The sequence below is a fragment of the Perissodus microlepis genome, chromosome 10, assembly GCF_051167445.1.
Source record: "Perissodus microlepis isolate ML-2025 ecotype Zambia chromosome 10, ASM5116744v1, whole genome shotgun sequence".
Lineage (NCBI taxonomy): Eukaryota > Metazoa > Chordata > Actinopteri > Cichliformes > Cichlidae > Perissodus > Perissodus microlepis.
Window position 1 is genome coordinate 12618242 of NC_140470.1, and position 144179 is coordinate 12762420.

General features: G+C 40.7%; 4 protein-coding genes and 1 long non-coding RNA gene across 17 annotated transcripts; 1 reads left to right on the plus strand and 4 right to left on the minus strand.

The window, feature by feature from the left end:
* The first annotated feature begins 2736 nt into the window (after nt 1-2736).
* LOC146378936 (sodium/potassium/calcium exchanger 3) lies at nt 2737-37850 on the plus strand. The gene is made up of 17 exons (XM_084942119.1): nt 2737-3220; nt 9886-10002; nt 22561-22637; nt 22814-22888; nt 22987-23071; nt 23491-23594; nt 24027-24101; nt 24191-24216; nt 27944-27997; nt 28103-28245; nt 28344-28510; nt 28586-28823; nt 29914-30080; nt 30263-30377; nt 30466-30578; nt 30729-30794; nt 31400-37850. The coding sequence occupies exons 1-17, from the start codon at nt 3118-3120 to the stop codon at nt 31508-31510; spliced, it is 1836 nt and encodes a 611-aa protein (XP_084798245.1). The 5' UTR covers nt 2737-3117; the 3' UTR covers nt 31511-37850.
* Nucleotides 37851-37929: 79 nt separating this feature from the next.
* LOC146378937 (zinc finger protein ubi-d4-like) lies at nt 37930-49289 on the minus strand. Of its 3 annotated transcripts, XM_084942121.1 has the most exons (13): nt 49182-49289; nt 46767-46927; nt 46198-46305; nt 45312-45490; nt 45123-45215; nt 44961-45039; nt 44461-44502; nt 43272-43295; nt 42595-42732; nt 42346-42477; nt 42147-42259; nt 41973-42054; nt 37930-40500 (listed from the first exon to the last, which is right to left on the minus strand). In XM_084942121.1, exons 1-13 carry the CDS (start codon nt 49211-49213, stop codon nt 40418-40420), a joined length of 1266 nt encoding a protein of 421 aa, XP_084798247.1. In that variant the 5' UTR covers nt 49214-49289; the 3' UTR covers nt 37930-40417. The 3 variants fall into 3 exon arrangements, with proteins under 3 accessions (XP_084798247.1, XP_084798248.1, XP_084798249.1); XM_084942122.1 differs by lacking the exon at nt 43272-43295; XM_084942123.1 differs by lacking the exons at nt 43272-43295; nt 44461-44502.
* A 2127-nt stretch (nt 49290-51416) lies between these two features.
* On the minus strand, nt 51417-100827 carry sptbn2 (spectrin, beta, non-erythrocytic 2). 5 transcript variants are annotated; one of them, XM_084942109.1, is made up of 40 exons: nt 100298-100827; nt 86639-86826; nt 70555-70706; nt 70135-70308; nt 69746-69837; nt 69576-69656; nt 68435-68550; nt 67998-68110; nt 67713-67900; nt 67488-67605; nt 67228-67386; nt 66825-67127; nt 65583-65736; nt 65074-65468; nt 64726-64989; nt 64432-64643; nt 63996-64133; nt 63669-63888; nt 62986-63522; nt 62508-62710; nt 62308-62398; nt 62064-62210; nt 61635-61898; nt 61210-61434; nt 60507-60596; nt 59795-60073; nt 59563-59693; nt 59254-59458; nt 58765-59139; nt 58424-58668; nt 58172-58310; nt 57969-58053; nt 57515-57711; nt 57233-57360; nt 57053-57128; nt 56436-56510; nt 55225-55403; nt 54915-55088; nt 54748-54790; nt 51417-54654 (listed from the first exon to the last, which is right to left on the minus strand). In XM_084942109.1, exons 2-40 carry the CDS (start codon nt 86793-86795, stop codon nt 54442-54444), a joined length of 7137 nt encoding a protein of 2378 aa, XP_084798235.1. In that variant the 5' UTR covers nt 86796-86826; nt 100298-100827; the 3' UTR covers nt 51417-54441. The 5 variants fall into 5 exon arrangements, with proteins under 5 accessions (XP_084798235.1, XP_084798234.1, XP_084798238.1 ...); XM_084942108.1 differs by having other exon boundaries at nt 56436-56513; nt 100298-100826; XM_084942112.1 differs by lacking the exon at nt 56436-56510 and having other exon boundaries at nt 100298-100826.
* A 12954-nt stretch (nt 100828-113781) lies between these two features.
* LOC146378939 (uncharacterized) lies at nt 113782-119841 on the minus strand. Of its 7 annotated transcripts, none has more exons than XM_084942131.1 (15): nt 118999-119841; nt 118493-118571; nt 118151-118266; nt 117985-118053; nt 117448-117822; nt 117223-117324; nt 116772-117004; nt 116496-116674; nt 115996-116400; nt 115617-115900; nt 115394-115508; nt 114925-115026; nt 114556-114723; nt 114275-114430; nt 113782-114043 (listed from the first exon to the last, which is right to left on the minus strand). In XM_084942131.1, exons 3-9 carry the CDS (start codon nt 118263-118265, stop codon nt 116373-116375), a joined length of 1101 nt encoding a protein of 366 aa, XP_084798257.1. In that variant the 5' UTR covers nt 118266; nt 118493-118571; nt 118999-119841; the 3' UTR covers nt 113782-114043; nt 114275-114430; nt 114556-114723; nt 114925-115026; nt 115394-115508; nt 115617-115900; nt 115996-116372. The 7 variants fall into 7 exon arrangements, with proteins under 7 accessions (XP_084798257.1, XP_084798253.1, XP_084798251.1 ...); XM_084942127.1 differs by lacking the exon at nt 115996-116400 and having other exon boundaries at nt 114562-114723; nt 115617-115708; nt 115783-115900; nt 118999-119839; XM_084942125.1 differs by lacking the exon at nt 115996-116400 and having other exon boundaries at nt 115617-115708; nt 115783-115900; nt 118999-119839.
* Nucleotides 119842-126648: 6807 nt separating this feature from the next.
* Nucleotides 126649-127452, minus strand: LOC146378940 (uncharacterized). The gene is made up of 3 exons (XR_014801531.1): nt 127288-127452; nt 126888-127187; nt 126649-126788 (listed from the first exon to the last, which is right to left on the minus strand). It is a non-coding gene; the product is annotated as an uncharacterized LOC146378940 (long non-coding RNA).
* Nucleotides 127453-144179: the final 16727 nt, after the last annotated feature.

The window sequence follows — 144179 nt, forward strand, 5'->3', positions numbered from 1 at the left end:
GCTGCATCCCTCTGCAAGATATCTCACTATTTTTGACTTTTCTGAGCCTGTCAAGTCCTTCTTTTGACCCATTTTGCCAAAGGAAAGGAAGTTGCCTAATAATTATGCACACCTGATATAGGGTGTTGATGTCATTAGACCACACCCCTTCTCATTACAGAGATGCACATCACCTAATATGCTTAATTGGTAGTAGGCTTTCAAGCCTATACAGCTTGGAGCAAAACAACATGCATGAAGAGGATGATGTGGACAAAATACTCATTTGCCTAATAATTCTGCACTCCCTGTAGTTGCAACAAATGGCCATGCGTCCCTGAGCCTGTTTCTGCTGGAGGTTTCTACCTGTTATAAGAGAGGTTTTCCTTCACTGTCACCAAAGCATTTGCTCATAAGGGATCATCTGATTGTTGGTGTTTTCATTATGTTCTCTCTGTTATTTTAGGGTCTTTACCTTACAAAAGCTCCTTAAGGCAATTGTTGTTGTGATTTGGTGTAATATAAAGAAAACTGAATTGAATTAAATGTTTAATTTAAATTTCACAAATAGCTCCTTCAAAGTATATATGTTCATACTGTATGTTTTCTCTTTCTCATTATGTTTTTCTCCTCCTCCACCACTCCTCTCTCTCTCCTCCTTCACTTCCACTTTATCCTTTTCCTCCTCACTTCAAGCCTCATCTCCTGAGCTGAAGACAGAGCTCTAATACACAAAAATGTGCATAAACATGTTTATTCATTCCCAATATTGTTGCAGTTGCTTGCAACCTTGATGTATCTGGACAGCTGACAATGTGCTGGCTAGACAACAACAACAGCTGGTTATAAGTTAGCACTAAATGCTAACTTATATAAGTTAGCCTAACAACTAATGTTAGGCTTGAGTGTCATAAAAAGGACCCTCTAATAAACAGTTTGATTATATTCTCACATCTTAAGAGAGTTTATTCACTAAGTATCCAAGTCTGAAAATGTTATATCCACTTCAAAGAAGGCTAACAGCAGCTAACAGCAGCAAAAACTGCAGCGCTTACTAACAGAAAAGGATGTCCTCAACAACTGACCTCAGTATCTGGTTGTTAAGTCTGACGTCACTAGCCGTGTCTGGGCCTAAACTCCGCTGCAGGTCCATATAACAAACAATCACTATGGCATTACTGAGAGTTGAAAAACTGTCTAAAGTCTTTCATCTTTAATAAAATGATCAGTGTTCTGCTCTACCAGGTGTAACAATTGAGTTTAACATCCAGGCATCCATGAAAACGGAATTTATGATATTTAACGGAGTTAGAAGTTAGCAGGAAGTTAGCTCGCTAAATACAATATAGCAATATAGCATGTCCTGACTGTGGGGTTTTGGAAACAAATTAAAACGTACTGCTCTGTTATTACTTCCAACATAAATGAAGACAGAAAACTAAACAGCAGTGACGTTTGTAGGCTTACTGAAGTTTGGCGAGCTGGTATATAATGATGTGCTACGTGATCGCTAGCGACACAGCTATGTTAGAATAATATAAACAAGCTAACTTTTTTTCCACTCGATAAAAGTTAACGTGAGTGTTCTCGGTGGTCAGGAACAAATGTAATCGCATGGCAGGATGCTGTAAAAGGACCAAACTTCAGCCAGGAGAACAACTGAGATAATCCATCCACAATACGAGGTTAGTCATTCATATACTGCTGCATGGGCTGGGCTGTAGTTACATCCTAAGGTTTTAAAAACTGAGCTTAAATAAATGATTAGCGGTAATAAAAGCTGAGGGAGGTCAACAGTGATCACTGACTGTTTTAGGAGCTTTTTGAGATTAAATAGAAGAAAATACATAACATTAAACATGTTAACAACACAAAAGCCATATTAAATGCAGACTACTTTAGGCCCGGAAGTAGGATTCGTCACGTCATCACTTAACGACCGGATTGCTGCCACTGATCAGAAGGGAACTTATTTGACTAATTGAGTTGTATCGGACTCCTTTCACAAAGATTTACATCCTCCTAGCGTAAATAGACATGGACACTGGCTGAATAAACAGCAGACCTAAAGCCTACATTCACCAGATTTGTTTTTCCTAGAGCGACTACAGTAGATAAGATTATGTAACTGAACTGAGAGGAAAACAGAATTCAGTTGACTGCAATCTGCAATCTACTGACATCTAGTGGCGAGATTTTCCACACTGTACCTTTAAAGAAAAATAATTGAATGTACTGAATATGCAATGTGTTTGTTTCTTCACTTGTTATTATTAGAATGTGTTAAATTTGTTGTAACTTCTGCTGCTCTCTTTGCCAGGTCTCTCTTTAAAAAGAGATGCACTAAGGTCCGGTTATCTTCTGTTTTAAGGTTGTTGTTTTTTTGCACATTTCAAATTATAAACAAGTACAAGAAAGAAAATATTTAGAGCCGCTTCAAGGTTCCCTGGATGTGTAAAATACTGTACCGCATTCGGCTCCAGTTTCCATCATTCCCCGCTTTGCACCCCAGTAATTAGGTGAACCAGGTGCGCTCAGCCAATCAGGTGTAGACAGAGCATTGCCCCAGGGGACGTTAAATCATACAGTTCTTCTGGAGAGGTGTCCGTCACACCTTGCAGTGGTTTGCTTTAATAAGCCACAGCTTGCAGCTCGGGAAAGTGGAAATATCAACCACATGTCATCTGCTCGACATCGGCTGCGTTTGTCGTCGCCTGGTGGCCGCACGGGGGAAGCCCACAGCGTGAGCAGACAGGCAGAGTGAATGCACACAGGGCTCAGAGCATGTCGCCTCCTGTTGCTGCAGCTCACTGTGGGATCTGCTGTCGACCTTTCACACTGTACACATGAAGGCAGAAAGCTTTTTTGCGCCTCTCCTCGCTATGTGCGACTCGGACCTTTGGATGAGTTTACCAGCAGAACGTGTCCTCTGAGCCTGGAGGGGGGAAATTTAAAAAAAAAACGGGTTTGTCGTTTGCGGGGATTTTCTTTTTCTTTTTTTGACACAACTTGTCAGAGAAGTCGTTTTCTGCTCCTGCTACTGCTGGCGGTTTGTTCGGAGCTTCTTGCGGTGTAAAAGTGTGAAACAAGTAAAAGAGAGCAACAGATGTTCCTGGTGGATATGCGGCCGGCTGAGGAATGAAAGCAGCAGCGAGGCACCGGCGGCCCTTCCAGCGGTTCTGCTGCTGTGGAGTCGGGCTGGTCGCCGTCATTTGGCTCGCGCAGGTCATCCAGGCACCAGGTGAGACCTTAATATAGACACAGAGGCTGAGCGCGCCTGCGTGCGTCTACTCTATAAATCCGTACAAATATCAGCTGTAGGATATCTCGTAAGATTGAAATAAAATGTAAAACACATTCTTTCTCTTCACATTCGCAGTATAATGAATCTGACTTTCCACGCATGTGTGTTGGCTCTCAAGAATGAGAAATGCCACTGCTGTGCCCACTTAGATGCTAAATTATTATTATCTCGTTCTTATATAAAGATATATGATGATTAATTCTCTGCATCCTGGCAGTGAGGAGGAGAAACCAGAAGGAAATTGTTTAAAAACGCACACACACGCACTTAGATGTGTATTAAAGGTAGTGCTTCTCTCAACTAGAGCCACATGAAACTAGTAGAAACGCTGCATAATTCATGTGTTTGTCTTCGAGAAAAAAATAAAGATGTATGTATTACATATGTATACCTGTGGTACAGCTGCAGATGCACGTGTGTAGAAATACATGTACATTATTCCAACACTTAATGGTGATGAATAAGTAGGAGAGCAGGCAGGTGCGCACTGGATTGATTGTCAAGTTGAAATCTGCAGCAGGGTCTGTTCACCCTGAGGGAAGGTGACAGTTTGATGATTACATAAAGCAGTGACAAACTGTGGCATGTTTAAATCCAATCACTGCGGATAAGGTCACTTATGGGTTGGGCGTTCAATTTATATTACATCTTCATCTCTGAAGAATTACTGTATACAACAGGGCATGTTTAATTTTTCGGGGCATATTTGCCTTATCCCCAAATAGACCGCCTGCCCTGTTAGTGTCCTCCTGTTCCCAGGCAGTTACCCGAAAGCAGCGAACATGGCTTTCAGTGGATAAAATAAAATGTTGCTAAGTGTTGTTAATTAATAGTTAAATTAATCTAATTTGTCTCGGTTCGTTTCTTTTGGCAACATGTGACATAACTCATATCCCCTAGGACTGATGCCTGCAGCCTCCAGGGTAAAATAAACTTACATCTATAAAAGGACATGTAGTGAAGGAAATGTCACATAAGTAATTGGCTTTATAATTTGTGTATACACACACACACACACACACACACACACACACCTCCATCTTTATGTGCTTCCGTCTCCTTAAAACACAACCCCTCTAAGATTATGCGACACTTCCAGTTGCATCAGTAGCCGCTAAGTTAGATGCGCTATTCTCATCTAACAGCATTGCACCTAAAGGCATCACCCCACCCCCTCACCCTTGTCCTCCTCCAGCTCATCATCATCATCCCCTCATCGCCTTTGCTGATGTGCTCACTCACTGTCACGCACACTCGTCAGCACCAGCATCACCAACTGCGTTGCACCCCTCTGCCACCCTTTGTTCAGATAAATATTTGAATAGGTGAACTTTTTGTTCCATCACTAGTGTTTTTTTTTTCCTTTGGGCTTCATCCCAGTAGCACAGGACATCTTTGGTGGAAGAGTGTCCTTCTGAATGAGCCGTGTCATTAATATTTATATTTCACCTTTAAATTATGAGTTTGCCCATCAGCTCTGAAGAGGGTTTCCGAACTGAGACCAAGGCTGCTCAACTTAAAACCATATAAAAGCACAAAGCGCTGGGCAAAGCATGTGTCCTGCTGTTTGTAATGATGACAGGCAGGTTCCTCTCACAATAGTTGGAAAATATTACACATCCTGTAGCATCCTGAATACCACTGCTCCTATAACCATTTATGGATGGGTAGCTCTGTTACTATCAGTCTGATACTGGGGTGGGGAAAAGAGAAGCTTTACATTAAGGATTGGGAGAATGCATTACAATCCAAAGCAAACTATTGTCAAGTATTTCTGTGCGAAATCATGTTTACTGTGATTTTTGCCAAAGAAAAAGATTAATGGTAAAATATTCATTGTTGTTAAGCAATGCAAAACACAAGAAACACCATTCGGACACCAATATTACCACATGAGCAAGACACTTCCAACATGGGAGCTCGTCTCAGTTTCTGGGAAGATGTAAAAAAGCTTAGCAGGTTTAGTGAACATTAATCTTTTTCACATTTTTCTGTCAACTTTGCAGAAGTAAACATAATATGTAAGCAAAGTACACACATGGCTGTACCAATACTGCTAATTTATTTAACGAACAGCCATGAGGCAACTTTGGGATCATTTGGAGCTGTGTTTGTGTCTACCTGATAAAATTCAGGGTATACGTGAACTTTTAATAGTACCAAGTTTCTATAAAGTGAAACACACATTTTGCCCGTGTTGCTGGGCATCTACCGCACGTTCGCAGATGAACCCACGGCTGATAAGAGCACTGAGAATCAACCAATCAATTTTTTTTAAAGCTGCATAAACCTGACAAAATGCTCCCGAGTCCCTCCACATGAAATCTTCATGCTTTTCCTTAAACGTCTGCATGAAGATTACAGTGACACATCCACGTATGTAGATCTCGAAAGATTGAACAGCTCAAGTATTTGGATCTTTTACGTAAGTAAAGGTAGCAGTACTACAGTGTAAACACAGATAGTAATGTTGCTGCTCACACAAAATAACGGTGACATTTTAGGATAGGAACATTGTGCACACGTCCAGATGCCTGCCGTTGAGGTACGTAGAAAGGTTTGGCACGTGTTCTTCTGTTATAAAAAATGCTGTGGAGCTGTGATCATCCATGATTTGTTCCTAACTGTCCGACTCTAAAATGTCTCCACACTTTTTTTTAAATTTTTGATTTGGTATTGTCTGCACTCAGATGTTAATCAAAATGTGGCTGAGGTATAATTCATGTCAAATTTAATGTTTATCAGCTCTTTGTTTAGCGACACAGGACACTTACTAAATGTGCAGTGTGAATGTCAAAGAGACCCAGAGGACTACAGCGTTATCTACGTGGAAACATTGCAGTGTTTCTGTGTAGATAACAGTGTTTCCATGAGAAGATTGGACTGCAGATTCCCCCCCCCACACACACACACACACACAGACGTTTTACCTGTATTGCTACCTTTTGAGGATTTCACTGTCAGGCACATTTACTACTGCAGACTGCTGTCTGTCTGGCCTTGTGGAGGCAGTGAAGGTGTTTGGGGTTAGATCTCAGGAAGCCAGCCTGTCAGTCATTGTGTGATTGATGGCATCAAATGTCTTGTTTCCGCCAAAGATGGCGATACTACTAGGTTTTCAGAGAGGAAAAGAAGATAGCGTAGGGCCTTGTTAATCTGTATCTTAAATAACACGTTGTTGTTTCAAGTCAGACAAAGGGAGGAAAAAAAGAAGCTTTAAAGGTTTGTATGGTAGTCAGACCATTAATCCCAATTTAGCACAAGTTACAAAAAGATTCCGAATATTTGATTTCTTCATCACATTAAGACTAAAAACAAAAATAAACAAAAGAAATCATAAATTATGCTGACATAACTTGCTTGGATCTTCCCACAGTCTGCACTGCCATACAGTGAGTTATGACCAAAATTATGTATTTAAAGGTTTTGTGTTTATACTGGGCCATTTCTCAGCAGGATTAAGGTATTTCCATTCAAACACCTCATTTCTTGTTCCATCAGCTTTCATCACTGATCAGTCTGGTTCCTTATTCCTTTGTTTACATGTAAATGTTAGGGCCTCTAGCAGACAGTCTTATCTACTGTAACAGTAAAGTTGTCCAAATTTAACACCATTGATCATTAAGGTAAAAAGCACCTTCTGTTGAAAGGTCAGCGTGAAAGTAAACACTGCGTTCTTAATGCGTGGAAAGTGTGTGCATGTGTAATTTCTGTTACAAAACTTGTAACTTCAAGGATGTCTTTAAAAAAACGTTTTAAAAAAATGAAACACTGGAATATCGAGGTTTAGCACCTTAGAAAACTTTACAATATAGTGCATTGAAAACTCTGTCCATGTAGTTGGAATGTGAAAATCTAAAGCGATAAATTCAGAGGCTAAATCATTTTTTTAATCAGTGTTTGTTTGATTTAATTAAAGTTAGAAAAAAAATTGCTTTTAGTTATATGAATGCTTATATTTAAAGTTATATACGCTCATTGGCCGCTTTGTTAGGTTCACCCATTCAACTGCTTGTCGGCCAATCACATGACACCAACTCAGTGTACTTAGAATGCTTTGAAAAAGAGAAAGTATCCAGCGAGCTGCAGTTCTCTGGGCTAAAATACCCTGTTGATCTCAGAGGTCAGAGGAGAATGACCAGATTAACTCAAATAACTGCTTGTTACAACCAAGGTATGCAGAAGAGCATCTCTGAACACGCAACACATTAAACCTTGAAGCAGCTGGGCTACGGCAGAAGACCACAGCACATGCCACTCATGTCAGCTACAAACAAAAACACTAAGGCTACAACTCACACACAGGCTCACCAAAATTGGACAGCAGAAGATTAGAAAAGTTGCATGGTCTGATGAGTCTCAATTTTCTGCTGCCACATTCAGATGGTAGGGTAAACATGAAAACATGGATCTATCCTGCCTTGTATCAACAGTTCGTGCTGCTGGTTGTGGTGTAATGTAGTGGGGAATATTTTCCTATCACACTCTGGGCCTGCTTCTTATTGTTTAAACACCACAGCCTAACAGAGTACTGTTGCTGCACACGTCCATCCCTTTATGACCACAGTGTACCCTCCTGTGTACCATCACGTACAGTGTATATAAGATTTCTGTAGTTACTGGACATTACACCAGCCTAATAAAAGGTCTATTTTTAGTTCATTTGTTTGCATTTGCTACCTCAGCACTCCTACACTCCATAACTCGTGACACTTTTGTTAGACCTGATTGTTTTATGATGTGCGTTTGATTTGATGCCCTAGTAAACTACTTTGCAGGGTAGATTTTGAAGCTTGCTTAATTAATTATTATTGATTTGATGATTTTAAAAGCATACTTTTATAAAGAATTATTGACCATGTACATCTTTTTTCCTATAATATAAACCTATGTAAAATTCATAGGTTTTTCTTCAAGGTTTATCTAACCTGGGTAATCAACCTTGTGTATCATCCTGTATTCTTCCAGCAAAATAATGCGCTGTGTCACTAAGCTCAGATAATCTCAAAGTGGTTTCCTGAACATGACAATGAGTTCAGTGTACTCAAATGGCCTCCACAGTCACCAGATATTAATCCAATATAGCACCTTTGGGATGTGGAGGAGCAAGCAATGAATAAGCAGCTGTGTGGCCAAAATCTCAGAGGAATGTTTCCAACACCTTGTTGAATCTATTTATGAAGACAAAAGGGAATCCAACCCAATACCAGCGAGGTGTTTCTAATAAAGTGGCGAGTGAGTGTATTTTTCCCCACACTGGAAGCTATTGCTTATTCAGTGTTAAAGATAAAACTGATATTTGCTTTCTGGTAAGGAGGTGCGACAGTGTTTCGATTAATCAACAGACAAATTAATTAGTTCAACTGTAAACGGCTTTTAAAATATCCACTCTTCAAAACCCAGATATATGATACAGTTAGTCAAACAGCCATGATGTGTGCAGATCATAGCATGTTGAGATTACAGGAATAAACATCACATATTTATGTCTCCTTTTTTTAATGAGCTAAAATGTTGGTTTAGGCATTTATAGATGTGTCCCAGTGAGACGTGTGAAACGCGGTACAGAGCCATCTGTGGCAGAAACCTATTTGAATTTCACACGAGGCGAGCTCCTCTTGATACCGCAACATGAAAGCCTTCACGTCTCTTCTCAGCCTCGACCGCTGCCCTCGTGAAATGGGCTCATTGAGCTGTAAGGTACAAAGGGACACGACAGCACCCGGCAATCACGAAATGCATCAGAGGCAGACGCCGAGAGGCCTCATAATAAAAGGACAGTGTGTAGTAGAGAGCGTAATAACTCCCTCGCTATCTTCTCAGCCTGTAGTGGAAAGCTCTCAGTGGGGGGTGGTGGAGAAGGAGATCTGTATATATATTTATATTTTTTTTTTTTCCATATATATAGATTGTAGAGGCAGATTTATCTGATGGGACTTATTCAGCTGTCGCTCTGCCAAAGCTATAAAAGGAAACCCACACATTTCAACTGTTGAGGAATAAAATACACAACAGAAATAGACACTGTAAAGATTTCAGCACTGATGGCTGAGAAATAGTGAACATGCTGTTATCTCCCACAGACAGAAACACAACGCTACAGTGTGATTATTTATTTATTTGTTTTTTGCTAGACCCCCCAAAAAACCCTCACATTGGAAATTACAGTAAGATTGCTTGTCCAGCTTTCGAATTCGTCAATATAGAAAAAAAATGATGGTGTTGGTAAAAATGAACTGTTTTTAGGCAGCACACACACAGCTCTGAGAAATTGCGACAGGTATTTTAATTCAGCTAATTATTTTTCGTTATGACCTCTGATTATTTTGTTTTAATTTTGGTTTTTAAAAATCCAGTAATCGTTACAGGTGAGAGATGTAAACCAGCAAGTGTTTGACATTTTTGCTTGAAAAGATCAATAAGCAGTTTGTCCTGTCGTCGGCTAATTAAAGAAACAATCCATCCACATGCAGTGCAAAACATTAGTGAGAATAGTTTTTGGTATTCACTCTAAATCAAAGCACCTTCTGAATCTAGAGTCCTGTGAGGCTTGTTCATTTGGCTGCTTTTGCACTAAAATGGCTCGTGTTGTTTTGCAACAGAGACAGAGTCTTTGGGGTTTCAGCCAGGCGTGAATGGTGAGACGCTACAATGGACACGAAGGTTAATGCAGGAGAAGTCAGACAACCAGAGCCTGGATCTGGATCAGCCCCGAGCAGGTGAGTCACCATTCTTTTCCTAAATAGATGCTGCTTGTTTCTCCAGGACACACCAGCAAGCTCCACAACACTGTCTGTACTTCCTTCCACTTATTCCACGTAGATAATGCCTTAAAAAAAACCCTATATGCTCTAAAACAGTGAATTTTTACATTTTCTTAAAACTGAAATAAAACAGTTTTATACACTGAGGCAGTCATTAGTTAGGAATATAGAGAGCAAGCTATGCTGTCTGATTGTGTATGAGGGCGCCCGCCCCACCTGAACAGTGACCACCACCACCTCTGATTCTCCTGCTCCCTGGAATTCCCACTTTTCCACCTGCAGGTGCATATTTGTATTGGCAACTGGATCTCCTAAGATGAAGTAGCAGGGAGCCAAAACTTGTAGGAAGTACAGGTTGTTGGCATTTATTGTAATTTGTTCAAACAAAAACATGGCTTTTCAATGAGCTGTGTGCCAGCACATGATTTTACGCACCACAGTTCAAGTCATTTGAGACAAATGTTCTCCCAGACTTCTTGGGATGTTACAGTTGTGCTCTGTGTTGAAAGTGTGACCCCCTCTTTTGGTGTGGACACTCCCTGATCTTTCAGGTGCAAGTTTGAACCCTGTGTTGAAGTCACAGGAGGTCAGAAGAGGACTTCAAGGAAGCAACCCACAGTGGAGGCTGTGTATTACTGCAAAAGCCAAATTTATTTGGGGTTACGGATTTTGTTTGGTTATTTATAGGCACAGTCTCTGATCTGATTTATAGTGTGGTTCAGCAGTTATTGCCTGATGGGAGTTCTTATGTATCTGTGTGTGTGTGTGTGTGTGTGTGTGTGTGTGTGTGTGTGTGTGTGTGTGTGTGTGTGTGTGTGTGTGTACGCAGGTAAAAAAAAGAAGTCTACTAGAGATGTGCTTCTCCCCTGCAGGTGAACTGAAAGGTCACACAGAGTAGGCATTGTGTTTGTTGTCATGAGTGTGTAGTTTGCGTGTCAAGCTCGTGCACCGTAAAGAGCAGGAGATGGATGAAGCCCATAAGAAGACCGGCAGAGTGAAGATCCAATTAGATTTTCTGAGGTAGTCTGTCTCTAACAAATGCCCAGTTACTTTCTTTGCTTCCTTAGCTTTAGTTGGCCCTGAACGCTTCGGATGGATTCAAACTGCCCTTCATGAAATTATTACTGAGACATGCAGCCGCTGAGCAGCTGTAATGGGACTTCTGCTTCTCTGGTTCTCAGGCTGATTAGCTGGCTGGCTGACATGAGCTGCATTCATCACAGCTGACAGTTTTATTATTAAAAATTCAGATCGGAGAGGAAATCTCTTCATTGTTGTGCGGGGAGAATAGCACAGAGTAGATAAAATAACACGGCTGCTCAATGAAAAATCTGTTGCCCTTCTGACAGAATACAATTGAGTATCTCTGTATCATTTGCATTCCCTCTATGGCTGTTCTAATATTAGGCTGTCAGTCACAATCCTGTATTGTATGCAAACTGAACAGTTATTGTTGGAAGCTGAGGACAAAATTTCAAGCTTGGTCTTTGGGCAAGTTATGCTAATAATATTCCATGCAAATGGCCTGCCAAGACCACACTCCTCACTAAATGCCACCCAAAACCTGTTCTGCCTAATCTGGATGTGCAGCTTAAAAATAAATAAACACAGTACAGGGACATGAGTATTGGGCCACACCTCTTCATCTTTGAATTCAGGTGTCATTGCCACAGGTGTATAGGGTCAAGCACCTGGTCATGCAGTCTGCCTTCACAAACGTTTGCAGAAGAACGAGTTGTTGTTAAAGAGCTCACTGAATTTGAGCGTGTTGCTGTAATAGGATGCCACAGTTACAACAAGTGAGTTCGCGAAATTTCTTCTCTCCTTGCCCGAGGAGTTCAAGCGCTCCTCGGGCAAGGACATCTGCACAAAACCTGTGCCGACCAGGGGCAAGACTGCTCCTCTGAAGCCATGTTGAAACACCTCTAAGCAGCAATTTGGGAAATTATTTTGAAGCAGTAATTTAAGATAAAAACAATATACCACCAATCATCCTCTATTTATTTTATAATGTCTCTGCAAATCCACAATAAGTGCAAAATCTCATCTTAAATACACCCGTCAGTATTTATAGCCTCCAGATTGATAGTTAACCATGACTTCATCCCAGGCTGTCAGAATTAATCAACGCCGCCAGGAGACACGCACCCATCATTTTAAATATAAGAAAATAAATTGATTTTAATTGATTTTATTTTCTATTGCGTGATGATGAATACAGGTGAGATACAGGTAGCTCACTGTCCCTCAGTCTGCCACACACCCTTACAGTAGAGGTGCTCATACTTTGCACTCCTGAGATAAAATAATGAGATTCATTGTATCTCCACCCCAGTGCTCCATTTGTAACCAGTTTTATGTTTTTTTTTAATCTGATGACACATGACCTTTATTGAGTTCCTGGCTGCAAACAGATTTCCCTCATTATCTCTTACAAAGGCACAAGTGCACATGGGGAAGGTACTTGGCTGTGCTAATAGACTGGAGACATGAAGATGTAAAAAGGCTGGACAGGTAGTATAAGGCACAGCAGTGAGCACGGCCCGAGCCTCAGGTTGCAGTCCTCCTTCTCAGCCGGCCGCTTGACAGCGATTGCATAATCTGGAGTGTGATTAAAAACCCTGCCCTGGACCTCGGGGGATATTATCTCGGGGATTGCACAGTAACGTTCAGCCCTCCGGCTCTCTTTTCATCCCTCTGCTTCTTAGCAAGCTGGAAACGGTGTGATCCGGCTTCAGCTGACAAGCCTCGAGGAGACTGTGGTTGCTAGGCAACTGAATGCTAAATTTTGAAACCCAGACAATTCAGTCTTTCAAGCATTAAAAGTGCAAAGAGCTAAAAATAGACAGCTGGCCTCGGGTGGGGGTTTAGGGTTCAAAGAATCCAAACGATGTAAATGAAGTAAATGGCTCAGGGTGCGTTGTTGTCGAGGTTTGTTATGTTTGTTTTGGCAAGCAACAGTCGGCTTAGAATAGTATTTTTCCACAGCCATTTTTGGAGAGTTTTTTTTCAAGAGGGAGGAAGTGTTGAGAAAGAAAAACTGGCAGATAATCCAACTCAAATTGTCTTCGAATGGTCCTGGACTGTTATCAGGGCGGTTACATTATACAGTCGCTAATGAAACTGGAGAAGAAGCTTTGCAAAACAGCAGATATGGGTCCTTGTTCCAGTTCATATTCTGTCCATTAAATACTCAGCGTTTTAGGGCTGAAAGTATGTTTATCACACTCTCCTTTAAAAGGAGCTGTTTATGTCTCAAATCAAATTTGCATGTATCCCTTCAAGTCTGCAGAGCCATTTATCCATCTGGAGTGCTCTTGAAGTTGCTCAGTTTTGGAGATGTTGACTGCAAGAAAGTTGTCTCCTTACTATTAAATATATTGAAACTTGGTAGATACTTACAGGCATATTTACATTCTCACATGAATACTGTGTAAGTATATTCGATTGTACTTAATTACACCATAACTGCTTACTTATATACATACTTAATTACTTTCATACTTCCTGGCACATATAATGGATTAATAGCTTACTTAATTACACAGATACATACATAGTTAGATATATACTTACATATTTAATTGCCTACTTACATACATACATGGATGCTTGCATACTTGCTGAAATACATACTTAACCCTTTGAAGCCTGAACCACGAAATAATAATTCTAATTTTTTTTAATTCTAGTTTAAAAAATATGAGTTTTCATTTGTAGTATATTTGCTACATCAAGCATTTTCTGACGTACTGTAAAACGTACAGTGTACACGTACAATGTATGTTGGTTTTTGGGGGAGAAAAAAAATTACATTTATCATAGAAGTGTCATGAAGTCTCAAAAACACACAAAAAACCCCATGTATCAAATATGGTGTACTTGGCTTTAAAAGGGTTATTTTCTTACTTGAATATTACATATAGTGACATACTTACTTATTTGCTTGTTTACTTGCTTCATTAATGTCAAGAAAAGGTATCATATTTCCTTTCATAAAAGCAGTACCTACCTAGTACCTAAAAAAAATCAAACACTCAGTCCTTGTTGTTAGCAGCTTTGTGTCTTTGTACTGAGCTACAATCACCAACCATAGGAAGTGTGCAGTGAGCTAACAGTGCTGCTCAGCTCAGAGGAACTCACAGGGCTCTAGACTAACCTTCTGCCACAGTTGCATTGGTGCGCCCAACTTTATTAACTGCATTGCTTAACCCCACTGTTTTACATGTTCACTATTCCATACGGACAAGATTGATTTATAAATGATTAACTAACAATCTTGTCAACACAAAGTTCTTTATTTGGAGCACAGTTCTAAAAGAAAGATAAGTTACTCAAAAAGTGCTTGTGCTTAAAGTGAGTTGGCACTCTTTGGCAATATTGTAGACAATGTTAAACTCAATCATCACATCGGCCTCCTCTGACGACCTCTTCTCCCCAGCGCTGAAAGGCAGCGGGGAGAGGGGACACTTGGGGAGTGCATTTATCATGGCATTTAATGTGTTTTCTGGACACACTGTGCTTTTTCAGCGTTCAGAGGTTGATGGCTCCATGTCAGAGGCTAAGAATTTCAGACGGATCATCTTTTCTCATTACCCACAGCTACATCCACTTCTGTCGGGCCTAGGCTACATAAACACAAAACGAGCACCCGAGGCATCAGAATCTGTGAGTACTCGGCCTTCAGCACCGATGGTGTGTCCGTGTACGTGCCGTTGGGTGAGAAAGCCGCCATCTGACTGATTCTGATGCGTCGGGTCCGCGCTTTGTGTTTATGTCTTTGTGTAGAATCCGTTTACCTGCTCTCATTTGATGTTTTAGCTGTTTGGTGATTGTTGAAATAGTTTTGTGAGCTTTAACCTGAGATTCTGGCGTTTCTGGCAAAATACATTTATATTTAAAAGTTGATTCAGGATTTTATGACTCGATATCGCTTTATTCAAGCTACTCACCTCTCTCTATCCACCTGCACTTTCAAACGAACACTAATGTAGAACTACAGGAATATCTTGACCGCGGCCAATCAGAGAGGTCCTGCCCCTTTTATCTCTGATTTGTTTAGACCACGATATGGGTATAATGTGTGTTTGTTGTTGACCACACGGAGACTTTCAGAGTTGCGAAGACAAGGTGCAACCTAGGACTTTAGTCGCATCATTGAGAAATTAGGTCGCATATGCAGCCAAATTGCTTGCACTCTAGAGCCCTCTTTGCATCCTGTCACAAACACATGCCTCCCATAGATAGATGCTGAGTTCTTCACAGTGATGTGGTTGGCTGGTATAGTAGTGCGGAAAGAAAATGGTTCATATATGAAACTGCTCACGTAATGGTTTTACATTTTAGGTCTTCTTTCGAGTTTAGTAACTAGGTCATGATTTCTGGAAACTCATTGCTGCAGTTTCTCAAACGCTTTTTGATGGTTTGAGCACAACAATGTGAATACCATTTACTTTTACTGTAGAGAAGCAAAAGCCACCATCTCCTCCATCACCAATGGATAAAATGTACTAAGACCACATTTTACTGTGGGGGTTGAGCGAGATTCTTTTAAAATGAGTGATTAATTTGACGTTTTGTGTTTCTCCTTTGAGTTTATTGTCTTGCTAATGATGCATCGTGTTGTAGTTTTATTGAGTGAACGTACACCCCACAGTTTTCTTTTGTTCTCTGTTATAAGAACAGCGTAAAATGATGTTCAGTGTTTATTGATGCGAAAGGTGGTTGTTGGAGCTTGAAGCCTGCTGCTGTTTCATCAGCTTTGCATTCAATCTGCCTCAAAGGAAAGGGAATCAAAGAACAAATGCATAATTGAATTTACACTACACACCTGGATAAAATATTTATTTTTCTGATTTCTCATGAAAAATGCAGCTGAGTTCTCTCGCTCTCTCTTTGTTTGTGTGTGTGTGTTTGTGTGTGTGTGTGAGAGAGAGAGAGAGAGAGAAAGAGAGAGCAAGAGACTATACGCCAGCGCCAGTCTGGTTGGTGCATGATATGACTTTACTCAATATGCTTGTCAATACCGTAGCTTGACTCCAGGACGCCCTGCAGACTTACAGATCGATAACATTATCCTATACCGCCCACTGTCCATCCATCGACTCCGCTGAAGCTCCATGGAGGTTTGATTTCTAAAACCTGCAGAATTTGCTCAGCACTGACCTTATGCTTCAAGATCTAATCTGCAGCATGGCCTGTTTTTGATCTGGAGCAAGATAAAATACACATTCAAGAAACAATCTGTCCTCTCACACTGCAGATTTAAAAATAGACTAAGGTTGTCATCTGATGTCATTATGCTGTAAAGTAGCAACTGGTCGATTCGTCCATTCAGTTTGAAATGGAAACATTATTTTATAATGGCTATAAGTCTTGTGGAGGACTCAACTAAAAGCTAATAAAGTTTTATGCTGTAGATTTTCAGTGCGTTGAGGATGGAAGCAGACACATTAGGGTCAACTTGCACTTGTTTCTTTACAAACATGCTAAACCATACCTCCTGGTTTTTAATTGTGCTTTAGAGTTAATCTTTAAAATTTATGTGCTGACCTTTTTCTTTAGCGACTTATTTTCAGCTATAAATGATTGCGTTTTCCTTCTATGCCAGTCTCACACTGACAAACTTCAACAAAGCAAAAAATACAACAGCAACCGTCGCTTTAAGGTCAGCATAAATCTCACTGGATAGTCTAGAGCACACAAAGAGTGATGAGTAGATTCATGGCACACAATCAGAGCGTACACCTGTCAGCCACAAGATTAAAACCATCAGTTTTATAGCGTTCAGACAGATTGGCTACGGGAACCTCTGGGGGTGGGGTGGATGGTGGACCAGATCTACCAGTTCTTTTAGGTTCTGTGTTTTGTAGAGTGGCTGGCCATGTGTGGCCAGGAGGTTAGACACACACTCATAGACCTGGCTAATGATGATATTCTTGGTAGTGGGAAAAAACGACAAAAGAGAACATATATTTCTTTGCCACCCCAGTGGCCATCCCTAAAAAATGATCTGACTCTGCTGGTGCCGCCCTGCTCTGTCAGCAGTTTGTAGTGTGATGGGGTACATTGTCCTACGAGACAAGGCTGCTGCCATCAGGGAGCACAATTTGGGTGTTTTGGTTTTTAGTTAAAGTAAGATCCAGATAAATGCCCAAACCCAAAGTCTGAAGTTGCTGCTTATATGTGGTGTATATAACAGGGGAAAAATCCTTTGCAAGAAAAGGTTTTAGGTCTTGAATGACCAGCATATCATCAAGTTATTTGAGTTCTGTCAGCGTACATAGCTCATCTAAATCCTCAGTTGTGTTTTTTTGTTTTTTAATGTGAACAATTTATGTATTTGTATTTACACTGAAATTTGAATTGTCCACTCATAGCATATCATTTGCATTTGTGCATCTGAAAGTAGAGAAATGTTTTGTTGATATGAGCAGTTTTTAATTTGCACATAATCTAAATGATACTGGTCATCTGATATTTCCAATTGGCACAGATCTTGAAACACGTTTTCAATTCAATTCAATTTTATTTATATAGCGCCAAATCACAACAAAAGTCGCCTCAAGGCGCTTCATAGATACAGAGAAAAACCCAACAATCATATGACCCCCTATGAGCAAGCACTTTGGCGACAGTGGGAAGGAAAAACTCCCTTTTAACAGGAAGAAACCTCCGGCAGAACCAGGCTCAGGGAGGGGCGGCCATCTGCTGCGACCGGTTGGGGTGAGAGAAGGAAGACAGGATAAAAGACATGCTGTGGAAGAGAGACAGAGGTTAATAACAGATATGATTCAATGCAGAGAGGTCTATTAATACATATTGAGTGAGAAAGGTGACTGGAAAGGAAAAACTCAATGCATCTTGGGAATCCCCCGGCAGCCTACGTCTATTGCAGCATAACTAAGGGAGGATTCAGGGTCACCTGGTCCAGCCCTAACTATATGCTTTAGCAAAAAGGAAAGTTTTAAGCCTAATCTTAAAAGTAGAGATAGTTTCTGTCTCCCGAATCCAAACTGGAAGCTGGTTCCACAGAAGAGGGGCCTGAAAACTGAAGGCTCTGCCTCCCATTCTACTTTTAAATAATCTAGGAACAACAAGTAGGCCTGCAGAGCGAGAGCGAAGTGCTCTAATAGGGTGATATGGTACTACAAGGTCATTAAGATAAGATGGGGCCTGATTATTTAAGACCTTGTATGTGAGGAGCAGGATTTTGAATTCAATTCTGGACTTAACAGGAAGCCAATGAAGGGAAGCCAAAACAGGAGAAATATGCTCTCTCCTTCTAGTCCCTGTCAGTACTCTTGCTGCAGCATTTTGGATTAGCTGAAGGCTTTTCAGTGAGTTTTTTGGACATCCTGATAATAATGAATTACAGTAGTCCAGCTTGGAAGTAATAAATGCATGAACTAGTTTTTCAGCGTCACTCTGAGACAGGATATTTCTAATTTTAGAGATGTTGCGCAAATGGAAGAAAGCAGTCTTACATATTTGTTTAATATGTGCGTTGAAGGACATGTCCTGGTCAAAAATGACTCCAAGGTTCCTCACAGCGTTACTGGAGGCCAAGGTAATGCCATCCAGAGTATGAATCTGGTTAGATACCATATTTCTAAGATTTTCAGGGCCGAGTACAATAACCTCAGTTTTATCTGAATTAAGAAGCAGAAAGTTAGCGGCCATCCAGGTCTTTATGTCTTTAAGACTTTCCTGCAGTTTAACTAATTGGTGTGTGTTATCTGGCTTCATGGACAGATAGAGCTGGGTGTCATCTGCATAGCAGTGAAAATGTATGCTATGTCTTCTAATGATGCTGCCTAAGGGAAGCATGTATAATGTAAACAGAATTGGTCCTAGCACTGAACCCTGTGGAACTCCATAATTAACCTCAGTGTGTGAAGAGGACTCTCCATTTACATGCACAAATTGGAGTCTATTAGATAGATATGATACAAACCACTGCAGTGCAGTACCTGTAATACCTACAGCATGTTCTAATCGCTCTAATAGGATATTATGGTCAACAGTATCGAACGCTGCACTGAGGTCTAGCAGGACAAGCACAGAGATGAGTCCACTGTCAGAGGCCATAAGAAGATCATTTGTAACCTTCACTAAAGCTGTTTCTGTGCTGTGATGAGCTCTGAAACCTGACTGAAACTCTTCAAATAAACCATTCCTCTGCAGATGATCTGTTAGCTGTTTGACAACTACTCTTTCAAGGATTTTTGATATGAAAGGAAGGTTGGAGATTGGCCTATAATTAGCTAAGACTGCTGGGTCTAGAGATGGCTTTTTGAGTAAAGGTTTAACCACAGCCAGCTTGAAGGCGTTTGGTGATTAAACATATTTTTGTCATTAAATTGTATGCAGTACAACATATATTTATTATTTTTATAATGTATTGGTCCCTGTTAATATTTTGGAATGATTTGTTTCTCTGATGCGTCGTCTTTTGGACTAGAGGAAAGAATGTCCAAAATACACATGTCATTTTTTTAGTTTACAATTTATCACTTGGATTTTATAGAAATAGATGCATACTCAAGGAGATACCTCACTTTATTGAAACATCCTAAATCAAACAGTCATTTATTAATGTTAGTAATATGGTAATGACTTTTTTCCGGAAAAAATCTATATATTTTTTTACTTCAGAAACATCTTGGTGTAGCACAAATAGTAAGGAAACTTGTTGTAGGGTTATTTCTTTGTTGTAGCAATGCTCCTTGGCAATAAATATTATACCGTTGGAACACCTGTTCATTTCCCTTTAAATTGAGCCACTTTTAGAAAAAGAAAAATGCGTTTAAGGGTTGAGCAGCAGGGTTGAGCAGCGGGGTTGAGCAGCAGAGTTGAGCGTGAGGGTTACGCCCATGAAAAACTTGGCAAATCTTCTCTGTCAGTGCCAAACTGCTTATTCTGATATTGACTCTTAATTGGTGTCATGTTTATTGAAGAATCTTCACCAGCTTGAAGTTCCCCTGTGGCACGGGCCCTTTTTAAAAACAGTCAGACATGTTATGCTTGGAGTAGACACCAACTAACCACAGGGTCCATGCTCACAGGTGCTGACAATCAGCCTTGATTGGAGCCTGATTGTCAGCACCTGTGGTACCAGAAGCTCAAAAGAAGTGTCAATAGCAGAATAAGCTGAAGATTTGGGGGTTTTTATGGGCAAAACCCACATGCTCAACCCACAAATGTGGCTCTGTTTAAGAGGAAATAAACTTCCCAACCGTAAAAGATTTATTACCAAGATGCATTTTTACAACAAAGAAATAATCAGCCAAACACAAATCTTACTTTTTACACTATGTTTATGTACCAGACTTTACAGTTTCATTCATGTTTGTCTTCTGAAGGGTTTAGCTAAAAGAGTTTGTTTATATATCAGTCAGTTTGATTTATAGAGCAATTTTATCCCTAAAGACATGGCTATTGACAGTATTTTGAGGTTTAACTTATTTATGGTGTTTAATAAACCCTTTGAATCTAATATGCCAACAAAATGTAACAAACTACCAACCCACTACATTTCTGTTTAGCAAAAAGGAATAAGTTAATTTTATACCCTACTTAGCTGTAAAGTATTACAAAAGCTGTTTGGTTGTGCTAGTTCAGGCTGTGAAGAAGTCCTTCCTGTCAGCAGTACAATGCATACTCGTGTTTCTGACAGTCTGTCACTTTACCAGCAACCACACAGCGAACTGAACAGATCTGAAGAGAGTCTGTTCTTTAGCAGTGCTGCTTGTGGAGGAGTGTAACAAAGATAAGTGAGCTGCTGTGAACACTGTGACAGACAGAACTGGATCAGAGGTGAATGAGCTGTGGGAGCTTCTTGTGATGCTGGCAATAAAAAACACTGAGCCCAGAGAAATGATATATAGACTATATATATTCTCAGAGTAACCGCACACCAGCACTGCTGTCCACATGTTCCCGAGTGATTAGTAAACTTGTGACTTTACTGCTCTGACGGCGCAGCTGGCTCAAACCCCCTGATTGGGAAAGTTGCAGATGTGCGATCATCTTCGACCCTCTGGTGTTTCCGTTTGTGGCCTTGCACTGTGCGACCACAGCGTAAGACTCTTGGCAAAAGCACATTCAGCAACCTTGAGGAAGCCAGTAGACTGTTTGTGTCTCTGTGTATCTGTGTGCCGTGCCCCCCCCCCCCCCCCCTCCCCCCGCTCTCTCAGACCTCTCCTGAGGGTTTGTTAGGAAAAATAAATATTTTTAGACATTACAGTCCAGAGCTGCTGTCACTTTTTTTTCTTTCCTTTTTTCATAAACCCTAACCATGGGAAACACATATTCACCTCCCCTTTTCTCACTGCTCTCTCAGTTGCCTTGCCTATGGCTTCCTACTGCCACCCATCAGAAAAAAGCTGCCCCCAGGGAGCAGGTCGCCATAGTAACTACCTTCACCAGAGCAACCCCTCAAAGGGTCCATCTGAGCTACATGTTGAAGCCCCTTCGTTTCCATCCTAATCTGAGAGTTTGTGTGTTAGCACACTTGTCCGACAGCTGACAGGCCGCTTGAGAAGGTGCATGAGGAGCTGCTTCAAATCCAGCCTCTTTCATTCGTCAGATTGGGTGACAGAAAGTTTACGTGCTAAGCCTTGACAGTTTATTGGACGAGCTGTGCCCCGCAGTAACAGCTGGACCACAAAGGAGCTTTTTTACCTCAGCCCGTCCACAAACTCATCTCGACTCTTAAAAACCATGCACAAGAAGCAGTTCGTGGCACAACAGCAAAAATGCAGAAACGTCACTGCACAAACATTTATTTTTTCAAACTGAACAAATTTCTGTCCCCTTCCTCGGGACCATATGGCCTCCTCCTCCTCTCGATCTCTGCCGCCGCAGAGTCAAAGATCAAATCTCATATCCCTGATCACAGGGGACCCTCTTTTAATCCATGCAATCTGTTGTTCGGTTTCCATGCAGCCGAGGTGCAGCGTGTATCGTGGCGGCTACGCTGTGCTTATTGTGTGCTTGTCGACCCGCTGTCGTCTCACAGAGCAGAAGGGCTATTAATAGCTTCATGCTCCCCAGTAGTTTACATTCATCCAGCTCGGCTCAGAGTTGTAAATTGGAGCTGTACCACACACTCAAGGCTTTCTTTCGCAGTGTCGAGGGAACAGAGGGGAGCTAAGCTGTCATTAACAGTTCTTTTTTTTCCCCTTTTTCTTCTTTAAACTCAAGGGAGGACAGGAAGCAGCTGCCAGTTTCACTTCCACCTCACTTCCTGTCTCATTTGTCACTGCAAAACGAACACTGCGTCTCTTTGATGCTGCAGTTTGTAGCTTGTCTGTCAGAGATCTTACCTGAAATTGGTGATGATGATGATGATGATAAAAATTATATATTCATTTAAAACGTGTTTACAAATGATGATTAATAAAAAAGGAGTCTTCTGGGTTTTTTTCTTTCTGTTTTTTGTTTTGTTTGCAGGTTGCAGGTTTCAGTTTTTAGTTGGCATTTATTTAATAAAACGTGTGTACCTTGCAGCCATCCATGAGTTTCCAGAGGACATCTTCACCAAGGAGCAGAGGAAGAATGGGGCCGTGTGTCTCCATGCACTCTGTGTGAGTATTTCTTGCAATGTTGCCTCAAATCTGCACATTTTTCCTCTCCATTTATAACCCTGAGTCATAATGCTGACACTTGACATCAATACAGAATAAACGCACACAACAGGATGACATATATAGCTGGTTTATGTTATGTAAAGGCAAAGTGTGTATGGGTCCCTCTCTTCCAGGCCATCTACATGTTCTACGCTCTGGCAATTGTCTGTGATGACTACTTTGTTCCTTCCCTTGAGAAAATATCTGAGGTGAGGAAAACCAGCCCCAGCTGGCCTTCAGATATAAATTTATTGTTTTAAAATATTATTATCGGACTATTCAAACTGTTTTTAATTAAATTTTCCAGAACCTTCAGCTCAGTGAAGATGTAGCCGGGGCCACATTTATGGCTGCTGGAAGCTCAGCTCCAGAGCTTTTCACCTCTCTCATTGGTTAGTAACCCAGCTAGTCTTAACCAAGTAGCAGCTCTTTCCATTCAGAGAGAGCATGACAACATTTGTTTTCACTGCTTGTCATCAGATTAAATGAGAAAAAGTGATGTTTGTCAGCAGACCGTGCCAAAACCTGGTGAAGTGGAGCATGGGTAAAGAATTGCTTAACTTTCAAAATAAAGCAAAGCTTTTGGGAGAGGATTGGCTCTCTTCAATGCTCTCGTGGTTTCAAAGGTCCTGATCTAAGTAGGTACCGGACATATCCAGGAGATGTCAGCAGAGTCCAGTTTAAAGCAGCACCATGATTTTTCTTAGTAGATCATATTTTAGCTTGTCGATTCTCATCTGGGGTTTACAAGGATAAACAGCCCCTAAAAACACAGAATGACAGACAGATTTTATCCTCTGCACTTTTTCAGGTGTCTTCATCACTAAAGGGGACGTTGGCGTCGGCACAATCGTGGGCTCAGCTGTCTTCAACATCCTGGTCATAATTGGTTTGAGTGGAATCTTTGCAGGCCAGGTAGATTAAACTTGTGACTCTTACTCACATCTTACAGACAGATGTTTGTCACATGTGGTGTAACTTTTCTTTTTCCATGCTTGTTTAAAGGGAAACTGTTGTGCTTTTAGATATTGCTACAGTGGTGATGTGTTTGTTAAACATTCTTAAAGTTTCAAATGAGCTCAGACTGCTTTAAAGGCTCGGTCTTCCACAGTTTTTTCCACTCCACTGCCAAACAGAGGGGTTTAGTCTGAGCGTGGTCATCTCAGGACAAAGGAACTTATCAAACTGGTGTAAAGAACCTTCATTTAATCTGGCTTTGAAATGGAAAATTGGCAAATGTTATTAATAAAATGTAATAGAAGACATTGCAATAGAAGAAACCTGTTCATGCGCAGCTCTGAATAATGAATAATAAAATATTGTAACACGAGTATCTGTTCTCCACAGACAGTGGTTCTGACATGGTGGTCTCTCTTTAGAGATTCGTCCTACTACATCCTGTCAGTACTGACTCTCATCATGGTGAGATACACATTTAAACAATAAAGAGTAGTTCCTCTGGGCTCCGTGTCATCCTTTTTTCTTTTAAACCGTCTTTTCTTTCTCCTTAGGTCATCTATGATGCCACAGTCGTCTGGTGAGTCCACACAGCTTTTTCATTTTTAAAGGTTGTTTTAAGAAATTTTCAACTCCCTGTGTTTTTTTGTGTGAGCCAGTACTTCACACTGTTTTCACTGCTTGTATAAATGAGCTCAGTTTGACCTTTGAGACTCGGCGTGTTTAAAAAGTCTGTCAGGAATCGGATTAAATGGGTTGGATTGCAACAGGAGCTGACGTTCCTGTTGACATGATTTTATTCCTCGTTTGTGGTTTACTGATGACGAGAATTGTAAATGTCACAAAAAATGAATTTAAAGCGCATTCTTTCATGCTCTAAATGATGTCACAACCTCATTCCTCAAGTGATTTGTATTACTTTTTATTAGTAGTAATGGCAGCGTTATAGCTGTGATAACGGACTGTGGTAAATCTAATATGTTTCTGATTTATTCTTGAAAAATAGTAACATCTGAACAAATATTTCTAATCAGAGGCAGGAAAGGAAAATGTTAGTAAATTAATTTTGATTGATTTCTTTTGGAGGTTTATGCCATCAGTGGCACTCATTTCAGTCATTTGCAGCTTATTTGTAAGATTGATTTGATACTGGTTGTTAGATTGATTTCTTTTGTGTAACTCTTCCTTTACAGCTGTTTTTTTTCCCCCACTCTGGATGCCTTCTTCACTTCTCTTCCCGAGACCTTTAGAGTAAAAGAGCTTTCCATTGTTCGCCGTGTTGGGATTTTATTGAAAGGGTAGATTTATTCAAGGATCTAATGTCCACTGTGGTGCTGAATTCCTTCGTGATATATAGCAGGCTGTTTATTGAGTCCCAAACCGAGGCAATCTTGGTGTATTTCACCTCACCGCTGTTTGGAGCGGCGTCTTTTACTGTCAGTCCTGTTTGTTGGTACGGATTGTATTTGAACTTGTTCACTGGCATCCTAGTGCTCAAAGTAGTTCAGAAAGGACAGAGCAGACTGCAGCACACTGAACTTATTGTGCTCTCTGTGTCCATTTCACTGTTGTCAGTCATAGCTTTATTTATTCACAAATCAGGGAAAGTAGAAGTAACTTTATCCAATATAAAATAATTTACTGTTATCCTTCTCAATTAAACAAAATGGGTTTAATTAAGGATGCTATATGTTGGGAATGCAAGACAAAAAGAGGCACTTATGTGCATGCACACGAGTGTGCTTAAGTTTTTCTGTTTTGAAGACATCTTTACGATTTTATGGGCCAATGGTTGAAGTGTGATTTGCCTAGATCACCAACACTGTGTCTCCTTGGAGACAGTGGTGTCATGCCACAGCTGAATAAGTATGAAGCGGGCCTATTGAGGGTCGGGTTAGGGATTTGTGCCTGACTAATTCTCAGGTTTTGGAAAGAATCTCTAACTGTGACAGTGAAAATGTGGCAGCGATGTGGAGAAGTTATGTTGTGAAGGCTTAGCTGTAAAAAATAGAGATGGCCAAGGAGCAATGGGACAGTTTCAGTGAATTCATATTCAAAGACAAAGAGAAAACATGCATAACCTGAAGTGAACTGGACAGTGTGTACTAGACGTTTAGCTGCTTATTTTACAAATTGCTTTGTATGACTCAATCTGTGTCAGTGTTTCTGAACTGCCTTGTTTTGTGTTGATGTTTATATATATATTTCAACTACATTTATATCCCTATATAAAAAATCATTCACAAAACACTTCACTTCTCTTTGACCTTTATGGGAAAAGCCATGAGGTCAAGGAAAGATATGAAGGGGAATTCATAAGGACTTAGCAAAAGAGAAATGCAGTGTTAGGATGACTAATTGAGATTAGTTGCTCGTCTTCTCTGCTCATATGTTCTTGTACTTTATTTTAAGATTTTTTTTTTATCCAAGTTACGATCATCTCCACCTTCATGTTCATAGCTCATGTGTGGGTTTAAGAACCTGTTGAAGGTTCAGATTGAAAACATTTTTATTAGTTTCGAGAAAGTTGATTCACTTTATCCAGATTTAATGTTTTCAGTGGGAGAAACTTTTCATCGCTCAACTAAGAAGCAGAAGCTGCAGTCAGGTGAACAGAATTAACTTTATCAGGGTATCTTTCCCTGGATTAGTGAGCATGCTTGAGACATATCAGCAGAGTATGGCAATGGAAATGGAAAATAGGTTGGATGTTTGTTTGCACACTCCATCACTTTGGATTGCAATTTAATAAATGATGCCCAAGTGTCTCCTCTGCTAAAGGAGGCATTACAGGAAGCACTGAAGTACCCCTTCTTAGTATTTAGAAGATCTGCTACTGCCATGGCCCCTGTCCAGATGCTTCTGGGATACCTCACTGAGTTTGGAATCTCTCTGAGCAAAACTGACTTCTCAACCACAAACTATAAGAGACTATAAGAAGTTGGTTTAGGGCGCTCCTATGTTACTGAGTTCAAATGACTGTCTGTAGGTAAAATCTGAATGATAATGGACTTTTAAAGCCATATTTTTGGTGGTTTCTGGTAATTCAGAGGTTCAGAACACAAAGGTGACTTTCATTATGGGCATCTGATCAGTGTTGGAAATGAATAAAAGCCTGAATTTACAGTTAAACGCTTAAATTTGCAAAATTCCATCCATTCTAAATAAATACATAAATTATAGTTATAAATATTCAAACAAAAAGGGGAAACATAAAAGATAAATGTGTCCCACATTTCTATCTTAAAAAAAAGATTTAATAAATAAATACATTTCTTTTGTAAGCTACCAAAGACTGAACTGCTACACTGTGACAGAGTGAAACTGTGAATAAAAGGTGACCAAAGAAGAACACAAACCAATCAGTGAAGAGGAGGAAGTGTGGTCAAGAGAGCTGGATAGATTTAAAGTTAAATAAACAGCTGTTTCTGTTTAATTAAATTGTCCTAACTAAACAAAGCAATCCAGGGTCATTCTCAATTTATCAAGAGACTTTTCACGCTGAGGAAAACAAAAATTCAGGGAATTCTTATTAGGAATTCTGGAGAGTTTGAGGTCAATACTGTCATTAGTTTTCTAAAAAAAGAAGAAGAAGAAGAAGAAGAACTTGGGGATGGGGATGAAAGTAGGAGTGATTATAGATGCTTTCATAGCATTTTATTCAGCAGGGATATTTAAATTCCATCATAAAAAATGGCTCAACTGCTTGAATTTGGTCCTCGGTTTTTAATATCACTTAATACTAAGACTGTGGCTTTGATAATATGGACTCCCTGGAGTGTAGTTAACATAGAAAGTTTGAAATCTGTATGTGGCATCTCTGGCAGCAGTTTTTGAGGTCTGTAGAAACCACAGAGTTTTATTACAGCTTGAGATTTTTTTTAAAGAGTTAAAACAAGTGAAGGATTTCAGGGATATTAAAGCTGGAATAAAACACACACAACATGTTCATCTGAAAATAGTGTGATAGTCCTCCTCGGGTAAGAAATCTCTCTTTTTCAAAGTTTCCATAAGTATTATATGAAGTATTTGTAAAGGTGTTTTCTCCATCATTTTCCCAATATGAATAAAAAAATAGTCACGTTATTGTTCACATTTGAAATACAGATGGAATAACCCCCCGGAAAAATGCAGTGTGCAGCATTACGAGCTCAATCTTAGCCTTAGGTCCTCTACTAATTGGAAGGCTGATGGTTCAATCCCTGACTGCTCCAGTCTTTGGGCAGGATACTGAACCCCAAGTTGTTCCCAATGCACACTGATTCTGTGAAGGTCAGACTTACATAAACGTTCTGCTCACTGTGCAGGTGGGAGTCCTTACTGCTAATGACGATGTATGGAATCTACATTATCATCATGAAGTAAGTTTCCTGAAGACAAAACCTCCTCATCAGTCAGTAAAGCTCCATATGTGTGAGTTGTAAGAATACTTGGATGGTGTAAGATGGTGGTTTGCTCTGTCACAGGTTCAACTCCCAGATTTTTGTGTTTGTGACACGTCGGTTGAGGAGCATCAGGCCGTGCTGCCTCCGATCAGAAGAACGGCGAGACAACAAGTTGGGAGAAGACACCTCGGCGTGCAACACATCTATGGTGCTTCTCAACAAAGGTTTGTTTTTGTTTTGTTTTTTTAAATGATTTGTATGTCGAGTGTGAATGAAGTCGTTTTATATGTTGTGCTTTTCATTGGCAACATCTCATACACAGGCCAAGCCCATGGTCAGGAGGCTTCTCCAGTCGTCATGGTAGATGAGCTTCTCATCCTCAACCCTCACAAACTGTCATTCTCAGAGGCCGGCCTGCGGATTATGATCACCCCCCACTTCTCACCCCGCACCAGGCTCTCCATGGCCGGACGCATGCTCATCAGTGAGGTATTTAATGCTCACATACTGTGACACACTCGCGCACAAGAAAAAAAAATTCTAAATGATCTTTTTCGACCGCAGAGACAGAGACTGCTCCGTATTTCAAAAAATCAACGGGACGTTGAGGCCGGACCCGGGTCAAGAGGGGGGTCCACCAGCAACAGTCTGAAGAGGACAGCCTCCTGCAGTCTGGAGAACGGAGGCGGGAGACCCGGGATGGTCGACACAGAGTCAGGAGACAAGCCAGGGGCTGAGGTGTGCCAGCAAGAAGAAGAAGATGACGATGAAGATGGGATTTTCAGTCCAGTGCGCATTCCAGGTGAGGAATGTATATTTTAGACTGTATAATCAAAACAGATATATAAGATGAGCTAGATAGGGCTAGGACTTCATAAACATTTGCTTCCTCCTCCTTTTCAAAAAGCAAATGTTCAATTCCGTTAACACCAAATCACGACAACAGTTGCCTCACTTTATATTGTAAGCTAAAGACGCTACAATGATAACTCAGTATTATTAGTAACATAGTAACAATAATATAGAGTCAGACGATCCACTATGAACAAGCACTTTGGCAACAGTGGGAAGGATAAACTCCCTTTTAACAGGTAGAGACCTCCAGTAGAGCCAGGCTCAGGTCGGGGTGGCCATCTGAGCTGATTGTTGAGGGTGAGGGAAAGAAGACAGGACAAGGACACGCTGTGGAGGAGAGCCAGAGGTTAATGATAACTAATAATTAAATGCAGAGTGGTGTATAAACACATAGTGAGTGAAAAAGAAATGCACAGTGGACCATGGGAAGCCCCTAGCAGCCTAGGCCTACTGCAGCATAAGGGAGGCCCTTAACTATATGCTTCAGCAATAAAAAAGAGAGTTTTCCACGTGAATATGATGGCTCTCGCTGATTTTCTGTTCATTTTTTAATGTGTAATAACACTTGTTGCTTCTAAGTTCGATATAATGATTTGATTGATTAGCTGATTGACGATTGTGCTATAATGCTCATTTCTTACTCCATACTCTTTTGCTCTACTAGAGAAGCGCTGCACGATTCAAGGTTAAAAATAATCCTTATTCATCTCTGTGCAGCCCCCGAGTTTATCCACTTACCTCCTACCTGTTTAAGGCCACCCTGCCTCTAAATCAACTTTCTTCTGATTGGCTGCCCCTTAAAAACAGGAGGTTTAAACGCCAGACGGGGTGGACAGAGAGCTTAGATAATCATATTAAGGATATCATGAAGCCCCAAGAGTAATCACAGGGATTACTTGTGCTTTCGCTGGCCTCTGAACAGCCTTCAATAAATATAGCTAGAATTTGTCAGTTTATTGTTGCCTTAAATTGATCTTACTCCTCTATCATGTTAACCCCTTGATTGCTGATACAGTCCAAACGCTGTCTCATCACAGATGGCTGGTGTGCGCGGGTAAAGTGGGTGATCACATGGCCTCTGGGCCTATTGCTCTACTGCACTGTGCCTAACTGTATTCTGCCACGCTGGCACCGCTGGTTCATGGTCACCTTTGTGGCCTCCACTTTATGGATCGCTGTCTTCTCCTACCTCATGGTGTGGATGGTAAGAGCTGGTCTTCTGTCTACAGTATCTCTTGTATTCTCAGACACCTGCTGAAACTGATGTGATGTACATCTGCATGTTGGTTTGTAAATTAAAACAAAAACAAAAAACTAAGCCAGTTTGAAGGTTTTATAGCCCAGTAAGATAACTTTATCCTGATATTTTCTATATGTTTCTATCAGGTCACCATCATCAGCTTCACACTAGACATCCCAGACTACATCATGGGCATAACCTTCCTGGCAGCAGGGACAAGCGTGCCTGACTGCATGGCGAGTCTGATTGTAGCTCGACAAGGTAAATGTGTCTCTCTCTTTCATTTTTATGTCTCTTTGTGAGGCAAGTACTTAAGCATTTCTCTGTCACTTTTCCTGTCTTTACACAGGTATGGGGGACATGGCAGTGTCCAACTCTGTAGGCAGCAATATCTTTGACATCCTGCTGGGTTTGGGTTTCCCCTGGGCTTTGCGTACACTTGTGGTGGACCACGGATCAACAGTAATGCTTACATTCATCTTTATGTAACACCTATTCAAACTTCTTTCTTTCCCGGGTTACTAATTTTTCTGTGCGAGTTATCAGAGCGAAGGTTTGCAGCTTCTCACTTCTGCTTGATGGTCATAACACTGATGTTTTTCTTTCCCACAGATATCCATAAATAATAAAGGACTTGTATATTCTGTCATCCTGCTGCTGGCGTCTGTGTTTCTGACAGTAAGTAAATGCTAAATACCAAAGGTTGCACAGATATATAGGTGTTGATGTTCAGAGAGGTGTAACCAGTATAAAGTGTACAGCAGAGAGCTCTGCTAAATTTGGGTTTTTAAAAAAAATCCCACCCAGTACATTTCTATATCAAACCGATTTAAAGTCATACGAATCAATAATGCTATTAGATCATTCAGCCAGGTTTGGGGCTCTTTGAGTGTTTTGGTTTGCAACATTGCTGCAAACTTAATATACACTCACCAGTGTGTGTTTGTTAGGCTACAAAATAACTCTATTAAATCAGCTGTGCATTGGGTGCTCGGCACCAGTTGCCACACTAACAAAGTTGGCAAATATGTGGAGCAGCTTGCAGCTAATGAGCCAGATGTTTCCCTCGGGATGTGGTGGAGAGCAAAGCTTGCAACATGTTGCACTGCCCCCTTGGGGTTGAAACGTATATAAATAGAAAGCTGTCCAGTTATGTATTTTTTACTAAACAAAAACTAAACTAAAAAGGTAGATACATTAAAGCCAATTTTATTTAAAATAAATGGACTCTAGGCGATTCTGTCCCTGATCAGCATGTCTGCATGCTCTGCATCTGCTTGCAGGTGCTGAGTGTTCATCTGAACCACTGGAGACTGGACCGTCGGCTGGGTCTGGGTCTCATGTTTCTCTATGCCATCTTCCTGCTCTGCTCTATCCTCTTTGGGCAGATGTGAGGCTTACAGGTCAAAGGCCAACCCAACTCAGACGCCATGCTGAGTATCTACCTTTCTACCACACGTCCTCCTTCCTGAAGCCAAAAAAAAGTGAAAAAAAGTGACGGCATTGATGTGTTCCTCTTATTAATTCCTCTGCAACTCAGTGGGACATGTTAGGGTGATACTGTACACATGCAACTACACAAAAAGTTTTAGCTTTTTTTTTTTTGTCCTTCTTGTACAGTGGAGTGTTTAAAAGCAGTCTTTCGGTATTAAATTGGGTGATCTAGCAGAAAATGTAGGAATGTGGCAGATGGAGGCAGCAGATCTGTTGGGCCTTTAGTAATATTTAAAAAACACACACAAGTTATGTAACTTAAAAGATGTTGAAGTGCTGTTGTTGCACAGTGGTGTGGTTATTTAGTGGCCAATATTTTGATGATAATTGTACAGAGAACTGAGCTGAATTTTTGTTTTTCTGTGTAAGTATTACAGCAGCCAGTCTGCTTTCCTTTCCTGCTAACGTGCTATTATAAAAGCTTTATGGTCGGTGCTGGACTGATGATTGGCTGTTCTGCTTTCAGGTGATGGATGCGGCTCATGATTAGGTCATGTGGCAACTAAATTTGTCAGCTGTGGACTAATTTGCTAAATTGCTTTAAAAAACATTTTAAATTGGTTTGGAGATGAGGTGCACCAAAGGCCTGGGTTCTGAGGGATGTTTTCTTATCTGGCTTCAGTTATCCTAACATCAGAAAACCCAATAAATCTGACAAGGTTAACTCAGAAAAGTCAACCCAGGGTTTTTTTTTTTTAATTAGCAATGACTGAGTTCTTGTGAGAGGGACTGTGTTTGCAGATGACCAGTCATAAACATGGACAAGAGTATTGACACTGTTGCCACGTGATTTACAAAACTGTAATATTAAAAGAAAAAAAACAACCAAATCAGATAAGGTCAGACTTAAAGAAGTGTACGTGTGACAGAAAGACAACTTTGCTCATTAAAACATAAAATGCTACATGAGTATAAGCCATTTATAGCTAAATGCAAGATACTCAATCACTGCTCGATCATGAAGGTAGAAAGGGTCTACTACTACTCTGCGTTACTTTAAGGTGCTGGTTGCCTAAAAGAAAGTTCCTCTGGGGTTTAAGACAGTTTAAGTCCTTCAGTTGCAAACTAGTCATTGTTACATGACAACAACTGTTGAACAACAGTGGCTCATCTCAGTGTAACACAAAGTCATTTAAACTTCTGGTCTGTTGCTCTGTCCAGTTAGGAATCACTGCGAATACATTTCACCTGCTTTGGTGCAAATGAAAGTGACAACAAGATGATGACCCCCAAAGAGCAGCTCTCTCTCCTGACTGATTTTTCTCTAGATTCACCTTTTGCCAACTTCCTTGTCACAGTAGTTGCAGTTGCATTCAAGGTTTACGGGTTGTCCAGCTTCAGCAGGATGACACATCGTTTAGTGCTTTTGTAAGGAAGGAAGTGGGCTGTTACATGAGAGAGAGCACTACAAAACTCATCAATCCTGCTGCAAGACTGCTGTCTTCTCCTGTATACAATGAGGAAGAAAAGTACTTCTAGAGCGCTGCAAATGACCTCCAATGGGTTACTCTTGCATGTTTCTGACCAAGCTGTCTGAAACAGGTGGCCCTGGTCTCCTTTAGCGGGACCTGTTCTCACAGACCAGCCCCATGTAGCCTGAATGGGCTTCAGGTACCATCACATGCTACCACTACTAACAAGGAGTCTAGCAGAAAAGCGAAACTAGAAAAAACTAGAAAAAGCAAATCTAAAAAAGCCGTCATGGGGGGTAGCCATTCATCTCCACTGCACTTGTCACTTTCATTTGCACCAATGCAGATTCACAGTGGTTTATGTTTATGACTCAGTGTCATACTGGGACGATTAAGTGTTCACTCATTTTATTTTCTCAAGCAGTGTATGAAAATAATTCAGTCCAGTTAGTAGGCTTAGCTGACTTGCTAATTTTACATAAGGACAATAAGTACAAAAGTTAGCTATAGCTATATTAATAATTATAGAACAATGAAAAGGTTTAGATTTGTACAAGTTACTCTTCTTTACAAAGTGTAACTTTGTAACTATCTTTTACAAAGATAGTTATCTTTGTAAAACTAAAAACTCAAGCCCTTAATCCTGGATTATAGTCCAGGACTCTGAGTCATGAAATATCCGTTCATCTCTAATTTGAAATAAAATTAAAAAAAAAAAACAACCAAAAACTCCAATATAACTTATAGCAAAGTATTAATCTCTTAAGCTCTTAGTACAGTTTTTTATGTCTGTATTTAGTCTGAAAATAAACTCAGAACTAAATCTGTCAAGAAAACGCAGAGACGTAAATACTTTTCTCTGAAATATAGAGGTGTATAAGTGCAACTTGTCAATGTGGAAATGCTGACAAACTGCCATTGATCTCTTCAAAAACTCTCTACTCTTAATGAGACTCCTACAGGCACATTGAAAGGGCCAACAACCAATCACCTCACCCCAGACGATCCAGTCCAGCACCAACCAAGATTTATTTGGAGATACATGTTAGCAACCCTAAGAGCAGAAAAATCTGCAAATCTTTCCCATTTCTACTGGATAGATTTCAGATCGCACTGTTCTCCATTCATTTTAGAGCAATAGTAATACAGCAAATTTACATGTTCTACTTTTTTCATTTATTTAGATTTTCAGTGGTAATTCAGCCAAGCTAGTTCATGACAACATCACTACCTAGTTGACTTCACCATCGCAACAAGGACAAATGGTTTCTGGGAGGGTTCGTTTTACTGACCTGTGTCTGATACTGAATCCACATATTTTCACGCAGGAATTCAGTATTTTTTTTTTTATTTCTGACTACAAAAATCAAAGCGGCTGAGAAAGGTTTACACAGCTTGGATGGAGGGCAAAAAATGTAAAACAGTAAAAATCCTACTCTGTATACAGTACAGAAAAATGTCTTTATCATACGGAATAAGATATGTTTCTTTCCCCACAATAATAGGGAAAAAACCTCAATAATCAGGTGACCCCCCTCATATGAGCAAGGCCATGGCGATAGTGGGAAGGAAAAACTCCCTTTTATTAGGGAGGAACCTCCAGCAGAACCTGGTTCAGGGAGGGGTGGCCATCTGCCACGACCAGTGAGGGGTAAGGGGGAGGGACACAGAACAATAATGCAGAGATTAATAACTACTGATTTAATGTCAAGTGGTGTGTAAGCACATAGAGAATGAAAAAAGGTGAGTCGGGAATAAAGACTCGTGCATCATGGGAAGCCCCCCAGCAGTCTAGGTGTATTGAATCATAACTAAGGGAGGCTTCAGGGTCATGTGATCCTACATGCTTTATCAAAAAAGGCAATTTTTAGGCCTAATGTTAAAAGTAGAGAAGGCGTCCAAACATAAGCAGGCAAATAAAAAAGAGGGAAACCACTGCAGTTTTGAATCTTACCAACAAGAAATAACTTTTCAATCACATCACAGGAGTTTCGTATCATATTGGCACAATTCAAGTCATTTTGTCCGTGCTGCAAAGAGATTACGAATAGAGATTTTCGAATAGCCGTATTTTCTGAATGTAGCTGAAGTTTGTGTGGAAATATTTACATGCATTCAAATGTAGCAGCTGGCACTGAGTTACAGCAGAGCACGTCAGACAAGAAAGTGGGTACTTTTTAGTCCTGCACCACAGGAAACCATACATGCGTCAGACTGTTTTTAATACAGCCGAAATGAAATGCACAGTTTCACAATATTTTGACAATTTTGCCTGATTCTAAGCACGTGTTGCTGCAGCTTACTGTAAGTAAAAAGAGTAGCAGTAGTACTACGTTTTGTTTTGTTTTGTTTTTCGTTTTGAGGTCTTATTACTATGAAATCTAATATATATAAAAATATCAGTGTCACAGATTTTAATGACTTTATGTGCAGGTTACTAGTGAAACGTCACGTTTAGGTACGACTATCGATGTTTGTATTTCTTGTACGTTTTATGCGATCGTGTCACTTTGGTGGAACATTGTGCAGCAAAGCAGATCAGGATAGACACAAAACAGCGCGCACACGCAGTGTGTCTGCTGTGTATTTATCGTGTCAAAAATCGCTTTGTGTTAAACAATATATACTCAGATACACAGTGTAATTGTTGGTTTCTGATGGACAAACTGTCCTCTTTTAGCTTGTTGTGTGAATTCAAATCTTAAATGTTCCAGCAAAGGGATCCAGGTGATTTTTTTTTTCTTCCTTCAAATGGCTGTACAATTATTATCTTTGTCTATTCGACAATACTTTTTACTATTTTTAAATGTTAAATAATTTACATAGTTTTACAATAATGAATGTCCTACAGAGACTAGTTTTGTGGTGTTTTTAAATATATTTTTTAAATACATGATGTAAAGTTAATTGTGAGTTATTGTAATGGAAACGAATGCGCGCTCTGCCGGTGCGTTCAGTGACCTTTCTAAGGTGGTAATCTTTTGTTTCATAGCTGATTCACTGACACGGCTGGACTTCACGTAAGAGAGCAAAGAAGACGACGCTCCTATTTACAGGTTTAAATTCAGTGAGAATTTTGAAATTTGTGAGCAGAAAACAGTGAATTTCTTTTATCTCTGCCAAGTTGTTTAGTTGGTTGTCTGCAGTGGAGGCAAATGAAGCTTATTTTTAATTAACTTTAATTGACTATTAGACTTTTTACTTTGCCTTTTAACTAGTTAGGTGTGCATGATTTTGGATGATGACATTGTTTTTGTAATTATGCCTCTGTACGCGACCACGTCTGTAGACTTCAGCCAGCCATTGATTGCAAAGGGTTTTCATCCAAGTATTAAAAACAAACTTTCTATTTAAAATGATGCTGTCCAAATCATTTTAATATTTATAAATACAACTGTAAAAACCCCGTTGAATCAAAGCCTAAAATCTGCATTTTAATCACATCTAGACCGTTTTCACAGCACCACAGTGGATTTTACATCAGAGGTGAAATTACAAAAAGTGTCAATTATCCAAATGTTTATGGGCTTAACTGTATATTTCAGATCACAGCAACAGTCTTGCATGTTATCAAAGTCCGGTTTTAGATTGATTTGCTTTGATATTTTGTCAATTTAATGAGCAGGTTCCAAAGATGGTGGAGTGCAGTCAAGGTTCAGAGGTCTGTTTTTGTGCAACACTCACAATGAAAGGGAAACGTTTACTCAATGCTGAAACTTTTTTTTTTTTAAAAATAGAAATTAATCATCATAATAATTGCTGACATATTAAGCTGCTATTGCATATTCATTGGCCAACACTGGCCTTGTTCACTTTTGTTGGCATATCAGTAAATAACATGTCACAGGCCGACATTAATGTTATAATTTTTGTGCAGTTCAAACTTTTAAAGTTAGTGTGTGAAGAGCCATGATGAAGATCTTTGTTCTTTTCACACAGGAGGGACAAATATGTAACTAAAACTACAGAAACAGGTGATATTTATAAGGGCAATGATTTGTTGTTTGTAATGTTTTCCCAACTCAATATCTTAATCCATTATTATTATTATTATTATTGTTATTATTATTATGATAGAAAAGGGTATAGGTAAGCCTTCATCTTAAGAGCCACTACAGGCAAACAGGGATAAAATGTTGGGTGAAAATTTGCCTCATAAAGTGGCCGCCCCCACAGTCTGAGTATCACTATACGTAAAGTTTAATTGCCAATATGAGCTCAGAATATCAGGTAATGATTGCATTCAACTTTTTCCTATGATCTCCATCCTTCATCCATCAAAATTTGTTGTTTTGCCAGCAGTGTGTGACACCAGAGTCTTTTTTCACTCCGCTGTAAGCTCCTGATACACACCTCATAATAAGCAGCGTCAGAACAGCTCGACTTGCTGCAGTACTTGTTGTGGTTTCACCACAAAAAAGCAAAATAATAAAAAAAAACAATGTTCTGGTTATTCTGCTGTGATGTTGGAAATAGAAGATATTTTAGGCTACAAATTTACTGCTATAGAGATTGTATTGGATCATAGAAGACTGTTCTTGTATCTTGAGTGCAATAAAAAAAAAGTGCAATAACAACTGATTTTCTTAACATTTCTTTTAAGAAGCAGTGATTTGCAAAATGATGATGGTGCCACTTTATGTGGTCAGTCCCACTGGACGTCTAGAAGGGAAAAGGTTTAGTGTGGTGACCAGCGTCTAATGGAGGAAACCAGAAAAGAAACTGGGCAACGGCTAAACTTTTTGCCCACTTATTTAACTGAGAACTAAACTGAAGGTGAATTCTGGAGAAATGTTTAAGCTGAAATAAACACTAATGTCATTTTCAACTCTCCCAGCTTCCATTACTTTTTCCCCATCCGTCACAGTGAATGTCACGATGTAAGAGGAAAAGAAATAACAGCAGACTATAGTGCTTAGTATTTTTATTTTCCTGAAGATAAATTTTCATACAATAAAACATTCCATCACAATCCAAATCAAAATCCACCCCATGAGAATTCCCCTACTATGTAAACCTATGACCTCAATTTAACCCTTTCATGCACAAATTATGGGAATTGTGCTAAAAATTTTTCCTCTTTTTTAAAAAAAAATAAAATCTCACTGCCCACACATGTGGACACCATGCAACACAGGAATAAAAATGGGTACAAAGCCAGTGCCGACAGCATACATGAAAGGGTTAAATATGTTATTACTATAGTTGAACGCGTCTCACCCAAAGCTGGAAGCAAGAAAACCCGAGTCTGATATTAAAATGACACAAGAGCCGACTGTGACAACAAAAGCCGAGCACGTGCTTCTTGTTTATGTCAGTTTAGTTTGGATGTTGGCTGCTTAACCGCTGAACGCCATTATCCTCTTAATCACATTATGGACTTTGCTTCTTGTTGTGGAGCTTTGGAGGAGAGCGGCTCAGTTCAGACCTGGATCACAGGATTAACTAGAAAGCAACTTCCGCTTGAGTCCCGAAATGTCCCACGCATCAGGTATGCAAACATCACTGATGAATACAAAAACAAACACAAAAAGAAAACAAAAAAACAACAAACAAAAAAAAAGCGATCAGCAAAATATCCTAGTAGCCACCATCTCTCTAGATAAAACAGTAAGTTTAAAACATGATGAGAAAATAAACCAAGTTATACTTGTGTAATGCTTTAGTAATTGTTAGTTGGCTATTGAAACATGACAGCATGGTTAATTTATATTACACCACTTCCCAACACCTTTGCCGGCCTAACTGAGACAACTACGGAGAAGACGAGTGCTGACAATTACTGAACATGCACTTGTTTAACTGTAAGATTATGCAGTTATTGAAGCAGATGCTGCAGCTGTCATGACTATTTATCCCTCAGTCTTTGTGCCATCTATCTACAGCATGTTTCAACCCTTTAAATACTGTTTCTGTGTGAGGTAAAGTTACTGCTTTTAGCAGTTCAGCCAGACTTCCTCTCACCTTGACACAGAAGGAAACCATTGCATAATCAAACTATCAAAGCAGTGACAGAAAGAGCCATCTCCCCACATTATACATATACATATTATAATCTCTTTTCTACAGTATGGAGCCATCCATAATTCTTGCCACAGTCCACTATCTGTAATAGCATTTTCTGATAAAGAACATTTACAGTATCGCACATTATCTCGCAACAAAGCCTAAACAGACTCAGCCATGAGTCCCTGTCATCCCTGCCTCCTTAAAAGGGCTCTTCTATTGCTTTTACATTGTCAGCAAGTGACCATAATCGAGGTCACATTGTCCTTAGATTAAAAAAAGAAGAAGAAGGAAAAAAAACAAAAATAGAAATCTAGTGGTGTCACATCAACAGAACGATGGATATGGTGCATCATCAGCAAACTGCTAGAACACAGCGATTATCCCTTTAATGGGGCTGATAATGCTAGCGGGATTTGTATTTGACTCGACTTTATCACATCTGTCTAACACAGGCCAGATGTGTGGCCCGGTGAGAGATTCAATATCAAGTTTGCTTTGGAGAAGAGCCGATAAGTTGTGTCAAAAAGGCCCCAGTGCCAAATGAAACTAGCACATTAGTAGGTCTTTCAGCAGCTCTGAGTGCAGCACAAACACGAGTCCATCATTGGACTTCAGTCTAACTAACGTCCCTGAAGTCCTTCAGCCTTTGGAGCCACCTTCGACGAGCAGTTTCTCTGTGTACCTTTATGTGGCCGCAGGCAGCGGATGACATGGAAAAATTATTTACAGTCTCAGCAAATCCCTTTGACTCTATCGAATGACCAGCCAAATACAGTTCAATAAAACAACACCTGGTGCTGGATGAAATGGGCTCTAAAACATATCATAACCATTCTGTTTCCAATTTGTTCACACTCAACACTAATATATATATAATATATTTATACTATAGAAATATATAAATATTATAAAATGTCTTTTTTTTACACTATGAGTGAGCATTGGCATGCTATTTGATATCAATGAGCTCTATTTATGCTCTAATTATAAAATCAGTACACTGACAAGGTTTTAGCAACTTTGCATGTGTAAAAAAAAACAACAAAATTAAAAAAAAAAAAAAAGCTGAACATGAAGGGATTATTTGGCTATTTATGCTTCTATCTGCGAACATGATTGGTGCTGAAATTGCTTATGTGGCAAGGCGGTGAAAATAAAAATCTGTGGGACTGAATCTGAGGTTGGAACTGTGTAACAGTCGTATCTGATGGTAACTGAAGCCAGTCTGGTAAAGGTATACCTCCCAATCCTTCCCTTTATCCATGTCCAGAACACACTCTCTCTCTGAGGTCAGCTTGTCGGGGAAGTCTGTCATCTTATCTTGAAGGGTAAACGACGCTGCTGCAGGACGGCTGGGTGAGGAGTGCGTGCGGGGCAGAGCGGCCATCACGACGGTGGGGCGTTCTGGTTTTGGTATATAGATGCCTTGTCTTTCAAAAGGTCCAGACATAGATGACAGCTCCAGCTTCCTGAGTACCCAAATAACAGAGAGAGGCAGTAAAATCTGATGTTAAACTGCATTTAAACAGGAGAACAGTAGAGGCCCCTAGATCAGTGGTCCCCAACCTTTTTTGTGCCACGGACCGGTTTATGTCCGATAATATTTTCACGCACTGACCTTTAAGGTGTCGCAGATAAATGCAACAAAATAAAACCAGTACCGGTACCAAAAAAAAAAAAAGAAGATTTATTGATAACACACTTGAAAAGACCCAGGGAAACTGTTAAAGATAAAAATGATAAAAAAAAAAAAAAAACAAAAAAAACAAAACCTTAAAAACCCTGAAAATCATAAATATCAAACCCGAGCCTCAACTCTCGCAGCCCGGTACCAAACGACCTACGGACCAGCCCGGGGGTTGGGGACCGCTGTTCTACATGATTAATGAGAGAGCATGCACTGCTGATTCTCTAAAATGTTTTGGCACTGAATAAAATAATAGAATGTATATTTTTTTTTAATTAAATAGTACCTTAATTACAAAAGACTTGCTGTTTTCTTTGTTTAATAACAATGAAGAAAAGCTCACAGAGACACAACAGCTAGCTTTTCAGAAGCTGCTGAGACAAAAACTTGATATAAAAGCAGATTTATTACAGCTTTGTCCGAAGGCTTTCGTCCAGGTTGTGTAAACTTGGCTCCCTATGTGCGTGACTGCGATTGCAGATATTTTATGTCCTTTTGCTCAACCTTAAAAAAAAAATCTACTTCGTTTGATTTTTGCCATGTTCAGTTATTTAAAAATCAATACCAATTATCCATTACCTACTCCTACATAATGTTTGTGTAATCAAAGTAAACATCTGTCATGCTACCCTAAAGTAAACAATGCCCAGAGAGTGAGCTGCCTTGGCGGAGGTTTATACTCTGAGTGCTGCTTGTTTTTGTACACACACACACACACACACACACACACACACACACAATTTAGAACGTGTGTGTGTGTGTGTAAATAAAAATAGAAAGCAATGATTTGCAAATCACATGAACTGTATACTTAACTGAAATATTACATGGCACTGAAGCAGTCAACTATTATTGAACTGGGCTTCTACATTTCAGTAAGATTCACACATGAACTTTGGACATGTGTGATAATGAGAGAATCAGGATGTGACATTTTCCATGGCTGTCCCGTCAACATTTAGCACACAGCAGGAAATAATCCACGTTCGCATTACTGGAAATACCCTGTGTGGTAAACGCACTCTTCTATTCACACATTGGCACAATCCGACATCGTGGAGTCGTTTTGCACAACGCCGCTGACAGGTTAAAGACGAGCTCCTGTCCAGAATAAATGCCTCAGACATTTGTAATCTCACATTCACCACCTTTGAGTGACGTCTAGAAAATGCAGCTGCAGGTCATCTGTGAAAAGGGCTTCAGATTCATTCTTTTCTAGGAAGTAGGAAAAAAAAAAAAGAAGGGTGGACTTACCCTCTGGAGGTTCAGACATGGGGGGGTTGAGACAGTACATGTGATAGCCTCTATCGCAGTCATCGCAGAACAGAAGCTGATCCTGGAAAACAAAAACACTCCAGTTCTCTGCACGAACAACCTAGATCTCACTTTAACCCAGAGACAAGCAAACAATCTCTAAAGACGACTCACATCATTCTCCGATGTGCCGCACATGTTGCAGCATTTGCACTCTATGCACTGCCAGCGGTACGTCTTGACGGCGGCCATCATTACAGGAGTGAACTGCAGGCAGGAGGGGTGGCCTGCGTCGAGAAAAGCGTTTAAACACGTTACATCTTTCCAAGAATACTTGCTGCGTGGCTTTTCTCATATCGCTACTCTTATTTACCTGAACGTCCACAGTCAGAGCAGGACACCAGCTCCTCTGATTGGCCGGTCTTGTGATTCGTTTTGGAGTCTCCCAGACAGAAATCACAGTAATTATTAGGCAACGCGAGCCCATCTGGACCTTTCTTTGGAGCTGTGTGGGAAGATGAAAACATGCAGGCCAATATCAGTGTTCAGTTACACCGGCGCTGTGACCTCAGATAATCAACTGACGACTCCTCCGAATCGACATTGCGCCGCTGTCGCTTACTTTTTGGCTCCTCGGGCAGCGACAGGGCGGGCTCGTTCATTTCCATGTCGTCTTTCTCCTCACCCTCCTCCTCGGCCAGGTGGGAGTGGGTGTAGTGGTAGCTCAGGCCAGGACGGTTCTTGTAGCGCTTCCCACAGACTGCCACCAAAACCACAAAATACGACATGTATGATATGAAAACAAAGAACAGACCAGTCAAATCAGGTGTTTCTACCACGTCAGTGGAGGAAGGTGAGGGTGACTCATGAAGAAAAGGACTATTCTTTACAGTGCTATCATGGGACATCTTAAAGCTGATGAGGATGGTGAAACCCTTCCTACTGTTCTCATTATCATAATTAGCATCTTTAAAAGTATCTTAAGATGATCAAAGGACTCTTGCAGCAGTGTCCTACTTACAATGTAGCCTCATATCATGCACATATTTAACTGCTGTAACTGAAAAACAGTTACTTTGCAATTATTGATACAACTATTAGTATTTCTATTTTTTTAACTGACACAATGCCTTTGACTATGTGAATAAAGGAAAAAATTAGACACAACATAGACTAGTGACACAGCGAGACAGAAAGCTACGACTCTCGTATGGTGGTTTCTCTCAATACATGTCAACAACTTTTCATGTGGTAAAGTGATGATGGGGGAGGGAGAAGAGAAATCACTTAAGAACCCACCAGGTTCCTGATGTCTCCTGCTTTCTGTTGAGTATCAAAATTGGCACAATGACATGATAAACTGGCGGTGAAATAATAGGAAAGATGAACAACATGCTTTATTTATGTATTTATTTGTTTACTTGAGACAAGCTTCCTCTTTGCTCGAAATCTACAGTAAAGCACAATAATAAGACAGCATCTCGACCACTCCTGCTGCAGCTAATATGCTGGAACTGCTCTGATCTTGGCTTTAGCTTCTTCAGTTTAAGGGTCTTAGAAGCATTGACAGTGTTTTGACTCGAGACCTCACTGCACTGAAACAAAACTAAGAAACGCATGTCACCATTTTGCAAAACATCATGTTTCTGATTTGAACTGGTATTCTTTTAACAGTTGAGAAAGCCAGTGGGATTGTGCAAGGAGGATTTACTGACTTAAAGGAGAACAAAGATGCCACTGTGTGAAGCCGTTGTCACAGGGAGGGTGTGATGTTTGTCATAGCAGTCAAACACAGTACTTCTTCTTTCACTTCCACACTTTCTCTAATTTTCATTTCCTCAAAAGTCCAGCAATCCTAGGTCTTCGACTTTCGGGAAGCATCTAACCAAGAGGCTAACAACCAAACAAACTATTTTTTGTGTGGGTGGGGTTGGTGGGGGAGGGAGAAAACAAAATACTCCCCATAAAGTCAAGCAGACATTAAAGTGACTCAAAAATCAAGCGAACACATGGAACATGGAATGAGATTTTACAGGGTGCAGAGGTGGTGAAGAGGAGAATGCAGTCAAAATTAACATAACACAGGGGGAAAAAAACAGCACACGCACTCACAAAAGGGGAAGAAAACATCAGCAGCAGGATCTAGCTTCCAGCTTATCAAAATCTGTAGGAGGTTCAAGGCCAGATTGGGTGGAAAAAGTAACTTTTAAAGGCCACTGCTAATCTTCTGTAACCTGAGATGACTCGTATATGTGGCTGATTACATGATTACAAACTACACTTTAGGTAAAGCATGTAATAACAGGGCATTTACGCTCTCCAAATGTAGTTAATTACAATTCAGGACGATGTGTGTAACAGAACATTTAATTTATGAACTGAACTACACAAAGAGCAAATCTACTTGGTAACAGACAGAAAATAAAAACAGGCAGCAAAGACAAAAGACACGGCAGACTGGAGTGAAAAGGAATGAAGAGAAGTATACCTCTTTCAGAAGGTTTTGAAATATGCTTTTGTTTGAGAGTGTCTGAAAGAGAGAAGAGAAGGAGAAGAGAAAGCACAGACAGAGACTCAGACCGACAGAGGATCAGTCAAGTCAGTTGGCAATGACCTACTGAGCACTGCAGCTCAAAGTGAAAAGGCTTCACAAAAGAGGAAAAAACAAAACACATCAAGCAGTCTGACAACACCAAAGAAGAGGAAGACTTTTTTTCTCTCCCTTCACATGGAAATACCTGTAAATTAAAGTATGACATCATAGTGGCAAAAATACAGGTCGACAAGCTTTGTAAATATCAGATATAAGAAGTCTAACGAAGAACAGAGAAAAGATGGAACACGTGAAAAGAAAAAGAAGAGGGTGAATTAAAATGTGATAGTTAATGAGGACTCGAGCTAATATAAACATTACAGCTATGAACACCTGCGGTGACCTTCTACTCAGAGCTGTATTCACATGCTCTACTCTCAGCCAACAGGACTCACTGTCACAGGCGTACGGCTTGTCTCGGTCCTCCAGTGCTGCCGTGTCCAGCTTCTTCCTGCTGCTGCCCACTCCTCGGCCCTGCGCACATTATTAGACTCAGACGGGCCCTTAAACGCATGCTTGGGATCGAGAAACCGCATCGATCGACAGCCGTTATTTACCTTCCCTTTCCCTTTGCCTCTTCTTTTAGGCGTGTCTTCTTCATAGTCTTCATCATCAAGGTCGTCCAGGAAGTCGTCAGGCTCGATGATTCTCTGTGTTGACAGGGATGAGGAAGGCATGACAATGGGGTGTATTATATTTCACTTTTCCATCTATAGCAGCTTTACTTCAAATCTCAAAACAAGAACCTTTCTGATCCGGGCGGCAGGGTTCAGGCCTCCGGTGTAATCACTCATGTTGGAATCCTCCTCAGATCCTCGGAGGTCTGCGGATGTCCTTTTGTCCAAGGAGTCCCCCTTCAGCAGGGCCTCCAGGCTGCTGCCATCCGATGACAACAGAGCATCCTTCTTCAGTCCTAAATCTAGCTCTATGAAATCAGGAAAGGCAAAACACAATATAATATACCTGAAAATGTTGGTGCCAGACATTTTAGTTGGTTAAAATAATTAGTGATATTCTAGTGAGGTAAAACCAGCCTATTTTGCAGCTCTCTTCCTCTGTGTAGTGGCAAACAAGATGATACGGTGAGCTATCAGCATGAAGCAAGTTTCTGCACTGATCTAGAAAATGAGCCGTTGTGTGTACGCAATGTCAGAGTAAACTGCCTCAAAACCAGCCCTCTGAACAGTGTGTGACCACATTCTGCACAAGCATGAGGATGTTAAACCACAAGGACAGAAAACTGCTGGTGCTAGCACTGCTAATGTCAGCCGCACTCAGCAAACCAATCAGATATAAGGTGTAAGCTATGTTATGCGTGGCACAAAGAGCCACACATGTCAACGACATTCAAATACTTGTTTGCCCCATGATTAGCATCAATTTTGAGTCTTTTCTGACTTTAAAACTAGTCGACATATCATGTTTTCTCCTGCTTAGTCAGCAGGAACAACACCAACACTGATACATACAACTGTAAGTACAGGTACAATTCAAGTTGGATTTAATTATTGATGGATATCTGTTACAAGATAGCACCACATGTTCATCCCCGCAAAGTCTTTGATATCCACCTTAAATGCTGACACAGTAAAATAGGAGAATAAGCTAAGCTGCTCAGAGCTACTGTGCTACCTGATTTAACCGGAGGGAAGATAAGCCGGGGGTCTTCTGAAGGATGAGATCTTCGTTTCTTCCTCCACCTCCTGGCTGGGTAAGTGTACAGCTGTCCTGGAGCCATGCCTGAGGGAAGGCAGAACAGGAAGGCGTTCACAGTTATCAGACAGTTCTGACACACTGGCAGGGGAAAAAAAATCCACAGGCTCCGTTTGAATTTTCTTAGACTGTCCTTTTCAGAATCGGTTATTTTCGCATTTAAACACGAGCAGGCACCACCTGGCTGCCAGGGAGTTGCATTAAGTACACGAGCTCTGTTTGTGATTTTGAACATGCATGCATAGTGTATTTAGTCCTTTGTTTTGAAGGCGTTGAGGTTATTTGTAGCTCCTTCGAGAAATTCTGATAAACAGCGGAAATGATGATTCATCTTAATCACTTAATCACTCATCTCAATAACGAATGCTTCACAGCATCTGTGCAGTTTCCTCTGGATCACTTCTCTCCTGCTCATTTTGTCCAGCTCTTACAACTTTAAACGTGTTTAGCGCAGGTGAGCAGTTCGACGCTCACGTATGGTGTCTCACCTGGTCCCCTGTGTCTTTTCTCCATCCAGATATAACAGTTGCTCTGAGCCACGCCGGTCTGCGAGTCGAGGAACGGCATCCGAACGCTCCTCTCGGCGCACAGCCTGGCATTGTAGTTGTGACACTGCTCCATGGCATCTCTGTAGTACTGCTCTCCCAGCCTGATGAAACAAAACCGGAGGCAGATGCTGGTCATTAGGTCTATTATGGTTCCAAGACAGAAATCAGCAGCTGTTGCTGCTCCAAAACAAGTGCGGTCTCAGTTTATTTTAAAACTGCTTGTGTTTTTTTACTCTGCTGCCTCCTACTAAGCAGTGTCTTTGTGCTTCAGACTAAATGTTTAGTGCAACAGCAGGTGCTCTTTTGTTGGTGCATCAACAACAACAACAACGAGCTTTGGTAGAAGCACAGGCACAGCCAAGTGTTCAGTGTTTATAGCATAAATATACTGTTAGAGTGCTGCTTGCTTAATCCCTTTTAAAGAAGCTGAGGGCTCAAGCTACTCAAACTGAGACAGGAAGACATCTTACAATTCCCTCAAGCTATCAAGTGTCAAAGAAAAAAAAAAAAGGGGGGTGGCACAAAGAACCTCGTGATGCAACAACTGCACCTCTTGAGGCTGTCAGGAACCCCCAGAGGGCAGCAGTTCAGTCCTGATGAGATAATAAACCATGTAATTGTGTTAAACCTTAAAGAAGCTTTTCATAGACTTCAATCTCCAGTTAAAGACTTCATTATTTAACTTGCTGTAAGGCCATAATAACATTGCAAAAAGCTGTCTGTGCTCTGTGGGGTCCAGCCGAAAATGAACACTTGCTTTTCTTTCCAGAGAAATCATTTCAGGCAGGGTGAATTAACTAGAAAGAAGCCGTCACAAATGCGTGAGAGCACACCAGATACACACATGGGTTGGCTAGTACTGACATATTCTTGTAGTGGCGTATATGTTGTCTGATTATTTATGTTAAAAACGCTTCATCCCACAGCCCAGAGACATGTACCGAGGGGGTTTGGGTTAATTGGTGAGTCAAAATTTTACATGGGTATGAATGTGAGTGCGGTTTTCTGTCTTTCTGTGTTGGCCCTGCATCTCCCCCTATGGTAGCTGGGATAGGGTCCAGCCCTAATTGTGACCATGATAAGAATAAGCAGAAGAAAATGGATTTATGAAAGACACACCACAGAAATGAAGAAATACTCAGAGCAGCAGAGTGGCTCTGGTTTTATTATGTGTAGAGTGATGCTGATTGATGTGCATTATTCTTGCAAAGGGAAAAAATTAAACAGCTATTGAGCTGCAAAAAAAAATATATTCATATAGCCCCATTTCACCAGTGTTATTGCAAAGGCTCTTCACATGATACAGTAAAGAGCTTCATATATTATGAAGAGAAAACCAATGGAAAGGGAACTAAATCTCCCTTCACCAGGAATAAACTTCTGATGGAGGAGGCTCTTTGGGTTGGATGAGGGGACAGAAATTAAAAAAAAGAAATCAGGTGAATATATTTCTGTCAATGTAACTATAGCATAGTGCATACATAAAAGATACCAGCTCATTCAAACCAGCACATCTAGCATGTAAACAACAGTTCATTTATATGTTTTTGACAGCACAGACTTGGTTTCAAGATTACATCATCTTTCATTCTTTGTCAGTATTATTTCACAAGGAAATTAAGTTTGGAAGCAAATTAAAATATTTTGATGTGTGTCGGGTAAGTTTTATATGTTTGTGCTGCCACAGTTATCGCAGGTAGAGGTACGACTTACGCGTGTAAAAGCTGGCGTGTGACATTAACCCCGAATCGGGCTGTACGGCTACACGATGAAAGACGACGGAAATGGAAGCACGTTAGAGCACAATACAGTGTTCTGGTCTTTGAAACGTTAAACTTTATAAGCAGTTCTTTTATGTGAATCGGAAACACCGGCTATGGCTCCGGGCTCTCGAGTTCAAATCTTCAGCGAGGGATTTTCATTCATTTTAAACTAGTCGCTCCAGCCTTCGCTAACGACGTTAGGCACAATTACACTCTCTTTAGCTTGTTAGCGTGACACCTAGCTGCCATACTCAACTGACGTTAGCACCACAGCGTCCGTTTGGTCACAAAAACACAAGTGGCCGCCACACCGCTAAAAATACACGAAGGATTAAATGAACACAAGTTCGTCTACATTGACTCGTGATCCATGTTTCAGAAATGTCAGCTGCGTGTCTGCTAACTTACACTTCCATTCCAGGATGTGAACAGACACGACGCTCCGACGCCTCTGGCTAACCTTACTAAGTCAGCTGGAATGCTGCTAAGCTAACTAACGACAGCGGGTGTACGATAGTACAGCCGTTAAAATGTGATGGCTGTGTGTGTCACCTGCACACATGTAAGGTAAGTAGAAAAGTCCAACACTTACAGTTTGACAACATTCTCAACAACAGCTGCCATCTTGCTTCGATACACTGGGAAAGTGGCTGCCGGGTAATGTGTGCCCTCTGTCAGGACTTGTAGGCAGATGGTGGAGTAAGGTGAAACACATTGCCCCCTACTGCTGGCCCCATGCCATTGCAAGGGGTTTTATTATTCCAAGCTGCAAATCATGTTAGTAATGTTTTAAATTACTTACAAAGCTTCCAGTGCACAAAATGTAGTTCAGTGTTCTTTATACACTCATCAGCCACTTTATTAGGTACACCTTCATTCAAATATCTAAACAGCTAGTCACATGGCAGCAACTCAATGCATTAAGGCATTTAGAAATGGTCAAGACAGCCAGCAGAAGTTTAATCTGAACATCAGAATGGGCAAGAAAAGTGATTTAGGTGATGCTGAATGTGGCAGACAACCAGGTTTACTGGGAGTGGTCCAAAAAGGAGAAAATATTCAATGAGTGGCAGTTCTCTAGGCAAAAATGCCTTGTAGATCCTGGTGAGCGGTCAGAGGTGAATAGCCAGACTGACAGGATAGCAACAGCAACTCAATTAACCACTCACTGCAAACTAGCTATGCAGAAGAGCATCTCCGAGTGTCAAATCTTGAAGCAGATTGGCTGCAGCAGCAGAAAACCACACAGGTCTTTTTTCTAAGAACAGGAAACTGAGGTTAACAATTTTCACAAACTTGTCAATGTCGTATGAGTCTTAATTTCTGTTTTCACTTAGATGATAGGGTCAGAATTTGGCCTAAACAACATGAAACATGATTGTGTCAACTGCAAACTGAGCATCATCTAAACACCACAACCTATTTGAGTATTGTTGCTGACCATGTCCATCCCTTTATGTGTACTAGTCTTCTATTGGCTGCTTCCAGCAGGATAAAACACCACGTCATGAAGCTCAAGTCATCTCAAACTGTACTCACAAGGCTTCCACACCCACCAGATCTAAATCCAAGAGAGCCTTTGGGATGTGGAGGAACAGGAGATTTACAACATGTATGTTCAGCTGACAAATCTGCAGCAACTATGTGATGATATGTCAACATGGACCAAAAACTCTGAGAAATAAGAATTAGCCTTGGAGGTGAATGGTGTGACATGTGTAGCAGCGAGGTTTAAGATCTGCTGGAATAGCAGAGTACAGTCTGCTGTCACTCCAACATTAACATTTATTCAAAGCAGTTATGTGGGGGGAGGCTGTGTGATAAAAGTGACGGTCAGGTTTCATATTTCATAGAAGCAAAAAGTCACAAAAGACCAGATAGCAATTGTGCTTTTGTCATAATTATACTGGTGAAATCACTTTAACATGCTCATGGCTCAGTACCAGATCTATATCAAATAATTTTGTCTACAGGAAACAAAGCCACACCTAGGGTGGCTGATTGGTTAGCACCATCACCACACAGCAACAAGGTTCCTTATTTAAACCCTGGTCGGGGAATTTGCATGATCTTTCTGTGCCTACGTGGAGTTCCTCTGGGTACTCTGGCTTCCTCCCACAGTCCCACAGTCAGTTTAACGCATGATTCTAATGTGAATAACATACTTAAAGTGTAGCAGATGAAGTACTGTATGAATATATAATTTTTATTCCTTAAACTCAGCCTACAAGCACAATCTGTCTAAACAACCTGCAGTCATTGAAAAAGAAGGTTTTCACAGGACTCTGTGCAGCTTCAGTGAAGCATTATATTTGCAGAAAGTTGGAAAAAAGGCTACAAAATATTTCTGAAGGCCTCTGTGTTCATCTATCCACATTAAAACTCATTTCCTACAAAAGAATGAAATTCAAGTCTCTTACTCAAAGGTAACAGCAAAACAGCTGCAGACATGTGTACAACTTGATGTTCATGTGTCTACTGAAAGAAATAACACTGAATAAGACACTGCAATTCCCCAAAGCTTGTTATGAAGCAGTCTATAGCCAGAAGCGTTGGAGATGGTTAATTGATACAATGAGGAAAAGCAGCTGCACAAAATGTCTGATGGAGGTTTTTGTTGCTAAAGCAAGATCTGTGAGTTGCTAAATAAAGACTTCATGCATGCAGAACTGTGAATGATAATCCTACATATTCAATAAAGACAAAAAAAAGGCATAAGTGAGTTTAGTCAGACTGTGTTGTGACAAAACAATCAAACATTCAACTCACAGGCGCTAACAGAAAATAATGTCTTTTTTCTTAACATAAAAGATTCAACAGCATCACGTTCTTGATTAAACCATGTTTTATTATTCCTAATATTAGATGTAGATACACAAGTCAACAAACATTATCTTCAATTTGTAATGAAAATGCTCCACAGCACACTGACATCGTGTGGAAAGGTCTGATATCACAGACGCGTACCTGAAAATGGACAGCAGTTATACTTTTTGCAATAAGTTGCATTAGTAACAGTAGTAGTAATAGGAACAACAGTAGCAATAATGATAATAATAGCAATTAATAATAGTAGTGGTATTAACAGCTCTGAATTACAGAGGAAGGAACAGACATTTGTCAAAAGAAATGAAGGTAGGTGGACAGGCTTATCAAATGCTGCGAGACAGACCACTGGATGAAAAAATGCAAGCTCCCACTAGACAGCAAAGATCCTGCCTTCTTCTAAAAAAGGAAGCTCAAATTGTCACCAGTCTGTTTTCAATCATGTGTAATACTTAACAAGTTGGTTTTCTGCTTCATTAAGTACTCCATCGTTACAAATACTCTTAGAATCAAAACGTAACTCTTTGACATCAATAACACATACTTCTCATGTTCTGGTCAAAGCTCACCAGTAGCACAATGTTATTTTAAAAGGATGCCATTTGCAACATCAAATCACAGCCAGCTAAGGACGTTTCCACAAGACTGGTTTGCCAGGGTCACTCTGCATTAAATATACAGGGCAGTATCAATACGTGAGTGTGTGAAAGAGAGAGAGAGAGCTTGTGTACAGTATGTCAAGTATGAGAAATATTTTTGCTTCACATGACCAATTTGGCCAAACTGGTTTGAATCATTCACATTCAAATGAGCTGATAAGAAAATACACTGTGTGACCTTTGAACTTGGATCGCCTAATATCTGATGGAAACTGTTCAGAGCGGTTATCGCTGGGACAGCTGGAGGGGGAAGGACTCCTTTATTCAAAACTGTGCACAATGTCTGCAAACTCCACTGGCTCGCTTATGTATGCAATGACCTTTTTTTCACCTGGATCCCACATTGTAGTTCAGACTGAAACTAACTGGGAGCTCCACCATACTCAGGAATGCAAACTCTTACAGTTAAAGAGACGAGGCAGGTTTGATAAATTTGGACCCCGTGCTGTTAACTGAACCCAGACTTGTTGCGGCATTCCTATGAACTGACCACTCTTTTATGGAACTGTATACCCATCCAAGCACTAATCAGCTTTAATAAGCTACTTTCAATATCAGTGCAACACAAATAGTTACTTGCAGCTCGTTTGCTTTTATGGGACTCCGTCAGATGTTTGTTTGTTAAACCGTTGCTGAATCTTTGCTGTTATAAGCAGGTAATTCATGCTTGGTTATAAGTAACTGACTACACCAACCAATTAATATGAAGGCAGAATGTCAGGTTGTAGTGTCTACATTCACAATATACTATAAATGCCCTCTTCATTTGAAATGTACAATATGTGAGGAGACTAGCAAACCTAACACCTATCATTTGTTTACATAATCCATAGTAGGTCGCCATTTGATTTATTTTCACCGCCAACTGATTATTACTTGCTCTCCAATTATGAAGTCCAATGTATGTGTATATTAACACATGTAGATGGCATAGATTGGACACTTGGAAGTATAAATCTAGTTGAAATCATGCCACATATTCAAGAGTGCAAGGCTGATCAAAGAGAGTTGAGGGCCTTCTTCTATTTCTGGGGTTGGTGCCAAATCAATCCACTGACATACATGAGGTCATTGCCACAGGTCACTTTTTAAACAAACTTTCGTATCTTTTTATAAAACTTAAAAGTTAGTGATGTCAGCTGAAGATATTTTCAAACCAAAAGAAAAGCACAGCTCTGGGAAATCATTCCAGTGATATTAATTTCTGTTTCTGCACGATTTACCGATTCTGAGTACCGAAAAGCAGCATCCATCTGGCCACGCTTGATCCGAAAAAACATAAACATGCAAAGTCCACAGCACCACAACTCACACAAACGCACCCACGCACACACACACACACACATGCACACGCTAGAAAACTAATCTTCTCTGCTTTGTACAGAAAAAAGAAAGAAAGTTGAAAATCAAGCAGAAAAGATCACTCAAAAAGAAAGAATCAAATACAGGCAAAATTAGAGATAAAAAAAAAATAGTAAAACCACTTATTAAATATATATATTATTTTTCCAAGGAAAATTGTGATCACTTACTGCACACTGCTAAAATTCAATGAGCTTTATTTTCCTGTCAGAACACCTCATAAACTGTCATTCCTAAAAAAAAAAAAAAAAAGGAAAAAAGAAAACAAAGAAAACAAAAAGATATAGTACATACGAGGGCAAGCTGACATTCTCCACAAAACCAAATTTTCTTCTCTCAACAACGTAAATCAAGATTATCTACCATCAAATTAGTCTTTGTCAAGCCAGCAACTGAAAAAGATAAATAGTAATAATGATATCAGTAATATTGAGATTAATAACATCAATACCAAGAACAGAAGAAGAGATGTAATGTGATCCTTTCTAATAGAGAGCAGTTAAAACTGGGCAAATGAATCAAAATGCAGCAGAGTGGAAAACCATCATCTTTTTTTTTTTTTTTTGTTTTTTAGAGAAACAGTATCACAACAGGGTTAGCTAATCAAGACTCACTGAAGAGCAAATATTCCTACAGAGGAGGATCCGGTTCGCTAGACTGGAACTGTCTCTCTGCTAATGACATCCACCCCCGGTTCTGACTCACACTAATGACCTCTGTTGGTCAAAACAGGGTGAGGGCTCTGATTGTTGGGTGCAGTTAAAGTGAGATGTGGACTGGATGAGTAATAAAATAAGTGACACATAAAACCAGCAAAGAGGGAGAGAATAAAAGACAGAAAAAAAAAAACTTTTCTCAGCTACATGACGCAGCTGTTGACAGATTCCTCGGGGCTTGCACAGAGAGCAGTGTGTTTGTATGACCTGTTTGTACTTTCCTTTATATCTGCCTCAGTTTTTTGAAATTTTGACAAATTTAGTTCCCATCCATGATTTTACAAATGTTTTATTTCTTCTTGCCGAAGAAGCTGAACCTCTTCTCGCGATCCTTCTCTTTCCCATCCTTGTTGCGCATGGTAACGCCTCCAGCTTCACCCGAGCTGGGCGAGATGGGCGGCATCGTCATGGCACGGCTGAGGGGCCGTGGAGCTCCAGGCGAGTCTCCTGATCCTTTTGGAATGGAGCTAAGGATGGACTGAATCCAGGAGCTCATCTCCGCCTTTCAACACACAAAAGAGGCTGGTTATGTTTTATATTCCCCTAAATGTGTTTTAATGATTTGAGCAATATAAACCTGTTATGTACATCTCACCTCATCCTTTGCTTGGAACAGGTACTCTTTCCCATCCCCTAACCTGCAGTCACAGGGTTGAAAGGGTCAACACTTAGTCAGGGGTAAATTTAACGTCTAGTATACCAATCTTACTATTTCACCGTGGCCTTTAACTTTCACACACTTCATGCTGTCCGTCTTCTCACCTGAGCTTGAATACGTGTTTCCTTTTCTTATAGTCATGGGCTATTTCACACACAGCCTCTCCCAAGCTGATGGGAACTTCTCCGTGGTATGGAATGCCGTTGCTAGCACTCTTGCCGTCTTTATAGAAACCAAGACTTCCTTTTCGTAGGACACAATACACATTCTGCCAGGACCTGTGGGAACAAATGAACAGGATAAAAGTTAAACTGTTCTACATACAGATTGATACTGCTAACTAAAGCCACGTCAGCATTTGTCTGCATTTCTTTCTCTTTGCACGTGAACAAATCTTCTTATAGCAACGCTCACCTGCTAGCTGCCTTTTTGCTGTGAGACTCCATCTCCTGTTTTCGACAGAGCAACCCCTCCATGGTCTCTGGCTCCGAGTCTGCCGCGCCTCTGCTCGGTAAAGTGGCAGACGGATCGACGCGAGACGATGCCAGTCCGCTGTCTCTGCCCGGTCCATTCACTGACTCAGACTCTGAGCCCTGTGGTTAAAACCAGGACATGAATGGTGGTGAGGGGGGCAGAAAAAAAAACACAGCTGGATGGAAGTGGTGATTAGCAAAGCAGCCATTCACAGCCATACACGAAAAAGCTATGATGACGTCTGCTTTGACAGCACTGTATGATTACCTGAGATAACAGCATAGCGAGGGTTCAGGAGGTCTACATAATCACACAGCATTCTGACATTGCACAGACTCTTACTGGTAAAACACACAATTAAAATAACCAAGCATACAGGAAACAGGCATGCTACACTAAACTAGATTTTAAATTAATTTAAACTGCTCCAAAGAGACCCAAAATCCAACTTGTGAATACAATTCAATATTATTCTGATGCTAATCTCAGCTTCTTCAGTCAAATAAAAAATATAAATAAATAGTCCTACACTATTGCTCAATTACAGTTCACCTCTAAGACTGGAGATGTTGAGATCTTAGAGGTACTGCAGCTTAAGTGTTGTAGCTTTAATTTATCTTATAAACCTTAAAAAACATCCACAGACAACAGGATTTCGCTTCTAGTACTGCGACTATAGTAGAAAACAGAAACTCAGGGCACCTTTTGTGTCACGTACTTTTCTACAAAGGATTCTCACGTAACTCCATCAAAAGACTGACACTCAAAGGCGACTCACACACATGGATAAAGACTAAAACAAACTACATATAAATTAGCTTTGAACAGCTACATTTATCACCACATTTACTTTGGGCTCCACATTTACAGTCACTCCTGTCCTGGTCAATATGAGCACATATAAATATATAACTGCATATTTGATCCATGAAAATAGTGTGTTCATGAATCTGCATCATGCCTTTAAACAGCGATGGGGCTCGTTAATGATAGCATTAGCTCATGAATAAATAAAGCGATGGTTGCATCTGTGACAGAGAGCAATGGCTTCTCAGTAGAAGGAAAAAGGCACTGCAGTTGACCAGGAGCTGAGCGGAGGCTGTGAAGGGGACGAGGGGTAGCTACAAAGCTGACCGTGACTTGGTACTCACACGGTCCTGCTGCTTTGGCTTACACACACGTTTAGGCTCTGATTTCTTTCCCACTGACAACGATAGCGATAATGACTGCTGGCAAAAACGCAATAAGAAATTGTTAAGAAGTCTGGGGCAAAAAGATGAACGTCAGGATATGGCTTGCACTTCTAGAACTGCAGAAACACAGAAATAGTTCTCGTTCATTTAGTGATTCTTCTCTGTAGTATCAGTTGCAGAGGTTTGCAACAGTGCTGCCCACAAGCAGCCAATCCATCACCTCTGACACATGAAATCACCGGGTACTTGTTTTCATCTGCCACTGAAGAGAATCACTCATATAACATGTATGAATTTAAAGTGTAACACAGTTTTCTTTCCAGAACCTAACCCAACGAGTGGCTACATATAATAAACATATCTGTCAAGCAAAACACAACTGCTTGCTAATATACAGCTTGGCATTACACTTCATAAGTTAGATCAAACTGTCTGATGGATATGAATTTTAATGACCTATCTAATAATGTGTGAGATGAAGGAAGACAACACGGTGGACTACAAGTTAAATTATGCTGGAAACTCTGTAAAATCAATGAAGCACTTGAAGCATACACACACAAAGCGTATCTTACTTGTGATGTGTCATTGTCGCTGTGTACTCCGTTCACTGACACGGACTGATTGAGAGTGGTCTGGTCCAGACTGGTTCTGTGTTACAGAGGGAAAAGAAAGCATGTTAATTTTTCTCTCGTAGTGTGTTTTTGCTTTACACGAACACTCTTGTGCTCTACCCAGTCTTCTCTTTGGCGTACCTGGCTGCAGAATCATGTGGTTGACTTTCTGTCTCAGACTGTGGCACTTCTTCTACTGGTGGAGGAGTAGGAGGTCGCCTCGCTCTCTCCTCTTCCTCCCGCCTCCTTTGATTTTCTTGCTCTTCAAGCTAAACAGTGGAAAACAATTAGCCATTTTTTAGTGTAATACCAAGGGAGTCGGGTTTCTATTGTCTAAATTATAGATGATGCAGAATGTACTAATATCCTACACATCCTGCATTTACCAGTGTACTCCAGAACAAGCCAAATCTCTCTACTTACTGTAGTGAGCTTCTCCAGCTGCACGAAGCGCTCTTCCCAAGCCGTGGCGAGTTTCTCAAAGGCTTCATGGCGCTTAATTAGGCTCTCTACTTCATCCACATTTGAGCCCAACTCTGCTGCGCGCACCAGAGGTTCTTGCCCAGCCAACCACGACTCTGCCACATAAGCATCACGTCCGAACTGCAACACCTCCAGCACTGATATGAAGATGACCAAAGGCCACAATATAGAGAGAAAAACAAAGAAAACACAGAGAGGATGAGAAAAAAAGAATTATAATTCAATGTACAATGCTGCAGTTGCATAAAGAGACCTTTAAACCGGAGGTACCGGTTTGCATGTTATCTACCATCTCTTGCGTGTAGCAACTTGCCTACAACACCATGCACTTTTGCCACGGCTCTGTTAGCCTAAATGCACCCGTGTGCAGTCCAAAAATGTGAAGCATGCATACCAATTTGTAAATGGTCCATCTTGTCTTGCCATTTTTTGTTGATCTTATCTCTTTTTTCCTGGAGTTGAGTCAGTTTTTCTCGGATCTGTAAATAGGTAAACAGGTTCAGATATCAGTTCTTGAGTCAACATGTTTTTTTGTTTTTTGTAAACATGCACTGTTCTCTCTCAAGACAACCGTAAATGTGACCCACTGCAAAATACCTCATCAGATGCATAGTGGTTTTTGTTGATCAAAGTATTTCCCATCTCAACACAAGCAGTGAAGCTGTCTGTCCTAGCGTCAATCTCTGATCTGATGTCTTGATGATTGGCAATTACTAACCCTGCAGAAGATACATCCCTATAAAAAAAAAACCCACAGGAGATAGGAGAGGCAGGTTATATATGAATAAACAAGTTATTGTTGAAGTTATTTTATAGTAAGTGGAAATTTAAGCAAAAAATGACATTTACCTTGGGCTGTCATGTGCATCAATCTGCAGGTTCACACCATCCATCCAGAGCATGAGGTCTCGCACCATGTTGAAGAAGCGGAATTTCTCCACGGTGTCCAGCAGGAGGAGCCTGCGAGCCTCGCCAGCCTCGAGCAGGCCCTCCCAGGCAGAAGTCACAGCATGTTCGCTTCTGTGAATGTCATCCGCTTTCTCACCAGCGTAGGCCTTCTGCAGGCGTGCAGCATCATCCTGCACTTGATTCACCTAGGAGTTCAAATGAGCAGAGGGATATTTGGTCTCGTATTCACATATTAGTTTCGCCATCTAAAATGAGATCACTTTTAGCAAGTGATAACTGACCTGTCCGCTGAGGGCCTGGATGTCATGTTCAAAAGCGGTGTGCTGTCTGTGCAGATGCTGGACAGTGTTGAGGTCACGGCCAAGTTCAGAAGGCAGTGCTTCCCTCTTCTCCTTAACACGTCCAAGCACCTCCATGGCATCTTGATGGAAGCGGTGCAGCTCATAAGAGGCTGCCAACATTTGCGTGCGTGTGTCAATCAGCTCCAGCAGGTCAGCCCAGGCCTCGTTTAAACCGTCTTTCCATTCAGCAACACTGGCGTTCTCAGGATGACCCGACTCAATCAGATCATCTGCCAGCGCATTTACACCATCCACACGCTCTTGGCCGATAGTGCTGGTGTCACGAGCAAACTCCCGGAACTTGTCCCTCAGCATCTGTACAAAGAAAAAGAAAAAAACAGGGCAAAAGGGAGCAACATAATTAATTCAGCTAAATCTCTTTGAGCTTTCATGTCTCCAAAGTATGCTACTGAGAGGAAAAGAACTCACTGTGACATGTTCATAGTCCTGTCCTAGTTCATGGGAGCCAGCAACCACCTCTCTCTCTGCAATCCACTGTTCCAGGTCATCCACCTCCCGCTTCAGCTGGGTCAGCCTCAGCCTCTCCTGAAGCCGTCCCTGACGCTCCTCAGCAAGGTCCTTCAGACCTGCGTACAGCTTGTCAACTTGGGCTTGTCGTAAGGTGATTCTTTCGCTGTTTAATTGAAAATGAGAAAGATGAGGTTATGGGTGTCCTGTTCTATTTATAGAAGGTGAAGTGCCGCATCTGAAAACGTTCACAGCGTCTTGTGCTCTCACCTCTCTGGGTGTTCATTGTTGACCATGAGACGACTGCTGTTGGCCAGTTGGTGGATGGTTTGGGCGTAGTCTTCAAGTGCCTGCTCAAGGATCTGGTGCTTCTTGACCATCACTAGAGCATTTTGCTCATCCTGAGAGAAAAAGAGAAAATTATCAACTTTCTTCAAGCACAAGATGTAGGGAAAAAAAGCAATAAAAAAAAGCAATTCGATCTCACTTTACACGAGCTTACCTTGGCTTTTTCTTCTGACATCATGTGCAACTCTTGCTCTCCCATCCAGGCCTCTGCCTCCGCAGCATCGGCATAGAACTGCTGGGCACGATTAGCCTCTATTAGACGGGCATGACGCTTGTCTGTCTCGGCGATCAACTGGTCCCAAAGGCTCTGCAGTTCAACTAGGCGATCCTCCAGAACAGACTGGCGTTCACCATCTACCTGGGTCTGAGTCTTGCCTCGTCTGTGGATGTCATCGATGCGAGGCTGATGGCCTTGAATCTCCTTCTGCAAAGTCTGATTCACAACCAGAGACAATATTCAACTTTCTTAGTTGGCTAACATTCCCTACTCTTCAAAATCTCTCTAAACTCAGTCCAAGTGTTTGTTTAAAGTATTTAGATTCTTGCATGTCAAAGTTTGGAACCTGATTACCCAGATTGGAACTTGATTACCCAGATTGGAACTTGATTACCCATAAAATTACGTCTTATCTCTATGACAGTGATCAGTGTGTTCAATAAAGACATAAAAATACATCTATTTTTGTACTGTAAATTTATTCAGGCTGTTCTCGACTGTGACTGTGACTTAGATGAAAATGAGACCACATTTTATGAGTAATCAATACCAAACCTTTGCCCTTTAAGCTACTTACAATGCAACACCTAAAAATAATACTGAAAATTTGTAACTTTTTCACGATATATTGAAAAAGCTGTAACTTTACCTGGTTCTTCTTGATTAGCAGCTGTACAGTGGGCAGGTCTTTTCCATGGTCTGTGGAGGTTGCTAGGGGCATCCTTTCTGTCACCCACAGCTGAGAGGCAAAGATTGATTATTAATTATCTTAATATCAGGATATATTTTGTAGTAAGTAAGTTTAGTAAGTAAGTAAGTTTATTTATTAAGCGCTTTTCATAGACAGGTAGTCACAAAGCGCTGCACACAGAGATTAAAATAAACAGTACGATAAATAGCAAAATGCACAATATACACAATATAGAGTTTAAATGTAAATTAAAAATATAAAAATGTAAAAAGCATTGGTCAACAGAAAGCTTGTTTAAACAGTAAAGTTTTTAACTGTTTTTTAAAGGATTCCACAGAGTCAACCAAACGTAGTTATAGAGGTAGACTGTTCCACAGCCTTGGTGCCACAGACTGAAAGGCTCTGTCCCCTTTCGTCTTCAGACGTGTTCTGGGAGCAACCAACAAACTCTGAGACTGTGAGCGGAGACAGCGAGCAGTAGTGTATTTTGTGAGAAGCTTGGATAAATAATCTGGGGCTTGGCCATTTAGTGCTCTGTACGTTAAAACAATAATTTTAAAACGAATTCTAAAATCTATTGGGAGCCAATGTAAAGAACATAAAGCATTTTGTCAGAAACTGTTTATTTTATTGATGGAATCACTAAGGTTATCCCACTCACAATTTCATCCTCCAGGTCTCTGTTGAATTGATGTGCTTCTTTGGAGGCGAGCAGCTGCTGTCTCCTGAGGTTGAGTGGGTCTTGGAGGCTGGCGAAGCTGTCGGTGACACGCCTTTGCTGACCATCTATCTCAGCCAGTCCGGCATCTTCCTGGGACAGAGCCAGAGCCTGAGACTTCAGGGCCTGCACCTCCTTCTCTCTGACCTCCATTTGATGCTCCAGCATCTACACAGAGAGAGCACAAACATTAAAGAAACAAATGCATAACATTTAGCTCCACTAAGCAAACATGGCTACTTGCACCACATTAATTTGATTATATGTAATATTGAACATGTTTAAAAAGTGAGACTTTTTTCGCCCCTTTTAAAAATGTATTTGTAAGACAAATTTTGACAGTGCTTTTTCTGTACTATGTAGTGTACCTGGTGCTTCTTGAGGAGGATGTTCACACTGGTCAGATCTTTTCCATAGTCATCACTTTGCAGCTGACCTTCAAGGTTTTTCAGCCAAACATCTAGAGCGGAGCAGCTCTGTGTGAAGAGCTCTGCTCTGTTAGCATCAAATAAGCACTGAGCCTTCGTGCGAGTTGTGCTCTCCAGCTCCTCCCACTGACGCTGCAGGTCCTCCAGGGTCTGCTGGACAACAGGTTTCAGCTCAGGCTTCTCAGCAACCAGTGCTTGACCCTCCTGTTAGAGATGAGACACAAAAACAAGCCTGAACATTATTAAATGTCCCATTTGGTCAAAGTCCGTGCCATTTTCCAGTTTTTCAAAAGGGAAGGTAAATAAAGAAATTAAATTATAATGACATGGATGTTATGATTATATATTTACTGATTAAACTGGCCACACCTTATCAATTTTGTCGAGCCAGTCTTTGTTGGAGGCCAGCTCTGCCATGAATGCCTGGTGTTTCTGCCACTTGCTGTGAAGATTTCTGGCCTCATCATAAGACATGTCCTGAGCCGTCAGCATCTTCTCATTTATCCACAAGGTGAGCTATGAAAAAGACAACAGCATAATGGAAGTTTCAGTTTCAATGTAAATATCAAGATGCAATAGTTTGCATTAGTACTCAACTAAGCCATATTCTTACCTCTTGTCCATCTTGGAGGAAGTGCTGAAGTTCCCGGTTATCCTTAAGCTTGGTCAGCAGTTCATTTGCAGCCTCTTTATTCTTAAGATGTCTGGAGAAAATAAACGGGAAAAAATGTTTAGCCTTCAAACATCTAATTAAAAATGTAAATGATAAAAAGTTATATAAATATCAGTTTTTCTTCCTTCTTTTACTCTAACCTTTCCTGGATTGAATCAACTTTTTCCTGGATCTTATCCGAGTTTGCATTAGAGTCATTAATGAGGCGTCTTCCAGCTTCCACCACACCAGTTATTTTCTCTTCACTGGCCTCTGTGGTGGTGAGGAAATCCTCATGCTTCTTAATGGCCTCCTCTGCTGCCTGAAGACTGGTGGGCATCTCTGTGTGGGACAGCACGTACTCCTACGCAGAGATGGACACAAAAGGAATGTTAAACATCGTCTCATATGCAGTTTTCATAGGCAATTATCGAATTCCAGTGATTTTTACGTTTTTTTTTTTAGGCCTTTTTCCCTATTTATTTATACAACAGAGTAAGACACTTAAAAATGTGTGAACTGGTAAAGAAGAATTTTTCATAGAATATCAGATCCATTTTCTGTGAAACGTGCAGTTATTTGCTTTGCACCAATAAGGCAAAAAGTTGTTATTTCATTGTCGAAGAGTATTTTCCTAACCTGGCTGTTAAGGAATGCCTCTGCCTGCTTTGCATCTCTCAGGAAAGTCTGGAAGTCGAAGGCTTGGGCCAACAGGCTGTGCCGATTCTCCCACATGCGCCGCAACTCATGCCAGCCAGTGTCCAATGCCTGGAGCCTCTGGGCCAAAAACATGTGCTGGGCATCTGTCTGACCTTGGGTGACCTCCTCACCAACCGCACGCATCTTTTCATAGTCCTCCTTATAGTTATCCACCTCGTTCTTGATGCTCTCATGCTGGGCTAGCAAACTCTCAGCCTCAGGCAGAGAAGTGGGAATATCCTCTGAAGCCACGGCTGTCTGGGTGCGGGACAGCCAGGACTGGAAGTCATCCAAATCCCTAAGGAAACCCTGTAGCTTGCTAGCTTCCCCCAGTGACTCTTCCCGTCGCTTCATGGTGGCGTTCAATTCCTCCCACACGTCTTGAATCTCTGCCAAGCGTCCTTGGATCTCTCCTGCTTGATCTGGATGTTCCTTGGCCAACTTTTCTGCCTCATTTCTCAAGTCATCTAATTTTCCCTGAAAAGATAAAGAAAATATTTAAATTGCATATATTATAATAAAATACCTCATCACAGAATCCTAAATAATACTATATTCATTTTGCCTTGTTTCACTGGTGTTCTGGTCCCACCCTCCACCCATTACATTTACACCTCCCATACCTGGATAGCCTCAAGGTCCCTCTCCATGCCAGTGAGTTTGCGTTGTAGTGCCATCACTCCCGCCAAGTCATTGCCAAGACCCTGAGTAGATTCAATAACTTTGGTCTTTTCCTTCATCCAAGTCTGGATCTCATTACACTCGAGTTGGTAGTTCTGGATGTTGAGAGCCGACTCAAGATCTTGTTTCTTTTGTCCAGCCAGTTGCTGAAACTCCTTCCATCTAGAGACAACACAGGCCAGGCTTAAAATGCTACCTGCACGCCTTTTAAATAATACACATTCCTCAGCAGAAATAGGGTTACAATAATTCATAAATGTAGCTCTGACCTGTTGTTTAGTTGGTCTGTTGTCTGGTGGATTTGGTCTTTGTTACAGTTGTCTGAGCTCAGCAGCTGCTCTGCCACCTGGTTCACATCAGTGACACGGGTTCCTAGGTTGTTCATCTCAGGTTCCAGTGTCTCAAATCTATTTCCATAAATGAAACACCATTAATTAATTCACTCATTCTATCTATCATAGACATTTCTAGACATTATAGTAGATTTAAAAACACTGACTGTTTATTTTTAAGATTAGAGCTTAGATTAATATAATGTACAATTTTCATCTTTGCTTTATGTCATCAACATTAATTTCCGCGATTACATGTAATGTCATTTCACAACTACAAGTGTCCATCTTAGTCTTTAAAAAATGAAAAGATTTTGAAGAAAAATAATTCATCATCTTTGGCATTCTAACCTTCCCTCATCCACAGACTCACCTTTGCTGTACGACCTCCAAGTCCTCCAGCTTTGTAGGGATCTCCATGCCATGTAACCACTGTTCCTTTTCCTCCACCCAGAGCTGACAGGCACCAGCTTCACTGAACATGCGGTAGAGGGCCAGGGCACCTTCCAGAGCCTGGCGTCGAGCTGCTGACAGGGTCTCCAGTTCTTCATAACGTTGTTCAATAGCAGGCAGACGACCATCCACCTACAGTCAGCAATAGGCAGTAATTTAGTACTACAAACAGCATGCAATCATTGAAGAAGTATGAAAAAGAAAGCACACGTACTTCAGGGTAATGTACATAGGCCTGTGGCAGTGCTTGGACCTGCTCGTGCAGGGAGTCGATTAGGGGGTGGTGACTCTGGATCTCCTCTTCTATCTCCCTCTGCTTGCGAGCTAGAGTTTGGGTAGAGAACTCATCGTGGCCCACCTCCTGACTGGATACCTGTCTAAGTGTCTCCATGATCCATGCCTCCATGTCATTGGCATCCGTCTGAAACTGATGCAGGGCCACGGCTTCCTTAAGGCTCTGCTCTCTTTGCTTAGTTGTCTGAGAAGCATCAAAAATAAGAATATTATGGGTAAAAATGCAATATTTGAAGAAAGCACCTTAGAATTGATGATGAACATTTACCTCCTCCAAATGGGCCCACTGTGCACGGATGTCTTGAATCCTCTCAGTTACTTCCAAAGCTCCAAAGTGCCCTTCTTTAACCAGATCTTCTCCAGCAGCAATACTGTTACTCAGGGGGCCATAGCGGGCTGCCATCTCATCCGTGAAAGCCTCATGTTTACTGAGTAGGTGAAGGGCAGAAGTAAGGTCACGGCCACAGTCTCCACTAGCCAGGATCTGTTCCTGCTCTCGGATCCAGGCTGCCTCCTCTCCGAGATCCCACAGGAACTGCCACAGACGCCGTGAGTCCTCTAGGCGCTCTCTGCGATTCACAGCAAGCTGACCAAGTTCTTCATAGGCTTGACCCAGCAGCTCAACCTTCTCACTAACTAGTCCAGGCTCACAAGGTTTATAGGCTTGCAATTTAAAAAAAAGCAGAAATACACAGAATTTAGACAGTGTGCACAAAGGGTCAGACTAAAATGCATACTCTGTACACAAAATGTGCAAGACCATTTTTTAAGACTTACCCTGCTCATGGGAAGTGAAGCGGTTTGCAGCTCCTTGCACTGCCTTGATCCTCTCTGCCTGAGCAGAAATATCAGCCTCTACCAGATTGTGCTTTTGCAGTAGGTCTAACACATCATGCAAATGTTTTCCGCTGTCCTGAGACTGCAGACGACCCTGAAAAAAGAAAGCACAGTCCAGTAGAATATTTCCCAGTTTTATCTTGTGAAAATCGACATTTAACTAAATATGTATTCAATAAATAACGATTCTTTTTCAACTTCACACAACATAAACGTCATTTTTAAATATAAAAATGCTAATAAATCATTAGTGCTTCTCACATATTGGGTTACAAACACATCACTCAGAGCTATAGACAAGTCACATCCAAGTAGCTGAGATTTTATACTACCCCATTCTATCCTTATAGGGTCAGGTCAGCCCAAAATTACATCTATAAATTTTATCTCTTGCCTTCAGTGTGATTTATCCATTTAAATCTGCAAAACCTGTGAGCAATTTCATTTTTACTTTGCATTTTACCAACCACAATCTCTCTGGAGAAGAAAGCATCCGTTTATCAGAGATAAGAAGATGATGCTAGTGAACAGCATGACAGAATCTAAGCAGCTGGGCTGTAACGTTAGCTAGCTGCACATATGTAGACAGTAAAAGGAAAATGGTTCCCACATGAAACTGCTATTCCCATGTCTACTGTCATTCATGGAAGTCAGGTTTTAGTCAGTTTGGATTATACAGTATAAATTACATAGCATAAATGATACTTCACACTGTTCAGCTATTTAAACCAAACAAGGGGTCTGATATATTGGCAAATGTTGTGTCAGTGGCAATCAGGCATTACTGGCACTTCCATTGGCCAATCAAAATGTCAGCACATTTAAGATAACTCTTTATTGCCATTGCGCAATCATTCTTAGTACAATAGTACAACGAAGTTGGAAAACACAGAAGAAAGGCGCGTAATTCTAGTCACTGGAGTCTACCTCAGTCGACCTCAGTAACACCAGCAAAGAAAGGTAACACCAATCAGGCTAGGCCTGCACAAAGCTAATTACTGCTATAAAGTGCTGACACTAAAGCTGTCAGGGACATATGTGAAAAACAATTATGTTAATTGAGGATTAGGAAACTCATTTTTGCTAATTAAAACCTCAAGAGAATGCAGGAATCAAAGCAGTAATTCAACACAAAGCACAGTCAAATTTATGTAAGCTTCTGTTTCTTTGTGGTAGCTTTACCTTCTCATCTGCCATCCAGTCCATGATGTAACGCATCTCCTGAAACAGCCTCTGTAGGTCACGGTGGGCATTCAGACGCTCTCTGCGTGCAGCCAGAAGCTCTTTCAAGTATTCCCAGAGTCGAAGCACATTATCCCTTCGTGCGAGTATGCGCCGCACATCATGATATCCCTCTGCCTCCAGCTCTTTGGCAACAGCCTCCACTGCGGCCACACGCTCCCAGTATGCCCCAATGTCTGTCTCAATTGCCTCGTGTTTACGAGTGGCAGCTTCCACTGCTCCCAGGTCAGTTCCAAAATTATCCTAATATCAGAGAAAAAGAAGCCCATGATTGCATTATTGTAAATCTATTTACTGCATTCAGATCAGGAATTCAAATTTTGTTTGTGTTTTTTAATTTTACCTGAGACACCAGTCTCTGGTTCTCGCTCAGCCATGTCTCCCGCATAGCAGCTTTCCGGTCAAAGCGAGCAGCGAGCATCTCCAGTTTCTCCTGGCGAATCAACTCATTTCTCAGTGCCAGCTCACGTTCATGTTCTGCCTTTTCCAGTCGTTCCCATGCCTGCCATGCAAATATAACCCAGGAAGCCTGTATCATCCAGAATCTACAAAACGAACATTGAGATGGAAGGCTGTACTTGCCTTTTCTAGAACGAGCCATACCTTATTTATGTCAGAAATGAGTTTTCCCTCTCTTGGCATGTAAACCTTCTGATTGTTTGCTCTCATCTTGCTTTGGATAGTAAAAAGAAGAACCTCCAAGTTTCCTTTCTCTGTAAATCTGAGGACATCAGACACTGATAGTTAACGTACTGCACAGCGTCACCATTTTGGATTATAATTGATTACCAAGCACTGACTCATTCACTTAACCCAGCTGACACTCACTTGGGAGGTTTCTCCACAGTCCTGTAGGAGTTAAAAGCTTGGAGCTGGTTCTGTACAGCACTCAGAGAGTTAGCTAGCTGCCGATCATTGAGTGTCACTATGGTCTGCTCGATCCACTGCAGCAGCTCAGAGGCCAGGGTCTCGTACTTCTCTATCAGCTGGTCGGCCTCAATAGCATAGTCGAGCACCTGAAGTGCAGAGAAATGTATTATTTGAACTGGGGACATAAACTCAGTGTACATGTACTCACTTTCACTCACATAAATGTATACACACAAAACTAACCTTGCCAATTCGTTTGCCCTCCACTGCCAGGGCTTTCATCTTGGAGAAGTAATGATAGTAAGTTGCCACATAGGTAATTATAGACTTTTCATCAGGCTGATCCACATTGACATCTTGAAAAAAATAATAATAATATGGTTAATATAAATATTTACATGGTATTTATATTATATATACTATAATATTTACATCAAAACACTCTGAATAACACGTGGGAAAGTGTTTATATCTTTAATCATGCTTTTTGTTATGTCACTATAGCTGACTTGCTACAGTGATGCAGTGTTGCCTAATCTAAAATTTATTGCAGTAATCCTCTATAGCCAAACTCTCGCCAATCTGTTTCAGGCAACAGCTTAGTGCCTTAGCAGACAGATCAGGCCATCAATGTGACTTACAAGAGCGCTTTTGTTGTTGTTGAGGCTTTAAACACTCACCTTCTGGGTCCAGCAGCTTGGTAAGCCCCAGTTCCTTCTCAGCCACATTGAAAGCATTTTGGAGATTGTAGTGAGCGTTGGACCTCTTCAGGTTGTCAAACTCAATCAGGTCGGGTCTGCAGAGGATTGGAAACAATTGTGACTTTAATGAGAAGGGGTTACAGAAGAGTGCAAGGTGCAAGCAAATACGAATATTGGCTGACTTATTGCAACTTGTTGTAGTACAGAAGAAAATGTTTTCAATCCAAGGTGCATAAAATGTTCCTCTAGAACTGGATGAAGTCATCTGCATGAAAAAAGGCCTCTGATCATGGATGAAAACCACACCTGCAAACTAATGCCTGAATGATGCTTTCATTTACAGTTGCTAAGGTTGGTGGTAGAAAAGTATGGAAGGGGTTCGGGTGAGTATATTTTATTAAAACCTATAGGATATTATAGCATGAATGCATTCACAAAAAATAAAATGAGGACAAAAAGGACTAAGCATAATGTAATTTCTTGCATGATAATGTAAATGACAGACAGCTCAGTGGTTTGCGTAACTACCCTACGGCTCACTAACTGCTCTGAAAGCCATGTTGGCTTTCATCTATCAAGTATCACCCTTATCACCCTCACAGTATGCAGTCATTGTAAGGAACAATATGCTCTCCTCTGTTTGAGTCATATGTGTTTAGGCTACACCTTTGGCTTCTATTTTACAGCTCCATTTAAATGTTAGCTATTCATGAGTTACCAGCAGAGTGTGCAACTGGGGTATCAAGTATGGCTCTTAATAGAAAATAAGTGGGTTATAATTTCTGTGATCTAGGTCATCTTATTCCCTATTTATTTTCATCCTTTCAGGCATACTGCAGACTGAAGAATGGGAGGAGCAAGTGGAGACCTAAATAGAAAAGGGGATAAAAACACCCCAGAGATGGGAAATGGTTCTGCGACAGGTGCTCCTCATTACGAAGGGAATGAAAACCATTAAAATACAAGACTCCCTTTCGATTTGGAGGATGACTAAGTTATCTAAAAAACCTTACAGTAAGAAACAAAAACTGCAATTACACTGAATAAGTAAATGCATAAAAAGGGCTGCTTTTACTGTAGCTGGTATCAGTGATGTGAAATACATGAAGAAGTCAATGACCTGTGTTTGTGCACGATGGCATTGAACGCTAGACCATCTCTCCAACTGGTAGTGAAGTTGTGGATGTTGACATTTGGGTATCTGAAAAGGGCAGATAAGAATTCATTAATCATTAGCTCAACAAAGAAAGATTCAAACCTTCTGGTTCTCTTTTACTGCTCCTTTCTTACCCAGCAGTTTTCATTTGGCACCAAAGCAGCAGTGCATCTTTAGCTGATTTCTTCTCCTTATTGTCCTCAGTTTCCACACTGATGTCTTGAATCTGTAAGTATGGTGAACATCCAGTCAGGTCGGAGCTTCAATAATAACTGACCTTCAAATGTTATTGCAGTAGTGGGGTGTATAACATTTAAGGAAGTCAAGTAACAACAGTAAGTTCATAACTACAATAATGGCATAAAGAATTACTTTGTAAAATTATGTTAACTTTTAATAATTCAGTTTTTCTGGGCATGGCTAAATCCAGAGACCTGACATCCCAAAGCCCAAGTTCAGCAACATGGTGACTGAGGTGAGAGGGAAAATCTGTAGAGCTCATCACGGCTACTTTATATATTACCTGGAAGCGAAGGATGATGGTCCAGATGAGACCCAGGGTGAGACGGTGATTCCCATCCACAATGTCATGTGAGCCCATATTTTCCAGATGAACTTTTTGCTCCTTAAGAAACTGTAGGGCTTTGTCAACATTTTCAAGGCAGTGGATACGCATGCGGCCCTTAGTAGGTTTTGGCTAGGGGAAGCAGCAGAAAAATACAAGTTGACATAGGTTGACATTGTTGAAGAAAACAGGGCTTGGCAGGAGTTTAAAAAGAGAAAAACAAGTAGAAGCAAAAGAAGTAAATCACATAATTTAAAAAAAACAAAAAAAACAAGAAATGAAGCACATGATTTCTCCTTCCTCCTGACTTGTGAGGGTCATCCTGAGGGTATGGATCAGGATTGGGACATAAAGCAGTAGTTCCTCTGTGATACTAACCAGCTGTTCTCCTGAGAGGACTTCCAGAAGGCGGATTAGCATGCGCCCATCCCGTAGGTCGGTGTACAAGTCACCAATGCGACAGGTCACTCGGCCTAAGTGAGAATTTACCCATTTGGTAAAGGTTTTCTTCTGTACTGCTTCACGTTCATCTGCAAAGGATAAAAGAAAGAGAGGGGGGTTAAAGCCTTTACACATTACAACAACATAAACTTGACTACGAACTGTCTTCAGTGCCATTACTCTTTAGGAAATGCATATTTACAGTAAACAAAAAAAAACAAATGTCTACAGTTTTGATCACATCTGAGCTCAGCCAGGAGACAGTAAGTCATAAGGACTTAAGCCCCTGCCCTGTGCAGTTCATTTCACAGACAAGCTATGCCATTAAGTCTTTAGAATCACTAGTGACAGCTTAGTGAGAGGTGCTCCCCCCACAGACCACAGTTTACTGATAGCTCTGCTAATGTGTGCATTGCTAATTACTCTGAAGACGTCAGTTTAGAAACAAGACTGTGCAAAACCAAGCATGAAGTAATGGCATTTAGTGAGTACTTTTTATTGTTCCTTTGAAAGAGCAGGGCTGAAAAAAGGAATCACAATAAATTAAGCTGTAACAGCAGCTGAGACATATGGACCGGGGGAGTAAGAAGCTAATCCTGCTCCACCACCTAACAAGGTGACCTCATTTCTAGGATATAAGGTCTCCCTGCCTTTTCAAAACACTATTCTAGCACTGTACTTACTGGACTGCACCTAATGCAAGAACAACTTAAAATTAGACACAAAACAGGGCAGAAGTGCAACTCAAATCTAATGAGTCAAATTTAAGAAACTCTCCATTGCAATCTTGCGCCCTCTCGCTAGTGAGGTCAATCAGTTTGTTCATAAGTTAGTAGTTAATTAGTTATTTAAAAAAAATCTCAAAGGCGTTGCATGTGGTGCTGTTCAGGAGCACTGTTTGTTTAAGAGACCGTATTAGTTGCTGCATACGCTGAATTTGCATTTTGAAAACATCAACACTTGTTCATTTGTCAAAACTCCCCAAGCAGGAGGTAAGTCCTGGCAATGCAAACTACTTTATTGCTCTAATGAAACATTATGCAAAGCTGAGACTGCCCACTCAAAGACCTGTCCGATAGCTAGTCAGTTCATGCAGGAGTGAGAGGCTGCAGTGAATAAACTTAACAGTCATATTAAAAGTGATCCGTGAGATTAGAGGTCAGCATCCCTATGGTAACTTTAGTGGACTAAAAAAATATATAAATACATATTAAGCTGACTTCATAACCAATTGTTTGCACGACATTTACTGAAATTGACCGAAATACAATAAAAGAAAGTAGTGGAAGGATTACTGAGTCACTTCAAGGTTTAGTAATTTGTATTTCTGATTATTAGATGGATGCTAAGCTACTCTGGAATCAGTGAACAATCTAAGCTGAACAAGCTGTAGTAACCAAAGACTGCTGTTGCGTAATCAACTTGCATTAACGGTAAACTCAAAAAGCAGAACAGTTTGAAATCTCATGCACGTCTCCTTGGTTGGAACATCAAATCAGTGGTATAATTATTTCAGACTGAAGGTGCTTCCTCCACATTGCAGACAGCGCTCTTTGTTTCTTGTAATGTTGCGCGCACAGCAAACTCCAAGTAATGTGTAATTAATTGTCCATTTATAAGTATTTTCATTTAAATAAACCTTTTATTAAGCATGACCTCTCGCAACCAGGTCCATGTGGTGTTTGTTAATATTATATTAACATGGTATCAATGATGTATATAAATCCCATGAGCATCCGACTTGCCAGACTGACAACTACAGAAGTCTCATTTTGCCCACTGAGACTCATGTTACAATGTCTTTCTAGCCATTTCACAACCTTGAAATGAAATCTCAAGGACTGATCACACTGCCAAAAAAACATCACCAAGAGAGCCTAGAGAAGACTCTGCATTAGCCTTATGGCATATGGACTGCATGCTCAACCTAGTGAGCTAAACCGCCATTTCCAAATAACAACAAGCACTTATCATGTCAGAATTTCACACAAAACCACACAGGAAGATGAAAGGAAGTTAAATTTGCATACAACTATAAAGTATTATTTACTGATAATGTTACACCCTGTTGGGTGGGGCAGCAATTACTGAGAACATGTGCATAGAGTCACTAGAGTACCAAATAAATAAACCACTGAGTTAATACTCAAAATTATAATGCAGAAACCTTGGTACAGATTGCCATCTGACTGTGTTCACTGGATGCACAAAAAACATTTCAGTTAACAGATACAAAGATACATATAGGAAGTCAGCAGAAATTAAATAAACCAACACACTGAATGTTATGACAAAACCAAGCCAAAGAGTTTGTAAAGCTGTGATTGTTCCTACTACCACTAGAACTGTAGTAGTACTAGGTCAGAGTAATACTAGTAAAGGAATAGTACTCTATTGATCAGGCCATTGTCTTAGAATGGCTAAACAGAACTCACTCTTAAGTTAAAGATATGATGCGTGAGTCCATTTAAAGGATAAAAAAATGTACAAAACTTCATTTAAAGCAACTCTGATAGTAATACTTGACAATATGTGCAGACACCTGGCACTGTTTATTACATGGTTAGTACCATTCTTAGACTAGTCAGAACTACGAGGAGAATGAATTCTGCCCAGACACACAGGTTCCTTAAAGAATACATGCAACCAGAGACTGCGACCACCTACGAACATGACGGTGAACAAAAACATACAGTCAGCACAACACCAGAGCAGCTTCAGGACAAGTCTCAGATTTTCCCTGAGTTGCCCAGCCAGAGCCGAAACAAAGTCAACACAACACTCATATTACACCTATGGAGAGAAAAGAAAATGCTTCCCATCCAAAGTAATAAAGGTCTTTACTTTTGTAATTTAGAGATTTAAGTTTTAGATTTTTAAAAACCCCAAAACAAACAAACATATTTACAATTAATGATACTATAAAACTGAATGAATGATAGAATGAAGAATCTAATTCAGTTTAGATAAGACGTGAAATGTTTGCTTTTTTTAAACTTGTTAAATTTTTAATAACAGAGTTATACAAACAAAGACAAAAAAGCAGGTTGTAGAAAGAAATGTTAACTCAAAACAGGCGACAGGGCCGGCTACAGCCATGGCCTACAGGCATATATGGTGAATAGCTGGAACTCAGGCTACCATTTCAGCTATCAGCCCGACAGTCCTGAGGATAGGTGTGTTTTTACCAGTTTAACTGGAACTTAAGAGATACGCTGACAAACAAGGAATAGCATTGTCATCAAGCAGCTACTCAGTCAAAGAGCTTTAGTATAGGATAGTTCTCTAGATGTTGCCATGGGATGAGCTAGTAGTGGATTGTGGTTTGGGCTTTGGTTCTTACACCTTTTAATAATAGACTATAACAAAGCCTCCTTTATTTGTTTCCCCATATTTCTCGTGTCTAACACTGACAGATTATTCAGTTATTAAAGGATTGCTAATCAGTATGAAGTTGTTTAATGAGCCAGAAAATAAGGATTCTGTTGCACAGGAGCGCTGTGGAAGTGGCTACATTCCTCTTAAGGCTTGGTCATGTTGTGACATAGCACCCAGCAATGAGGAGGAGGCAGTGGGTTGGTGGGCAGGGGTCCTAAAAAAAACATAAAATGCTGGTATCTCGCCTGTGCTACACTCCTAATAACAATGCTGCCGAACAAGAAAACCAGACAGACAAACACAGACATCAGTCTCTGATGTGTTTGCTCATTCAAAGCAGGCAAACACAAACCTGTCATCAGAGGTGGATATGGTAGGTAAGTGTAAAACTACTGCAGCTGTTGCTTTTGCGAGTGCAAAGCATGACACGTCAACTGTAATGTTAGTTCGTTCACATCTAATTGAATTTTTACATTTTACTAACCTGCTTAGCTTCCACAACAGGAAGTCTGGTGGTGCACTATGTATTTTGAAAAGCGTGAACACTGATGCATGATGGTGACAAAAGATAAAGAAAGCTCAAACTATGCTCTACTTATAGTGTCAAATGTCTCACGTCATGTGAAACACCTTCAGGGTTTCCAAACACTGTTAGACAATTACACAACAGAGAATATGAGAGAAGAGTGAGAAAACTGCGGCTTTAGAAGCCAAGTCTGATAATTACTAGTTTGTCTTGCATTGTCTTAGCTCTCTTTTTCAAATAAAAACACTAAAATAAGTCTGCAAACTTCACAGTTTAAAATAAAAGCTCTCACACTACTATTCATTGTGATAACACCGTTGATCTACTTGTGTTTACATACCTGTAATTAGCACTAAATAGACAGATAGTGCTCTGAATGTTATATAAATCCTAGCATATACCCCATGTCATCTGGATACCCTACCACTAAATGATTTCACAGCACGTGTCTGACATAAAAGTAAAATGTACCCGTATTTAGGTATCACTAAAACGAACATTATAAATGTAGATTTAAGATCCTGACTATCATGCATTTCTTGCTCACTCTTTTGGAGTCTCTTTGTGCAAGGTAGAAAAACAAGTAATTAAAATTCTAAATGTCATGTTTTTCCTCTATTGTTTACTAATAACAGATCAAAACCTGTGGTTAAAGTCATTGCTAAATGTTTCAAAGGCACATTCGGGCATGTCCAGCCACTTTGAACATGTTCGTGTCTGGTAGTAAGCTTTAAGTATATGTCAGAGTGAGGGAGGTGAGGGCCTGTCTCAGCCAGTGCCCTCTTGACAATTGAAGGTTCGGGGGTTTAGTTTGCTGCTGCTTTTCTATTTCACTGTCAAATGAACTTGGGCACTGTTGATAACGATGATTATCTGCAGGTAATCCGAACCAATATGCCGCCAGACTTAATCCTGTCTGTGTGGCTCATAGTGCCTGGGATCATGTTTGGTGATAACACGGAGACAGATACAACACTAACACTGACTAAGGAAAACCATAAAGACAACAATCTTTATCAGCAGTGGCAGTTTATGGGGTCATATAAAGTTTAGGACATCATTTGTAGGAAGTTATTGGGGTTTTTTTTTGTTTTTTTAATATGCCAGCATATAATGTGCTTTTTTAATTCAGTGGTCACTGCTGCATCAAGGTGTAATAAATAATGATCACAGAAAAAAAAAATCACATGACTGTGTACATTAAAATATGTTTTTTTTACTTGCTGTGACCCCGCAGTGTGCAGTGTAACTGAGACAGAATATTGTTTGGCTGGAAATTTCACACTCACACACACTGTGTTCAGTTTGCAAAAAACAGGACTATCGTTTCAAAAACATATTTGCTGCAGCACAGCATGTGATCATCATGATGGTTGCCATCTCGGCCTGTCAAAAAAGCATTCAGACAGCAAAATGTACAAAACATTTAAAATAACCCTGAGATACGAGGCAATAAATCAACTGAACAAAATCAGTAATCATCACTTTTTGATTAAGACTTTGAGATTATTATCCACTGCTGACAATGTCACTGATAAAATTAATTTCCTTTACAAGCCCACGTCAAGGTCAGAATTGTTTGTGTGTGTTACTGTATACACAACAGAGACTGGAACAGGACTTAATGCCAGCACTGTTTCTGACCCCTGTCACTCATCAAATCTTGTCTGTTTGTGCTGTACATCACGAAGACAAAGCATTAGTGAGGGGGGGCAGAGGGCAACTTCTAATCCTTTAAAAAAGGTCAATTTGCTTTGTTTCTTATGAATTCTGCATCCATGCACTGCGTTGGACGACAGTGCATTCTGGACTCCCAGTGGCATCACTTCTGCACGCTGGACAAGGAGCGACGCCATCCATAATTAACTTTCCACAATAAGCACTTCAGATAAAAGCAAAAAATGCACACTGCAGATTTTCTTCACCTTTTCTAAGTAGGATCACCCACTGTCAAACACACTGGGCCATTGTGTTGCGATTTCTTTACTTACTCATAAATTCAGGCCCCTTTTCTTTGGAACCAGCTCCCAGTTTGGATTCAGGACACAGACACTCTCCCTACTTTCGGCTTAAAACCTTTCCTTTTTTGATAAAATATTTAGTTAGGACTGGATCAGGGGATCCCGAAGCTTCCCTTAGTTAAGCTGCAATAGGCATAGGCTACTGGGGGCTTCCCATAATGCACTGAGCATTTTTCTTCTGAACTCACCTTTTTGTATTTGCTATGTGTTTGCACACCACTCTGCATTTAATCAATAGTTATTAGTAACCTCTTTTTCACAGTGTGTCCTGTCTTTCTCCCCTCAACCCCAAACTAGCTGTGAACCAGGCTCAGCTTCCCTGAGCCTGGTTATGCTCGAGGTTCCTTCCTGTTGAAAGAGAGTTTTTCCTTCACACTGTCGCCAAGTGCTTGTTCATAGGGGGCCGTGTGATTGCTGGGTTTCACTCTATTATTGTAGGCTCTTTACCTTATAGTATAAAGCGCTTTGAAGTATGTGTTTGTGCTTTGTGTTCTATAAATAAAACTGAATTGAAACTGTATATGTAGAGTAAATGAAAAATCAACACTAAACTACATCAGGATTGTTGGGTATGTATAAATGCATATTACTACAATATGCATACATTTATTTATGGATGCATGTCAAGTTTTATACTTAATACCTGCCTTTATAACATATTGCATATTTAAGTAATTCTGCATGAATGTATAACATGGCAGCTTCTCAGGAGAGCAGGGTGGTTAGCACTGTTGCCCCACCTTCTATGTGGAGTTTACATGTTCTCCCTGTGCCTGTGTGAGTTCTCTCTAGGTACTCTGGCTTCCTTCCACAGTCTAAAGGCAGAGTTGCTGATGTTAGGTTAATTAGTGATTCTAAGCTGCCTGCAGGTGTGAATGTGAGAGTGAATGGTTGTCTGTGTTTTGGCCTTGTGATAGACTGGCGACCTGCCCAGAATATACCCGGCCTCTAACCAAATGACACCTGGGATAGTTATTGGCTCCATCACAACCCTGAACTGGATAAGCAGTTAAGAAAAATAAATGGATGGATGGATGGATTTGTGCCGAATCCATTATGTACATAAAACAACAATTTTTTTTGGTTGTCACCATTCTGTGTCGAATGGTGACAACCATCTAAGGCCAAAATATTGTTGGTTGCTGCAAACAAAATCATAAATTGCAGGTTTTACCACTGAAAATTCTAAAACACACACAACAATCATACTACAGCACTACACGGGTCATTTGGAACTAATCTGGAAGCGCCATGAAGCTCAGAAATCTATAGTCAGTGATTGGCTTGAACTGTTGGCTATCTGAAATTACAGAGTAGACCCAAGGCACTCATTAAAGAGATACCATGAAGTACTTAGAGAGAGAAAAAAATAACTCCCACAGACAAAAGCAGCTTGTAATCTTTGTGGTTAGTGGTTACCATTCTGCACTGACACCAGTGGGTGGTTTCAATCAACACTAACTATGGTGTGGGGTGCCATGAGCAATGCAATCATTTTACAGAAGTTGTGGGAGATGTTGGTGTTTGTAAATATTTTTCTACCAGTACGGGGAAAACAACACATGATGTACTCATTACCTGGAGCCACCAAGCTAAAAATTAACGCCACATTGGCAGAAATCTTTCTCAGTCCCACGCTAATCATTTTTCCACTGTAAGTGAAATGTGTTTCTACACGTCATTTCACCACTGCTTCTTCAACTTAAAATATCTATCTACTTTGAAGTCAACAATTTAAGTATTAGCTGTTAAATATCTACAGTGTTATAGTACACTGCCACTGTTTGTGTTTATTCAGTGCCATTTTTGTATTCTGGTTTGATTTCATTCTTTGCATTTTTGTGTGAAATAGAAATGTCTTGTCTGCGCAAGTGAGCGAAACACAGATGCGCATGCTTTCACATTCTTCTCCCTATAAAAGCGGAACTTCCCTTCCTTCACTTATAACTTTGAAACTAGGGCTGTAGTAAAACCGCCGCCTTGCCACATGTGGCATGAGTTATTCTTGCACTTTTAGCAGCTTGAGGTTGCAACTTTAGAAGCTTGCCCAACTTTAACGGGTTTGTTATTACAACTGACAGGGAGGGTATGACAGAGAGACCTCCTCTCCTTTTTAAATCGTACTGATGGAAGTGATACTCTCCTTCAATCACATTTCTTTGTGGAACTTTCAGCTGCACGTGATAATAAAGGAAGATGGGGGAAATCTAGACTGGGCAAGGCCAATCCCATGAGAAAAGAAACATAAATAAGCATCCCTTAACGATAACTTCTGGACCCATATGGCATGTAACATGTAAATAGGACAACATTCATTGTACCATTGTTGTCTAATGATGTCTTTCTTTCTGCACTGTACAAACAAAGGAAGTTATTGTGCATGTCTGCACCTATGTTAAATCTTCACCCTTGCTGATGTGACTCTCAGTTACAGCCAAAGGCCACAAGTCACTGAGCTTTCACTGAGACTTTTAGAAATATCAGGTTACAAACATTCAATAGTGTCTTGCTAGATTTGATATTTGAGCAAAATGCACCACTGATGTCCCCCAGTATTAATTCTTTTTTTTTAAATTATGCAGAAAAAGTAGATAAACGCAACAACATTGGCCACTTCTTAATGGAGAGTCAACAGATTATATGAACTAAATTAGTAGAGGAAATACATATCAGGCTGAGAATCAATTATCACACACTACAGTGAGAAATCTGTGGGTTCAGTTCAAAATAGCCTATGCTGCAAAGTATATATGGACACCTCGTCACTTTGTCTGTTTTAAGGCTTTAGAGAAAAGTACTTTCTGTTTGAACAATGCCATGCTGCTAAGGCCTGCTGAGTGACTGTACTGCCAAAGTCCACAGTGGCTAAGAAAGTGACCCTTTGGACCAACACTCTGTTGTCTAAATGCCCTTTTACACATTTCCATTAACCTTACAGCATCTGAACCTGTTAGACTGGGCACCCTGATCCCTCTTCTAAAAGCAGTCTTACTCGGCTGAACTTGGTAACACTTGTATATCACGTTCAATACAAGCACAAGTTTCGACGGCATGCAGCCACATAAACAGGGGCATGCAGTTCAGAGATAGACACAAGATTACCACATACCGATATACTAAAGCATGCAGACGATGTGATTTTTGTGGCTATCAGAATGAAGCCAGGGGTAACACTGACGTAAAAACGAAATGAAATGAATGAATGCTGTCACTAAAACAACAAACCAAAACTGATGAAACAATGCCAAGTATGCCTGTTTGACAAATTATAACTCTACACCCAATTCAATTACTGATGAATTGGGATAGTGAATGAAAAAATATTCATCTTGGCTCCTGCCTGAAGTAAAAGGCTGAACTTTGGTATAGATTTCCTCCAATGTACTTTACACACAAAAGGTATCATAACGCCTTGGAATATAATACACAGTGTGATTTGGGCAACAGGGAAAAAAAACTTCCCTCCAACCTGTAACAGAGACTACTGACAGAAATGGCGCAAACCACTAGGCCTGGTTTTTCATTAAACATGGCTGCTTTGACCACTGTAATATAGTTATTCAGTTTAACCTTTACCACTTAGCCATCACTTACACAACAGCCAGAAGATCCTAAACATGGCTTCTTGTTGGACTGGTACTGGGCCCGATAAAATATTTGCCTTTGTCTGTGTTAAGATTTCTAAAGTAACTGTAGCATATTGCACAACAGAGATGACGTTTGTGTTTAAAATGACAAAGCGCTAATTTGAGCTTGCACAAACTGAAAATTGCAAATGAATGGCAAATATTTCTAATAAAATGTAAATTATGCAATACAAAACCTTTTTGCAAATTGGTGCTATGACAAAACTATGTGAGTGCACACCATATCCTTCAATTACACCAGCTCTCATGATTCAACATGAGGGAGTGACACAAAGAATGAGCCGCAAGGGTAGTCAAACTGGAAATGCAAGTGGGTGTTGACAAGATGTGCTGTGCATTTAGATACATGTGTATCATTGCATTTATGACAAATTTTACCCAAAACACATCTACGCACAAACACGTCTATCAAAGTAGAGGTAGATAGCTCATAGTCATCTCTCCAACACATTAGACAGAAAGTATCTTTGTTATAGGGAATCATTGCTACTAGCTTGATGACTAATCTCTGAACCCATACATTTGCCTGTGAGATACAGGCTGAAGTTGAAGAAAAACATGCTGGAATGTACCCCTAGCTTACCGGTGAATGTGGGTGCAAGATCGGTTTAAGAAAATGCAGCAACGTTTATATATTCTTAAGGAAAGTGATCTCTTATCTCCAGTGAAAACTAGTGGTGTTTTGAGCTAAGATGTAGACATTACTTCACAGATAAGAAATAAACCTTCTTTCAACAGAAACCATGCCTATTTCCGCGATAATCTTGCAATAATGTAGATATTGGCCAACATGTTGGTGTGCAACAAGAATGTCAAACCTGCAAAGAAAGTAGAAAGTAGACCTGCCCTTCAAGTAAACTTGAAGGCAGTTCTCCATCCCAGATGGCAACCAGGAATAGACTGATCTTCATGCACACAAATGGCAGGCCAGTGTCACTCACACTACACACTTATGTACACATTCAACTACTGTAAACCTCCACACTTTAAAAACTGTTTTCAGGTAATCATGTTTACTGCTATTTAGCACAAGCTTTTACAGACATTAGTTAAGAAAGTAATTGGATTAGTGTAGTTAAGAGATTAATTTTAAGGGAATCCTGTAAGTTTTAGCCTAAGATTCTTTTCCCATGGCCTCTGATTTCTATAAGCTAGATCTCATAGACTTGGCAGGCTTCAGTGAGTAACAGAGCTGTGTATTGTAATAAGATAAGAACGGACAGGTGGCGCAGTGATCAGGTGCCAGACTGACTGCCTGCTTTAGATATGAGCCGGGAGCATACTGTATCTCTTCCTCATTTCTCTCCTAGCTCAGAAAAGGTTCATAAGTAAGAAGAATTATTTCAACCTCATGCTGATAATTACCTCATCCAGGGGAAGAAATAAAGTATTTTGAGGCCTTAGTTACAACTTGAAGCACCTGCACCCACAACTACTGCATGCCAAGTAGTAGATTTCTACTCAATATTTCCTGTTTCAACAAAACACAGAATACGTGTTCGCAGCTGGCTCTACAACTGCTTTATCAATATTTGTAACATTAAAACTGTTTTCATAAGCAACACAGAGTTATACGGCAGAGTTATCAAGGTTATCAAGGTATCAGCTCAGTTAAAAAAATGTTTAAAAATTAAAAAAAAATAACAACATCATAGAAACGTGTGGTAATTAAAAAGGATCTTCCCTTTCAATGAGATCTAACTCTTACCTTGCAACTGTTTAAATCTTCCTTCGAGGATGTTAGAGTATTGCACCTGATTAACAAAAGCTGCTGGGGACAAGCAGGAATCTCTTTCCCTGTGGTCCCACTCCATGTTTTTTTTTTCGTCCTCAAGCCGTCTTTGTAAAATATTCCTCTCAGGCACAGAATGAATGGGTATTCTCCCACATAGCACAACAGAAGCAAACTTTGCGACTTTTAAAAGAAAAACAAACCAAGATCAAATCCTTTAAAAGGTTATCCAAAAGATACTTTTAGTGTACCACAAAAGCCTTGGTATATCCTCCTCTTTTATTCCCACAACACAAGCTGAGAAATGTTGCCGCCTTTTCTTCTCTTCATCCACCGTAAGGTCCACCTTGTCCAATGACATGCAGAGTGAGTGCAACGGTGGGGGATTTTTTCAAAGAATCATTTAACCAAAACTGAGGAGCAAAAAGTTCTCTTGTTTCATTCATTTCACCACCCCTCTGGCCCCTGAGCAAAGTTACACTCCCTTGTGGTTCTAGTGAGAGAACAAAAAAAACCTGGGTATTCCTTCCCTTCAACCTCTGTGCATTTGCTGGAGCAGAACACAGGAGCTGCAGGCAAGCTAACCGGCCATAGTCGGAGAGCTGTGTAAACAAAGCCTGCTGGGCTCTCTAAAAATTGTGCCATTTGCATAAGGTGTGTTTGAAGGAGGAGCACATAGATAGAACATGGTGGAAGCGAGGGAGGAGGTGTGAAGGCGGACTAAACCATTAAAGTCCTCTGCTCAGTGTAGCCCTAGGTGGATTATCTAACTCCACCTTAATTCCAGAGAGCACCGGGGTGTGGCTTGCCTGAAAGGTGCGTCACAAAAGTCCTCATCATTTTACATGATCGTATGTTACTTTGTAAGACAACGTTTAATCTTTCCTTTACTGTATGTGCGGGCTGCGTTATGAGAAGGGCGTTAAGACAGGAAGGAAGCTGCTGAGAAAGTCTCAGAAAGGCAGCAAGTGTTTCCTGCCATAACAAGATTCAAAATCTGTCAACTTGCGTGTTACTTCATGAGGCAGAGGGGGTGGAAGTGAGTTGTTAACTCTTAAAAACTAAATGGTTTAAGCAGATCTGACTTCTTACTAGTTTAGAACCAAGTAGTAAAATGATTCCTGGCAGCTCTTCAAGAAAATCATTAAATTAATTTCATTATAATCAATTTAGGCAAGCGTTTTCAAGCAGGCAAGAACTCATTCTCACCATTGTATAGTTGCTGAATACATACTTTCCATTATTTCCATTAAAGAGTTTAATCTGTGTAATACAGAATAAGTTCACAGTTAACAAAGAGTAAACATTAACAGGAGATAATAAATAAAAATTCTTAACAGTAAATAGCATTGAATGGAAACTTCACCTTTAAAATGTAATGTATATTTAATAAACACCAGCTCAAAAATAACACAAAACTATAAACACAGTGAGGACAAAGGTCATATTCTTTCAGGCTCTTTTAGTCTGGTCAGGGGGGGATCATTGTGGTCTGGTCTGTGTTTGTCCTGATGAGCTGGCAGCATCTGGATTGTTCTCATTAGAGGACCAAATGCCCCAGGCTTTCTGTAACTGGGTGTTTATGGAGGGGGGACTGGACTAATGAGATCCAAAGAGGACACACTTCCTCTTGAGGAACAGCGACTATGCTACAATCAAATGTAGTGAGAAGAATAGTGCACCAAAGCTATCCCACTTAAAATCCCATTGGACATATTTTAAACATCGCAATCACATCAAAAATAAAAAAAACAGATAAATGTGAGCATTACCTTGCTATGCAACCCACGAATGAACAAATTAAGAAACAAGATTAGATTTACTTTTGTGAAACATGAAAACTGTCTAAATGACATCTGGGAGAAACAAACTACAGGCAGTGACAATGAATAATGAGCTGGTGTGGTTAATTAGCCTGATAAGACAGAAAAACCAGAAGCTGCTGGGGGAGTAAGCACTAAAAAAGGGGAAAGAGTAGACATCTCTTGCTAAACATGTATATTTTATCTGTCTCACAGCACAACCCCAGCTGAGCACCCATGGGAGGACGGAAGAATGAAGTGTACTCTAAACTTTGATCTGAAGGGGAATTCCCCTAAAGAGAGTAGGGTGAAGTACTCATATGAGTCCATAAATGTGGCGAAATTTACACAGGCCAAATACAAACACACGTGTCTGTTTTATGTTTCAGTTGATTATTAAAAATATCCTATTAAAAGGCCTACTTTAAATACAGTTCAGGTTTGTTGTGTCTATGATAATTATGCAGATCTATTACAAAACTGAACACAAAGCACACAGATATTGAGAAATCACTCAAATAATTTTCAAAGGCCATGTGTTCTAGCTGTGGACGCGCTCTCAAGTGAACACGCCTAACTGTTTGCGTTTGAAGCAAGCCGTTGGTTTCAAAAAATGCAAATTTGCACAGCTTGCCTTGCTGCCCACACGGTACAGTACAGTAGATAAGTGGTTATCTGTAAACAAAAATGATATTAAAACAAGAGAAGCTCTCCACTGTAAGAGGTACGTACTGCTGTCACATGCGAAATAATTCACACTGGAAGATGTGAGAAAGAAAGCTAATCATGTTACATAGAGACAGGCACGAAAAGTTTGACAGAAATTGTGAGGAAGACGTGTAAAGAAAAAGCACCTTAGAGACTGCACAAAGTCTTGACATTTGGGGAGAAGTCATAAACGGTGGGCCTAAGCTAAGCCTGGGGGGAATAGCTGCTAGAGCATGTCAAAGAATGTGCACATCAAGTCCACACTTGTAAAACTTAGACAGTATTTAAAGACATTCACACAGAAGCGCACACATACACACACAAGTTCTTGTTTGATCACACGTGCAAACAGTATCACAGCATACTGCTATTTAATAAAAAGTTACATGACAGGACATGACTGTTTATAAAGTGCAATTTCTATATAACGGCAGCTCCTAAAGGAAATGAACTGTGGTGCACTCCTCCCCAGTAAAATGAGGTGTATATCTGAGAAACACATCGACTACAATAGTGCTCAAGATCATTATAGCGTGTGGTTTCGATGTGTGCGTGTGCATGTTTGTGCATGTATATGTGTGTTGGCGACTGCCTGTTGCTCCCCTCTGCTGGGTTCATTATGACACTGCATCTTGTTTTTAACAATAGAGGTTTTTATCTATAGAAGGTGAAGCCAGGCCAGGCCAGTTAAATAAACACACACAAACACACCTCCAGCAGATCTGATAAAACAGCCAATAATGTGTCACCTTATTTGACGCTTCCAACAATGGCAGACTGGCCTGTGCTTGCACAGCTTTGAGGCTTTGGAGTAAGCTACTGAATAAAACTGTCATCAAAATTATTATTATTATTGCACTCTTAAAAAGGATAGCATCTTAATTGATTTCAGTAACATCACTAATCAGACATAACATGAGTTTAGATGCAGAAGCACTGGTGTGAAAAGAACCTGCACAGAAACAGATCAACCTAGCCACATTTCTCCTTGCTCAACAGACTATACAGCTTCCTAGTTTTGTCCTCCTTTTGGAAGTATTTCTGTCTTGCCCTATAAAGACAGAACTGAGCCTTTGGGGACAAAAAATAATGAAACCTGTTCCCCAGTCTACAGAGATTTCTGCAGTGTTAGTATCGGGACTGATCTCAAGTGAATATTGCTAAAACTCTTGTTGGATATTAAAACGCATGCTTTACAAAACAGTTACAACATTGGGGTAAGTGCAAAACGATCTTTCTCATAACATATTGGGAATAAAAGAGTTTTCTTAAACTCAACTTAAAAAGCTCAAGACTTCACTGTCACAGGTTTTCTATTCTCACCTTCTCACCAATTGTTTTACAAGTTACATTTGGCATTGCTTTTAGCCATAATACTCCTCAGAGTAAATGTCTTATTTTCCTCAATGAACCTTCTTTCCTCTCCCGACTACTTCACCAAAGAAACTGGTAGGATAAAAAACTCTGTCAAGCTTCCAAGAATTGTGCTGTCAAAACCTGTCATGTCAGAACATTGTGAGGGCAAAAAGGAAGCGCAGAAATATCCCATAATAGGTCTGTTTGCAGAACTATTATGGATAGATTTAAACTGCCTGCTAACCAAATCTTGGAATACAAGAGCATCAGCATGTGTGCAGACACTTGATCTATAAAAGTCTTGGTAAAATTCGAAAGATTTTCTAAAAGCTAATAAAAAAATTTCCCAATCATGTTTCTTTCATTTCTAAATCTATGGAATGTCACCATCTTTAAATAAAGACTTGTCATATGGTAGCATTTCGGTATTTGAGACCAAACGTCATTATTGAGTTGTATCTTTTGTTTACTTTTTATGTCATTTCTTTGTACTTTTTTAATCGTCACACAATTTACATCACACTGTTAAGCTCAGCACACTTTAATGGATCCATCAGTGCAATTTTAAAACAACCCATTCAACAACAACCTTAGCTACTCAAGCCTTCAAAATTAGTAGAATTTAATTCAAGTCTCTCCTGGGCAATTTTTATCCCTGGATACCTGGCATGCACTGGTATACTTAATAAATTGTACTTACAACTTTAGTGTTACAGTATCCGGCCTCTAAACAGACATGTGACACTCTTGTTTTCAATTGTGACAAAATGTTTTAAACAGAAAGAAATGCAAGTACATGGGTGCACGTTGACAAGCAACACTGGAAGAATGTACACTGATGTGTAGCATACCTGCGAGGGCCTTAATACGAGACCGTTCAAAGAGACGTGCCGAACTGTTCTCATTGTCCCAGTCAGTCTCTGCTGCCAGGTCCCAGCGATTGTTGATGTCATTGTACTGCTGCTGGATCTCCAAGCTGTCGAAGTCTGTTGGCGAGATTGTGCTCATGTTGTCCAGGCTGGAGAAAAACGCATTCAACCTACAGTTCGGACACAGAAACACAGACAGTCAGTGCATGCACAGCAGGGAGAGGTCATTGCATAATACAAGAAGCTTCACAACACTAACCCTTGAAATATTTGAAAGACAAAGTTTGAAAATTAAACTTCAGAAACAAATGGTCCACTTCTATTTTCCATATAAAACAAAAAAAAAGAAAAGACTATGCACGTCAACCACACACTGAGCACACAAAGCCTGCCAGCTGCACTCTAGTTTTATATGCTCAAATGTAAGTCATATGCAAATGTAAGCTTGGACGGTGCAACTGCCAGTGTGTAACAGACTTTGAGATAAGTTTAGCAACTGTCATGAAGTCATTATGCTAGTCGATTAAAAATGAGAGCTCCTATAACTCCAGTAATGTCATTGTATGCTGAGTCATAACGGCACAGCAATGTCAACCTACTTAGGTTTCAACTTTTGCTTGAGCAAAACATAAGTATATAACTATAACCTAGCAACCAAAAAAGACGAACACATACGGCAGTATAAATACACTTACACAGTGTCATACTGCATTAAACCAGAGTTGTAATGACATAAAAGATGCACATAAAAAAGCACTCTCTCATCGCTTGGCTTCACTTCTAAAATTAAATAAAGGTAAATAAAAACTGCTTATCTGCTAAAATGTCAATACGTATTGTATCATTGCAGCAAAACTAAAATTGATTGTTTTTACAAGATACTTTAATGGAAAGGGGTTTATACCAGAAATCTACTCCCCTGCTTTTGTAGTCTTTTTATGCCATTATTGCATCTTTTGTAAAGAAACTGCACTGAACTAAAAATCTTTCCTTATGTCAATACGATAACAGTTCAATTATTATATATTTACTGAATTTCCCAGAGGAACTTACTCAAGGAATTAATAAAGTTCTGTCTATATATTTATTTACCCATTATTGTAGATAAATAAGAAAGGTTAGTTAAATGGCACCTGTTAAAAGAAAGTCAGTCCGTTAACAGGTGTGGAGTCTTGGAACTGTTAACATTTCACAACATAATTATGAGATGTGTGTCATTCATGCATTCCTGTGCAAGTGCTGGCAGATTATATCACACAAACAGTAAGGGGCCTCATCAAAACATTGCTCTACATCGCCACAGCTCACCGAGTGGTCTAAAACCTCCTCAGAATAAATTAGTCACCTCGGTCCTTGAATCACTGCTAAGAACGCAATATCTTCCCATCCTGCTGTTTGTACGAATTCAGCATCCAGTTATAAAAAAACAAGGCTTCCTAATACGGCAACAATCAATACTTCAAACAGAATGAGGTCAATCCCACCCTCTTTCTCCAGCTGGCTAGCTCTCAGAGTTTGATCGAGAAGCAGAAGCATCTTGTCTTTTCTATTCAATTGAATCCTGAGTGTGAGACAATTATTCTGCACAACTACAGCACAAGAACTGCTGTACAGGCGTGGTGACTCACACCTTAACCATTTGACATGGTAAAAATTCTATATGTAAAGGCTTAACTGTATATACAGCACTAACCAGACACAGCTTGTCTTCAGTGTTATGCACAAATACGCACAATGGGGGACCTACATTAAGATTAAGCCCCCTGCAATAGAGACCCATTAACTAACTGAAGCCATTTGCTTAAGAGCATTGAACAGATTAATAGACAAGGTTGAGTAGTCAGTTTGTTAATACCTGTGAGTTTAGCTTTAGTTGTGTCTACCAGCTGTGGCTAACTTCATCAGAGCCATTAGATGAGGAGCAGTGATGGGAAGAAATGACAGATTTTTACAAAAATAATTGTGCTGTTAAAAGTAAGTAATTAAAGGCTAAGCATGACTGAGAACTGCTGAGCCCTGTCCTTTTGTTCAAGGTTTAATTTATTCATTAAAGGATGCAAACTGCCCTTTCCAAATATGGACATAAATACTGTCCATCAGGCTTATGTTTTAGTTTGGTCATTATTAGATCATGTTATACTGCAAAGAATAATCAGGCCACATTACACACAATTAGTATGCAAATTCAATTTCTGAGTCACCCAGATATGACTTAAAAAACCTGATAGCAGCCAATGGAATAGATTTATCTGGTTAAATGTAAAGCTGCCGTTAATATATCTGGGAGAACTATTCTTGGACTTGTCATGCTTTGCCAAGTTGATGTATCCTCTAAATCACACTGGAAATCAATAACAGACAGCTACCAGATGGGCCCAATCTGAGTGTACACAAGAAATACAGGGCCAGATTGCATCTATACATGTTCCTTCCATCACTGATTCTAGAAAACACACAACAGGCAGGCTATAACATCCCAGAGCAAAGTATAATAAAGGAAAAAAGTGCACATTTTAAAAGCCTAGCATGAACTCTAAAAGGAATCAGAACTGAACCTTTGTATCTTAAAATTTTAAAGAGTGTTCACTCCGTAAATATCTGTGGCTACACCGTAGCAACCTACTGTGTGACAGAGCAAAAGTATAAGGCTTCAGTCAGTTTTGTATTTTCTTTACAAATATATTTTTCCTGAGCAAATTGTACATTTACCAGTTTTTAGTATAGCTTAAGACAGAAAAGAAGTGGTGTTGCACTTTCTGGTGCACCGTTGTCAGTATTGGGATATTGCTAATTATGATTTTTATCATAGTTTTTAGATAATTTTCTTCAAGTCATGCACAGCCATTTCTGTTGTGCAGCAGCTGTGTACTTTAACATAAATTTGATTTTGTAAAATATAAATAGAAAAACAAAACAAAACAAAAACAAATGCTTGGAAAATCCTATTAGTGGTTGATTAAGAAAGTGGATGGGAATAGAAACTAAATGCATGGATTAGAGAAGCAGGAAATACAACGCCTTGGAACTGCTCCTTGACTTGTCACCTATCTGGCGCCCTAAGACTGACTTGCCTTTTCTCTACAACTCACTGTATGCATAAGTAGTCAGGTATATCACTGAGTCTTCAGTTGAAGATTGGAGAGATGTTAAAATATTTGTACTATGACAGAGTGGTTTCATAAACATCCAAACACTGCTCTCCTCCTTTTCAATTCATGCTTTCTTCTTTATTCTGGCATATTATAGGACTAATAATAATAATAATAATAATAATAATAATAGAAAAACAAAGACATGCCTACACTATGTGACTGGTATGGTATCAGTCTAGCGTTACTGATAAGTAGCTACATTTAAGATTTCTACATAGCCTAAATTATAAAAATGCCACAGCATGGAAGCAGGAGTCACACAGAAGACAGACTATCCAGGACAGGCCTGGCAGTAATATAGTCCAAGGCAATCTGTTTGGGGGATTGGCAGGAGCTGGAGAGGGGCAGGACCAGTGAGGTCACAAGAGTCTGGCAGCAATAACAAAGCGCCAATCCTCCCCTTGTTGTGAGTATGAAGAGGCTTGGCTCAGTGTCTGGACTAATCGCTCCTCAATGGATCAGACTAACAATCCCCTGACCTACTATGATACAGCCTACTGTACTCATCCTCCCACATACACATACGCACAACAATGGGTGACATAAAAACTGCACATACAAGCTGACCTGACCTATTACAGCACACCACCCCCAACAACCCTTCTACATACAGTATACACACGATGCTTTTGAAAGTGACACTTACAAATCCACCCACACAGCATGCAACCATATCAGCATTCAGCACACAAAATAGATTGGTCCAACACCAACAATTATGCCAGCCTGAGTGATGTGCAGCCACCTCCCCCAGTCCAGACAGAAACAAAATCAGATAAAGAAATTAACCCATAAAAATGCAACTTTGTAAAAATGCCATGCAGGAGCCTTCAACCTGATTTTTTCCCCCTAAAAAAAGCCTATTTTCCAAACCTTCAGACATAAGATTTAAGCCCCAAAGCTACTTAAAAATAAATAAATAAAAACACAGCCTGGCAGACAGATGTGGCACAAAAAGGTCACATAAAAGAGTTTCTATGAAAGAAAATCCCCCCAAGGTCTAATCCACAAATACAAAACAAAGACAAACATTTGTGTATGAAATATTTAGAACCTGTCACAGCCTTTATATCTTAACATGCTTTTGAAAAATTATTACTGTAATTAAAGCAAAACGATATACAAATGAAAGGCACATGCCACAGATACATAGTGCTTCTGTACAATGGGAAAAAGATTAAAGTAGGGCACAAAGAAATGCCTCGCGGCTAAATCGAGCTCTATACTGGGCAGACACACATCAGGCTATTACTCACAACAGAACGACACTGGTTAAGAAAGGAAGGCAGAGCTAGCAGTATGATAGGCAGCGCCACCACCTCTGCCTATTTTTTCTTCTGTGTCACCCCACCTCCCCTCCCAGAGCTGCCTCCCTTTACCCAGCTGGTCTGTTTGTCACTGTACCCGTTAATCAGGGAGAGAGAAAAGAGAAATAGAGCCTGCAATCAGTCACCCTCAGGGAATTAGGCTTGTGCACATTAACCAGCCAAACTGCTACCTTGCACCAGGGGAATAGGGTAGACGGTCACACACACACACACTCCTTATAATGGCAGACAAAGGGGCGACACAACTCATAACAAAACCATGTTAAAACACAGTCATTCAAAACACACAAACATACGATTTTTAACATTTTACCAATTTCATTGTAAAAATCTTTAAGTGAAGGAAAAAAACTACAATTAAAGAAAATGTTTTGCTGGCATTCTTTATGAGTATACCGAAGCCATGAGCTTTGCATTAATGAATATTAATATATTCAAGTGAATGTGGCACCTCTGCTTTGCCCCAAATCAAGCTGCCTGTGATACGTAGTTGAGCCTGCAGGGTGTGGAGGCAGATCCCAAAAAGCAGAGGACAAAGCGTGCGCTGCCAAAGTGGCCCCACACAATGGAGAGTCAGCAGAGGGATGAGGCCAGCCGTTCAAGCCTTTCCTGTTTGCAGAGATGAGGCAGCCAGAGGCACATATGCATCAGAGGCCCTTCCACGGCCTGCTGATCCTGGCCTGAATGCCCTGCTGAATAGGACAGCAGAGATCCTTTGTTGACCTGTAGCATCACATTTATCAAACACTCACGCAGCCAGCATGCCCTTCACATATCGACATCGATATCAGCCTAACTCCAGATAATATTTTGTTTTGATGTCATTTTATTCTACATCCGTATTATCTTTTCATTTTCACAAATGACACACTAAATTAATTTTAACAAGTAATCATATTAACAGTCAAACTAATTTATTAATCAATGCAACATGGCAAATACAGAAATTGTTTTCCACAGCTGAATTACTATTCACTGCAAGAAGTCACATTTCCCTGTCGTCTTGGAAAATGTCATCAAACTCAGTGACGGTTTACAACTTTCTTATTAGTCTGAAAATACAGAAGCGCTACTATATACTTTAGGTACTTAATGGACAAAAACATAACAATCTAGTTTATAAACAATGTCAATCCTCCACATGACCTCTATATTATTGAAATCTGTATTATCTGACAGAAAACATGGATGCCTATGACCTACATCTTCTTCAGTGATTTGTCACATTTACAACAAAAAAAAAAAAATTAATAGTCCCATTGGTATCATTAATGTTCAGTACAGAGAGATGCTGCTATACAGGCAAGTTAAGGCCCAGTGAGAATACTGGCCCATCCACAATATGGCTTATTAAGACTAATACTAAAAATAGGCAAATGCTATAGTGTTTGTGCTCCCCTCTTGCTGCTGCAGCTGAATGAGTCCAGGGCTTAGCCTTCATTTCTAAATACATTTGGCTGGGAGTTATAATAGCATCAATCTCCCAAGCTGCCAGAAATCCAAATTAAAAACATCAGTGAATTAATTATTCATGCCATTTTAAAACACACAAGAACAAATGCAGGCACGAGCTCGGGCATCACGCCTGCATGTGCTAATACACAGTGCTTCGGATTCATACCAGATCATTCATATCAGTGAAAATAGCTTCAGCCAATCAGAAAGCTTTACTACTTTATGGACAACTGGCCAATACAAAAATACCTGGAACCAACAAGACTACCCAATATATGAATAATGTGGCTGAATGTGAGCTATAATGACAAAATAAAAAACAAAGCCTTGCTCTCAAACATTTCAGTTACCATTAAAAATCCTAATGCGCCAATATAAAAACACACCAGGATTTTCTTTTAAGATTTCTACCAGTGGTGTATAATATTTTTGTACCACTTTACTTTTTAGTTTCTAAACCATCTGAAATGTAAAGTTTTATTTAGCAACATCCTCTCTCTGTAGGAGTTTGATAATTGTTACCCCATGATTAACAACAACCTCATGAAATATGTTCATCTGGGTGACAGAAAATAACACATATTTAAGGTCTGCGGCAGATTTAAATCACCACGTTGGTGTTACTTATAATGGTGGTGTCACACAGCTGTTCTTTGAAGTGTTTTGAAAAGGACTAGCAAGCATTCATTTAGCAAATTGCAACCTTTGGCAAAAACGTGATCACTTTAGTCAAAAAGCAGTGTTGCTGCACTAAGATGCTGTAGTTCCTAAATGTAATTTCAGAGTACCCAGAGAAAAGCAAGAACTGATAAGCTGAACGCATACACTGAAAGGTATTCATTTAATTTTAAGATAAGTGATTATCGGCAAATGCTCCTATCCAAGTACTTAACCACTGTCCATATCAGTATTGCTTGCTAGCTCTATGATTTGAAGTGGCAGTGAGACTTTGCGCTTTCAGATTTCTGTGGGGGTGTGTAACACTTTGTGACCTTGTGAAGCACTGGCGAAACAACTGTTCTCCATCTAAAAATCAGCCCCCATAAGTGGTGCTGACAAAAGCCTTCCAGACCTCACCTTTAAGAGAGATATTTATTCATTAAAAGCCTCTAGATGCAGGTTTAATAGAGTACAAGCTGTCATAATAAAAACAGCTGGAAAATGTCATGTTAAGAGTTGTGTTTTCCCTGTTTTCTACTGCATCTACTACAACATCAATGCTTCTGGCAATATTATAAATAATATAAAGAGAGTGCTGGTACTCGTTCAGTTTACATAGTTGGTTTTCATAGAATCTGAGATACTGTGTAAAATTTAACTGAAAACTGTGTGAGCAACACATAAGGAACGCAGGTTACTAGCATTCCTGATGCTCCAGGAACGCTAATAACCTGGAGCATCAGGTTCAAGGACATCTGTATCACTGTGGTGCATCTTAAAAACAATCTAGAAGCATTAAGTTCAGTCAAGTTCTTGACTACAGTCTGGTCGCCACATTGTACCAACCACACCCAAAAGCAAGCAAGCACACAACTAAATAGCTATGCAAATGTGAATTTAATATTTCTTAATGAATCAAAATAGCAAAACCAGCAGATCATCACAGTCAACACCTATAGTACACCCACGTGATGCTGCCTTGTTTCTTAGCGCAGGGAGCTAATTTTTATTAAGCAAACTACTGGGTATACATGACATCATAAAATATTTCAGTGTGAATCCTCAGTGAAAGAATGGAGTACCAATGTTAGGCAAGACCAATGTTAAATGCTTTGGCACCATAAAGACAGCATAAATTTATATTACCCTCTTATTAACTGATAGTTGCTGATTTACTATAATATATTGCTTGATACAATAAAACAATGGTCATGATCTGGTCATAGAGATATTTCTAAATCTGGTTTTTATAAGAGCAAAGTGCAGAGCTGCTATTGTACTGAGTCCGTGTATAACTTCAAGAGCAGAAAATGGCTGTAGCCACTTGAAAAGTGATAGAACTGGAGCATCTTTAAGTGCTACTTCATACTGGCTGCAAAAGTAAGTCAATTCCCAAAGAGCCCCAAGTTAAAACGCACAACTTTACAGTGTTAAAAGAATGTTTAGATCCTGGTACAAAAAATATTTTGTTCTCTATGGATGGCTTCATATATCTAGGCAAGGTGAATTTTATTAATCCATCTGGACCCTGGAATTTAGGTTTTCATTAACAGATATTCCAGCACAAAAAACACTGGGAACTGATCAGCGTTTTCTAGGCTTCATGTTCACTAACTAAAATCACTGAACTGGACCTTTGTAACTCGTTTGTGCTACTGATACATTTTTATGGCTTGCAGTGTGGCACAGACTGTCCAAGAGGTGTTTCCCTCAGTTTGGTGAGTGAAATGTTAGTGTTGTGAGTCAAAGCAATGTTGTTCATTTCCAAACCTGTTAATCCACATTTAAAACTGAATTAATGCTGGAAGCCCACTGTAGAAGCACTTCAGAAGGTTCAGTATTAATGGTGCCCTCACAGATGTGCACATTACTATTCTACATGAATACACTTCCATTACATCACCCTTGCTTCTGAACCCGCCAAAAGCACATGAGGCCTAAGCTGACACTACACATTGGCATAAACTTAACCATATGTGAAGATCTGTGAATAGTTCTCTAGCTGTTATGTATCTGTGCAAACTCCTGTTGGAAGTAGGGATAAAACTCCCCAGTGTCTATTTCTCCCTCCTCTTGTGTGCAGAGTAGCCACAGCTAAATTAGCAATTAGCATCCACACAGCAAAAAGATAGACAGTAGTATTAATTTGTATCATTTCACTCGGTGTAATAAAAAAAATTTGGAAAAAGGGTTGAGAGATAACACTAAACTTTATGTTAAACAAAAAAGTTACAGCTTGCGAGATGCTTTTAATGATTATAAAGTCCACCCAGAAGCACTTGACAGTTATTTTGAGTATTAACTAAATTAACTTTTTAATGGTCACAGGGACGTTAAAACTGCATGCATAGAATCACCAGCCAAATCTGATTAAAACAAATAAGTTAGGCAATTCTAGTTTACAATAATGTTTTAACAACTTTTTCCCTTAGAAGTTAAAACTGTCATTATCTTGGCTCTTAGATAATTCTCTCATAGATTTAAATTTAGAACCATTTCAGTGCTACATCTTCAGCTGATAATGTCTCTGGCTCTACACACCACATTTCTTTGTTTTAAAATACTTTAAGTTGATAATCACACAGTTGTTCAGAGAAGCGGCTATATTCTAATGAACGGAAACCTCAATTTAACCTTAAAAATGTTCATCCCCAGTTACTGACTGGGGATGAAGAAATTATTTACATATTCAAGAATGCATATAGAGATGCACCCTATCAAAAAATTATTTCCAAATTATATCGTTCACTGACCAACCCAAGGGGTCATGATACAAGATATGTTAAAGCAAGATGGAAAACAGATGGTAATCTATCCCTAACAGAAGAGGATTGGGATGGGATCTGTATGCAGCAGTGGTCAGTAACAAGCTCCCCCTCGTGGAGGGAATTCAGTTGGAAGAATATAATTCGTTATTTTAATACCCCGGCTCAAAAATCCAATTATTCCCATAAGACAACATGCTGGAGGCAGTGTGGACATGCAGCAGCAAATCAGTTCCACATCTTTTGGGAATGTCCTCTTGTGGCTCCATTTTTGAAGGAAATACATAAGGTCCCAGAAACAATCTTCCAAAAGAAAATACAATTTCATTTTGCAGTATTGTACCTAGGGAACTTAAAGAGTCTTAATCTATGTAAACTGGATAAATATTTGTTCAGTGTGCTGTTGGTGGCTTCCAAAAAGGCCATAACCCATTGTTGGCTTAATGAGGATACTCCTACTATAAATGAGTGGATTGACGTGATATATACTATTTTTGTTATGGAAAGAAAAACTTTTAGGCTAAAGTTGCAGGCGGACTCATTTGACGAATACTGGTCGAAATGGTTGAACTATGTACAAAATGGGAGGCCTGGTTTTGTATAATCTTGTTGTATTTTCTGGCTTGTTTTGGTTTTTTTGGTTTTTTGGTTTTCCTTTTCTTTTCCCCCCACTGTGGTTAAGTTGTATTGTTGTACATGTTGTATAAATAAGAAAACCAATAAAACATAACTGCTTAGAAACACAACTTGAACAGCATTAATCTATTTCTGCCAGGTATCCAAACTGATACTAGTTTTTAATGATTTCCAACTTTAGAAATCATTAAAAACTAGCACATATTTTATGGTTTTTGTGGTCCCCTTGAACAGCATGTTGTACAAAATACTATATAGTATAGTATTTTTAAAACCTATTAAACATTCTTTACCAAAGATTTTATTTAATCTTTGCATCTATTCTGTCTTAAGAATCAGATGTAAAAATCATCATAATCAGCGTTCTAAATTTGTATCAAATGTAGAAAGACTGGATAAATTAACCACAATAGATAAATAGATTATATATTAGTACACTATATCATGAGATGCTCCTGTAGTTAGACCTATAAATATGAATTGTTAAGAGATGCACATTAGAAAGCAGCCATAAAAGGCTTACATTGGGTTAGTAATATGGTTCACTGCCGCAAGATAAAAGTGTGAATAGCATGAATTGAAAAAGGCTTGTCCAAGAGGGATTTTGAGAATCAGCACTACAGGGGGCCCATATTCAAAGTCCCATTCTATTGTTGAATGCTGTTCATCGAGGCAACCAGCCAGCCAGCTAATAGCAATTTCTTATCCATCTATATCATCCTGTCTGTGTCTCCACATTTTTTGGGTGTTTTTCGTATGATCTGGATTCCATGAGGTATAATTGGTCAACAAGCACATTTTACTCCAATGAAAGGATTTTAGTGCATTAATCTATTTTGTTTTGTTATTTCTTCTTCCAGAAAACAGGATATAGCACTAAGTGAAACACTAAGCACAATGTCTAATTACACAATAATTGAGAATACTTTGACCACAACAACACACACCTCTTTCCTGAACATAAATGCTTATTCAGCTGCCAGGAACATGGCACTTTAAAAAATATTTTTAAGCTCACACATTAAATGATATATATAGAATTACTGGTTAGTTATATCAGTTACTTGAACTGAATCTATAACAATATGCTAATATAGTTTACGTATATATGTATGCTGATATTTTCTTCAAGTCTAGCCAATGCAGTGATTACAATGTGTATTAGCAGTCCAGAAAGAGCCTATTTATGTTAATACATCTGAAGAAAAGCCACTAACAAAGACAAGAAGACTGACCTATTCTTCATATCCATCATGTGAAAAGCAAAATCTATTTGTAGCAAGAACTGGGATCAACTCCACAAAGAAAGAGACAAGCAGAATAACTGGCTAATACTGAATAATTCAATTAGTGGCTCCATATTCATTTTTTTTTTTTACAATATAATGGTAGGTATGATCCAATTCTGAAACGTTAGGCCAATGCATGTGTTCACCTTTACAGCTTTCAATGGGTGACAGCAATATCTTTGCTTGTTTTGTTATTGTTGTCATTCATCTCTGTTACATACCGCGAAAAAGTGACGAAAATAACTTTTTTAGTCTTATTGTGATTGTGATGTAACAAAATTGTCAGCCACTGCCATCTGTAAATGTGTTTCATTTTTTTATAAGTGGCTAGTATTGACTGACAACAGCATAAAGCCAATATATCAGTACTTCCCTATTATTTAGGTATGCAGGATTGGTCCTGTTTAGTTTTCAAGCAACAACAACATTTCCGTTCATCAATGGCCATAAATAACAGAAAGTGCAGAGATGTATGTTAAGTAAAGTAGCACAGACTCATTGCCTCAGCTACATACAGGCCAGTCATGTTTATGTGCCTAGTGCCACCCTTAAGGCTTATTTCAAGCCATAAAAAACCTTAGTATGGCTATTTAGAGACAATAGTTGTACAAGCCTTAATACCAGGGATAGAAAACATATGAAGTAGAACAGTAGAAATGGTAGAACGGCACAAAATCCAGCACTGTTTCATAACACACTGCTGAATGTGAAACATACACTCACTACCAAATCATCTCTGCCATAAATTTGCCTTTTACAAAGCTTTAACATATTCAGAGTTGTCACAGTAAAAATCATGATTACGTTTATTATTGAGGTCATAGTGGGTTTTAATGATGTACTGGACTACCCGGCACTGGAAACTGTCCCTAAATTTTTTGTGATGAATATGAACTGAGGACATGCAGAATGATTTCAGGCCTAGCTGACAGGAAAGGTCTTTACCAATTAAAACAACTCAAATCCTACATGAAATTAAAATGACATTTTAGAATATATTTTACTTATTTTGTGTTGACTTTATAGACATGAATTCAACAACAACAACAAAAAAATCATACAATTATAACAAACATTAACATCCGAACCAGTTTTCAGGCCTATGATACAGGAAAGGGGGAGGAAAGGCAATGGAAATATCACAGAATTAATCTGCTTTCTAACCTACTCTGTAAAGCTAGAGATTCAGTCACTGAATATAAACTGAGCCACAAACCAGAGCTGTACTGTGCTGAGAACAACTGGATGACTGTCTTCTAATGAAGAGATCCTCACTTTGGTTTCAAACCATTTCCTTGCAGACTCTTGTAGCCCTAACAGCAGTTAAGTGACATCAACAAACTCCTTAGCTACTGTGTGGTTTACAACACCTAAACATTTTAGCCCTGCATTACTAATTTGTGCTTTAAGGTTTAAAAAATAAATAAATACATACATAAAATCAACAAAAACACCCCATCATGGGTGTTACCCAGTACCAACGTTAGACAAAAACATCAAATTGCAAATTCCTCATCAAGAATACTGATTACAATAAACCATATATGCCATGTGAGGGTTTTTGTTTTCCAACCATTTTCAGTGCAGACGTTTCTGGTCCAATGAAACATGGATCTACACGTGGTGGCCAGTAAATGCCAGCTCCGTGCTATCTGCTAGTTAAAAAGTGAGGCGCTTGATGTCCATATAGCAAACTTGCACATTTCAAAACAACGTGTTAACTGGCTTTTGATTGCAATCATCTCTTCCCTAGTGAGCCCTCATTTTTACTTTTACCTGATGCATCCCAAGCTATGACTCACAGCCTAGGCCAGGCACGCAGAATAAATCTCAAATGTCATATGATAACATAACATAACCACGAAGCCCACAGCTTTATAAGATGCCAGCACTGTAGCATATCATGGTATGGTACGTAAAAAACATAGCCAGGGGCAAGCGGCAAGGCTTGGTTGGTGTAGAAGCAGATGCTGAATCAAAGATCCACAGGCAGGCTGGCTGAGTGGCTGTGCACAACACGCAGATAAAATGTGGCTGCATTTGACATCGATTCAAACAAAGGCAAGAAGAGGCAGACGTACACAGAGATGTTCCCAACGACTAACACAACGCGCTGCAGTTGGACACTTCCCAACCAGGCAGCTAACATAACAGAAATGTATGCAGGCTTATCTCCAGTCACAGAAATGTAAAACAGAAAACGTTGTCTTTTGGCATGAAAAGCTAATAGCAGTGGCAAGCTAACAGCAAGTCACCTGAATATCAGACTCCCCCCTCATTAGCTTTGTTACGAGTGGCTAGCCTGCTGGTGGCGGAAAATAAAGAGACAAAAAAAACCAACAACACACACACTTACCCCTTATTTTCTCTTCTGTTTAAGAGGCCCTCGATGTTTTCTTTTTTTGTCCTATCGCGTCGCTATATGCGAAATTTAACCAAACATGTGAAAAATCTTCCTTTTCTCTCGGACGCGTCCGGCTACGCTAAATTAGAATATTAACGGTTTAACAAAAATCCCAGGTGACACTGGTAACGTCTTCCCTTTAAATCCGCATCCTCGAAAAACCTCTTTCCCTCCGCGCTGCTAGCGGTGCAGCGCGTTACGAAACCAAACCAGGCTCTCTCTTTATTTAGCTTTCACACAGCAAAACGGTCTGCTGGGGGGGAAAACATATACAGGCTGAGAGGACCCCGTTTTGAGGCAGGTATGAGACGGATATCCGCAGCAGCTTCTTCTCTCCCCCCCCCCCGGCAGCCGAGCATCCGAAGGACCGTCCGTACCTCACTGACTCCAGCTCCCTGTGCTAACGTTCAACAGGGAGAAGAAAGAAAGAAAAAGTAGATGTGGTGGTGGTAGCTAGGGATGTGCGTGGGAGGGGGTTAGGTGGCGGGTGAGTGGGAGGGTGTGTAGGTTGGGTTCTGACCCTTCACAGTCGCGCAGTATTCTCACAGTATCAGTATTCTCAACAATAGCAGGAAGATAATGCTCTGTCCTTGTGTCTGGTGCTGTCCCTGGTGCTAAAACTGAAAGCTTTCACTTTCATATACTGTGCTTTTAATTAGACTCTGTCTATCTACAGTGCTGTGCAAGTGTCAAACCAGCCCCCCCATTTCTTCATATTATGCTAGGAAAATAAATTGGAGCATTTCATTGAAACGTGCAATAATTCTTACTAACCTGAAACATAGTTTTAATTCTTCAACAGCGTTTTTAAGGCTTCTTGGACTTCCCAGTGCTCTTCTTTGGATGCTGGCTGCTTTTTGTTGGTCACTCTGTCACGATGATCCCACACTGCTTTGGTATTGAGATCTGGGGAGGCCAATCCATGACCTATAGTGAGCCATGAAGTTTCTATGTAGGTATGCTTTTTTGAAGGGGGGGGCAGTTTATCTTTATTAACCCCACATTGCTCTCTGATGGGAGTGAATGTTAGATGTTAATGTTAGAAAACACATAAGCATAGAAAGGGGCTTAAATGGATGGGTGAATGACGCTAGCTGTATAAAATGCATACTTTATACAACTTTATACAACATACTTCTCATTATGATTCTTATATAGAACTTTTCTAAGAACTTTTTTATTAAAAAAACAGTTCATTTACCATTTACTGTGCTGGCAGTGTGTCTGAGGTGTCATTGTCATGCTGAAATATCCCAGTCAAATGTTCTCCAATTGACCTGACACTATTTGCTTTATCAGTTCTGACCGGATCCCCACCACGAGTTGAAATGCAGTCCCAAACATGACAGAGCCTCCACTGTGCTTTATGGCTTTATGGCTGTAGATACTCACTGTTGTACCTCTCTCCTGGCCTTCTCCATGCATACCAATAGCAGTTTGAAGTAAAAATGTCAAATTTCATCACTCATTCATCACTCCATAAGACCAGCTGTCACTGATTTTCAGTCCAGCTCTTGTGAAATTTGATACACGTCAGCATTTTCTCTGTTTCTCTTCCTTAAGAATGGCCTTTTGACAGCCACCCTTCCTCTGAGACTGTTTCTGATGAGGTTTTGGTGATCAATAGATGGATCAATTGAAGGGCCAGATGCATCACTCGGGTCCTACGTTGGATCTTTGCTGGATATTTTCCTGTTTCTTAAGGACATGACTTTCAAATGCTGTTTATCTGCTGTAGATAGTTTCTTAGGCCTGCTCTGTGTCAAAGCCAGAGCATATGAACTGAACAGGCAACCAACTTTGACAAGAGGGCATCTGGTTCAAGTTACTTTGCTATTCCATTAAAAAGAAATGCTTGCACTCACATACACTTTGTCTAGAATTTATAAGCAAATATGTACAGCAGTATCTGTTACATTTACATTTTAAAGGGTATTACAAGAGTCAGTCCTCTGTGATTACTAAATCTATACACTGTGCCAGTCTACACAATAAATTTAAGAATAAACGAGCCACTTTAAACCACAATCACAAACTGGTATGCATAATAACAACCATAGACTCATAGAAAAATGAATCCACAGTTATAAAAGTGTAAAAATATCTGTCTTAGATTGCAGAAGCAAATTAGGAGACAAGCAGGAGACACATTTTCTCTAGGCGCAGAAGTGGATCAATAAATCACTCATGCACAGACACTAGGACAGCTGACTGAGAGCACAGACTATCTTCAGCGCATTTCCATTTGTTTAGCAATTTTCAAGGGAGTTACTTGTTTTAAAACTAGCTGCGTAAGCTGATGAAGGCCCTTTTTTAGTTTCAAAGACACATGAGGGGTACTTCCCAAGGTTTAACCAGCACAGGTCCATCCGCACAATGTCCTCCATTCTGGTTAACATGATTGATGCAGAAGCACTAAACTACCAGTAACTGGATAACTGAATTGAGTTCTCACTGCAATAATTTATCAGCACTGTGAGTGTTTAATTTTTTATCACCACTCTGTAGGAATTAATGTAACTTATAGTTGAAGTATGTTAGCAGAATTCAGCTGAGGGAGCACTGTGGCCTTTATGGATGGACCTCCATCCAGTGTTTGTCCATAATGCCAAGTACATATCCTTAAACCAAAGCAAGTAATATTTTTTCCTATTAGATTCAAGACAAGAAAGTTGTTTCTACTGTTGTACAGCTGATGCCTTCAAAACTGGGAAACTCATACAACAATAGAGGGGATGTAGCTACACTGTATTTTTTGAGTGAAGTGCCCTTTTAAGGTGGGCTTAAATTCCTTTTATAGCTCTGACAATTCTCCAGTCATTAAGCAAATCATTTCATGACAAAAGGTGAGCACATTCAAATTTATTTTGGTCTATAATTCTCTTATTACTTTAAATGTGTAAAATATCGTTAAATGCTTGGAGTATTAAATGTATAACTGGACCTTAAAGCTTCAGATTCTCAAACTAGGCTCCTTCTCCTTCTTTGTCGGGATTTCTTAGGAGTAGGATTTTGTTCCATATTAATGCACTATACTGCAAGAATACATTTTACACTTTTTGAAATGAAAGACCTATCCTCAACACCACATTCTTGGTCTTTATTTTTATATATATTTATTTTTTCTTTTCAGATTTTACTCCAGATTTCACTTAAGTTCAGAGGGTTATCTTCGAGGAACTGCAGTTCTACTAAATAATTCCTGAGACACTATGCAGCACCTGGCTGGTGTGCAACATAAAGCAGGTCATTGAGATCTGGGTTATTCATAAAGCCCCGGAAGATGGTCATGAAAGAGTGTCTCAGCACCATGGGTAAGTGTTTTCCTGTGTGCTTTTTCTCTGCTGCACTACAGTGTGTGCAGTGTCTTAATGGTTACAGCAGTTAGAAAAGATGAACACTCTAGGGAGCCATTCATTCATGTTGGTTCGCTATTGGCAGGAACTGAGGAAGGCACCCAAACTGACACCTAAATCAGTTTTGAGTCTTGGTCTAGGTCCGGCCCATCAACGGGTGTAGCGAAACCAAAAAAGTGGTGGTGGTGAGGGGTTTATGGGATGATGGGTCTCTTAGGGAGGGCTCAGCAGTTTGAAGAAAAAAAAGCATGCTACTCATTAAAGGCAGTTAGTGGTAATGAAAAAGCTCTGCTGTGTTGTTAGAGTGGTTTGAACACTTTGCAATGTGGACGTATTATTGGAGTTTTCCAAACGAGCAGCCTCTTTACAGCTGCAGCTAGAAAGGATTTGCAACATCTTTAACTATATTTAATGCAAAAAAAAAAAAAAAAAAGTGTGAAAGGAAAATTGGGAAAAGTTGTTGATTTGAAATTTGAAAGAAGAATGGGGATATAAACCATATGGATAATGGATTTGCCTGTTTAATGAGGTGGCAGTGGGAAGCCATAAAACAGTTGAAATGTGTTCACTAAGTATTCAAGTAGAATTTGATTGGCTTAAAGTAATTATTTTGTGAATTTGGAACATTATGATGTAAGTTTACAGAGGTTTGAGCTTTAACAGTCAGATTTATAACAGAAAACTTATTGTTAACCACACAAATGAGACCATGTCACATCTGGAATGTAATGTAGGGTAACCTTGAGTAAACTGCTCCCTTCTTAGGATGACCGAATAAAACAGATAAATGCAAAGAGTTACCAAATATTTATCTATTAATTTAAAGCTGTGAACAGGTTGGATATAAAACTGCTAAGCTGATAATCCTGTATATACAAGCTCATCATTGACACCTATCAGGGCACATTTCTCTTTATCTCTAAAATTTTTTTGTCTTGAAAGAATGTGACTTGTAACTACACAATGATCTTAATGAGGCCTTAAGAGACAAGATTTAAGGTGGATTTAAGTGTGTAAAGGAAACCACGAGTCTTTGACCAGATGCTACACAGCAGTGTTTAAGAATAAAAGAAAGCCCCGGGTCTTCAAAAATCCCTCAACTGAGCTGCATGTTTGTGCATCAGGAACGATAGCTCTCTTTCTCTCTCTCTCACACACACACATGCACAGAACCTGTTTACGCCCTCAGTCCTAGTCACCCACCTCTGTTTAAAGACCCACACCCAAGCAGACAGCTCAGCCACAATCCACCATGACAAAGGAAAAGAGCTGAGCGTGGGATATAAGGCTGCCACTGGCTGCCAGACTGTGTCCAGCACAGTGATTTCTGCAGATTGCAGCAGTTTGAGATAAACCCCCTTCTGTCTGCTCACTATAGATGGGACCTGGGTGGGTGGGGTCATCATTGGTGCGTGCAGTGAGCGGGGTGGTGCTGGAGGGTGGTGTCTGTGTATACACCACCACCCCCATCCCCCACTCCCCATCCAACCTCAAAACAGTCTGTGTGTTTGATTAACACTACCCTCATTAAAGCTGGGTAATTGAAAGGGGTCTCTCTATGCGCTGCAGCCTTTATATGCTGAAGAAACAAGACTGAGCATTTATTCCAGATAGATCATGTCAAACAGATCACAGATATGATATGTACTGCATAGTGTCCATTTTGCAAATTAATTCAACAGCCTCCCAATTAACTGAAAATATAAATTGTAAGAAAAAGGTATATTTGCAGGTACTAATGCAAAATAAGCCTGCAATTCCTGCCCTACAGGTGCCATCCTTTTATGTTCTACACAACATGAAACATGGAGTGGAGTTGGGTTGCAAAGAGGCTTGCAGACATGGAGCAATTGTAGGTAAGTTAAAGCAAAAAGTAAAAGTAAATGTATCTCATGAGATTCAACTGCTGGTAGAATGATGAGCCGAGACGCTTGAGCAGTGGCCTGCCTACGCTAATGCTATTGTCAGTTTATTTATATTAAATCTTGAAAAAAAAAGTATTTTTGCTGTTTTTAATCAGCGCTAGTTTCTGCCTGTATGTCAAGCAGGAGGAAAAGAGGAAGACCACAGTGAAGACTCATCAATATAGTGAAGGTCATGCCGAGGGTTGGTGTGATGATGCTAGTGACAGGGTGACATGGAGGCAGGTGATTCGCTGTGCCAACCCATAAAAGGAGTAGCCAAAAGAAGGAGTAGTAGCTGCCTTTATGTGTGACCAGTGTTGGAAGTATATACAGTAGCTAGAGCGTATAAATCAACCAGCCTTTATCCACAACAGTGCAAACAGATTCTCCAGACAGGTAACAACACATTTCAACCTAGATCATCTTCCCCTTTTCATTCCCTCTTTGCATTAATCAACCTCTAGACTTTGAGCATATTGACGAGTAAACCACCCTAAATAGCCTCACACACTGACATAATTATCCTGAAAATCTGGTGAGACTTTATGACTCAGTCTTTATGAGTTTTCCCAGTAAATGTTAAAGAAACAAATGCAGATCATCTTGCTCTGTAATTGCGAAGTGGCAGATGTGAAATATGCTTGTCATTTCCAAGCATCACCATATGCCGTATTTGTCTCTCCGCCTCCAAAGTCAACCAAAACTGTATTAGACCAACAAAGAGGAAAGTTTAGTAGTTGCAGTCTACAGCCAGCGACACCCAGCGGGTTATACTCCGGTCAGCATGACCCACTAACAGATATTTTTATCTCCAGCACAACTTTTTGAGTTTTCTCTGGAGAACACCTATGCTATTTCTGGTTTGGTTCTTGCTCATCTGTCTTTGCTGTCCCTTTTCTTATCTCTGTTTCTCCCCAAACTAGTTGCTGGAGGTCACCCTGCTGTTCCAGTTTAAAATTATATAATAATTAGACAGAATGAAACCAGGACACCAAGGAACTGTGGTGCCACTATGGTGCAACGTGACTCACAGACCGCACAGAAATTGGGACCGACTACAGGTCTGGACAAATAGGAAGCAAAGCTGAGTGGGGGAGTTGTGTCAGTTTTTTGTGGTTTGCAAATCACAAGATGAGCTGTTTTACAGGCAGTTAATGTTTATGAATCCCATGATAATACTGTGGATCCACTCACATTCTTTAGCGTTTCATATAATTTGTGTTTTTAGGAGGTCACAGCAGGCATGGGAGTCTACACATGAGTCAAGGCAAGTCATGATAACTGTGTACTTTTTGCAACCACTGTGTTTATCAGACCAAATCCCTTTGCCAGACAAGCAGACTGAAATAAATCAAAAACTGAAATTGTTAGTAACATTCAAATTGATGTTTAATTTGTGAATAAAGCACATACAGCATGTTTCCCCCACAAAAATCAAATTAACAAGTATGCAGGAGCAGCTAGACTGAAGATTACTGAAAAAAAACATTCAGTGCTGTACATGTACTAGCAGCTCCCTCTAGTGTGGGTTTTATTTGAGTTTATGTTTTATTTTTGCAGGGAAGGGATAGTCAAAAGTAAACTCTTTGTAAATGCAAACATTTTAGGAATAAATTTTTGATCATAAATCAAAAACAAAAAATGTCAAATGTCAAAGTAATAATGCAATGCAATGTCAAAGTTCAGATTTGCATCATTTATTTTATTGAAAAATAATTAACTTCAGTGACTAAATGAAATGAATAAGTGTGGTCTTCAGTGCATATAGTATTCAAAGGTAGAGAAGTAGGATAGTCAGGGAGATGAAGAAAATAGTGGCAAAGGAAAAGGAGAACTTGGACAGATGGAGGGAATGGGGAAGGTGGGGAAGAGCTGTTGCTTTAAATTGCGCCACTAGATGGCACTGCTCCTTTTGAGGTACCGCTGTGAGTGCAAAGAACGGTAGATTGCATTGACGCCTAGTTTATGAGCACTGGTGTTTGCAGGGAATATAGGCTCATTATCTTGAGATAATATCCTTTCAAACTGTGTGTTTTTTACTAATAAGTATTCAAACGCGTTGAACTTGGGAAATACTTGGGGTTCTGTCCTTGAGTGTAACCGTATTTGGGTGGATGTTAATAGAAGTGTGGAAAGCTGAGCATCGGTTGTGAAAGAGGCCACCCTGACCATTTGTCCCTTGTGTAATCCCTTTTCTTGATCTTCTGCATTGCTGCACTGTTGAGATACTGTTTTTGCATCCTGACTTAGAATTAAGCCTCACGCAGACACTTCACTATGTCAGACAGAGACGATGGTGACGACCAGGATTTGGGGGAAACTACAGAAAGGGACTGTGTCACTGAGCTTCAGGCCAAAGGATCAGAAATGGGTAATAACTGTTTGTTGTGGAGCTAGCAAGTCATATGGTGCACCACATCCAAGAGCAATGGATGGACGTTCTGTTGACGAGTTTATTGATCAAGTACCAAAGCCTCTCAAAACTAGAAACCTAGGCAAAGATGATGAGGTTGACTTCATCCTGTCTCCCCTCAGGGGTTCCACACTTGAAGAGATCTGTTTATGTACCAAGGGAGAAATATTCAGTTTTCTCAGAGAAGCCCAGTATAGCACAGCTGTTGGGTACCTTTCATAGTCATCCCCAGCTGGAAGATGAAGATTTCTTTGAATACTTGCACACACTGACCCAGATTTTCCACTCATCCCTTAAACAGAAGCCTGACACAGTATCTGATGCAAAGATGGCAGCAAGAGAACAGTTTGTGGAGGGAATAAGAAGTTCTGCACAGTGAAGGGATCTTCACAAGATGGTGAGAGACAAGACAGAGTGAATGCTTTTTTATGTATTTCAGTGAGCTGTTGCTTGGTCTCTAGAAGACAACAGTCTTCTAGTGCCTAGTGGCACTAGAGTTGCTAAGAGCACGACATCACTGGGTGAAAATGTAGTCGAAGGAAGTCCGTCTATGTATGGAAATCAAGAAAAGCCATCTGCTACCTTAGATAAAATTGTTGAGGTGGTATGAATGTGGTAAGGAAGAGTGTTACGCTCAGACAAAGATCATACAAAAATCCCAGACCAAAGTTTCACTCCACAGACGATCGAAAGCCTTTTCCAAGTGATTTTCTTCTGAAAGAGTAGTTAGTATATGTCCAAAAGATGAAAATGAGGGAGGTAGGTTAAAGGCTAAGACCTTTTTTGATACAGGGATCAAACTTAGCTGACCTTTTGGTGTTTGCAGTGGTCTGGCGACTTTGGAAAGACTCATGCATGCCGCTGTAAATGCCTTTTAGTCTTTTCATGCTTGTATACTAAAACAACATATTAGTCCACTCATCAACTTTTGAATACCATTTGGCATGTCTTCAGACAGTGTTGCAAAGATTCAGGGACACCGGGTTAAAGTTTAAGGCTGTAAAAATGTTATCTCCCCTCATCTAGTATACACTTTAGAATCAGATCTCAGCTGAGGAGCTAGGCATGGACCCAGCCAAGATAGCCGCTGTGAAGCAGTGGCCAGTACACACCACAGTAGAAGACTGGGGTGATTCTTTGGACTTTATGTCAAAAAAGTTATTACAGGAGGGTTTTTGTAGCTTGCAGGCACTACATTAATACATTAATACATTAATGTGAGTGTTCGGGAAAATACCCAGCTAAATGTAAAAACCAGTTTGAAAGTGTGAGGACACCAAGAGTTTTTTGAATAGCTGAAAGAGAGGAGGCTTACGAGTGCTTCTCTCCTCGCTTTTGCTGATTTCTCGCTCTCATTTATATTTGAGATGGATGCCAACAGCTTAAGACTGGGAGCAGTTCTATACCACATCCTGCATCTCCCTCAATTTCTACGGTGTACACCTCGGATGTCCCAAACAAAAAAAGGACAAGGAAAGGTTAGATGTTATGGTACTGTAAATGTACGAAACACATGACAGGTTCGTTAAGTTTGTTAAGATTTCTTTTTCTTAATTTTTGCATTTTCTCCAGTTTTACAGACCTCATGTAAATATTTCATTTGTTATTTTTCAGAATGCCGAAAACACCGTACACAGAAGATTTTCAAATATGAAGAGATAGTAGACAGGAGAGTTGTAAATGTAAGTAATTTAGCCTGCTGTTGTGCAGATTTTTTTTGCGTCTTTGGACTTCCCGGATTTGAACTGTGCCTGACTGACTATCCATAAGCTTTTGTATTTGATGAATCTACACTAATTCAGCCACTGAGTCTGTATTTCGCTCCAAATAGGACATTAAATAAGAACATACCACCTGATACGACCTGGTCGTGCTGCCTTCCTGATGTTTACGTTCTTTAAAGTCCTCCTGACATCATGCTCAGAAGGAGTGATTGATGTGGAGGTGCTCCTTCCCATTCAGTAACATCTGCTTCAGTTAGTTTTTCTTGTGAGCCACAATGTAAGCAGTGTTGCTTTGCTGACATGCACTCGATGCTGGCAGTACAAGCATTGTAGTGGTTCTTATGTTTTTGTAAACTAATTGTATAATATATTGAGCCATTCAATAGTACACAAATGTTTATAAGCTCCTTTTTGTATGCAACTTGCATGTCTTTCTTAATTAATTGTTTGTTTATATCATGTTTTTCAGGAAAAAGAAGAAGTTAAAGTCAAGTGGAAGCCTTGCTCAACATGGTATGTAGTAACAACTTTGTTGGACGGGAACAGACATTCATATTGTTGATAAATAGTTATCACCTCAATTTGAATTCATGTATTTGGACTAAAGTAAATTGGGAGCTTTTAGCTATCGAGCTCCTCTTCTGTGAGGAGCTTGATAGCTGTCCACCTCCAAAGTCCATTATGAGTTTTGGAGGTGGACATGGTCAACACTTTTAAGAGTAGGCATAAGACTTTACTTCTTTATAGAGCTTATAGTTAGGGCTGGTTCAGCTCAGCCCTTAGTTATGCTGTAACAGGACCAGACTGCTGGGGGTTAGTGTCCCCCCCCTCTCTCTGTCTGTCTCTTTCAGGGTTATGCAGGCTCAGTATTGGTTGAAGATGCAGTCACGTCTCCTTTTACTGAAAACTCTCCCCCTCTCCCTCACCATCTGTAAACATACATGTCTCAGTAATGCAGTTCATGCATGTTACTAACTAAACTTCTTCCCTGGAGTTTCTGTGCTCTCTCATCCAGCAGGTTCCGATGGATCGTGGCTGCTGCTGTGGTCCTGCTTGACATCTACTACATATATTATTACTCTCTGACTTGATTTATATTACAGTGAAGGTGTATAAAGCATGACATGAATATAGAAGATATTTCATCCTAAAAAATTGTCATATGTCACAACCTAAATTATCCTATTTTGTGTGTGGTTGTCGTTGTTGTTTGTTATGTTTTCTCCTGACAGTGGCAAAGTGTGGGATGACACATGGGAACCTGCGCAGTTTTACACACAGTAAACCAGGCACCACAGGTCGCAGAGATCGCACAGTTCACAGTTTGTAGTTCAGCATAAAAGTTCAAAATAAAATATTTACTATACATTTCAACCAGTGTCAGTCTCTGTTTCACTCTCTAATTGTGGCTTAAGTACCTAACACATTCATGAATCTGATCGATCAATAATATCTTCCCTGCACTCGATATCTCATAGTTTTACATATCAGCCAACATTATTGTCTACATCCTCATAAATATAGAAGTGACTTGCTTATTATAACATATTACAAGTTAAAGTAATACTGCACTGCACGTATAGTAAGTAACACCTACTGTGTATGGGAGCCTAAAGCAAAGTTAACTGCACCAGTACCAGCTTCAGAACATATTGTATATTATATGTTTCTACCTTTTTGTAATATGTCATGTTTAGATGCAGTGACAATTGCACATTTGGAGTTGTGGTCATATGTGGTTTTTATATATATATACACAGGGTATTAGAAAAAAATTGACATTTTTTGCTATTTTTCTTGTTTGTTTGCACATTATTATTGTGTACATATTACATATGTAACATTATTGTTAATATTATTATTAGATATCAAAGATACAATTTGATTAAGGGTTTTCCTGTCATAATTTCAATACAAATGCAATTACACACGTAAACAATAGGATCAAAATAAACTTTTAAAAAGTCTGTTGATCAAATGCTGATTTTCAAAACATTCTAGAGGAAAACAGAGATAAAATAATCTGAACAGTAACAGTGATCTGGGATGATGATGGAGGCTTCAATGGATTATTCTGTTTCAATCAATAGGTTCGTATCTATGACAATAATTTGATAAGTTTAACAGGTTGGTTTAGGCCTGGCAATACTGGAAATATTCACAAACTTTTGTTTTTGAAGAATGTTTATCTTTTTTGGGATGAAGCTATCTGGCAAAATGACACAGCCCTTTAACCTCATCTTTATGTCTATCATGTGGCTATGATACTGGATTTTGGTTTGATGCATATGCAGGTTACAGCTGGGGAATGGCAGTATGTTGTGGATTGATTTGGCATGTTCAACCACTGTTACACCAAACTCTCTCACTTATAACATGATAAAGGCCTCTTACTCAGTGTCATGGATTTTCTGTAGTTTTGGGGACACAGGGCCAAAGTCTGAGGCAATAAGTCAGATCAAAGAAGGCAATGTTTCTAAAATGGGAGTTTACTTATGTCATTATATATATCCAGGAATATGTGCCTGAGGATAGTTGTCATGAATTCAATATTAAATCAAAGTATTCCTTAATTACCACAGCTGACACGAGTTCTCCATAGTTGCCTGCTGTCTCAGGATCTGTCTCCAAAAAGGACCAGGGAGCGCTAACATGTTATGTTCTAAAATGATGAAGAAAATGCACATTAAACATAACATAAACTTACTGAGTGAAGTAATGTCAAGAGGATTCCTTTAGCTCCTATTGGGTTGGTTCCTTGATCAATGCAATACAGAATCATTCATCTGGTTTTATGTAATGTCCTTAAAACATGTCAAAATGAGGCTCACTAGTCTGTGTGGCCTCCATATGCCTGTATGAACTCCCTACAACACCTGGGCATGCTCCTGATGAAGTGGCAGATGCTCTCCTGATGGATGTCCTCCCAGACTCCAGGACTAAAGCATCTGCCCACTCCTGGACATTTTGTGGTGCAGTTGGTGGATGGAGCGAGACATGATGTCCCAGATGTCCTCAATTGGATTCAGGTCTGGGGAATGGGCGGGCCAGTCCTCAGCATCAATGCCTTCGTCTTGCAGGAACTGCTGACACACTCCAGCCACATGAGGTCTAGGATTGTCGTGCATTAGGAGGAACCCGGGGCCAACCGCACCAGCATATGGTCTCACAAGGGGTCTGAGGATCTCATCTCAGTACCTAATGGCAGTCAGGCTACCTCTGCCGAACACATGGAGGGCTGTGCAGCTCCCCAAAGAAATGCCACCCCACACCAAAACTGACCCACTGCCAAACTCATGCTGGAGGATGTTGCAGGCAGCAGAAGGTTCTCCACGGCGTCTCCAGACGCTGTCACAAGTGCTCAGTGTGAACCTGCCTTCATCTGTGAGGAGCAAAGTTGCCAATCTTTGTGTTCTCTGGCAAATGCCAAACATCCGGCATGGTGTTGGGCTGTAAGCACAACCCCCACCTGTGGACGTCGGGCCCTCATAACACCCTCATGGAGTCCGTTTCTGACCGTTTGAGCAGACGTGCACATTTGTGGCCTGCTGGAGGTCATTTTGCACAGCTCTGGCCTTTCTTTCCTACCCCACAGTACCTTCCCTTACCATTCGTTTCCTACTCTTTTACTTCTTCTTTGATGACGGTTGCCTTTCTAGATAAGCAATTTCATTTGCTCTGGGGCGAGTCACTGGCTCGGGTGCATTCCGGGACTGTCAGTTCACCAGTGTGCTGGCATGCTTCTTAAAAAACACACCACTACAGCAAACATCTCAATTGTACTTGTTGATTTCTTCGACAAAACACTGAACAAAAAATTTACTTGTGAGTGTGCTGCCTGGTGCTTTTAAATTTTGTGATAATTTGAGCAGCCCAGAAAGCATCCCATAAATTAAATTATGTTATCGTATCTGAACATGTACACTAGTCATTAAATTAGATGGGAAAGAATGATTCAGGGTAAACAACTGCACCAAGGAAATTCCATTTTTCTTCTCAAAATGTAAAATGTCTGTTGAAAAATCACATTAAACAGAGATGTGATTAACTTTTTATTTTACCAAACATAACATCAATGATGACACAATCAGTCTTCATCAGAAGTGCTCAAATCACTCTCAGTGGCATCGTCTGGAATGTCCTCCTCCTCCTCCGAGTCCATTTCCAGGAGTGGTTGGTGGCTGAGGATTCGCTTGTACACGTCCTTTACTTTGAGCATTTCAGCTTTCAGTTCACTTTTTTTTTAAAAACCAGGCTACAGAGTCCCTTCTGTGCATCCTCCGACATGCCAACAAAGGAGGCTGTAAAAAGAACAAAACAAATAAATATAAGTAAAAAAAACAAACAAACAAAAAAAACCTCACCTCATAAACACAAGGAATTAGGATCCTGTAATTAAACATTTTTTTTAAAGGGAGAAGGCAGTGTTAGCTAGCAATCTAGATATAGGTAAAAGATCCAGTAAGACTTTAGCATCTGCTCTTATTTTCAATCGATTCATCAAAAAATTAATAAATAAAAGATGTGCTTACAGTCTGAGGAGATTGTCCCCAACACCACAGATCACATTCGCAACACTGTCCAGTGATGCTGCATCTCCCTGCAAAGGATCATCTCCTCCTCTCTCAGGCGCCTCACAGCCATCACCTTCTCAAAGACCTTTCTCTTTGTCCGGAGGTCAGCAGCAGCTACAGTTTAACAACATCAGATGGGAAAACATAGTAGCATATTATGATTCAAGAACAAAACATTCAACTACTGCTCAGATACTGGGAGTTTGTTTAAAAAGGATATTTAGAAATCAAGAGCTTACGTTCACTTGTGCTCTGCCAGGGCCAAATGTCGGTCAGCATGAGGGCATCACTGGATACGATTTGCTTTGTTGGTTCAGCGAGCTTGTTGTAGTCGTCAACAGCAGCCGCCAAGCGTTTCTTCTCAACTAAGATGACCTTGCGAATTCTGTGTCGCCTCTTGTTGCCATCTGTAAATAATCATAAAAAATTCACACCTTCACATAATGTATATAGTTACATTTTAATCTACACTCATCAATTTGTTTGCTAGAACAAATCACATCCAGCTTAAACAAACCTGGATCTGATTTTATTCTGTTTACAAAGTAGCTGTACAAGCTGTACAAACTAAGTATCAAACGGTCCATTTCAAAGAAACTGGGACGTACCATTTTGTCTGTAAAGACTTTGTGTTCGCACTCTGATGACGACGACAAGCTCCTCTATTCGTGCCTGCAACGCTCCAAGGCTGCCATCAGTTTGATCACTTTCTAAGTGAGAGGAATATTAATCAGAATACAGGATGAGTAACAGTCACCAAACTACAGTGGACTCTGTAATCACTGACTTGATGACATTCATTATAAGACATCTGGAGCCTTCATGTGCTGCATTATCATGAGATAACAAGTATGTTGGTGTTCAGGTTTATAAAACCAACTAGTACGACATCATTTCAACCCAGGTTCTATCCAATTTGATGAAACGCAACAACTCTGCCATAAATTCTGCTTTTACAAGGCTTCTTTTTCATTGTTTGTTGACACTGTCAGAAAGATCTTAATTCTACCTTAAGTTCTTTAATGAGGCCATGGTGGGTCCTATTGTTATACACGAGTGCATTATATTGAGACTCACCTTCAGCCCATTTCTACACATCGGCCACCCATTGCTGCAGTGTGTCGTCATCCACACCCAGCTCATTTTTGGTCGCATTCAGGCTCTCCACTTGTTCTCTAAGGATCCTTATGATCTAAGAATACATTAATAAATGTCATTCATATTGACATTAAAAGAGTACTGGTGTTTTCCCCCATTACCACACACATTAAAATGGTTTTTGAAAAAATAAATAAATCACCTTTAGATATCTCTGGCTCAAAGTGCGGCCCAGTTGTTCCACTTTCCTTTTGTTCCAGCCCAAAGCCAGGAGGGTCAGCATGTCTGTTCGCCCTGCATTTCAGTTAGTATACAAATAAGAATTAATGAGCAGGAGACTGAGTGGAATCTCAGACACGGACACATACCTGCTTTAGACATGTACTTCGTTGTGATGGCCGCCCTAGACAGGAAACTGTTTACTTGTTCCACCTCTTCTCCAACTGTTGAACCGGCCCCATCCTGAAACGCACCTCCCCATTTGATCTATAGAAAGGAGGTCACAATACATGACTGCTGAATTCATTCAACCTTATAACAAAATGTCTCAAACTAATCCAAAACTACAAGCTGCAGTATACCTCGCATTTCCAAGTGTGAGCCTTTGCATGCATGACGGAGAGAAAAGGAAGCATTGACAAGAGGTTCCTCAGCTCAGGGCACTGCTGAGCCACCTTGGTTAAATAGGGGAAATATTTACAGGCCACATCGGAGCAAAGGAACGTAATATGTCCCAGGACGTTAGCTGCCAACTCCCTCTGGAGAAAAAGGGGGTAAGCAAAGATCTCCCCTCGAAACATGTTCAATGCAGCTAAGAGGACTCCGTGGCGACAAACAGCTATTTCCATGCCCTCTTCATCCAACTTCCCAGTGGACTTTTTGGACGACTCCTTTGCTGCAGTCCAAGATGAAGATCCGCACAACCCTTTCCCTGGGACCTATACACTCCCCTTGCACTTCAGAGCAAGTTCCCCTGCTCTGAAGTGCTGAACGAACACAGTGACAGTTGTTTGAAAAGAAACATTAAAATACATTTTTCTACAAATCCATATTTGACTTATGTACACAATGCATAACGTACCTTGCATTAGACTGAAAGTGATAAAGCTTGCGGTTTCCATCAACTGAGACGGCAAGCATGTCTGGAGTGCAGGCAGGGCAGCTAAAGCATGGCTCCTTGCACATCCTGTCCACCTCAAACTTTACAGCACTCCACTCCAAGAAACTTTTACTGAAGGCATCAGCTGATATTCGGCCAGTCTTTTACATAGAGGACATACAACAGAATATTCAAGGACAGTCATCATAAACATTGATTTGCACAATTTCCTTAAACTTGGCAAATTTAGAAACTCACCCTTCCAAAATGGGCTGTTCGTTCATCCAGCACTTTGACAAATGCCTTAAGTGACATCCCTGGTGCAGCCTTCTTAATGTCATAGAAAGACTGAAAGACATCCATTGAAAACAGGGTGCAGAAATTTAAGGTGCCAGGCCAATATCCACTACCCAGGATGTCCTTAACTGAGGGGGACCACATTAGGCCACAGCTGGTGCAGCTCACCACTGGCAGTGCAAGGTTATAACGGCCTTTAGAAAGGATAAGGATAAATTCAGTCATGGCTCAAAGCATTCATTTTTTTCATGTTGTTTTCAAATCGGTCTGGTAAATCCAAATGACCTTTGACAGGTGCCCACATATACTGCGGGCCGAGGGTAATTCAAACCAAGATAGCAATGCACAATTTGCAATAAAACCTCCAAACACATCTATTGTGTATGTAGTGTGTGACAAAAGGGCAACTTACCATTTATGGTTACAAGAGCCACAATTGCGCCGGGTGAAACCTCAACGTTACCTGCTGGGCAGTCACACACATGGTCTGGCCTTTGCACAGGCAACAGCCGAACTAACATTAAAACACACAATATATATAAAAAGAATTAGAAATTAACTGATACACAATAAATATACAATAACAGCACCCACTCATAGTACATAGCAAGAAATGCATAAGACTTAAAAACCGTACCTATTGGCTTGTGAAACTCTGATGTAGGCTGCAAAAACCCTCCTGTTACTGCCTCTCTGCTGTGCAGGACAAAGCGTGTGTGAACTGCAATATCACAGTCAGCACAAAGGAATGGAAGAGGCAGGCAGTCCAGACACCTCACAACTACTTGTTTGCCACACTGACACACACGGTGTGACTGTGGATCCAGAGTAGCTAACATATTGTCTATAAGACAAGGCCTGGCCTCTTTCCACTTTTGCGAGGACACCATATTTCTGATCGCCCAGTGAGTAGCAGCTGATTCAGATGACGTCTCACAAGCCATGGCTGCGTCCTCTTCTCCATCCTCCAACATCTGAAGGAGCTCCTGACGAAGCACCTCAGTTCCATACACTAACAGAAAAAAAATAAAGAAAGGAAGAAACTCTTCCACAAAGTGAAAAACACTCTAGGCAGTATGTTTCTTAGGACTGCACAAAAGCCCTGCATAACTCAACTATAACAACAAATATAAAAGTAAACAGAAATCACAATATATACAAGAAGGTAAAGTACCTTTTGTTGGGTTGACACTGGCAACATAACTAGGTTCTTCACGTGGACATTGATGCTGATCTCTGGACACTAGGGGGAAAAAAAGAGATTGAAGAATATTTACTTACTGAAATTCTTTGGTGAAAACAAGTTGTGAGATAAAATCAATGGTTGTGTGAACACTGACCACGTGGCATGCAACTAGTACTTCGACTGGTTGATGGTCTGAGGAATAAAATCTCCCTGTCTGTCACGTGTTTTCCAGCGCACTGGTCTTGGCTGAGGTTCACTCTGTGCATCATTCTACGCAATTAACAAGGAAAAAAGGGAACACCTAAAATACAGTCCATGATTAAAGCAAAGATTATCAAACATCTTAAGTTAACCAACTTAATTTGACATAAACTTATATATACACACATATATAAAAATTTATTAAAAAAAATTCAAATAATATAACGTTTACTCCGTACAAAATATTAGACAAGCGTGTTCCCTCTTTAACAACTGTTTCCACTAAAAATGTTACCTGCATATCTTGAAGGAGTTCGTCAGCAGCCTGAAGCTCTTCCTCCAGCTCGGGATCCTCTGAATCACTCATTTTCAAGCTAAAGAGGAAAGAGATTTTTGCAGAACTCCGTGACATAAACACATAACTAACGCAATTCAAATGATTTTCAGTCTTGGCGCTCCGGTTAACGTTAGCAATTAACGTTAGCATCATCAGTTTATAAAGAGCTAGCAGAACTTAGCGCAAAAACTGCTTTACGCACCATGTGAGGGTATTTTGCAACACACAAGTCCTTTAACGTTTGTAATAGATTTAATCCATCATCGTTGGATTAAATGGCTAATGCTGCAGTAGCCACGTGTAGTCGTTACCTAGCAAGCATGCTGACAGTAGCTGTAGCCATTTTTAAATGCATTAAACCGTTTCCGAGATCAGTCACCTCTGTTTGTTTGAAGCTTTTATGAAAAACAAACTTTGAAACACACATCAAGGTATTACTTTAAATATATGTATTTTTTACATACCTGCATTAGAATCAATCAGTTCCGCCTCATTTTCTTATTCTTATAAATAGGTCTCTCCATTCTCCCATCATCCTTTGCTTACACAGGTTGCGTCTGATTGGTTGGAGCCGAGCACGTCCAAAACTAACAGGAGTGGTGAATGACTCTATAAATGTGTTTTACGTGTGAAATGAAAATAATAAACCTAACAAAGGATTATGTACGTTAAATCTGAGCACTTTCAGCTCGTGAATCACTTTGGAAAACACTGTGTGATGGCCACAACATGAAGCGATTTTATTGTTGAATTATCAGTGATACTTTCATGTGTTTTTGTTGAGAAATGTTAACGATGTCATTAAAAGAAAGCATTAAATTAGGGAGAAAAACCGTTCGCGGAGAGGGTCCCCGGTTCTCCAGTTAGATTGAGATTCACAGCGTCATGTTTCGCTGTGACGGAGTTATTATTGGAGTAAATGGACGGCTGGAGCCTCTGCTCGAAGCGTCTCTGATCGCCGCGAGCGGGTTCATATTGGAATGAATTGACAACCCACAGCGTCGCATAAAAACGTGGAAGGGTACCTTTAGCGTCAGCATGAGAAGTTAAGGGACGTGACAAATCGTCAGTATTTTACGTGTCGGGGGTGAGAACGGGTTGTCTTAGCAGTAGGATTTACATGAAAAGAGAAACAAATTAAGTTTGAGTGAAAATGTACATTTTTTGCACTCTCTGGTCGACTGACTCAGTGAATCAAATGACTCAACAAACACGATTCACTTTGGTGAGTGACTCATTAAAACTCGATTCAGTAAAAAGAATTAAATTTACCATCACTAGCCCTTTGTTTGGCCTGCTAAAATGGCGCCCCGGCGGCCACGCCCCCTGCCGTGACATCGTGTTCCAAAGCCCCATAGAATAGACAATAGAACCAAATTTAAAAAAAAAGAAAAAAAAAGAATGTTGTTGTTACATTATGTTATGACATCATCATGATGTCATAACATGCCTTTGATCTGTGAATCCTTAAATCCGGGTAAGAAGCCCAAACTGTCATGCAGTTTACTTGTAACACTTGAGATTGCAGCATTCAAAGGTACGCCTGAGAAAAATTTTAAAATAGTTGAATCTTTACGACAGTCACTTCATCAACACTCTGACATGTCTCAGAGTAAAGACAGCAAAAGCCAACAAGCTTACGCTGGCTTTACTACAATGGACGACCAAAATCCAGAGCCAAACTCTGATGAAAGACATTTCCAGCTTCCACTCAAGAGGAAGCGAGGCCCGAATTCTGTTGCACAGAATTGCAGAAGTGACGACAGCTGCTCTCCACCAAGGAAAAAAAGACGTATTTGTGAAGAAAAGAAAAGAAAATACAGTCAGATTTCCAAAGGCAGCAAAAACAACTCTGAGAGCTACTCTCCAGAGAGAAAGAGGATGAGAGTAGACACTGAGAAAAAAGAAACAGCAGTGACTCGGACCATCCAAAAAAGTTCTTCTTCAAGGACTATCCAACTCCAAGTTCAGAAAAAGAACAATATGAACTTGAGTAATACCAAAAACTCTCAAAACACACCAAAAGACAACAAGAGACCAGGACAAGCACCAGTGACACAGAACATCCAAAAAAGTTCTTTGTCAAGGTCTATCCAGGACCAAGTTGAGAAAATGGATGTTACGACCTCAAGTGATACCAAAACCTCTGATAACACTCCAAAATACAACAAGAGGCCAGGACAAGCACCAGTGACACAGAACATCCAAAAAAGTTCTTTGTCAAGGTCTATCCAGGACCAAGTTGAGAAAATGGATGTTACGACCTCAAGTGATACCAAAACCTCTGATAACACTCCAAAATACAACAAGAGACCAGGACAAGCACCAGTGACACAGAACATCCAAAAAAGTTCTTTGTCAAGGTCTATCCAGGACCAAGTTGAGAAAATGGATGTTACGACCTCGAGTGATACCAAAACCTCTGATAACACTCCAAAATACAACAAGAGGCCAGGACAAGCACCAGTGACACAGAACATCCAAAAAAGTTCTTTGTCAAGGTCTATCCAGGACCGAGTTGAGAAAATGGATGTTACAACCTCGAGTGATACCAAAACCTCTGATAACACTCCAAAATACAACAAGAGGCCAGGACAAGCACCAGTGACACAGAACATCCAAAAAAGTTCTTTGTCAAGGTCTATCCAGGACCAAGTTGAGAAAATGGATGTTACGACCTCGAGTGATACCAAAACCTTCGAAAACACTCCAAAATACAACAAGAGGCCAGGACAAGCACCAGTGACACAGAGCAGCCAAAAAAGTTCTTTGTCAAGGTCTATCCAGGACCAAGTTGAGAAAATGGATGTTACGACCTCGAGTGATACCAAAACCTTCGAAAACACTCCAAAATACAACAAGAGGCCAGGACAAGCACCAGTGACACAGAGCAGCCAAAAAAGTTGGACGCCAAGCACTATCCGACTCCTAGTTAAGAAAATGAACAATCTGACCTTGAGTGAAACCTCTGAAAACACACCAAACGCACCAAAAGACAACAAGAGGCCAGAACCAGCAGCAGGGACACAGAGCAGCCAAAAAAGTTGTTCGCCAAGCACTATCCGACTCCTAGTTCAGAAAATGAACAATATGACCTTGAGTGAAGCCTCTGAAAACACACCAAACACACCAAAAGACAACAAGAGGAAATAATAATAAGCAAGAAAAAGAGGAGGCCAGTACTACCAAACCAGAAAATCCAGAGGCCCGAGATGACAACATGCAGAGAGAAAAGCCAAAAAAGAAAAAGAAGCGCATCTGGTTTCTGAGACTGTTCACTTAAGCCACTTCAACTCTGTCTCCTATAAAATCAAAGTTATATACAACTAAATATTAACAGTTACTTCAACTCCCTAAACATAAATTTTAAAGCATATTTGCTTTAATATTTAGTTGTGTATACATTTGTCATCGGCTCCACCCCTCCCAACCGGTCGCGGCAGATGGCCGCCCCTCCCTGAGCCTGGTTCTGCCGGAGGTTTCTACCTTTTTAAAGGTAGTTTTTCCTCCCCACTGTCGCCAAGTGCTTGCTCATAGGGGATTGTTGGGTTTTTTCTTTAATTCAGTTCAGTTCAATTCATTTGTATGTAAATACTGTTGAATTGAACTGAATTAAAGAAGATTTATAGGAGACAAAGTAAGTCACAGAGTGAACCAGGGTATTATAACATCTTACCCATGAAAATAAAAAATTGCATTAACCAAAACATCTGTTGTCTGAACCTGTAATTTTGTCTCATTTAAAACATGTAAAAATGTCAAATTAGAACAATCTAACAGCAGAAATAAAAATGTTTACATGCTGCTTGAAAACATTGTTCTGTGAATGATATCTACTGTATCTGTGCTGTTGATGCCTTTTGAAAGCATTCCTAATAGCATCTATCAAGTAATATGCCTTGCTCAATGGTTCATGGAAGTATTAACAGTTTTGGTAACTGACTTTGTAAATTGAAATTCTACAGCCTTACACTAGTAAACGCTTGTGCTACACACGGAAGACAGGTATAGTCAGCTCAGTATCCAGTGGGAAGTTTTCTCTTTGGCATCCACAGATGCAACAGCTCATAACTAAATGGTGCAAACAGAGGTGAATCCACCTAAGCAGCACTTGTACGATTGCCCCCCGGCTCCAACTCCCGGTAAACTGAAGACAGATTCAACCATCTGTGTGTTGAAAAATATTAATGAGTCCACACCGCATTTTCTTCTTAGTAATAGCCATGTAACAATAGAAATATAGAAACAGTAATTAATCAGATTACTAGTTACTGAAAAAAGTAACGGCCGTTATTCCCATCACTGATAATGACACGATTATTTGCATTTCCACTACTTATAAACTAGTGTCAGTATTTAATGATCAATATCCACAAATAAGAATTGGAAATAAATGGCACTGGATAAGCACAAATCTGACTGAGAACTTAAACTTCACCTTAATTTGTCTGTCTGTCCTGCTCACATCTCCAATGTTTGTACACGTTGTCATTAGCGTGTCTTCACTCAGCCACTCCACATCGGCCACACCGCTTTACTAACTAAAACACTGGTGTCGGCACATAAGGACGCCGTCATAACCCGTCAACGACACTGATTAGCGTTTATATGAATGTGAGTGGCATCGTTGGCTGGAGCAGCCAGTTACCGGTCACTCACTGACTCACACTCCAAAACAGCACAGAATCAATTGTTATGTATTTATTTTAATTCCAGGTTTGATTTTTTCTGTTTTGTTTTGGGGGGTTTTGTGCACAGTGCAGATTTTGTGTGCGCGGAGACCGTGTCAGCAGTGCGCAGTTTAGAGGGAAAAGTGCAGACAGATGCTTTATCCTTAACACTTTTTATTAGCCAGCTGTAATAAAGATCCGGTACATGGTAGGTGGCTATAATTGCAGGCAGATAGAAGCAAAGTGATGAATATTGTTATGGGACATTTAATTAATTAATTCTTAATGTTTGAAAGACCACAGATAATGAATTAAAAGGAAAACTGTTGCAGGTTATGGATGCGAGTGGAAGTGGTCCTCTGTGACATGACCACTGGGACAGAAGACTGGGCAGCTGAGCACTCCTCTGAAGCAGTACAAAGTACAGAACTAACTGAACCTCCATCCGCTATATAAATGTGATATTAAAATAATATTAATACAAGAAATACAAACTTCTAATTCTAATGATTTCACAAAGCTCAAATAGCTCCATGTGCTTGCTGATTATATTGTAGATGGATGACTTTCCTTACACACTTGGAAAAATGAGACATTAAATTTAAATGAGATGTCTGTTCCCCCTGATGTAACCCAGCTCTGAAATAATTTGTCAAACAAAACAACAACAAAAAAAACGCGTTAGCTTGTGTAAATCTGAACACATCTTCTTCAAGAGTGCAGTGCAGTGTACAACAACAACAACAAATCATCAATCTGTCGATCCACTCGACATCTATCAATTAAAAAAAAAAATAAAGTAAGCTTTAAATTTCCAGTTGAACAGATCCCACCAGGCAGTCCTTTTCTTTTAAAAATAGTCCCTCCTCTTCCTCTCCTGTCCTGTGTTTCCTACATCCTTCTCCATCTCTGAGTGATGTTATCTCATAGTCTTTTCTCTCCCTCGGTAATACTACAAATGTACATTTAGCTAGCTGGCACACTGTGTGACTGTAACTGCACAGAAGCAGTCTGTTTGCTGATATTTGTTGGAGTGTTTAGAAGGTTACATGTGTATTACTGTTAAAGTATACAATCAAGAGAGAGTTTCACTTGTTTGTTTTTGGAACTTTGTTTAAAGTTGTAACTTTCACTGGTGTGATATCTCACCACTAGATGTCAGTAGAGTACAGACTGCAGTCAGCTGAGTTCTGTTGTCTTACCCCCTCTAAAGTGCATAATCCTAGCAATGGTGGCTGCAGGAGGACGAAAAACTGTGACTGGTTGATCCATATGGAGTGCAGGCTGTCAGTCTGCTCTTTACCTGAGCTCTGAATAGAGCTTTGTTAGTTACTGAAGGCCATTTCTGTCGAATGACAGCGATACTGAGCTGAGTTGCTGAGTTTGTCCTGAACTTCTTTTGTTGGTAAGTGCTGCTGTTTTTGTCACTGTAAGCCTCTGTTAGCTGGTGTTAGTAAAACTTTCATTGTTGGACGCTTAGAGAATAAATCCTCAAATGATGTGCGGGTATCACACTGTTTACCAGAGGGAAAGTGTGATTTTCTTAGGAGACTCAGTGATAATATTAGCTGGCAAAATGTTAGCTTATAACCAGCTGGTGTTGTTGTTATTAAGCCAGGTCGTTGTCAGCTGTCTGGAGGGTCACATGTCTAATCTTCTGACAATAAATAACTGCGAAAATGTCTGGAATCGTTAATAAAGAAATTTGGGACAGTTGTTAAATTGTATAACTCTCTCAATGCTCTCTACCTGACCACCTAAAATTGAGCCTTCTGATAATATGATGTAACTGAGATTCATTATGGTCAGCAGAATTTCTTTTTATTGCTGAATGTTGGAGGCACTGCCTTTCAAAGCAGAGACGTCGCCCTGATAGGATGATCGCTCTGCTGCAAGGCTGACTCAGAGAGCAAGTTTAGAATAACCAGTTAACCTAACACATATGTCTGTGGATGTGGAAGGAAACCAGAGCACTGAGAGAAAACCTACATAAAGAAAAGGGAACAGATGGGCTGTGGATCTTTGTGCCCTTTACCACCATGCCAAGTACCAAATAATCATATAGCCCACTGTAGAGTAGCCAAATGTGGTAAAAGATATTAATTATTTTTCATGTATTAGTATTAGTAATGTTGAAAGACACATGTATATTTAACAGGCTGTATCACCTTTTTTAAAAAAAAAAATAAAATTCAGATTTGTTTTGCAGCTCTATATAGATTCTTTTTGGCCACTAAAATGCTCAAAAATGATATTTTGGGAGCACAGGTTGCTCACCCCAGAAGTGGAATAGCTACTTCTGAGGAAAAACGTTCTGATTTGGCTTTCATGAAGACCAGAAAACAAAGAAACCCGAGTCTGACTACATGATTGTCCAACAATCATAATATTCTGGTTGTAAGGAAATGTACTCAAAGGAGAGTTCATGTATAAACCAAGAAGAATAGTGAAAAATATCTGATTTCAAATAGTGGGTTAATCAATGGAAGAAAAAAATGTAAGAAATTTAAGCACAGAAACAACTTGTTAAAATTGTGTGTGTGTGTGTGTGTGTGTGTGTGTGTGTGTGTGTGTGTGTGTGTATAAGCAACTGTTGTGCTATGAGGTACTCTGACGTCACCACTCAGTAGCATATTGCCTTTAGTGTGTTGACTAAAACCACAATATGGGCAGATAAAACAAGGAGTCATTCTGACCTTCATCTACAGGTGGATGATCTAAGATCATTTAATCACATAAAATAAAACTCAGTGAATTGTAAACGGATGTAAATAAAAGCTTGAATATGCATTTAACTTATAATGTGACCACTGTTTGTTTTTAACAATCGAATGCTCTCTGCTCTCTCGTCTTCAGCTTGTTCAGAATGCTGTAGCCCGACTCTTGACAGGCACTCGTAAACGTGACCATATTTCCCCAGTCTTGGCTCGTTTACACTGGTTTCCAGTATGTTCCAGAATTGATTTTAAGATTTTATTGCTTGTTTGTAAGTCTCTAAATGGATTAGCTCCCTCGTAGCTCTCTGATCTTTTAACTAAAAACACTGCAAATAGAACTTTTCAGTCAGCTGTTACATTGCTTCTGATTGTTCCTAAAGCACAGAGGAGACCAAGCGTTTGCCTGACCCTTTGGAACAGTCTGCCTCTTCAAATTAGGACGTCTCCACCACTTTAAATCCCATCTGAAAGCACATTTCTACTCCCTAGCTTTTAATTGTGACTGAGTTTTTGTTTTGTTCTCTTTAGGTGTGTTTGTTTTACTTTTTGCTTTGTATAGCACTTTGGTCAACCTCTGTTGTTTTTAAATGTGCTTATAAATAAACTGATTGATTGCTTGCTTGAATACTATAAAGTGTGTGAATGGGGGGAAAAATACATTTTGGTTGTGTTGTTATGGGTGTCCTTCAGTTTATTTCATACAAAGGATGAATAATGAAGAAAAATATTCTCGATGTTTGCATTTTTATTGTTAAAAACATCTCAAGATGGTGCTCAGGCACATTTCCATAACAGATGGTGTAAGATCTTCATGCAGTACTGGTGAGATGATCGGTGGGACAGAAGGTTAGGCAAGTGGACACTCCTCTGTAGAAGGAAAAATGGAAAGTGTAAGGTGATCAGTGCACAACATCACTGTATTCCAAGCTGTTTTTATATAGAACTTCACCACCAATGTAAAAGTACCGCTTTTAGGAAGAAGGACAGTATTTTCAGGAAGGATGCCGGTCTGCAAGCAGAACTGCCTGAACTTCTCCTGCACCTCATCGCTGAGGTCCAAACTACGTCCTGTGAAACCACGTGATGTAAATCTGCTGCAGTGGGTGTAACTTTGCTAAACGGTTTACTGAACACAGCTAAATGCAACTTTACCAAATAGTCTGTTAATGACAAAGGTTTCATTCCCTCTGGTGTTGAAGGAATAGGTCAGGGCGTACTCATCATACTTCACATCAACCATAAGCATGTCACTCACATACCCCCAGTCTGACAAAAAGGAAAAAAGCAGAAGAGAATATGTGAAAAAATAATACTGGATGATGATGATGGAAAATTATTCGTTTCCTCTCTTTGTGGGCGTACTCACGCCGACTCTTGTATGTGAATTTTCCAGGCACCTCGGTCTTGTTGGCTAAATTCTCCATTTCCTGACATGTATCATTACTGTCGCAAAGACATCACATTAATCTCCAGTGTAAATATTTTAATGCTATTCAAATGATATTTGCTCTGTCTGTCCTCTCGCACTCACGTAAGACTGAAGAACGTCAACTCAAGACCTCCATCTTCAGTTGGCGTAATGATGGCCGTGCCGATCTTCATATTGGCTTTGCGACTGACAAACCACTGGCCATTAGAGCAAATTCCAGTCCGGTACCACTTACCTGCCATCTGTGGACACACAAATGGAAAGCATTGAGAATTAGACAGAAGCACAAGAGCTGTTTGTTGTAACACAGAATATGTATTATCACACAAAATCCAGCGTGAAACATAACCACATAACATAAATGGTGAAGTCATTATAAAAGTAAATTGTGCAAAGGTTAGCCTCCCGTGTAGACTGCTAAACTGTCTTGGAGGGGGGGGTCCCTGCTTATCCCTGTTAGATAACCTCCAGTACCCCCTTTCCATGGCCCTAAGATAGAGACATGGTTATGAAAATAGATGGGTGGTAAAATAAAAATGATTATCAATGATTCTTACCGCCTGTAAATCAAAGTCTGCCTGAGGTAGGATTTCAGAGGAAGAAATCCCAGAAGGGTGCGAAGTGAAGCCATAGCTGCTGATAAGTGGAGAAATGATGATGGAGGAGATCGCAAATGAAGATCTGGAAGTTGCTGCCTGGTGACTCTTTATATAGAAGAGTGAGATTATCTCCCCACCAACAGCTGCACTTATACAAAACCCCAGGTTCTGTGACGGCTTTGAACATGTGACATTTTATGCAAACACTTGGTCAGTTTCATAACCACAAAGTTTCAAGTTTCTGGGTGTGCACATAGACACAGACCTCCAATGGAGCTCTAACACCTCTGCGGTCTTAAAGAAGGCCCAACAGCGTCTCCACTTTCTGAGAATCCTCAGAAAAATGGACCTGAAGAAGGAGCTGCTGACCGTCTTCTACCGCTGCTCCATTGAAAGTGTGCTGACATATTGCATCGGTGTGTGGTTCTCCAGCTGCACCACAGCACACAGAAAGGCACTCCAGAGGGTCATCAACATGGCCCAAAAAATCATTGGACATCCTCTTCCCTCCCTGAAGGACCTGTACAGCACTCGCTGTCTCAAGAGGGCACGCAGCATCCTACGGGACTGCACACACCCAGGACACCGGGTGTTTAAGCTGCTGCCGTCTGGCAGGAGGTTCAGGCTGCTGAGGTCCCGAACAAATAGACTCAAGGACAGCTTTTACAACAGGGCAATAGCCCTGATCAATGTAAATAGCTGACCTGACTGGATACCTCCCTGGACTTTTTTAGGGGGGAGGTAACAATGTTTAAAACAATAACAATAATATTTATATTTATAACAAGGTGCAATAATAATTAATGTGCAATAATAACAGTGTGCATAACACATACACTTATTCTTCTTTTTTATACTAAGTTAATATACTGTGTTGTGTTGTTTGTTGTGTTGTGATGTGTCATATCGTGTCGTGTTGTGTTATATGTAGTGCCGACGTAGGACAGTTTTTCCAATTTCATTGTACTACTGTACTATGTATGACTGTGCAATGACAATAAAGAGTTATCTTATCTTATCTTATCTTATCTTATCTTATCTTATCTTATCTTATCTTATCTTATTCCTGCAGGGGCAGAATTGTATCCACTGTGTGAGAGGTGAATGTCAGACAGTTGTGGTGTTTCGACAGAAGAACGGAGACGGCTTGGTTTATAATGGAACGTGTATTCAGCAGTAGTTCGCCATTCAAAACATATCACAATACACTTCACTTCTTCTATCCTTCTATCACTATTAGTCACAGAGCCCCCTACTGGTAACTGAGTATATGTTCATATTCAGTCCCCCTTGTAAAGCAACCCTTCACCATCTTAGCAGTGTATGTAAACATAACATCTCTCCTCATTCTCACAGAATTCTACTACCTCAGTATTACTTACTTAGCATGGTAACATTACTATTTGCACATAACATTATCAGTAGTAAACTTTGCAACCAGACAGCATTTTCAATACTGCTTGCTGAACCTATTTCACTTATAACATTACTGGTTGTTTGAACTATACCTGTGATCTTAACATACCCATCTTGTTATGGTGCCTAAATTGTCCTTTATAATGAATACTTGTACAGTTAAGGTTACTGTAGTAACCTAACAACCTTAAGTCACAAAACTTCACAAATAAATCACAGTAAATCAATCATCTATTATACTTGGACCTCAGAATTAGCAGTATGGAACTTAACATTAGCATCCAACAGCTCAAGCGTGTTATTTTCCCACTTTTTTTTTTAAACTAATTTCATTACATAATCCTTGGTCCAAGCTGGTAACTGTCTCGGTCTGTTAGGAACAGAAGGTCTTTTAGGAGTTTCTCTTGTGTTGTTTTCAACCTCTTCACCAGCCTGCAACGGCTCAGCATTCTCTGCTCGGCAGAGTGAGAGACGGGATGCATTCCATCTCTTTCCATCACTCAAGATGAAGGTGCTCAGTCCAGTCTGTTGCTGCACTGACAGTGGATCAGTGAACTGTCTCTCTCCCTTCCCCACTTGGAAAGGCTTACGTATCCGCACCCTGTCACCGACCACAAGCTGGGGAGGTTTTGCCCCCCTCTTAGCATCAGTGTAGCGTTTACTCCTACGTTGCTGGTGAAAGACTCTGGCCCTGCATTGGTCATACTGTCCTGTGTCTTTGGGAAATGGCAGGACATTTAGCTTTGTTCTCATTGGTCTCCCTCTGAGAAGCTGAAACGGAGCTGCTCCAGTTGTTGCATGAGCTGTAGCACGGTAATTCTGTAGCATCTCTGTTACGGCGGGCTTCCACGGCTTCTGGGACACCTGTGCAGCCTGAACGCAGTCCTTCAGTACTCTGTTGAATCTTTCAACACACCCGTTCGCTTGAGGGTGATACACACTTGTTCTAATGTGCTTGATGCCCCTTTCCTTCAGGAAGTCAGCAAAGACAGATGAAGTGAATTGTGGTCCATTATCTGTCGTAAGCTCACAAGGGTTTCCCTCCCGTGCAAAAACTGAAGACAAGAACCTAATAACAGTGTCTGTAGTAGCTGATGAAGTAAAGGCTACTTCTGGCCATTTGCTGAAGTAATCGACCAGTGTGATAGCAAACCTGCAGTCCTGCGACCCACGGTCAAAAGGTCCAACAATGTCAACGGCCACATGCTGAAAGGGACCATCTGGAAACTGAACCGGCTGTAGGGGAGCAGGAGCAGTTTTGGCCGTTTTGTCACACAATTGACAGACTGAGCACGATGACAGAATCGCATGGACTTGAGTATCCATGCATGGCCACCAGTAAAGCTCTCTGAGCCGCTGCTTTGTGCGAACTATGCCCTGGTGACCTTCGTGTGCGAGGCATATCACCTTTTCTCGCAGGGACCTTGGGACCACCAGACGTGTCCCCCGGAAAACCAACGGTGATTCCACAGCAAGTTCATGTCGCACCAGGAAATACGGCTGCATCTCAGGTGGGAGAGACCTTTTCACCTTAGGCCAGCCTGAGCGGATAACCTGTTGCAGCAGAGAAAGGTCAGGGCAGTCCTCACATTCAGCTTTAAAATCCGTCAACGGTGTCGCTGTCAAGAGAGGAGAAACTTCAGCTATCTCCAAGAGAAGGTCTTTTTCAGCATCAATGTCAGTGCTGGAGTACGTCAGGGGAACCCATGAGAGGCAGTCTGCGATGACATTCTGAACACCAGGACGGTACTGCACATCGTACTGAAAACACATCAACCTTGCAGACCATCGTGCAATTCTCATGCCCGCTCTGTTCATACCTTTGGTGCTGAGAAGGGTAGTAAGAGCTTGGTGGTCAGTACGAAGCGTGAATCTGCGGCCCCATACATATGTACGCCATCTTTCCACCGCCCAGACACAGGCTAACGCCTCCTTTTCTGTGGTGGAGTACTTTCTTTCAGCAGGAGACAGTGTTCGGGAGGCGAACGCCACAACCCGCTCCACTTGATCTGGATGTAACTGTGTCAACACAGCGCCTAGCCCGTAGTCTGATGCGTTTGTGGTGATAAAAGCAGGTAAGTCAGGGTCATAGACGGCAAGTGCGGGACTTTCCAGAAGGAGTTTTTTCAGGTTACTGAAGCTCTCACGTGCTGCCTCGTTCCACTGGAGTTCAACTTTCATGTCTGTTTTCAGCAACTGTCGCAGTGGCTCCACCAGTGTAGCATAATCTGGAATAAATTTACTGAACCAGGATGACAAACCTAGGAACGAGCGCAATGCAGCCATATCCTTTGGAGCAGGAGCCTCAGCAATAGCAGTAAGGTGATGTTGGCTTGGACGTAGGCCTTCCTTTGAGATTACATGGCCCAGGAATGTAATGTGTGACTGGCAGAAGGAACTTTTCCCAGCATTAATCTGCAGGCCGACGTCTCTGAGACGTTGGAGAACAGCTTGCAGGCGTGTATCATGCACCTCCTTTGATGTTCCGTAGACGATGATGTCATCCAAGTAGTTGCGAACACCAGGCAGATCTTTCAGGACCGTTTGCATCATTTTCTGGAAAGCCGAAGGTGCTGATGTACTTTATGGATGAACCCTTTAACACATCCAAGTTGAGCTGGTGGAATAGGATCAACATTGTATACAGCAGACTTCCGGTTAGTAGAATCCGGCTCATCTGCAGTTTCATCCTGAATGCGGTCCACTTTGCCTCCGACGATGCAGACGTTCAGTGCTCTAATGAGGTCGAGGCCTAATAGCGGGGAACCAGCTTTGACAATGTAGAAGGAAGCAGGAACTTTTTCATTCTGTGCATGCAGTGCAACTGATGCAGGCAGACAACCCATCACAGCTAACTCATCTTTAGCATAAGTAACTAGTTTGACTTTAGGTCGCACCAGTGAACAGTCTGCAAAATACTGTCTGTAGATAGTGTCTGGCAGAATAGACACAGAAGCTCCAGTGTCTACTATCAGCTCTACCGTCTTAGAACCACCTTGTACAGTTTCAATGTCGACAGTGCAGGTAAGCTTATCTTGAATAGCTGCCATCATTTTAGCATCTTGCACACACAGTACTGCCAATTCTGGAACCACTACTTCTCTCACTTCACTGACTGACGACTTACATACCTTGGCAAAATGTCCCTTTTTCCCGCAGTTGTTGCATTTTGAAGAAGCAGCCGGGCAGTTTTTATCATTAGCTAAGTGCTTGTGAGAACCACACCTGAAGCATTTCCGCTGCTGCTGCTTTGAACCTCCCCGTTTGCGTTGGTCTGGAGTGCAGCCTTTAGCAGGGCGAGGTCCTCTCCTCTGGTGAGAGTGGGAATTTGCCGCGTCGACTGTCTGAACAGGCGCGGACGGAAACGAGCCGGGTGTGGAGAGTAGAGTAGCGTTTTTGACTGCTGCTTCCACCTGGCCTGCAATAGTTAGAGCCTTATCCAGTGTGAGATCGTCCTCCAGTAACAGTTTGTCTTTCACAGCGCTGAGATGAGCATTGGAGATTAACTGATCTCTTATCATTTCACTTTCCATTTGTCCAAAGTTACAAGATGAAGCTAACGCTCTCAGAGCCACCACATACTGAGAAACAGTCTCATCCGCTCGTTGAATACGCTGTCTGAATGTATGACGGCACGCCACGACATTCACTTTCGGCACAAAGTGCTTCTCCAGTGCGCTCATGGTGTCAGCATATGTATCACCTTGCTCCGGTAACGTGTAGAATAACCGCTGTCCCTCCGGGCCCAAGCAGTGTAGCAAAACAGCGCGTTTCCTAGCATCCGGCCATGCGTCTCCCGTGGCATTGATTACTAGCATGTAATTGTCGAATATTTTCCGCCATGTAGTAAATGGAATCGGCGGCTCACCCACATGTTGAAGAAAAGATGGTGGACTCGGAACTGATGCACTCATCCTCGTCGCCAATTTGTGGTGTTTCGACAGAAGAACGGAGACGGCTTGGTTTATAATGGAACGTGTATTCAGCAGTAGTTCGCCATTCAAAACATATCACAATACACTTCACTTCTTCTATCCTTCTATCACTATTAGTCACAGAGCCCCCTACTGGTAACTGAGTATATGTTCATATTCAGTCCCCCTTGTAAAGCAACCCTTCACCATCTTAGCAGTGTATGTAAACATAACAACAGTTACCAAGAAAAACAGTAAAAGACACACAAACTAAACAAAAAAACTTGAATAACAGGACATCTAAGTTCATATCATAGCAATCACAAACTAAGGAGCTGCAAAGTAGTAAAGTTATAGTTACACGATTCATTTATAAACGACATTTCTACTTTTAACAATGCAGTAGTTGCTTTCCAGTACTCTCTGTGGCGGAGATCACAAAATCAAATGCACCTATCAGCATTTGCGACAGTCGCAGAGACAAAACACACGCCCTGACAGAGATAGTAACCTGAGATGCTTTCTTCGAAAATGTGGTTTGTCTTTTAAGGCTTTAATGTCTCATTTTACCCTCATTTGTCTAAAAACTACTGTGCAGTGTGTACCATCCCCAGAGTAAAAAGAAGAGCTTTGTTCACACACAGTTCAAACATTTTTTTTCCAAAGCTGACTGATTAGGAATCCCAAAGTTGGCTTTCCTCATAAGTAATACACGGTCTCTGACATGATCACTCCTACAGGAAGCAAAGTAAATGTACTATCATTTCATTTCACCTGTGACATGATGAAAAACAGCAGAATAGCTAACAAATGGGTGTTGAAATGAGAATGTTTCTGTAGCGGCAACCTTCGGTCCTTCTTTGCCGCTTCTGCAGGACGTAAAGTTTCTGACTCGTGCTCTTGTTAAGTCGCTTGGATGCCTTCCGGTAGCAAAAAACAAGGCGAAGGAAAAAAGGGGCAAAACATTTATTTTCCATACAAATCGAAAGGTACAAAACAAATGCCTCTGGTGGGAGCTCCGTTTACATTCCCTTTATGTTACAACAAAAAATAACATTAAAACGGCGACGGTCAGAAAACTGTTGCTCCCCGTCCTGCTTGCTTACCTAACCCTTTTTTACCCACACCCCTCCGCATGCGGGCCAAATACACACCCCCTTTACGACATCTACCAACACTTTACAACAACAACAACAACAGACTAACAAAGCAGGATAAATTTATGGAGCACAGCCTATTACATTATAACATAAAATGATCAAGATTATAATAGAAACTTAAAAATCACGACAAATACTTAAATATGGCATGATGTAACTGAGTAAAATATTGGCCTGGACTTGGCTCCAACATCCTGGCCCCTAATTGTTCTTGTGAGCCACAAAACAATTACTCTTATACATACATTTATATATTGTTCAGAACAACAAATCAAACCTTCCAGATAACGAACAGGCAAATATACAAAGTACTTGAACTGCTCATATGGCACATTAATGTCCTTATTCCAACAGAAACTTCGTTTTGTCTTGTTACAGCAGGAACTCTTCTTAAGCTGGAACATGTCTTCACGGATGCGTGTATGTGTGTATGTTGGGGAGATTAGGGAATGGAGTCAGAGGTTCAAGCACATGACTCACCGTAGGAGACCAGCCTTTACCGCTGTCTCTTGAGTAATATGTAGAAGGGGCGCTACATATCACACTCTAGCAGCACACAAAGCTTCGTCACAGGTCGTAGGAGAATGTTTTTGCTGGTTTTCACCTTGGCTTGACGAACCCGACCCTTGGGATCCTCAAACGTCTGAATCACTCGACCCATTAGCCATGAATTTCTTGGAGCGGAATCATCCACAATGAGGACAATATCACCTTGACTGATATTTCTTTGTGGAAGGGCCCACTTTTGTCTCTTTTGCAAGTCCAGCAGATACTCCTTAATCCACCGTCTCCAAAACAAATCCGCCAAATACTGGACTTGACGCCATCTACGCCTCGAGTACAAGTCGCTCCTGCTGAATACTCCAGGAGGTAGCGAAGTTTTGGCTTTCATCAAAAGCAAATGGTTTGGCGTCAAGGCCTCCAGGTCATTCGGATCGGTAGAGACTCTTGAGATAGGGCGGCTATTGATAATCGCCTCTACCTCACACAGCAGTGTGTGCAGACCCTCCTCATCAAGGATCTGCTGCTCCACAACGGAGCTGAGCACTTTGCATATGGACCGTATCTGCCGCTCCCAAACTCCTCCAAAATGCGAGGCAGCTGGGGGGTTGAATATCCATGTGATGCCTTTAACCAACAAGGCTTCTTGAATTTTTACATTATCCAAAGCACGCACTGCTTCCCGCAGCTCCCTCTCTGCACTTACAAAGTTTGTTCCATTGTCAGAACGCATCAACTGAACCTGTCCCCTCCTAGCAACCAACCTCCGCAAGGCATGAATACAAGAGTCCGTGTCCAATGAACTTGCCAGCTCAATATGCACAGCCCTCACCGTCAAGCAGGTAAAAACTACGCCATACTTTTTGATCATGGACCTACCCCTTTTGATTTCGAAGGGACCAAAGTAGTCCACACCGACACTTGTGAACGGTGGCTCATCGGGCGTGAGCCTTTCCGTAGGAAGATCTGCCATGATCTGACTTGCCGCTTTCCCATGATGCCGTCTGCAGGCGACGCACCGGGACAAAATCTTCCGGACAGCAGCATGAGATCTTAGTATCCAGTACTTCTGCCGTACCTTTGATAGGACATGATTCCTGCCACAATGTCCAAGATCCTCGTTAGTCGATCTGAGAATGAGAGTGGCTATATGCTGATCCTTAGCCAAGATTGCAGGGTGTTTTAACTCCTCTTGCATGCTAGATCTGCTCAATCTGCCACCCACTCTCAGAATGCCATCCTGTACAACTGGCAACAACTGACAAAGAGGGCTACACTTTGACACTGTCTTTCCTTGTTGCAGCTTGGCAATCTCTTCACCAAACCGCTGCCCTTGACTGAAGCGCACAATCTCCACTTCCGCCTCAGCCATGTCACTCACAGAAAGTGGCAAGATGGGAAGGTTAGCCTTGAAGTGTGTCATTTGCTTCTCCTGCTCCAACCTTCCATCATAGAGATTCGCTTTTAAATCCTTCCTCTTTTGAGCAAGAAGCTTCAGCACACCCTTTAATCTCAGGACCCATGCAACGGCTCTTTTAACCCGACGCCAGCTTGAGTAATGATGAATGAGCTGAGAGGTGGCGTCTTCTTCAACCACAAGAGCATATACTGATGCTTCTTTGACTTCTGGGTCATTACAGATTGGCTGGCATACACTGTCTGGCATTTCTGGCCACTCCATTTCTGGTTTCAAAATGAAATCTGGACCCGTGATCCATGTCTTTGCCTTGAGAAAGGCACCAACACTGAGCCCTCTGGAAGCAAAGTCTGCAGGATTGGCCGAGGTGTTCACATATCTCCACTGAGAGACAGCTGATCTATCCTTGATGGCAGCAACTCGATTGGCAACAAACGTACGAAACCTCGCTGTTTCATTCTTGAGGTACTTAATCACCGACGTGCTGTCCGTCCAAAAGACAGACTCCTCCAACTCCAACTCCAGTTCGGCTCTTACCATCCTATCCATCTTTGCTGCCACCACTGCAGCAGTAAGCTCGAGTCGTGGTATGGTCACTGGCTTCAATGGTGTAACCCTGGCTTTACCAATAATGAAAGCACTATGCAGCTGGTTCAGATTGTTTTTTGAAACCAGGTATGTGGCTATGCCATACCCCCTTTCACTTGCGTCGGCAAAGTGATGAAGTTGAGCTGAAGAGATCTTGCCAAGGTTGACTGGTCTCACACATCTGTCTACCTCAAACCTAGCTAAGTGGTGCAAACTGCCAACCCATTGTTGCCACTGCAGAGACAGAGCTTCTGGCATGAAATCATCCCATGCATGCTTTGTTCTGCTTAGCTCTTGCAGGATGTGCTTCACTGGCAAGATCAGAGGGGATAAAATCCCAAGTGGGTCATATATAGTGCTTACCATCGAAAGCAGTCCTCTCCTTGTGAGTGGTTTGCTCTCAACCAGAACTCTGAATTTCAGCGTGTCAGACTCCACGCACCACTGAACCCCTAAAGCTCTTTCAATAGGGAGGCAGTCCCTTTCAAGATCGAGCTCCTTGACTTCTTTGGCCCTGTCATCCTCAGGTATAGACGCAAGCACCGCTCTGCTGTTGGAAATCCACTTAGTGAGCTTGAAACCTCCTGCAGCGCACAAAGCCCTGAGGTCCCGAATCAGTGAGATTGCCTGCTCTTCAGTGCCAACAGATTTTAGGCAATCATCCACATAAAAGTTCCTTAGAACAGTGTTCGTTGCAATATGGTTGAACCTCGCCTGATTGTCCTCAGCACACCTTTGCAGCGCGTAGCATGCACAGCTTGGTGAAGAAGTTGCACCGAACAAGTGAACTACCATTCTGTATTCCTTGAGGCCTTTACCAAGATCTCCCTGCGGCCACCACAAGAATCTCAACAGATCAGCATCTTCAGCGGGAACCCTGACTTGATGAAACATGCCTTCAATATCAGACATGAAGGCAACTGGTTCCTGCCTGAACCTCATCAAAACACCTATGAGGGAATTGGTTAAGTCTGGCCCCTGCAACAGCTGTGAGTTCAGTGACATGCCTTGATACGTGGATGCACAGTCAAATACCACTCTCAACTTCTGCTTGGTTGGGTGGTAGACCCCATGATGTGGGAGATACCATATCCTGCTACCACTTTTACAAGTTTCTGCCACGGGAGCTTCTTCGACATAGCCCCTTTCCAGTGTCTCTGACATAAACTTTGTGTACTCTTGATGAAACTCACTGTCTCTTAACAGCCTCCGTTTCAGGCCTTCTGCTCTTTGTACCGCCACAACACGGTTGTTTGGAAATGCAGCCCCCTTGTTCTTTAAAGGAAGGCCAATGGTGTAGTGACCGTGAACCTGCTTCACTGACAGTGACACAGACTCCATAAATTGTCTGTCTCTGGCTGACATTTCCATTTTCTCAGATAACTCATGCTCAGGGAAGTCATACTTCATTTGCTGCTGCGAGAACTCCTCTAGCTTTGTCACCGATATCCTGTTCACCATCACCGGTGGCCACTCAACAACTCCTTGAGCAATACCCTCTTCTCTTAGCAGAGGTCCATTAATCGTCCAGCCTAGCGCAGTTTTTACAGCATATGGGCCGTTGCCCTCACTGTTGATAACCTTCCAGGGCTCAAGCGCCTTTGGCACATTCGTCCCTATTAACATACCAATTTTTCCATCAATCTGCTTGAGCTGAACCTCCTTCAAATAAGGCCATCTGTCCACATCGCTTTGTTGTGGAATGTTCTCCTTTGTTACTGGAATCTCTGCCTGTGTGAAAACCTGGGGAATCTTCAAAAAGTTGTCCTCATCCAAACCACTGACCTCGAGACCCTTAACGACATGAGTACTGATTGTCGCTTCCTTTCCCATGGTGCGGAGCAGAATGTTGGACTTTTTTCCTGTGACCTGTAAATCCCTCATCAGCTTATCTGTACAAAAGGTTCCAGTGCTTCCTGGGTCTAAGAACGCGTATGATTCAACTGTTGTGTTGCTCCTTGAACATCTGACCTTCACAGGCACAATTGAAAGCGCACAGACTGCTTCGCCAGCCCCGGTACAACCGCTTGTTTCACTGCCTGCTGCTGGAGAAAAACTTGCTGCTGGTTCTCTGATACTTTTACTGTCACTATCAGGAGAAGAGTACTGCTCCTTATGCAGAATGGTGGGATGTTTCTGAGAACAAGTCTCACACGTGTGTCTTTGCTGGCAGCCTTTGCTCAGATGCCCCTGTGACAGGCAACCAAAACACAAGCTCTTTGATTTGAGGAAATCAAGCCTTTCTCTGTGAGGCTTTTGCTTGAGGAGTCTGCAGGTACTGAGGTTATGTCCTCCCTTATGACAGAAAAGACACTGTCTTCCACCTGTAGAGCCTACATTTTCCCTTTCCCTCTTTGTCTGCTCTGCACTGTTTGACACAGGTGCCATATTAGTAGCAAAGATGCTTTCCCTCTCCTTGAATTTCAGAGCATTCTCTTTGCATACCTTTGCTTTGCCCTTGTCTCTAGACAAAGTGGTGTCCTGAATGTTACCAAACAATGGGTGAGAAGCGATCTTTGCCTGCTTCTCTACAAAACTGACCAGATCAGCGAATCTAGCTCTCATTGCTGTACGTTCTTGAATGTCACAGGCGAAACCCCTCCACCTTTCCCTTAATTTAAAAGGAAGCTTGGAGATGACTGTTCTCATATTAGTAGGGCTATCCATCTCCTCAATGTACTCCATGCTGTCTACTGTGTTACAGCAACTAGTGAGGAACATAGCAAACTCCGTCAGTGCATCACCATCCTCTGGCTTGATTACAGGCCATTTTAGAGCTCTTTCAATGTAGGCTGAGGCAATAGTATATTCATCCCCAAAATGCTTGCGCAGAAGCCTCTTAGCTTCAGCGTAGCCCCTGTCAGGATACATGTGCGAACAGCTACGAACAAGAACCTTGGGTCTCCCTTGGGTGAACTGCTCCAGGAAGCGCAACCTATCTCTATTGTTGTCTGTCCTTTCCTCAATCCCATGCTCGAACGCTTTCATAAAAAACCCAAACTCCAGTGGATCCCCACTGAATACTGGAACATCCAAAGGAGGGAGAGTGGATGCTTTCTGTTGTTTTACTAGGAGCTCTGTAATCTCGTTTTGTCGCTTCATGACATCCAATAAGTCTTTAACATCAGCCATCCTGCCTTGACTAGTAATAGACTGGCTATTATCCTTCTTATTCAATGGATGAGGAAGCCTGCTACTCCTTTCTGAGCCCTGCATTACCTCTGACTCACATTCTCGACCGACATCTCCATGTTCTGGCTTAACCAAACCAAAACTGGCCCCAATATTTTGGCCCGGAGCTCTTTGGCAGGTAGCCATTTTGTTGACCAAGTCAGCAGAAGTGTTATGGGCTGGCTCCTTCACAGTCAGCACCTCAAGCTTTGCGTTAGCTGCAGCAATAGCTGTTTGCAACTCCCATTCCTCCCTTTTTGCCTTAAGAACAGCTTCTTGTCTGTCAATCTCCATCTTTTGCTTTAATGCCTCAGCATGCGCTACCAGAGCAGCCCTTTCTGCCTCAGTCCTTAGCCTGGCAGAATATGTGGTCGAAGACACAACAGAAGAGGTTCGACTGCTTCGATGTGCTTTACTGCGTCTGGACGATATCGCTGAAGCACTGTCTGCAGGCTCAACTTCAGCATCAACCATTCTTGCTTCATCTGCTTGCATTTCCACTCTTTTTAACCATCTCTCGACTTTCTCCACAAAACTTCTCAAATAGCTAGCCTTTGGCTCATACCACTGTGTCTGATCATGAAGAAGTTCTGACTCAGTCAAGTGATTTTTAACTGCATCGTTGTTTTCACAAAACTCAATATACATTTTTGAGAAGTCAGTGGCTAATTTAACAGACACTTCCTCATAATTGCCGTCATCTTCCATAAGCTCCTCAATCTCTTTTATCTTTCTAGTAAGATAACCCAACTTGGTTTTCCTTGTCACTTTAAGATGCTGAAGCTTTTCCTCTTGTGCTTTATAGGTTGGCTTGGAAACTCTTTTTTCCTGCTGCTCCATATTAATTGCGCTGCCATAAACCTTTCAATGCAATTAATCCTTTACACAGGCCATGTACGACTTAACCATACAGGAATTTTCACAAACCTTAAAGCAGGCACAGCCTCTTACTTTTCAGATGCGGGGTTTTCTTACTGCCGAAAGGATCCGGGAAACACGGGAAGACTGAAGCGCATCCTCTTTCACGTCCCGTTTTCCAGTTTTCCCTTGCCGCGCCGCGGGCCGATTAACTCTGTGCGCCGGTGACGTGTGCGTAATCCTCTCACTTTCGGAGCAGTTTTCTGACTAATGTAGCGGCAACCTTCGGTCCTTCTTTGCCGCTTCTGCAGGACGTAAAGTTTCTGACTCGTGCTCTTGTTAAGTCGCTTGGATGCCTTCCGGTAGCAAAAAACAAGGCGAAGGAAAAAAGGGGCAAAACATTTATTTTCCATACAAATCGAAAGGTACAAAACAAATGCCTCTGGTGGGAGCTCCGTTTACATTCCCTTTATGTTACAACAAAAAATAACATTAAAACGGCGACGGTCAGAAAACTGTTGCTCCCCGTCCTGCTTGCTTACCTAACCCTTTTTTATCCACACCCCTCCGCATGCGGGCCAAATACACACCCCCTTTACGACATCTACCAACACTTTACAACAACAACAACAACAATAACAACAACAGACTAACAAAGCAGGATAAATTTATGGAGCACAGCCTATTACATTATAACATAAAATGATCAAGATTATAATAGAAACTTAAAAATCATGACAAATACTTAAATATGACATGATGTAACTGAGTAAAATATTGGCCTGGACTTGGCTCCAACAGTTTCATTTTCTGCTGTTTCATGGGTCAAAAAGGGCGTTGAACCAAACTGAACCTCATTGGCCGAATGTGCTGCCAGTGTGAACAAAAAATCCTGAACTTTCAAATAAAGTCTTGCTAAGCTAAGTCGCTAAGCTAACTCTGTAAATAAAAGACATCGGTGTGACTGAAATTGTTAGCTTAGGCACGAGTAGTTCATTTTTCTAAGGAGCACTGGACTGTTGCTGCACCAGTAGGCAAAACACACATAAACAATATATTCATATAAACTGCTACTGTTATTAAGAGTAAACTTTAATTAGTGGTCCTTTGGCAAGTTAATTGTCCCTGCTTAGTCTACAGCAAACAGCTTAGAAATCTTAAGGTCGAGACTGTCAACTGTTTTAATATTACAGTACACTGAGCCCTGTGTTACTTTGTGTGAGCTGCTGCTACTATTGTAGTGCAGTATCTGCTGTGTGGTTAATCATATAACCTTTTGCATACAGCAGACAGAGTCTACTTCCACTTGGTCGATCTGCTAAATAGCTTTAAAAATTGGTTAGGGAAGTGGCTTTGATTATACTAATACACTATACTGTGCCACTGTCACAGGACAGAGATCCACCAGGGAACATCTGTCAGGATGAAGAGCCTTTGCTTCTCTAAATATAAACCAAATACTTTTTCCAAATCCCGGGGGTAGATTGTAGTGAAGTAGATTCTGGGGTAGGGTTTTACATGATGTCCACAAACGCACCACTGACATCCACACCTTCCCAGCCGATAATTAGCAGGCTTATAAGAAACAGCTGCGCTTCACTACCAGAAGGAGGCATTTGGCAGTCTTGTCCATCCAAGGTGGCTGAGAGCATTAGGCAGTTAAGCGCTGCAGATCTCTCAAGGAAAGCTACTCAGTTTATTATTGCCCTTTAGAGAGTGGTAAGTGGGACTCTTGTGTTCATCATAATGTGGCATATAGTAGGGTGGACTTTGACAACTGTTTCCCTCTTTTGTTGCAGGTTTGCACTATACTGCTGCTCTCTTGTCATATGCTGTTTTGTTTGTTATGTGATGCTTTTATAGCGAACAGTACTTTGGGGTGTATTTGTTTTATGTAGATCTTTTATTAATGTGTGTAACGTTTTATGCTTTGTTTTATTGCTTTAGTGGAGGTGCGGCCGCTTGCTGAGGGGCTAGGCACGTGAGGTGGAATCCCCTTCCCGCTGCATGCGAGTGTACACACCGGGAATAGGTAGATTGCACCATTTAGAGTTTAGTGTGAGTGACAGTGAGGTCTGCAGTGAAGTTACACGGGTGAGTAATTGGTGGCACCCTTGGGCACTCCTCCGTGTAGGTTGCCTCCTCAAGTGGCCGGTCTCCACTATTTTGTTTGGTTATTCTTTTATCATGCTGTGATTGTTTTAGGGTAGCATCGTGGTAGGGAGTCTGGTCATTTTAATCATCGTTTGTTAATAAAGTGTTTTAATTAACTATTTTGCCGTCTCAACCCTGCTACCCTAGGTGCCTTCCTGGTTTTATAGTTATGTTTTTAGTAGTTCCTCTTAATAAATTTTGATTTGTAAACTTCCTTTGTCTCACCTCTGCCGTTAATAACGAGTCTGTGGGCTTTGGTAGCCAGTGCAATACGTACATTGGCTAGAGAAATCTTTCCTGGGGTGTAACGCCCTCCCCCAGGTGGCGTTGTCAATATCTTAGTTACCGTCCCGGGTTATTCCTCAATCGCGACACCACACACAGATGCAACAGCTCATAACTAAATGGTGCAAACAGAGGTGAATCCACCTAAGCAGCACTTGTACGATTGCCCCCCGGCTCCAACTCCCGGTAAACTGAAGACAGATTCAACCATATGTGTGCTGAAAAATATTAATGAGTCCACACCGCATTTTCTTCTTAATAATAGCCATGTAACAATAGAAATATAGAAACGGTAATTAATCAGATTACTAGTTACTGAAAAAAGTAAAGGCCGTTATTCCATCACTGATAATGACACGATTATTTGCATTTCCACTACTTATAAACTAGTGTCAGTATTTAATGATCAATATCCACAAATAAGAATTGGAAATAAATGACCTGGATAAGCACAAATCTGACTGAGAACTTAAACTTCACCTTAATTTTTCCACTTAAGTTAACCTTAAGTGGTACTGTGTGCCTGAGAGCATTCAGTTCAAAACAGAAATTTTGAAAACGGGGTATTTCAGGAGCTGCACAAGTTATATGAGGTCAAGAAAACATTGAATCATCGTCAAGGTAACGCACAGTGTGAACGTTTTAACAGGACGCCTCACGACCTATCACGACACGGCTTACTACTGGAGAAGAAACACTGTCGGCCTGAGTATTTTCAAGAACTATTAAATGTGCACAATGGAACTCCCCATGAAACGACAGGTGA

Bases quoted from the DNA above. Each gene is read 5' to 3' on its own strand.
- LOC146378936 (XM_084942119.1), top strand. From the start codon at position 3,118: ATGAAAGCAGCAGCGAGGCACCGGCGGCCCTTCCAGCGGTTCTGCTGC. The intron at 24,102-24,190 runs GTGAGATACACA...CTTTCTCCTTAG, and splicing joins CAGTACTGACTCTCATCATG to GTCATCTATGATGCCACAGT. The intron at 30,081-30,262 runs GTAAGAGCTGGT...TGTTTCTATCAG, and splicing joins CCTACCTCATGGTGTGGATG to GTCACCATCATCAGCTTCAC.
- LOC146378937 (XM_084942121.1), bottom strand. From the start codon at position 49,213: ATGGCAGCTGTTGTTGAGAATGTTGTCAAACT. The intron at 44,503-44,960 runs GTGAGTCCTGTT...TCTCTCTTTCAG, and splicing joins CAAGCCGTACGCCTGTGACA to ACACTCTCAAACAAAAGCAT. The intron at 42,733-43,271 runs GTGGGTTCTTAA...TTTTGGTGGCAG, and splicing joins CAGGAGACATCAGGAACCTG to TCTGTGGGAAGCGCTACAAG.
- sptbn2 (XM_084942108.1), bottom strand. From the start codon at position 86,795: ATGAGCACAATCTCGCCAACAGACTTCGACAGCTTGGAGATCCAGCAG. The intron at 68,111-68,434 runs GTGAGTGTTTAA...ATTTTTTTCAAG, and splicing joins CAAGCTGCTGGACCCAGAAG to ATGTCAATGTGGATCAGCCT. The intron at 61,435-61,634 runs GTACACTACATA...CTCTCTGTGTAG, and splicing joins TCCTCCTCAAGAAGCACCAG to ATGCTGGAGCATCAAATGGA.
- LOC146378939 (XM_084942128.1), bottom strand. From the start codon at position 118,265: ATGATGCACAGAGTGAACCTCAGCCAAGACCAGTGCGCTGGAAAACAC. The intron at 118,054-118,150 runs GTCAGTGTTCAC...TTTTCCCCCTAG, and splicing joins TACTAGTTGCATGCCACGTG to TGTCCAGAGATCAGCATCAA. The intron at 117,823-117,984 runs GTACTTTACCTT...TTTTTCTGTTAG, and splicing joins CAGTGTCAACCCAACAAAAG to TGTATGGAACTGAGGTGCTT.